This window comes from Scleropages formosus, chromosome 22, assembly GCF_900964775.1.
Source record: "Scleropages formosus chromosome 22, fSclFor1.1, whole genome shotgun sequence".
NCBI classification, from domain to species: Eukaryota; Metazoa; Chordata; class Actinopteri; order Osteoglossiformes; family Osteoglossidae; genus Scleropages; species Scleropages formosus.
In genome coordinates, this window is record NC_041827.1 from 15938482 (window position 1) to 16051675 (window position 113194).

Genomic DNA, 113194 nt, shown 5'->3' on the forward strand with positions numbered 1-113194 from the left:
TTTTGTTCTTCTCAAAAACATTATGTCATTGACACAAAAGCCCTGTAAACATATTATAGTTATTACCCCTAATACGTGTGATGCTCATAACACAAACAAAACATGACTCACTCAAACGAGAATGCGATATTAATTGAGACCACAACAAATAACTTCACATGAAATCGGGAACCCCCACCAGTAGGTTCCAGGGGATCTCATGGCCACTTCTTTCAGTCCCAACCATTGTCTGTTTACAAAACCCTCTGACGGCTACATCTGAGATTACAGATGCTTACTTGTGTTCAGGGCATATGCTGAAAGTAAACAGGGAGCTTCTAAACTGAAAGGTTTTTTTTTTCTTTTGCTTGTAAATTATTTTGGACCACCTGGGTGTTATGACACGGTTGTGAATGAGATTTTGAAAGGACTGTGGCGATTACAGAGCCCGAATGAACAAATCAGTAAAAATGTTGCCATTACGGGGGGCATGGTGGTGCAGCAGGTTTGGCCGGATCCTGCTCTTTAGTGGGTCTGGGGTTTGAGTCCTGCTTGGGGTATCTTGTGGTGGACTGGTGTCCCGTCCGGGGTGTGTCCGGGCCCCCTCCAGCCTTGTGCCGTGTTGCCAGGTTAGGCTCCGGTTTGCCGAAACCCTGCTCGAGACAATCAGTTTCTGACAGTATATGTGTGTGTGTGTGTGTGTGTGTGTGTGTGTGTGTGTGTGTGTGTTGCCATTATGATGGCTGCTCTGAAATGTTACTGGGTCTGAGGAACAACACAACCATCTGAATTCCTGTGACATACTGAAATTGCAAACATAATTTCGATATTGCAATTCTAACACTTGAGATGCGAAAGGCAAAACATTTGAAGCTTTTGACTCCACGAAAGTTGCAATGAATTTCATTACTTCATGTATATATTACTATATATACATTAAGACATACTAAGACAGTATTACCTGACCAGAATGATTTAGGTCAGTAGAACAAACACATTTAGGTTGAGATTCACAACATTCCTCACTAATTTTTGTCTGCATTATGAATACGATCTTTCCTGTATAGTACTTTCTAACTTTTGAAATCCAGTTGTTAAAAACAAGAAAACTGGGACTGCAGTAATTCTGAACCCAGTAACAGTCCTACATTTGTTGGAACCACTGGAACTATTCCATAACATCTCAACAGCTCTCGAATCTGCCCAGTGTTATAATAGCTCTTGATGTGCTTCTTTACTGTTATTGTTCTGGCTTTTTCCTTGTTCTCCAGTTTTACTGACTCTTTGAGCGAGTTGTTTTATTAAAAAATAAACATATTACCATTTTCAGTGGCAACACTAGCCAACCTCAAATGGGAACTTTGTTTAGGGCCGTAGCACACTTCGCTTCACTTCACCTCCCTCTCACCAGAGCCAGTCCTGCTGCGTCTCTGCCAAGGATGTCCGCTTCGCTAATATTTTCATGGCTGGTAAATTCCCTTCCCTGCTGTCACTTGGTAACGGTTACTGAAAAGTCCACTGTAAGATACCGTATTTGAAACACTATCTTTGTCTATAATTGAAACCACTTTTGTGAATGATAACCGTTAAAGGTGCCAGTGAAGAGCAGCTCCCCCGGTAGAGCTCCTGAGGCTTCGTGGAGGCTGCGCCAGGTGGGCCGATGCCATGGACACGCCAGGTGGGTCCGCCCGCCCTGCCTGCCTGTTTGGTGGTTACGTCTGAGCGAACCTCCAGCTTGCACCAAACTACAGGCAGACCCGCTCTGGCTTATCGTGGCTTATCGTAATTACAGACGTGAAGTCCCTCTCCGGGTAGAGTGTATTCTTTAACAGCCACGTATATCTGCCTGCATCGGCACAATTGCAGTTTCAGAAAATGGGGTAATGTTCTGTCTACACCAAACACACCGAGGGGCTGGGTGTGGTTCGAAGGGCTGGGGGGGAAATTCGGACTCATAGTACAAGCACGGAGCCTACAGAAGTCAAGAGAAGTGTGAGAGGAGGTGGGGGAAAAATCCTCCGAGAGTTTCTTCAATGAAAAAAAATGCTGTTTTATGTCATTCAGAGCCTCTCGATTCTTAACTTGAACCATAAGAGCTGCCGGTCGAGCTCTAACCACATTCAGCGCAGCAGAGCCGTTGTCAATGAGAAGCAGAGTTCTGTGGCGTTGATTCATTCAGCAGAACAGAACTTTTTTGTTTGCCTCATCTTTTTTTTCACGGTCCTCGGTTGCGCCTCTCGGCTACCTGTTCTATGTCTTTGGTGGTGAGGGTTTCGCAGTAGATCATAGGAGGCTCCTTGAACGAGTCAAGCGTACTTCCATCGTCGGTAGATATTTAATCAGCTTTGCTTCCATTGACAATTGACCGATGCTTTTGGAGCTTCAAGATGTCCACCATCCCCCACAGTGGCCCAAAACCCTGCAGCTCTCAGTCTGAGGCTGGTCAAGTGCCATTAAACATCTCCACAAGGAATCTGCTTAGTTCACAGGCCCTTGCTCTCCCTCCATCTCTCTCTCTCTCTCTCTCTCTCTCTTTTGCTCTCTCTCTCCTATAACTCCTTTTTCCAGCTCCTTGCCCCTGTGTCTGTGGCCACACCGACTGGAAAAATAAGACAAAGTCATGCTGCAAAGCAAGTCTGTCCCTGACCATGATTCCCCTCTGCCACATTTCCATCACCAAAAGTCATAAAATATGTCCAGTGATTTTATTTTTTTCCCTGCCAGTGCAGTATCACTGACCTCTCCACTCCATTTTGTCTGCATGAGTTTCCCTTCTGCCACTTTTCCAAATACTATTCCGTTAAATCCTATCAAAAAATCTATCATAATCAGACCAATCAGGAAGTTCTACATATTGTTTATAGTTCGATCCCAAAATATGCTGCTAGTTCAGGAAAATAACTGATGGTCATTCATTTGGAAAGAATATTAAAGGCATTAAATATTAAAGGCTGTCCTTACTTTGTTTTATCATAGTTGCAGTATTAGCATATTGAATTGAGAATTAGAATTCAAAATCACCCCCGCTTTGTCTGCTAGAGGAGCCTCATACCCATGGTGCTGGACTCATTTTATATCATTAGTTTGACACTACACATGACAAAACATCAGGGAGGATACGTAGAACTATTTAGAGGACCCATTTGGTATATTTATTCACATGTGAAAAACAGTAAGATGCAGGTATTTCACAGGCCCTCCTGTAATACCATGGTATCTTATTGCTTGTGATCTCTGGTGGAATGACACTGTTTAGCACTGTGGGACTCCCAGTTTGTAATTATTAACATTCTTGATTTATCTGACACTGTTGTGCAGAATAACTCATAACGTCGGGTTTCTTCAACATAACCGTAAACAAAATGCAGAGTGCAACAAAGAACGGGCAATTTTTAATACATTTATCGGCAGTGAATCCACCAATAACACATTATATTCTCTATACTAAAATGGTTTTGTTTCTCTAGAACTGCGTACCATGTTGCTTTTTGGTACTATTCATCTATCAAACACTGTCAACATTAAATAAACATTTTCTCTTCCATGTTGAAGTATGGAAATACTGAGTAATATTGTTGCTTTGAGAGCATTGTTGTAATTGTGATTTGCCTTCATATTTTTGAACAAAAGGCGAAGCGAACCCCCACCCATTCCCACAACCCAAACCACAGCCGCTGCATTCACTCAAAGTGGTATCCTTTTGTTGAAAATGCTGCAGTTTTACAATTTGTTGTCCACTGTCAATTCAACTTAACGAGACAAATGTAAATGCAGTATAACAACCTTAAATGTCTTTATCTCAGATGTCACTCCAAGAGTTTGATGAAAAACGTTTGGAAAATGGAAACAGAATTAGGCAGTACACTAACACTGGATTTCATTACATATTCCTGTTGTGGTAAGTGACAGCCTCTTTTAACCAATGTTCCACACTGGAGTGACTGCATCGGAGAGTGTTACATTTTTTTAAGCTTTCATAATAACCAATTACTCCACTAACTACTGTATGTGCCTCCATGACCAGAATTTTCACACAGGCTAAATTAAAACCATTTTGACATGGTGACTAGAGAAATAGCTCTGTATGTTCTGGTCCATTTGGGTACTCACGGTGAATGGTACAAAATTAATATTTCACTTTACAGGCAGCAAGTAAATAAAGTCCTACACTTAACCAGGCTGTACCTATTTCTGAAATGAGGAATGAAGGGTCAAATAGCAGTAACTATTTTATTTTTAAAAACTAACACAAAAAAAGGCAAATCACCTTCAAATTAATTTTTACTGATTTACATTTCCTTTTGATACATAATTTGAAATATTTATGTAAAGTAATTCTCTTTCTTCTTCAAACCAGTTGGCTCTTCCCCCTTTGGTAGGTTTATCAGTCCAAAAAGAGCCACACAGGCTTCAGTAAGTGACATATCAGCCCAAAGCTGAACAGCCGATATCTTTTTTGTCAGGGTGACTTACAATGTTACAAGATAAAGCTACCTACTGTTATACAGCCATTTACGCAGAAGGATAATTAATTTTTACAGCAATTTATGCTTAGGACTTTGTGCACTACAGCATGCATGAGCTCCAGAATGGTGGACCTTCAGCTTGCAAGGGCAACAGCCCTAATAAATGCACCACCTGCAGCCCCTTATGTAGAAACATTAAGAATTTATGTAGTAATAAACTATCCAGAAATGCAAAAACTGCGAAGTCTAACTTAAAACAAATGTGGAAAATGAAATGTTTCTTCTACATGTATGGTAGGAAAAAATTATCTTAACTTCTTGCACTTAAGTTAAATACTTTTGAGGAAAATATCTGACATATTTAATAAAAAGCTCACACATAACCCCAGTCCTTTTACTTTCCCTATGGTGAAACTAAACCCCTTTGGCCTTTGACCTTTTATTAAACTGTGACTCTGCTTTTCAGGACTGAAACAGGGAAGAATTAGTTAAACAATTATACTGATCTGAGAATATCACAATATATTCATAAACCGGAACTACTGATGTGCTCTTTTAGAGCCCTATATAGACAGAACAGCAGCATTTCTTTTACATTCTTTGGCTTTTCTGTCAAAGATTGTGTTTCATCCATATTTCACTATAAAGTACTGTACTATAAAAAGAATCAGGCTTACACCAATAGAAATAAACTTAAATTTTTGACAAATATAGTACTGGTGGTAAGAAAGATATACAATAGGTTACATACTCCAACCTTAATACAATATGAAGTAGATTTGAGGTGAAAAATGCATGTGCATTTTATAGGAGGCAGTATAAATAGGGAGCAAAGTGCCAGTTATGAATTTCAAAAAAGACTGAATCATTTACTGGCAGACTGCCCTCAGAGGCAACCGATATGTTTAAAGTGGCTAGCTAGTGTGTGACAGCCCCTTACCCTCAGAAAGCAATCCACACCACGGTGTCTCTGCAGACTGTGGAGAAAGACTGTCTGGAGACAGAAGTTGGGAGATGGAAGATGGCCCCTTTTGCCCCCCAGTGAGACCAAATGAAGAGCCCTATAGCTTACAGAATGAAAGTGTTCTTTAATAATGTGTGTGTGTGTGTTTGTGCATGTGCATGTGTGTATCCCTGTGTCTCCTTTAGTAAAAACAAAACAGAGAGAAACGCAGGTCAGTCGAAGCGCAGACTTCTAAATATAGCGGCTATGTTCATGTGAGGGCCAGACTCTCCCAGCGACGAGCCTGCCCTGGCCATGCCTTGTAATTGGGAAAAATAAAGGACGAAATTACATGTTTATTTTCAACGACAATTTTAATCTTCTTTCCTCTCTTTTTGAGAAGAGACGCCCACAGGGAAACTGAAAGCCAACCGACTGGCTGCCGGAAAGCCGTTTATGTTGTTTGTTTATTCATTTGATGTATGTAGTCAGGTCTCCAGCACTAATAACCCGCAAGGCTGTCATTGGGTTTGTGCAGTTGCTACTGTGTATGAAAGGCATTTGTCATCCTCTGAGTCATTGTCGGGCAAGATGTGAAATCGATGACGCAACAGAACCCAGGTCAAATTCGTAATAACCGAGAGGCAGACATTGTGATAAAGTATAGGTTGTTCAGAGGGTTTAAAAAATTCCAAAGCTGGGCACTTCTGCTCTTGTAGGAGTAATGGATTCTTTCTGATGCTCTGGGTGAAGTTCATCTGAAGTTAACAAAGTTTTTGGCCTGTGAAATGCCAACATGAAGAACATAAAAGGTTTTTTTTTTTTTTTTTTTTATTGTTGACTCATATTTTGACCACAAAGAACTATATCAATATTATTAGACAAATAATAAGTGCAATCCAATAAGACCAATCCCTACTGGGCGCCAATCCTTAAATAGTTCCACTGTATGTATACATACAAATAAACACACACAGATCTGCTCTCCAGCCTTCATTCTCAGACCACACAGGTGCTCAGGATCATACAAGACTTCTGTTTAGGGGATCTGTAGCTTTGTCGCTCAGAGTGTGTCTGCACCACTGTGACAACCTCCAAATCTGTAACTGTTCTCACATACACTGTTCTGTCTGAAGTACACTTTATTGCTTTATTAAAAGCCCTGTTTGCTTTACTATGTGTAGTATTTATTTTATGTGTTGCTATCACATACTTATCACAGCCTTCTTTGCAGCTCTTCTGTTCTACTATTGCAATACAAACACCAGCAATGAAAAACTGAATTGTATATTCTAAACAACAGAGTAATTATTGGCTTTAAAAAAAAATCTAAGAATATGGAGATGTACATGTGGAGATTTCTGATGTACCTTGCATATTTTTTGATGTGCCTTAAATCTTACAAGAAAACTTGATGACAGATGTGTAATTTCTTGTTAAGTTGATGCTCCAGAATGAAGAGTGCATTACATATTTGTGTGATGTATGACTGGAAGGACAAGTCACCGGCGGTTATATAATTGCTTTAATGAAAACGGAGGGAAAGAATCCGCTACGTTTAAAAATAAAGCAAAGTGGTCATTCTGAAACCTGGTGATTTTATAATGTATATTCCTCTGTGTTTTGAGGACACATGCCTCTGATGACTTCAGTTTCGGAGACACGTAGTGCGCACGGAGGAGCCAAGGAAGAAGGGGATTTATTTAAGCCTTGGAAATAATTACACCTGACACTCAACTTTACCTGTATCCGTTTTCTCTAAACTTGCACTTTAAAACACCATTTATCTGTGTGGGGAAAAAGGTACATGTCCTTCAGTTTAAAAGTAAAAACAACAGTGAATATTTCTTAACATGAATGATTCAATTATTTTAAGGAATTATTTTCTAACTTGCAAATGCGTAGTTGTTATACACAATTATTATTCTATAAAAAGTATAGACAAATAATTAAAACATTCTAATTAAAACATTCAGTCAGAGACTTTCTCATATAAAAAGCATGAAACTCTGCTTGAAATTCAGATTTAAATTGCAGCCTTAAATAAATAAAAACAAATCGATAATAGAAGACAATGATGATAAATATACCCCATAAAAGACAAACAACCTATAATACTGTATATTGGTCAGAAGGAAAAGTAAAGTTCTTCATAATATGAGTCTGAAGAACTGAAAATTGAATAAACTTCATAAAGACCCGACTAAGCAAAATCATAAAGAAATCTAGCAGCAATATTAATCTATTTATGTTCCTGTTTTTTTTCCATCTCCGCTGGTGACATAGATATTAAATACACGGAAGATACAGTGTACATATATATTTAATACCAAAATCACTTATTTTATTGTTAGAACTCACAAAGCTGCGTACATGAATCCGCTGTGTGCGTTTTAATCACGCTACGGATAACATGTATTAAACTAATAACAATTAACAATTAAAGAACAAACCAGATACTAAGTAAAGAGATAATTCGAGTAAAAGAATGCTGACTTATCTGCACTGACCAAAATTGGCCAATGCGGCATTTTTACAAAGATTTTAAAAATAAGGTTAAGAATTTAATACATTGTGGTTAAATATTTCCAAATGTGCCCAGAAGACTGTTATTCCCATTTCTTTAATTAGTAGTCTTGACATGAGTGGAAAAACGACTTGGGACCATTTCCTGAATGAATATAATAACTCCAGGAGAGGACAGTGCAATGAATAATATCGTCCCTTCTCCTTTCCTTCCTGCATATTTATTGTATTTTATTTATATTTTACTGCGAGTCCTCACTCGTTTCCCGGACCCCTTTAAACACGTTAAAACCCACCAAGCAACGACCTTTATTTCTTTCGATACTGAAAATGAATGATGTGAAAACGTCAACCAATATATATATATATATTCGCGAAAAATGAGCACAGATGTGTTATTAACCGCTTTAATTCCGCAAGCAAGGTAATCGTGTGGGATTTCGTTCCCTCAACTTCAGTGCAAAACACTTTTTATATGAACACACCGAAATGAGCGTTTTCCCCCCTTTCTTCCGATGTCCTGCGGCAGATTATATTATATATTTACTGTTATTACTAAAATATAAGAACGAAGTTAAGTTCTCAGCAATTTGGTGTCAAACATTACATTAATGGCCCTTATCTGCGAAAAACGTCATTGTTATATGTGTATCTGACTAGAATTAGGACGCGCTCATAATAAAACGCGAGGTATAAGGAGATATAATAAAGTTCAGTGTCTCTCCGGCCAGTTAAGGCAAGAAAAACAAAAATCAGCACCGTTTCGTTTTACCATGCCGGCTTGTGAAACGTAACAAGAGGGATATATTGGTGTAAAAATGGTTTGATTTATAAGTTTACAGTGATGGGTTCCACCGAGCTCAATCAATGTGTGACCTTTCAACTTTTTTAAAAAATTTTTTATAATTTCTTTCCAGCCTCCCTGGGAAAGGAGTCCTTATACCTTCCTTTCCGTTTATGCATCCCGATCCAGTGTCCCAGTATGGATGTCCAGGGGGTGTGGTCCCCCCCCTCAACCCCTAACCCCCCCCGAGTGGGTTTTCTCTCTAGTTTCCTCCCGCCCCTCCGCTGTCCTACGTGTGTGTCTTTACTGCCTCTTGGCGGCTCTTCAAAGCGCTCGGACCCTGTCATTAGGGGGCGGGATCTGCGTCCCTCATAGAAGTGCGTGCGCTCGTGCCGCAGCTACTCTACACAGTCCCGGGACCGCGAGCCGAGACCCCCTCCGTACATATCGAAACCTCTTGGGATTTCATTCTCAGGGATGGCAGCGTCTCTTCTGGAGGTACGTGAGTGACACTGACTGACTGACCGGCGACACACGCACAGCGGCGCGCGCGCGCGCGCTCGCCCTCCTCCTTCTCGCGCCACCTGCACTGCAGCGCCAGGCTTACCTGCCGGGTACCGAGGCTCGGGTCGGGAAAGGCGGGCGCCACCACGATGAGCCTGAGGTGTCGCCGGTCAGAGTCTGAGACTCAGACTGTACCGTACGCAGTAGGGAGTAGGGGGGGCCGTAACTGGGGTCGCTTCGTCTTCCGTTGCCGCTACGCTAGGCTTCTACTACTCTCATCTCTTGTTGTTGGAGAGAAGTACTTCGTCCCGTCAAGTGAAAGCGAAGCGGCCGAAGTTTTACCTCAGCGGGCGCTACTAGTCTGTTAGCCGAGCGCTGTGTCTGTGTGTGACAGGACGGCGCGGGCTGCCCGGGGAAGGGGGCGGAACGTGGTAAAACTTCACACCAGCCTCGTGGCCTCTCATGAAAACGAGCAAACACTGATGCGCTGCTGCACTGACTTTTCTAAAACTCGTCGCGCTGCAGTCTCGCGTCTTTCCCTACTTCAGCACGAGCGCACGCTCTCATTCCTTACTATCACAAACTCTCGCGATAGTGACTTATAAACGCGTGTAAAATGTTGCTGTTTGTCTCGTGTCTCTTCGTAATTATGTATTATAAATATATGTATTTATATGTATATATGACGTGTGTGTGTGTCTTCAAGGAAAGCCTTTTGATCTTTTTCTTTGGGCATGTCTGCTGGCATGGATATTACCGTGATGTGGGGAATTAATGAACAGATGCAGCACTGTTAGCTTGAAACGACTTTTTATTGCTTTTTTTTTTCTCAGAGATTCAAAAGGGTCCCGTGAGAATTATTTCAAAATTATGCTGAATTGCTACACTGGACATTCCAGATCAATGGTTCACTTACTACAGAGTGATGCTGTTTTTAAACTTTGTATAACCCTTGAAAGGGAGAAGGTCACCAAGGGCCTTTCAGCATCTTAAAGGGGGGAAATATAATATGAGACCTACTTTGTAATAAAGTACTGTTGTATCTGGATGAAACAATTGTAAAAAAAAAAAAAAGGTGAGTGTCGGCCTTAAAAACATTAATTGCGCCAAAGCCATCAGGATCTGGTGGAAGATTATTATCGGCTAGAATAATGTGATGGAATGATGTTTTAAACAAATATTGAATATTGAAAGTGTGTAAATAAAATCATAATGTCTGGAAATAGACTTGAAGCCCCGCGTTTGGTGCCACCATCATTAGCAGATTTACTGTCAGCGCTGAGGGTCTATAATGACTTGATACCTGCCAAGTTCTGGCCTGTATCAAAATTAAGCTGTACTTATTCAGAGTACATATGAGGAAAACATATTCACTAACTGACACAGGCCTACGTAATTCTGCCACAATTGCAGCATAAAATTTCAACAAGTCATCCAAAAGAGACGGAAACCACACGCGGAAAGGCCACTGAATACAAGCTTTACTGACAAGTTAAACCCGGCCGTTTAGTTCTATAATGGGGTGTAATTAACCTGGAAACGGGAGCTGGACCAACAGGATACGGCGTGCCGACCGCAGGCGCTTAGCAGGAATGAGGCGGAGATCAATGCTAAGCCCCCAGGTCTCTTAAATTACGTTCAATGCGCTGATTAAGTATTATAAAACTGCAAGGCGAAAAGCTAAACCCTCAGGGCCGAATCGAATGAGAGGACGAATTGGGTTCTACCTTATCCGGCAGCTCAGCAAAGTGCACAAGAAATCTGTACAGAACAAATAATTAAATGACTTATTGTTGAAGGTTTTATCCAAAACAACTTCCAGTATTTGACATATTGATGCAGCAGGGTATTTCACTGCAGTCCTTCAGGGTGAGTACCATGCAAAGTGGTACAGCAGCAGTTGCAGAATGCAACCTAAAGGCTGTGTCCTTAACTGCTACGCCACCTGCTGCTCACTGTGCAGAGATAATAACTTCATATGGTCAGCGGTCATTATGATTCAGAGTGGTTATACGTGTAAGTTTTTCAGTGAGATCTGTGTAAACCTGACACACACTCACAGTTATCCTTCAGCAACCCTTCGTCATACATGTGTAGAGTTATTGTAAAAATGACAAATATTTCATGAGTAAGACTCATCTTGAATGAGAAGATAAAACGATGATGACTTTCGCCAGGGTGACCAGGGGGCCAGTTTACTGGCTTTATTTTCCATCCTTGATTTTGCTCACATTAAGATATTCTCAGCAAGAAAAGTTTTCTAAACCCACGGTGGTTTCCAAGCATAAAGTCAGGAGATAATTGAACCACATAAAAAAACCATAGCGCATTTTCAACTGAAGACCAGTGGCCGTTGCTGATTAAATTTACAACTTAAAATCCCCTTCACTTTTTTTGTTTATACCCTTAAATGTCATTTGCGGCACAGGCAAAGAGAAATCTACTTGAACTGTGGCTTTAAAATGTGTGTATAATGTTTTATTGTGATGGGATTAATTAAGAACTGCTAGTAACTTAAAGGAAATGGCTAACTGTGTTTATCTGCTAGTACGACCTAAGCAAGGCACATGGTTATTCCACATTTCTAGTGGCTTTGCCCAATCAAATGCGTGCATAAATGACAATATGTTACAAATCAAACAGGGGTCATTGCTGATGCATCTTGTCATTAAATTTTTCTTTTCAATTTGAGAGGATTACAAGGAACAAGAATTATCCCCAACACTTGTTTCCCCAAATCGACCTCCCTCTTCTCAAACTTCCCATCCGACCCACCTGGGGCTGATTAAACAGAACAAAATAAACCATGAAGAAATCAAACACAGGACTACAGAGTCCAGGGTGCTATATTAGCGTAAAATAAATAGGTTAATAAACAGACAATGAAATATCACGGATGGCTCTAAAAGGCACGACAAAACCTATATGGCTGCACGTGTAACTGTGTCGACCTACATGAGTCTTAATTAGATGAAAAGAAAATAATGTATTTAATAGTTAGTCACAGTTGCAGTGTCTCTGAGAACAGAGACAGACATAATTAGTGGTTGAGTCTATTGTCAACTGATGTAGGAAAACAAAGTTATGCTTTGGGTTCTGCTGGCTGGCGCTACAGTGGCAATTAATTGTCTTTGGCAGACAGACAGGCACCCGGCTACTTCTTTCAAAACAGGAGGTGTGCCCAGCAATCCTCCATCGGGGTGGGTTTGCCGTGCTCCTCCTGTCGGATGTTGTCAGGTGGCACTTTCAGATGCCATGGAGACAAGCAGATGGCTTCGTAGGTGCAGTCTGAGCAAGTCCGAACGCGGAAGCAGACCGTCATTTTCGGCTCACTCTTGGTCTTTGTCACAGGGTTTTATTAAGATATCTATACTTGTTCAGTCTGCCCCCACAACACACGTAAATGAAACTGACGGTGGAAAAAGTGTAAGGGTGTGCTGTGAAGACAAAGGCTAGGGTTAACAGCACAGCAGATATACTGTACTGTAAATATTTCAACGGCCATACAAACGAAAAACACTTGGTGAACCACAGTAAAAGAATATACAGTCCCAGAGCCAAAATGTTTTTGTTTTGTTTCGGTTATGCTGTAAACCGATGCGGCGGCTGCTGCCCCTCTCTGTCCAAGGCGTGTTTTCAGCCATGTCCCTGAGCGCACAAACAGTTGCAGCCCAGACTGTTTCCACGGCTCTTTGTTTGTTTGTTTTTTCGAGATCTCGAGGGCAGCATTGTTTCGTGTCCCATCACTGACAGGAAGTGCTCCTGTGAGGAGGAGGAGGAATGAAGCAAGGAGCCGCAGGGGGGCGAGCTCCTACCCGGCCGTGTGGCAGCGTGTCCACCCCTCCCTCCCTCTGAGCTGTCCCTTTGTATTCTCCCTGCAGGAGGAAGCTCGCTACGGGTCCAGCCCCCTGGCGATGCTCACGGCCACCTGCAACAAGTTCGGCAGCACCAGCCCGGTCCGGGACTCTGCCACACCTGGAAAGACGGGCAACGCGGCGCCGGGGAAAAAACCCTACCCTCTGAATTCGGACCTCCAGGCCCAAAAGGGCGGGAGAGTCGGCGAGGGCATGGCGGATTCCTACACAGGTTCCTTCAATGCCGGCGGTGGGCTTCTCACGCCTTCCGGGAGTCCCCCGCAACCAGCTGGGGGCTACAGCTCCGAGTACAACCCTTTCTCCCACTCTTTCCAGACCAGCTCTGGCTCCCAGGACCCCTCCCTGCTGGTATCGAAAGCCCACGCCACTGCTGACTGCCTGACCAGTGTGTACACATCACTGGACATGGCCCACCCCTACGGCTCCTGGTACAAAGCAGGAATACACCCCGGCATTACAGCTGCGCCGGCCAATGCCACCTCCTCCTGGTGGGATATGCACCCCAACTCTAACTGGCTGAGTGCAGCACAGACCCAGCCAGATGGCCTGCAGGCCTCCCTCCAGCCGGTGGCACCGCAGGCCTCTCTCAGCCCACAGCTGCCCAGCTACAGCTCAGATTTCACATCGCTGAATCCGGCGCCCTACCCCAGCGTGGGCCTGGGCTCCTCCTCGCACCTCCTCCAGTCCTCCCAGCACATGCTGCCGCAGGACATGTACAAGCCGAAGCCGGTGCCCAGCAGCACCCTCATGGAGAGCCCCATGGGGATGAAGCCAGCGAGAGGCTCGGGAGGGTACGGTGGGGGCAGCACCCCCGGGCGCTCCTCCTGTGATTGCCCCAACTGTCAGGAGCTGGAGAGGCTGGGCGCTTCGGCAGCCTCCCTGCGCAAGAAGCCCGTCCACAGCTGTCACATTCCTGGGTGCGGCAAGGTGTACGGCAAGGCGTCCCACCTGAAGGCCCACCTGCGCTGGCACACGGGCGAGCGGCCCTTTGTCTGCAACTGGCTTTTCTGTGGGAAGCGCTTCACCCGCTCTGACGAGCTTGAGCGCCACGTTCGCACCCACACACGTGAGAAGAAGTTCACCTGCCTGCTGTGCAACAAGCGCTTCACCCGCAGCGATCACCTGAGCAAGCATCAGAAGACTCACACCGAGGCCCCCCTGCAGGGCAAGGTGGGGGCTGGAGAGGGGGAGGGTGACCCCAGGAGCGAAGAGACTGTTGATCCCACACCAGGCACCCCCACTAATGCTGTCCAAGACTCCACGGCCAATGGGGAAGAGAAATCTGGAAACGGTGTGGAAACATCCAGTGGACTGTTGGAGATCTGACTCTACTTACAGCTCTGGCTGTAGGCAGATGACAAGATTATTGGTGCTTATTGCAAAAAAACCTAATTACCAGTGCCTCGGGCAAAGGAGCCACTTTATTTAATTGTCCTGCTATAGGTTTTTATGACAAATTTTTGGGGTTTGTGGAACCAAGAATGAAACTGATTAATGAGCCCCAGCAGATGTTGTCAATTGACTATAGTACGGGCAGATCTGTTGCTGAACACTAACAGATACACAGACACACATAGACACACACACACATACACACACACATAGACACACATAAACACACAGGAGGGAGACACAAACCACTGAAGCATTTCATATCTGATATACCTGTGTAACAAGTTGAAGAACAAACCTCAAAGGGGTACGCGAGTCAAGCAGGGTCGTGAGTTCCTGTGCTGTCACACATCGGTGAATATAAGGACAGTAGCTCCTCATGGAAAAGAGGTCAACAGCTGCCACTAAATGCAGTGAAGAGTAAACACCCAGTTTCGGGACATTACTCTGGAGTTAATTTCCAGAAAGCATGGCAGCATTATTATGATCATAGTTCAGCAGATAGTCAGTGAATGCATAATCTTTGCAATTGAACAATGATTTTGGGAAATGGATCCCTGGTCTGTACAATACTCTTTTTTAACACTTTGGAAAGAATCAAAGCCTTTGTATTTATAGAACTGTGGCTGCATACATTAGTGCATAATTTAACTGCAGTAAAATGACATCTTACACAGAACACTTGACAAAACTGATTCGATAACTAGATTCTCTTAGTTGTATGTCTGTTGATGGCATGTGTTTTCCTGTGTTTTAATGGAACAGCTTACTCTTGTGTTTTATTTAATTCATTCTTTACATAAATGTCTTATTTATGTCTTAAATTATGAGCAGATTGTACCTGCATACGAAAGAGAGCGATCTGTTCCTCGCAGTTATGGTTTAATTTAATGGCATGACAATGATACCAGGCCATTGATTAAACTTAGTAAATGAAGATGTTTCTATTATTTATTTAATTCCTTTGAAGTCATAGTTGATTAAATTTAATGCAGGTGCTTAAATATTTAGGATTTTATTTATATATCTTGGAGATTAGCTCTGTCCTTTAATTATAATATTTTCAAATTGTGACTTTATTTTACTCACAGATATAGGTGAAATAGCTGCATTTATGTTGTTTGCTTCACTTTTTCTTATTTAAGTAATCTTTCAAAAGTGTACATATAATTCTTAACTGATTTTATGTATACATTGTCTTATGTATTTATTGATCTTTTATCTGCTTTTTTTCTAAATGAAAACGCCAAAATAACAATTGCTATTATTATTGCTGTTGAAACATGTCAGTTATTTGTCTAAGCTATTGGATGCTATAGGCGCTGATGTTATTTCATCATGGGGTATGCAATTCATGAATATATGACAGAAGTCTCCGTTGGTTGAAATGCAATTTGAATTGATTTGGGATTCTTTTTCATGGGGAGGGTACTCAAAATGTTTGTAAATGTAAATACAAACTTAGATTTTTTTAAAAATAGAAAATTGTACCCTTTATCAGTACAAAGAAGAAATGGGAATACTTTTTTTGTTTCTGTTGTACTTTTTGAAAATTTGAGAATTTTTTCAGTGCTTCAAATATATGCAAGCCAAAGAGATTTGTAAATAGTTGTTACCAGTTGATACCATGTTGAGATGTTGGACATGTAAGGGTGGAACCGATTAAATGCAGCTACTTGTTAACGTAACCGTAAATGTAATTTACCATGTGTCCGATGTGGGTTCTTTCTATGGGTGAGAACATGCCACTCTCAAGGTTTCAGGTCTCCGCCACTTTTTCAAAATTTGAAACTTCAGCAGCATTGTGCAGTGCAGTATTACGCAGAAGAAAAGGGACAATTCGAAAATGGAAGTACTTTTGAGTGGTATCTTTTAAAAATGGAGTCAGCAACGCAAAGTTAATCTGCAGCTGACTCTGATTTAAAAGTGGTAACTTTAGCCTTCCTGGAATGGCATCGTATTTTAACCCCAATCTCTGCACATGAAAAAATGGGGTTATCATATTTTTCCTGAGGCAATTCAGAGTGTGATGCCCACACCACACTTAAGAGGGCCACCATGAACAGAATGTGTTTGTACAGTAGACCTCATCACAGCACAAATATTTGTTCAACGCAACTGCACCCGGACCCTCCACAGTGAGCCGAACGCTTAAGAGACTTGACTCGATGCCCGTGGCCACCTTCACGTTCTCTCTTATCCTGCTTTCCTCACCCTGCACCTTTCTCAGATCTCCCGTCTGTCCCTTGTCCTCTCCTCATACCTCCTTCTTGTCTGCTGTGATTTATGTCTCTCTCCGCTGCTCGGCACTCCGTCCATGTCCCCCCTTGTCTCTCACGGTTCACGGAGTGCCGTAATTATCCTGTGCAACACAAACAAAGCAGCCCTCTGAGATGAACTCCCAGTCAACACAATGACCCCTTTCAGGCCGACACTGTAGTTACACTCATGGCAATTACTTTATGCTACAGTCTGAGAGGGGTAATTACTTCTTCCCCTATTTGAACACACCGGGATAAAGGAGGGTGGTAAGGGGGAAGTGCTTTGTTCTATGGATTAAACCTGGGGAGGTGTTCACCAAAAATTAAGCCCCCAAAACAGACAGAGGAGACAGACAGTGGCAGCAGTTTCTCACAGGGAACCGCGCACAGGTATGTCCTGTTCAGAGTTTCGCTGACTCACTGTTATCAAACAGTATTTTAAAAACAGTGCTGCGGAAAACTTACATTTAAGTCATCATGCTATTAATCACTCATTAAAGGAGAATAAGGAAGAGGAATGATATTTGGCATAGTAGGACCTCATCCAACACTTCATCAATCATTGTCTACATACCTAACAGTATGAGTCAGTTCTGACCTTTAAATATGAAAGTAAAGTAAAAACAGTTGGAAAGAACGAGACATGAAGGGGACCTACAGGTAACTGGGAGGTGAGGGGAACAAGTGTTCTAGAATAAGCTTTCATAATTCCCTTTGGGTAGGAGAGATTTAAAGGGGATCTTCTCGGGACATGTTTGGTATTCCACATTAATCACATCATATGAAACAGATCCGTCTGCTAAGACCTAGGAAGACTAACATATGACAGCTGTTATGCTTCTTTTTGTTAATTGCAATACACTTTTTATATTTGCTTTTTTATACACTTGACAGCAGACATTTTGATCTAACATGGGATACATGCACTAGACTAGAGGAACCAGTTGGTCCCTAGTTACAGGTGGCGCAGCAATGACAATCCCTTGTTGGTGATTGCGAGCGATGTATCCATCTTCACTGAAACAACGAAAATCTGAGGGTGCGGTGGAACACGACAGGCCAGATGATGAGTTTGTGGAGCTAAGCGAACCTGTCGGACCCCACCATGCTCAATGCCCGCCCCCCCACACGTCTCTCCACACTTCTCCTACTGCATGGTTCCAATTTAAGGGTTCTAATGAGCTGTAGTTGAGGTCAATTTATATAAAAAGTCCTCAAGCTGACTCTATCATCAGGGACCGAGATGTTTACGGTGGTCTGAAGTGGGCGCGCGGTCGAGTCCGCAACATAAAAGGCAAAAGAGGAATGGGTGGGGTGTGTCAGCACAGCGGGGATGGGGGCAGGGGGGCAGGGGAGGGTCACTTGTGGCTTTTAAACTTTTCCTGCAAGTAGTTTTTTCTTATTTATATCATGCCGGTGGTGGCAACCTTTTTCTTTATTTTTATTTTTTATATTGAAATCCAGGAAGAGTTAACAGTCGCTTCAAAAACAGCCATAAAAAGATATATATATATAAATTCTGCCACACGTGCAATGAGGAGAAACCGTGGACAAAACTGTTCCACATGTCCACGCCACCCCCCAACCCTACCACCACCCATCCTTATTTTTGGTTCAACATTTGTTTTAAAAACTTCTTATTTCAAGATTTTTTTTTGTCCGTATAAATATACACATGTAGTCAGAGTGACTCTTTATCAAAACTCTGCGTCAGGATGGTTATAACAATTGGGAGCAGTTAAAATGAAGCAAGAATGTGTTTTGATTGAAAGCCCCATGGCTAAAACATATCTCTGTGTACAATGTGTCTACTGTGCTCCATCGTGTATATTATTTGTGAGCCGCATGGTTTGGAATTTGTTTTCCAAACAAGCAAAATTGACTGTTTCTACATAAATGTCACAAGCAGCGTAACACAGTTCTTCCCACCGGTACTCTCGTCTAGTTCCGAAGCTTAGTCCATTTTTGTCTTTTGTCTTCCTTCAAGCTAGATAAGCTAATTAACTCCCACAAAATTACCGCAAAATTACTTCAAGAGTTGCCCCAGAAGACACCCCGTCACCTCCCATAAACCTGACGTGGCTTTGCTGACTTGTTCCATTCAGTGTCGAAAATCCACTGCCGCGCATGTTGCGTCACTGACAAAGTCCCTCCGAAACGGACAAAATGGGAAAACAAGGTGAACTAGCTAAGAAAGAACCGAAGCACTGCTGCGTTAAAATGCTTGACCGTGAGCGTGTGTTCCTGTCCTCACAGCCTAGCGCTGATTCCCCTAGGTTGTATCTACATTCAGCATAAATGATTTCAAACCCAGCAATGGTGACCCCTCTCCAGTCCGTCCTGCTGCACTCCCTCACAACAGGGGCCCCACAATGATCTGCATTGATAAAGCTGTATTCTGGATCATATGCTCGACCTTCCCCATGCCTCTGGGTGTAGGAGCGGTTCAGTTAAAGCAGGACAAAGGAACAGGTGTCCGCAGCTGTGACAGGATGCTTCATTGGGGTTGATGGTGTGTAGTGGGGCTCGACGTGCCTCGAGGACTTGGGAAGTACAATAGCACTTAAGGTACTCGATAAAGTGTCAAGATAAGGCCCAAGACTGGGGGTGTTATACTGATCCGATTAGTGATCGACAGCAACATGAGGTCAGCAGAGGTCAGGTAGTGTCCAGGTAACACAAGGGAAATCACAGAGGTAGTTTTGCTGGGGAGAGATTGATGGGTTTGAGTGCATTGCCTCCTGGGACAGTGTAAACACTTCCCTAGCAGCAGATCTTCAACAGTGCCATCAAGTGTATGTAGCCTTCAAAAAGGCCACATGTGGGATTCTCAAGTGTTCTTTGTGCGAGACCCTACCTAAACTCTTATAAATTGAACTTAAAACAGGAGTCTGTAATTCACAACAGGAAAAAGCTGCTCAAGGTGTGGCGTGTTTACGTGACGACAACATATCATTAGAAAAACAATTTAAAAAGTATGGACTCATAAGACTTTTTACAGGATTCCTAAAATGGGTAAGAGAGCTGCTGGGTGGGGAAGTATTTTACTCAATCTGTCAGACTTTTGAGCAGAAATGTGTGAGCAGTGACTGACTTAGAAATTCACGCCGCCTTTAAGGCCTGCTGTTTGATAAATTGCTTCCAGAAAAGAAACTGCGTTAGGTGTCAGATGTGACACTTTACAATATGCATGAACTTCCATAATTTCTGTCAAACTCTGTTACGCTCAGTTCCGCAGCTGACGTCTTCACTGCGAACTGTGAACAAATGCTGTCATTCATAAATTATGTACAGCTGAAAGCCCACTCAGATTTACTGGGAACTGGCCAGAAAAATACTGCTTAAAGGTCCTTTTTTTCTTTATGGATTTTGGTGCACAGATGACTGAAAATACGACATCTTCAAAGCGGAAAAAAAAAAGAAAAACAAACCATCCATCCACCTTCAACAACCGCTGATCAGGGTCGCGGTGTAGAAACAAACTGCAAAAATGTAAATGAACTTTAGAGACAATGGAAGGAAATAATAACCTGTCCAAAAAATCATGAATTACCTTTCAAAGTAAATTAGTACTGTGGTCTAAAATAACTTGTTATGACCAGCCATACCTAAACCTTAAATATGACAATATGAATACAAATGAGAAAAAAAGAAACTAATTCATCCTGGTAAAATCTATTACCTACTGTGTATTCAATGAATGGTGCTTTTGAAAAAATTGTAGAAATTTGATTTGGTGTCTGCAAATGTGGGGGGAAATGACTAGCATATGAAAATGGAATCTAATCATAGTTTCAGAAACAATTTACATAGAGAGCATATGCAGTTTCACTTTGAAAAAATGCTTACTATAAAGCTTCACCCTGGTATCTGATCATATTATGGTATTCTGACTGACGTACCCCCCAAACTATTCTCATTCCTTTTTTAAAATGTAAGCCACTAAAGACTTCCTAGGAACATTTAAAAAGGAAAGGGATTTAAGGGGGACGGGGGGAGGGAGGGTGCCTGTGTGTGGTTGAAGCACATGAGAGGAAACGCAGTACCAAAGAAAACGACGGTGGAGGTTATTTAATAGAAAGTGTTTTTAAAAAGCCAAATGGTAACAAAGTGAGAAGAGGTCTTTTAGACAGAGGCGGTGAGACGGAAGGTGAGCTGGAAGGAAAAAAGATGCACATGGAGAATATGACTGAAAGAAAGAAAGAAAGAAAGAAAGAAGAGAGAGAGGAGGGGAGGCACGATGCGAGAGAGCGATTTGGGTTGGAAGAGAGAGAGAGGCAGGGTTGGCAAGGACGAGGCGGAGGAGTGTGGTGGTTCAGAAGTCCTCCAGCGCGAGGCGCCAGCGTGTCCGGCGGGGGCCCTGACCAACAGCCGCTTAACCCCCCCAAAGTCACGGCCGCAACTCCCCCTCTCCCCTCAACCAACTGGCAGGCAGCGTGTTGCTGGGGCTGCTGCTGCTGCATGTTTATTTAATATCCTGAAGAAATTGAAATATCTCTGTGGCCTGAGACACACACATGAAGAGACACACACGCACACACTCACCGCAGAAAAATAAATAAATAAAATAAAATAATAATATTCACTTGACGCACAGCCAAAAATGTGAAGAAAAGCTCCCTTTTCTGACAAAATGTCAGAGAGCGAGCGGCTGGTGGCGGGGGCTCTCTCAATCTGCACAAAGCTGTCGAAAGTGCAGGCAGAAGCTCTGCTCTTCTTGAAGCGGCCCAAACAAACACGAGGAAATACCTGGATGCACCGAGCGGTTTTTTTTGTTCTCTTAGTCGGTACAAGCCGCTGCAGGCACGCGTCTTGTGTCAACAAGTATAAAATTTCTTTTCCTGATAAATGTCTTTGGTGGTGGATTTGCAAAAAGCGCAGCGGTGGGTCCGCGTGCGCAACACGGCTATATTTCTAATGCTGGCGACACGGCTGTTTGTTACAGCGTGCGGAGGGGCAGCTCCTACATATACCTCTGTATGTGCATTCGGGCGAGTAAGCAAGTCGAATATGCAAGTATCGTAGTTTGTGTGTGCACATAATGACTCCAATCATTACGGAGCAATTCCTTCAGATGAGAAATCCCTTAAACGCTCTTGGTTTTGGACTGGAGTTATCCCCTCTGTCTCCTCTCTCCCCAAGAGCCACCAACCACTGCAGCCGCCAAAAATAACACTGGAGCGCCATTCGAACCCGCGCCTCGCCGCAGAGCAGCCCAGCCACAGGACAGGGATCAAAACACACACAAAAAAGGAAACACATCATATTTTGGAAGGAAAAAATTGTTCATTTAACTATACTTATGTTCATTTAACTACACTTATACTTAAGATATCTTTTCAGAATCCGCTAAGGGTTTTGACCCAGAGTTAATTGAAATGGCTCTGCTACGCTGAGATCAGTTGGGAAGCCTGTGATTTTTTTTTCTCTGTTGGGTCATTCATGTACTGATTGCCTAATAATAGCAGCTGCATTAGCAGAATGAATCAGACGCAAACTAACATGACCTCATAAGAATATTCTGCCATGCAATTACATACTAGTCATAATAGTAACGACGATTGCTACTAGATATTTTGCTGTTTGTTATGTAAAATTACTGTGTTGCTTCAGGCCAACTTCTCAGCTTATGCTAAAAAAAACTCTCTCCCCTTATTCAGCTGACATATACATACTTACCTGTGTTTATCAGTAGATTAGACATCTGATAAACACAGGTAAGTATGTATATGACTGAGACATTTGCGACCGTGGATTTTAAAATCGAATTTATTATACTGTTACTGCATGACTCACTTACACTCCATCTACACACTTCCTCTGTAGGGCCTGTTAAGGAACGCAGACCCCTCCAGGTTGGTAAAAAGACAAAATCAGGCGGCTGAACTGTAAAAGAGCATTTAAGGTATTAACCTTTCGGAGATTTTACAATTTATGCAAAATCAGAAATTTTGAAAATGACAGGAGTGACAGGAAAACCAGAAACCCCTGCGGCCCAGGGGGACTGGAGTTCTCCACCGCCGAGTCCTTTACTCCAGCGCTCATGAGTAAAATAAGAGCAGCAAATGCTGCCCCCTACAGACCGATCTCTTCATCACACCGTGCTTTTTCAAGGGCCGCTCACCAGGTGAGGCGCTCCCTCAGTGCGGGCTGGACACACCCTACTTACCTGGGCTGACCACTCTACTGCTCTAAGGCATTATTTTACATTTCAGCATGGTGTCCCAGTAAACACACACTCATTCCCGTATAGCACTTTCTCCTATGCCAAAGATGTGCACTGTTAATTAAAAGAAATATCTTGCAGAAATGTGCTGCAGATACTGTATTACATGCCTACACCCCAACCCTTCGGTAACACTGACAGATAAACACAGGAAAATTTCCAGTGAAAAACAACAGCATAATGAAGGAGTAAAGAACAACAAACATTTATAACAGTACAGAAAAACCTAATTTAAAACTCAAGAAAAAATACCATAACAGACTCTGTACTCTGACAGATTACATTAATAGGACCCATGACCCACACACACTAGCTGAAACTGCTTGTCCCATGCGGGGTTGCGGCAAGCCAGGGCCTAATCCAGCAATGAAGGTCGCAGGGCTTGGGGGGGGGGGAACCCAGGATGGGTCGCCATTCTGTCGCATGGCACCCCAAGCATAACTCGAACCCCAGACCCACAAGAAAGCAGGACCAGCCAACCCCACCGCACCCCCCAAGAACCATGACCATTTGTTAGTATTTAAACACTGTCAGCCACCGGATTCTGCTCGCCTCTCTTGGATAGCTTGGTATCCAAGGAACAACACTGAAATGGTTTGGGTCCTACCTGTCAGGTAGATCTCAGCAAGTGGTCTGGGGTAGAACCCAGTCATCCTCCCAGCCTCTCTCAGCTAGTGTTCCACAGGGCTTGGTACTTGACCCCCTACTCTTCTCAAATCCAGCTAACCCACACACACACATTGTTTGAAATCGCTTATCCCAAGCAGGGTCGCGGTGAGCCGGAGCCTAACCCGGCAACACAGGGCGCAAGGCTGGAGGGGGAGGGGACACACCCAGGACGGGACGCCAGTCCATTGCAAGGCACCCCAAACAGGGCTCGAACGCCAGATCCACCACCCAGTGGGCACTGGCTGAACACGTCAAGCCACGTATATAGCAGCATCTATAAATTAATTAATTAACTAGATACATTTTTAATTGTAGAGATCATACAATTTTATACGCTGTAAAGTGCTTTGAAAAGCTGCTTTTAAAGGTGCTATATAAAATAAAGTACATACACATATATAGTAAACTCCAGAATTACTGGCACCTTTCATGAAAATGAGTAAATGCACACAGTCCGAAACTGTTTGTCCAAGCGGGGTCGCGGCAAACTGAAGCCTATCCCGGCAACACAGGGTGCAAGGCTGAAGGGGGAGGGGACACACCCAGGACAGGATGTCAGTTTGTCGCAAGGCACCCCAAGTGGGACGCGAACCCCAGACCCACCAGAGAGCAGGCCTCGGCCAAACCCGCTGTACCACCACACTCCCTACGACAAACCCAGCTGTATAAATGAGTAGATAATTGTAAGCTTGTAATAACTGTAACCTGAACATTGTAAGTCACTTTGGAGAAGAGCACCAGCTAAATGAATAAATGTACCTGTAAATCCATACCTCTTCCCTTGGCCCCATCATCGCCTCCCTTGGATTCTCCCACCACTGCTACACCAATGATATTTAGCACTTCCTCTCCTTTTGATGACCTTCCAGCCTCTGCCATCAAACCTGTCCAGCTGATACAGAACCCTGCAACACAAGTTGCCCAGATCAAATTCGAGACTCTGGTTATGGCCTGCAAAACCATCAATGGATCTGCTCCCCGATATTCCCGAAACATGATAATCCACTACACCCCAGCCAAACCGCTATGCTCCTCCACCTCTGTCCGCTTGGTAGTCCCATGCACAAAAGGAGCAAAAAAGCTGTAAGATTTTTGGTTCTAGCTGAATAACTGTAATGGTGGCACAGCAAGTAGCGCTGCTGTCTCACAGCACCTGGGTGGTGCGAGAGGATGTGGGTTTGATCCCCACTCAGGCTGTGTGGAGTTTGCATATTCCCCTGTGTGGGTTTCCTCCGGGTGCTCTGGTTTCCTCCCATACTCCAAAGACATGCTGTTCAGGTTCCCCCATAGTGTGTGAGTGACAGAAAGAGTGTGTTCCACTGATTTATGGATGATTGATGCAGTGCAAGTCACCTTGGTGAATAAGGTGTGTGGGCTGATAACACTACAGAGTTCATTGGAAGTCACTTTGGAGAAAAACGTCTGCAATAAATAAATGTAAACCAATGTACCTTGCTACTGTAAATTTGTACAAACTAAGAAATTCAGCCCAAATTCTAGTGTATTCAGAAAGTTAGGTATTGAACAAATTAACCTTTATAGTTTACTAATCACTCGTTCGTCAAACGCACTGGAAATTCTCTCTAGATCATTTCAGTCGTATGTTGCATATCGACACAACTATAACTCAGCTACAGAATTAACGTACAGCTCCCATTATCGGCGAGGAAAAAAAACGTTACAGCTATCGCCGGATTTCACTGAAAAAAACTGGAAGTACATCCGGTGTAAAGAACAAGATACCCGGAAGTAGTACAGAACATCCTGCTAAAGAATAGCTTTAACGATCTTATACCTCACTGGAGTGATTAGTGACACATTTATTCATTTAGTAGACGCTTTTCTGTAAAGCGACGTACATCTCAGCGAAAATACAATTTGTGCATTACATTAATAATTAAGAGAAAGAGGCATGGCTGCAGACGTGATTATTAAACCTAGTTTGTTACTTTCCACTTGATCATCATGTGCCGACATTTTCAGGCAGTGTACTGTAGTGTAAATGGTTTATATATTCTTCATTGCGAAAACCAAACATTTTGCACGTTCTCCCGTACAGTTACCCATTGCATAAATGAGTAAATCATTGTAAGTCGCTTTGGAGAGTATCGTCAGAACGAATAAATGAGAATGTAGAGCGACTGATTCAGTTTTCCATCGCCAACTGACTTCCAGTAGCCTAGCGCTCAATGGCCTTTTTACGGTTCGCTACGTCATTCGCCACGCAAGAACGTAAACCAATCAAAGCACAAATTTCTGACAGCGGACCAATGGAAATACAGGATATTGCATCGTTTTGAGCGAGGGGTAGGACATTGTACGGTTCTTGGATGCGCTGTAGAGACGTTCTGAACTGTGATTTTGTCGAGTGGCGCGACAGTGAATGGGGCCACTTATTCTTCATGTCGCTGTCGTTGTGCTCGCCGCGGAAAGTGTTGATGAAAACAGCCCTTCTGTCACATGTGCGGAGCATCTGCAGTTCGGAAACCCTTTGGCTTTTGTTTTATAAATAGGGAATGAACGACGAGACAACACCAGGAAACTGCAAGAGAAACTCTGGGTGCTCCAGGTGGGATCACGTGGGAATCACGTGGGTGAACGCGTCTAAAAGCCCTTAATCAGCTAACAAGCTAATTAAATTACTGTGTCAGAAACTTGGGCTAGGGACGGGTTAGTAACGAAGGCCAGGGAAACATATCTGTCATGACTGAGATGGGGAGTTCCTCCTATGGCTCATTCATTGGTATACGCATGCCCGATCATCCCGGTGATGATACTTATTTAGAGGGCTGTGTTGCCAGTATCAGCGTGTTTAAAGTTTTTAAGTCCTTGCAAGAGTGGAAGTAGAAGTTGATACGGATTTCTATTAGAGCAACATGATTTTTAAAGTAATAGACTCGTATGCCGTTAAAAATAACCGAGTATGGCTTCTCTCTGTAAGTTCCCTCGTTTTACACATAAGAAGTGATGTTTTCCTGAATCTAATCGACTTTCACTTACATGTAAAGGTACTTTACAGTTATCTACCTATACAGCTAGGACCTAGGTACTGGAGCAATTTAGAAGTACCTTGCTTGCCAAGGGTACTGTTAGAGGTGAGATTTGAACCTACAACCGTTGGATGTAAAGGGAGCAACTGTAACCAGCTGTCACTTTAAGCAGTTTACTTTTTTTGGGTGGCATGGCAGGTAGCACTGCTACCTGGCTCTGGCTGGGCTGTGGTTTTGGACGTGAGTTTGAATCCACCCCAGTTAGTGTGGCATTTGCCTGTTTCCCCATGTTTGCATGGGCTCCCTGTGGATTATCTGGTTTCCATGTTCCAAAGATGCCTGTTTTAGGTGAATGACTGTGAATATGCTGTAGTGTGAGTGAATGTATGTTACATTTATTCATTTAGCCGATGCTTTTCCCCAAATCGACGTACATCTCAGCAAAAATACAATTTGTGCATTACATTAGAGAAAGAGACATAGCTGCAGACATGTGTTATTGCTCAGAAATGTATTAGTGTCCCATCCAGTGTACCCTGTCTCATGCCCTGTGTTGCCAGGGTAGGCTGTGGACCACTGTGACCCTGAACTGGAAAATGAATGGATCATTTAATACTTTCTGTGCCAGTCCCTTCCTTTGGAAGTCTGCTTAATTTATTTGATTAAAAGGTTCCGGAGGAACTTTTGCTTGTAACTATGACAACCACTGTTTAAGACATCTATCTTTATTTCCCAGTATTGAGCAAATGCTGGCTGTGAACCCCGGGAAGACGCCCATCAGTTTGCTGCAGGAGTATGGAACGCGGATAGGCAAGACCCCAGTGTACGACCTGCTGAAGGCCGAGGGTCAGGCCCACCAGCCCAACTTCACTTTCCGCGTGTCCGTGGGTGAAATCAGCTGCACCGGCCAAGGGCCCAGCAAGAAGGCTGCAAAGCACAAGGCAGCTGAAGCAGCCCTCAAAATGCTCAAAGGAGGCCTGGGATTGATCAGTGGAGGTGTTGGCAGTACAGAAGAGAGCAGTGCTGGGGGAGGAGGAGGAAGAGAGGAAGAATGTACTGATGGGCTGGAGTTGTCCACAGATGGATTAAGGTTAATACAGTTTCCTCATTGTGTGAATTAGTTGTCTGAAATATACTTGTTATATTTCAGTAAAACATATTCTGACTATGCATGTTTACCCTGTCAACTTTTAGTCTTTCATATTTTAATGTATTTCACATGTAATGTGTGTAATTGGGGGATGCGGTGGGTTGAATTGGGTCCTGCTCTCCGGTGGGTCTGGGGTTTGAGTCCTGCTTGGGGTGCCTTGCGATGGACTGGCGTCCTGTCCTGGGTGTGTCCCCTCCTCCTCCAGCCTCATGTCCTGTGTTGCCGGCTCGGGCTCCAGCTCCCCGCGACCCCGTATGGGACAAGCAGTTCAGACAATGCGTGTGTAATTGGAGAGCAGGGGAGGCTAAGTCATATTTAATGAGAATGACAGGGTCTGTGGGGTTTTATTTTGTGCAAACTGAGCATTGACAATAACATGCAGGTGTGTTTCCACATGTTAATAATTTGCTTATTGGGGCACTTTTCACCAAGTTATTTGGCAGCACATTTAGTGTTTAGCAGGTATTGCTTTCTTTCATGAATGCTGATGACATATGTAATTGTGTGCTGGGGTACAGAAACAAGAAGGATTATTGGATGTCTTCATTACTGATAAAATAATGTCACATTTCTAATAGAGGGGATTCTTTGCATTTTCTTGTCAAGCTTGAACCCAGAGGCAAAAATGTCAAGCTCCACACAACAGGCGGAGTGCAATCCAGTAGGTGCACTGCAGGTCAGTTGGAGGAGGACCGGGGACTCTGTGCACTGCTGTGCCTTAATCATGATGCTGCATGGTTTTCACTTTCTGTACTTCACTGTTGCTGTACTTCCCCTTTTTTTCCTCATATTCTCTGGTCTGGTATGTAAGCACTGTGGTATTAACATTAAACTGATGGATTATCAAATGCTTTTATCAATATCTGCTGACAGTGTTACCCAGTTGTAGTTTGATTTTACTTGTTAGTTCCCTGTTTCAGAGTTGTATCAGCAGGGCCATTCCCAGAACTTGAGTGTTCAACTTTTTGGTTACATAAGTGTATACTTTGTACACACATGCTGTTGATATCAATAATTCTTCTGTTGCTCCCCCAGGAGCTGGTGGTGCAGAAGGGCTGGCGTCTGCCAGAGTACACTGTGACGCAGGAGTCAGGACCAGCTCATCGAAAGGAGTTCACTATGACCTGCCGAGTGGAACGGTTTGTTGAGATTGGTGAGCTGGCAAATTTGAAGTATTTTGCACATACAACCCATTGTTTAATCTCTGATGTGTTTGGTTTGGTGTGTCTGCTTGTGGCCTTCGCTGACTTCAGCGATGATCTGCAATCCTCCCCCTTCCCCAGGAAGCGGCACATCAAAGAAGTTGGCAAAGCGTAACGCGGCTGCAAAGATGCTAACCCGAATCCATGATGTTCCGGTGGACCTCAGACCCAATAATGACGCTGAAGCAGATGATGATACTTTTACCATGGTAGGACATGGGAAAATTAAGTATGTTATTACTTGAAAATCACTGTAGGCAACTGAAATAGCACGAAAACTCAAAATAAGGGTCACTCTTATGAGGGAAAGAGGATTCCCCTTGCTCCTATTAAACAATTGCCCCACTGTCACCCCTATGGCCCCTCTTTACAGCACATGAGTGGCAGGTTGGAGGGGGGCAAGGGCAAAGGCTTTGGTTGCACATGGGACTCCCTGCGCAACTCAGCAGGGGAGAAGATCCTCCAGCTGCGAAGCCAACCTCTGGGTGAGCCAGACTCTAACTTCTGCTCCCTACTGCATGAGCTCTCTGAAGAGCAGCGCTTCGAGGTCAGCTACCTGGACTTGGGTAAGCCCTGCACACCTCAAGATAACACCATCCTATATTTCTGACTGGACGTTCATGCCAAAGTTCTGTTTGCTATGCAAACGACTTATTAAACCTCCCTCAACATAGCTGAATGTTACAACTAAATGTACACACACATTGTCTGATGCCGCTTGTCCCAAATGGGGTCACAGCAAACCGGAGCCTAACCCAGCAACACAGGGCTGGAGGGAGAGGGAACACACCCAGGACAGGACACCAGTCCGTTGCAAGGCACCCCAAGCAGGACTCGAACCCCCGACCCACCAGAGAGTGGCACCCAGCCCCCTGCAACTAAAAGTAGACTTTCAGAAATACTGTCTATGTAAGACCAAGTTGTGGTTAAACTCCTTCCAGTCCCTAGAAATAACATGAAGGACAACCTGTTACACAGCTCTGCTGTATCCACGCAGACATTAATACGTAGTCACCAGTTCACCTGAAACACATCTCTGGCTTGTGAGAGGAAACCCATAAGAATGTAGACTGGATGGGGGTTGAACCCTTATCCAGTCACATAGCTCAGGAGCTGTGAGACACTTGTGCTGTCCGCTTTGCAACTGTGCTACCCATTTGTGCAGCTCTGTATTTGTTTTTCTGAATCAGCTGAGGCTAAATGCTTTTCTCATTAGCACCACACTAACAGCAGTGGGATGTGAACAAGCAACCCTTAGGGTACAAGTTTGCATCCTGTTGTACTGTGCCAGCTACTCATGTAAAGAGGCGTGTTTGCTGGACATGAACGTGCGCTCTCTGTTTGTTTGCAGAAGAGCGCAGTCTCAGCGGCTGGTACCAGTGTCTGGTGGAACTCTCCACCCAGCCCGTCACTGTGTGCCATGGCTTTGCACACAGCTTGGATGCGGCTCGCGCCAGTGCCGCCCACAACGCCCTGCAGTACCTCAAGATCATGGCTGGTGCTAAGTAACTACCTAAAACCAGCTTCTGATACAATCCTACTAAACATGTATAGTCATTCGGGGTGATGTTTTGGATGCCCTTAGTGCAAAATGACTGTGTCCTTTCCGTGGCTTGGTAAGAAGTGATGTCATCCTTCTTAACATATGTGTCTTATAGTTCTCTGAAATGCAGACATAAAACGTGTAAGTATATCTGACTGTCAGCTGACTCTTCTGAAAATTACTGTAAGCAGGGTTTCAACTGAAATGGCACAAACTCGAAACAAGGGTCACTCTAATGAGGGGAAAGAGGACTCCCCTTGCTCTTTATTAAACAGTTGCCCTACCCATCCCTGTGGCCCCTCTTTCTGGCCCTTTCCTACAAATCCGTTAGAGAATTCACATCCCTGGTGTTCACAATCACTGTAGAGGAGGATGGTGTCCTCTGGAGTCACTTCACACGCACTTTACAAAATGCCCTTTGTTAAAAGGGCGGATCATCTCCACTTAAATGTTTTCTTCCTCCTCAACCTTAGGCCTCTTAAGCTGATAATGACTTATTTTTAGGTTAGCCTCTTCAGGTCCATTGTTATTGTGTCGTGCTCGTTGTCAGTGTGCTTGAACCATTCTTTTCATGCTGACCGGGAAATCCAAGGCTTTACTTTGGAATAACGGGTGCTATAGCAGTCCTCTCTTTAAATACTAGCTGTATTCTCCACTGGAGTAATGAGACTTCATTGAAAGTTTCTGATTTGATGTCGCAGCCACAAGATGTTGCTGTTTCCTTGCTTTCATAAGGCCAGTGCAACTTCACTCATCTGTGACAGGTCAATTGTAGCCACAGTAACAGACACTTTGAATTATAACCAAATCCGGGCTGTTCTGGAAGGCTGGGTGCATCCATGAATTGGAGCAGATTCAAATGACCAACCAAATGTGTACAAGCTATGTGATGCATTTTTAAGATATTGTTTTATCAGCTATGAGATGGTGATTGAAGAAAAGGACAAATTCCTGGAAATAAATTGTATAGGTAAAATCTGGAGATAAAATGTTCAAATATATTTTTCCCCCATTTTGTTCCAGTCCAAAAAGAAAATTTGTTTTTATAGTAAATTCACCTTGCACCAATGCAGGTGTGTATTTGGCAAACTGTAACATGTGAGTTGAAGTGTAGGCTTTTGGGAAACCAATTTTGCAGTGCTTGGTCAGCTGTATTGGGCGTGTGAATTCAAGTAATCAGGGACTGAAGTCCATTTTTAAATGAAATTTGTATTTTGACCTGCTAGTTTGAGCAGTAGATGGTACTATTAAATGTATTTCAGTTGGCTAAGTTTTATTGAAACGGGATTTGTTTGTAATACTGTTAAGTACACAACTGATTTTTATAAACTGTGTTCTAAATGATCCCCTGTTGGAAAACATCAGCTTACTGTTTGTCATCTACCTCTTTTTGTATTTGTATGTCAAGCTGCAATAAATGGAGAAGGTCCTAATGTTTTAATTTTACTTTTAGTTGAAAGGTAATTGTAAGTACATTCTTACTAAAGCTTGCTTCTTAACCATTAAATGTATGATTTCTCTTTAGTTTAAGTGCTCCAGTTGTCTGCAGTTAATGATCAAAATTCTGACTGAAAATATGCTGCTTTGAACTGTTGATGACAAGGGACATGCATGCTTTGTCCAAAAACAAATGCAACTGAGATGACACAGGTGTACACATTGGTTTGCTTACTGAATTTTATATCTCTTCATTGTTCCCAGTTTTGCATGTATTTATTTTATACTTTACCAAGGCTGCTTTGTAAACTGTATTCATTAAAGTTATTAAAAATGGGTATCAATAAATTAAAACTTGTAGTTCTAGCAAGTAATGGCAGGTTCTACAGTGCACCAGAACACATTGGTATATTTAAGCATGTTCAAAGGCTCAAAAATTAAGTTGCATCTTGGTTTTAAATCACCGAGACACTGCTGTACCTAGCCCTTGTGCTGTCAAGGTTTACAGTCTCATTGAGAAATATCTGGTACTATACTTGTCAGTTCCCTTAATACAGAGAAAAGAGCAATATGCCACAGTAAAACTGGTACCTCTGTAGACAAAGGTATGGTAAAGGGATGGTCAGGTTCACTTCCCGTCCTATGTTCCTCCTAAGAGCACCACCTGAATACTGTGTCCTTGTCTACTCTAAAGTACATCAGGCATGTGTCAACAGCTGTCTTTTTTGGGGGAAGAGGGGAGAGGGTTGTCCTCCTCGGCGTAGCCACTGCTGTCCGACTGCAGGCTGTCCCCTCGAATAAGCAGGTCTACACACGCAACACACAAGACAGAAAGTATGAGGGCAAAAGCATACTGGGGGAACTTCATGTTAAAACTTACATTCCTAGGTCTGTTTGGACTCAGTTTGAGCGCGTCAGGCTGTTTTTAAGAGCTGTAACTGACACCATTTTACACTTGTTTCCTGTAAGCTGATTTCCTGTGATAGAGGCAGTTTATTTTTCTTGCTGTGGGAAAGCGGTTAAGTGTGAACTGACCAAAGTGCTGATAATGATACCAGCGCATGCCCCATCATCCTCAACCCATACGCTGTCAGCACTTTTAGTGAGCGTTACCCTGAACGATTTGGCCACTGAATATGTCAAACACATCATATGAATGACTTACAACAGTATGTGTTGTAAGGAACTGTATCTCCCTCTACCTTCCATTTCACAAAGGAATGATCTACACTGGCACTTTGTCTTTTGCAAAACTCACCTCTTCATGCCTAGAAAATAAGTGAAGATACAATGATTTTCCAGATTTCATAAAAAAACAAATGTTGGTGAGCTAAAGAGTTCATTTATCAGACTTTTTGAGACTTTCATGTCTGCAGCTATGTCTCTTTTCTCTTAATGTAATGCATAAATTGTAATTTTGCTGAGATGTATGTTGCTTTGGGGAAAAGTGTCTGCTACATGAATAAATGTAAATGAAAGCATCTCCATTTAATCATTTAACTGATGCTTATCTTCAAAGCAACTTACAATGTTAAGCTATCCACAGTTGTTTCCCCATTTACACAGCTGGGTAATTTTACTGGAGCAATTTAGGGTAAGTACCTTGCTCAAGGGTACTACAGCTTTTTTTGGGGGATGGGGGTTGGGTCCAAAGGCAGAAGTTCTAACCACTGCGCTATCAGCTGCCACACAACAAGAAACAAAGACAAGAACTGATGTGCACAGTTTCCTCGGTTATGACCTACCTCTGTGTCGACCCACAGCTGTCAGAAGAGGCAGTGTCTTTAACTGCTTAGACTCTGGTTGTCCAGGGTCCTCCTCCCCTGCACTGGGCACCTGTCAGACAATGGCTACTATTTAATACTGGGACTTCTCTAAGGTATAATAAAATCGTTACCCCATTTCTCTCTTCTATATGTTCAAACAAGTTAAAACCTGGAGCCATTGGCCAAGGCCAGGGCTCATAAGATGGAAACCTGAGAGTGAAGCATTCCATGCAGTGGAGCAATAAATGATCAGAACGTGTGGGGAGTGATTTGTTGAACTGTCAAGATAAGTATAAGCACACCTCTTCTAGCTCAAAGGAGTTGGCCAGCTGGGTGCTCTGCAGCGCTTGTCCGAGTGCTGGTGGCTTTGACGGACTCAGGTAGCTACGGTTGCTCTGCAAGCCCAGAATGGGGCTGGTCTCCATGCCTCTGACCCTGGTGGAGCCTCCAGCTGGGCGTGTGGCACCATCAGAGAGAACATCCTCTTCCCAGCCAGTCACTGTGATGCGGCACAGCGATCTCTGTCTCTCAAAGTCCGGGTGGTGCAGAGAGACGGACGTGGAAAGTCCAGGTCCATCTGGACAAATACCTGTCACAATGTTCTCACTGCCCATGGCTTGTGATTTGTGTGAAAGAGTCTCGATGCTCAAGTCTACGTGGACTGGCTCTTCTCTTAGGCCACAGTGGCGTTGCACAGAAGATGTGGGTCCATTAGATCTGGGATCCTTTTTAGGAGATAGAATGTTGGGGGAAACAGGCCTGTTCACCTGCAAAGCTCTACTGAACGGCATCTGGTTCACACTCTCCGCAATTTGGGGGCAAATAACGTCATGTGTGAATTTTGCTACTCGAGGAAAGCCATTGCTGGGACTGATGCTGCGAGGAGTCTGCTTGGGAAGATCTAAGGGAAATTCTGAAGAGCCCGTCTCAAAGCTGAGGTTTGGGATTGTTAAAGGCTCCAGGTCGGCAGATGTTGATGTGCCTTCTCTGGCTTCTAGCTGAAGGACCTGAGCTTCATGCAGCATCTGAGTGTTGCTTGTGTCCACCTGATCAACTGCTCTCCCAGAGCTCCTACAGTCACTACCCTCAACCTCTTCTTGCTTTACTTTATCCTGTTCACCTCCCCATCCCTCGCATTCCCTGTTCCCACATGTCACTCCCTTTTCAGCCATGCCTGTTTCTGTCACCCCATCACTGATTCCGTCAGCTGTTACCCTGCCTGGCGATGGCTCTGAAGCAGCACATTCAAAGACAGCCTCTGGTAGATCCGGAAGACTGCACTGCCTAAGGAGGGGGGTGTGTGAGGTGACAGAGTCGGGCGAGCGCAGCGAAGGGCCTGTGTACAGGCACATCTTGGAGACTGTGTCCTTCAGACGCTCAACCGGAGACTTGGGCTCGCTACGGATGTGGCTGAAGAAACGAGGCCCAATTTTTGTCTCCACTGGTGACGAGGAGAAGCTCAGATCGGGAGGTGCAAGCTTCTGGAGCGGTGTCCGTGACACATGTGAGTACAGAGAATAGAAGGCATTGGCCATGGCGGTCAGCACCTCCACCTGCCGGAAACGACCTGCACAAGAAAAGAGGTATAAAAGGGGCATTAGAAGGTGTAACGGAGCAATATCCTAGTTAAGCAAATGTAGCTGAAGTTCTTGTACTGCCCCTTTCATGTAGGATATGAGATGGCCGGTGGTGTACCAGGACAAAGACCTAGGGGTTGTTGGTTTGAACCCTACTCCTACAGACACACGATTAGCAAATTACAGTCAGAAGTCAGAATTACAGTTAATCTGAGACCTCCAGATACATTAGACTAGTGGCTGCATGTGTAGAATATTTTTTAAACACATTTACAAAATATATAGAAGATCAGGAGAGAAGTGGATCCAAAAGAGATATGTTTTGAAACCTTTCTTGAAAGTTTTGAGAGATTCACCAGTTCTGACACAATAGAGCCAAAACCGAGAGCTTTGGGCTTTTGATTTTTCTTACTTCTTTCTATTCTTCTTCAAACTATAAATTAATACAGAAATTGAACATTTGTTATTTTAAACTTCTTTTATTTTAAACTTATTTCTTCTTGACCCCATCACTACTGCTAATGATTATGTTATCAAGATCCCCCCAGAGTACACATTCCTGGTCTATAAAGTAATAGCAGGGTATCTGTGGAAGTTTCATTCCACATTTCCACGAAATGAATTATGTAAAATGCTCACCAGCTTGGGAGTAGTAGGGGAGTGAAAAAAAAAAACACATTGTGTGCTGCCCATTTCTTTTTGCTGAACAGGTTTTTCCACATGTGTAGGAGTGTGATATTTGTCTAATTTCAGCCCTGTGGGTGCCTGGTTGACCATTGGTGTGATTGCGCTCACCCAAAGGACCTCCTTGCCTTTGATAGCTACAGGGAGATTTGTAAAGGCGGATAACTGGATGGTTTTTGTGTAATTTCAGTAGCACTATTTTCGCAGCAATAAGGTGTGCTTACTAGCGAGTGAGAGGCCTGGGTCCTCCTGGTGCAGACGTCCCAGCTGGGACTCCAGGAAGAGCCTGAAGTTGATGCCACGCAGCTGGGAGGGGAAGCTGAAGAAGCGGGCAGGGATGCGGGCGGTAACTTGTGGCTCGTCACAGCCGAAGCCCAGCTGATAGAGCGTGTCCTCTGCGTCCTCCACGTACAGTTGTAGAACTTCTGTCACACTGTTACAGCACAGAGGATTTTGGGAGCAACGGGTAGCATGTGCTTATGAAACTGCACTTGTGATTTTAGTTACCAGTTTAAATCATTTAGGTGGGCTACTTGAAAAGTGTCCAGCTACATACATAAATAAGCTGTACAACAGACAATTGAGTCCCTTTAGATGAAACCATTGGACAAGCAGCTAAATAACGACAGTAAAGAGCCTGAAGGAAATGAGTGTGGGGGTTACAGGAGGGCACTGGGCGAAGGCTCTCACCTGGAGGCAGTTCTGCTGGTCATGGAGGAGAGGCCGCTGGAGGCCATGCTATGGCCCAGGTGAGGGAGAGGTACACTGAGCTTCTGACTGGGAGTGCTGCAGGCAGGAGACATGGAGACTTGTGCATGTACAGAAATGACTGTACCTTTTACTGCATTACACAACTCCGGAGTAGAACGCTGTGCAGCAGGGGAGTAGAACGCTAATAAATTACTTAAGATTACTATTAAGGGCTTGCAGTTTAACTTACAAGGGGCTTTGAGCTGCTCTTTTGTCATATAAATATAAATATACAATAAAATATACAAATATACACAGACCCATGAAAAAGACAAAAGAGAAAGGAACATGTAATTTAATGAGACATGTTCTTTTTAAATTGTATGTACATAGCTTAAGCTGCACTGTTTAAATACCACCACAAAAGATAATATTTAAGAATTAGTAAGATACTGTTCAGAAGAGAAATGAGGTATAATTGGTAAAAATGACAGTATAGCTACGCTGCTATCACACCCACAATTCACAAAGTGGTTCAGCAGCGCTGACTGTGGAGATGTCACTGCGACTCACCTGGTGGCCTGGCCCTTGTTGCGTGGCCTGGGCGGGGGAAGAAGCACAGGACAACACCTAGGGCAACATTCACACAGGTAAGGGGGACAGGTAAATGCACTGACACAGGACTTGAGAAAACTTCTCTGCAAAATGAACAAACCAATTCAGACTGGACAGATCAAGAAGTTGAAGTGAGAAGGAAACATTATTTTTACCGTATTTACTACCTTAGATTATGGCTTGTTATTAAATTATCATTGATATCATGAACACCGCAGGGTAACATCATCAAATGTTTTTCACAAGCTGTTCAATATATGATAGTAATAATAATTTTCTTTATATAGCACCTTTCATACAAATTTTAGCTCAAAATGCTTTACAAAAAGAGATAACAAAATTAAAAATCAGTAAGGATAAATTAAAATAGCATTAAATGTTAATTAAAAGGAGAATTTAAAATATATATGTTTTGAGCAACTTTTTAAAGGTGTATGTAGAACCTGCCTCTGTAATGCAATGCAATTTTGTTCCATAATTTCAACACATAATAACATCTGCCTCTCCAGTCATCTTATGTGTACATTTCTAACATTTTTGAAAATTCTATTTCCATCAGTCTATTTTCATCAAAGACTGTTGCTAAACACTTCACTGGAGTGAAACCATAGACACTTTCTTACTCATTTTGTGATCCATCGTCTTGAGCACTCAGTGCCAGAGCTATGTAAGAGAACACACTAATGTTAGTGTGAGAAACAGTCCACTACCCTCTGCTTTCACAGTGTTGATACAAGTGATGCAAACTTATTCATGTTACTTTATAACAGCAGAAAGAAAAATGTACAGACAAGGCTAATATTTCAGGGCTGTTACTTGTCATTAACATAACTTAAGTATACACACACACACACACACACACACACATTTTCAGAACCGCTCGTCCTAGACAGGGTCATGGGGAACCGGAGCCTAACCTGGCAACACAGGGCGTAAGGCCAGATGGGGAAGGGGACACACCCAGGACAGGACGCCAATCCGCCGCAAGGCGCCGCAAGCGGGATTCGAACCCCAGACCCACTGGAGAGCAGGACTGTGGTCCAACCCACTGCGCCACCGCACCCCCTACAACTCAAGTATACTTTGCAAGAATTACTTTCTTAAGTCTACCCACTTATTGGACCGGGTCCTGCTCTCCAGTGGTCTGGGGTTTGAGTCCTGCTTGGGGTGCCTTGCGACGGACTGGCGTCCCGTCCTAGGTGTGTCCCCTCCCCCTCCAGCCTTATGCCCTGTGTTGCCGGGTTAGGCTCTGGCTCCCCGCGACCCCGTATGGGACAAGCGGTTCAGATGATGTATGTGTATGTATGTATGTCTACCCACTTAAGTTGGCCATATAATAAAAATCTGAGATGTGATTAATTTTGGTTGATAACAGATATATACTAACAGATATCAATGAAAAAGGGTAGTTTTTAATTTACTTTTTTAAATATCTTGTGCTATATCATTTTACAATACCAGTAAAAACCTTGTAGCACATGCACACAGTTCACTTTCATGATCTGTAAGGACAAAACTGCACATCGTAACAGAGTTATACAGTTTACATATCATTTAGCAGGCCGTTCACCTACCAGCTACGAACTGTAAAGTCCAGACATGAATCTTCATGTGGGACCCAATTAGACAGGTTTAACCTCAACTGAAGGCTACGTGAGGTGCAACACAGAGTGTGCGCGTGCACACACAAGTCTTTAAATATAATCAGTCCATGCAAAAGGGAGACTGGGATGCAAAAGTATCACTGATCGAATGCGAGCCTTTTATCAGAAACAAAGTTGCTGTTGTGTCTGAGCAGTAGTCACACGTCTTTTTGTAGGCATGGCACAGCAGTTGGGTTTGGAAAAGTGAGGTCTCACAAGAGGCCCAAGAGTACATTTACATTTATTTATTTAGCAGGCGCTTTTGTCCAAAGCAACTTCCAACAAACTCTATGGAGTGTCATCAGCCCAGACACCTTATTCACCACAGTGACTTACACTGCTAGATACACTACTTACATTGGGTCACTCATCCATACATCAGTGGAACACACTCTCTCTGTGTCACTCACACACTAAGGGGGAACCAGAACAGCATGTCTTTGGACTGTGGGAGGAAACCAGAGCACCCAGACACAGGGAGAACATGCAAACTCCTCACAGACTGAGCAGGGATCGAACCCACGCCCTCTTGTACCACACAGCTGCTGTGAGACAGCAGCGCTACTCACTGTGGCACCGTGCCAAGTACGAGCTAGTGGTTGTGATGGAGGGGATTTACACTACTGGAGGGTGTTCACTTTCATAGAAATAACATCTACAACTGAAAGTTTAAGACAGTTTTGCTGTTTTCAGCTTACTGCACATTAGGAGATTGCACACAATACTTATCTGTCCCATTCACAGTGAAATAAACTGAATCATATCCCTTTGGAAAAATGCAACTGTGAGTTACAGAAATTTCAGTTAGAAGTTTCAGAATTAGAACGGATTCATAAAAAACAGACAAGCAGATACGAACAACAATTCAAACGGGAAAAAGAAATGATTCATCCACCTGATGCAGCCCTTCTGATTTTCCTACGATTTCACATCCTGGTTTCCTTTGGTGTGTGTGATGTATGAGAATGAGCACAACTATTTGGTAAGGTCAGCAGGAGAGGAACACAATTTTACCTTCAGCACCAAGACTCAGGTCATCTTCAAAACTGCCACCTGGTCTCAGTAAGGGTTCTGGAACAACAGTGAGATTGCATAACTGATACATTCTGGAATGTTCCATATATAGTACAGTCAAATATGTGTACAAGAAAATATGATATGAAACTCAAAAAACTTGATAAACCTACACTAAAGACAAAAAGTATGTGCTAGAAATTTGAGTTCAAGATGTAGCTACAAAATGTCACTATCGTACTGAAAAAATAAAAAAAAATATTTAAACATTGTATTCAGTTATCTGTGGAGGGTGCGGTGGCATGGCAGGTTTGGCCAGTGGCTGCTGTGTGGTGGGTCTGGGGTTTGAGCCCTGCTTGGGGTGCCTTGCGGCAAACTGGCGTTCCTCCCAGGGTGTGTCCCCTCCCCCCCTTGACCTTGTGCCCTGTGTTGGCGGGTAGGCTTCGGCTCACCGCGACCCCGCTTGGGACAAGTGGTATACTCTTGTATGTATAGTATGCTCTTTAATCATGACCAGTGAAGAAAGGGAGCAAAACATGAAATTTAACAAAGAAGGTGTGGTCACAGTTATGCTTTACCCATTCATTACATGTCAAACTACTTAAAAACTGTTTTCATGCAGAAAAACTCAATGGTCTTTAATCAGTTGCTTTGTCAAACATGACCCTTTCCATTTCATGTTGCAGGTTCAATAAAATATACATAGCAACTTATTCAAGTTCATTTTAGATTTATAGCTTTAACTAAGCTGGACTCCACAGACCATGCAGACCTTTACAGACGCACACAGCTATAGACTGTTGTCAAACCCAAATGTTACCTGGCGTCAGGTGCATTGGGTCCTCTGGACTTGGGTAAGGCCTACAGACAGAGTGGAAATAGTCACTTGGTGGAAGGAAGGTGAGGGAAAGCTGTGAGATGTTTCATAGCACCCTTTTATCCGTTTTTAATAATTGCAGAGGTTATTTCCATGGATAAAATTCAGGCACAGTTCACCACTGGAGAAACACATCTGCTAAATGAATAGATGTAATATTAAAGCAGACATAGGGACATAGACACACAAGGATATCGTTCACTCATTGTCAAAAAAAACGATTAGGGTCAATGTATGGTCACGATGGTCTGAAGAAGCATAGGGTGAAAAACAGGGAACACCCTGGAAGAGATGCCAGTCCATCAAAGGGCAACCATACCTATTCACTCAAACACACACTACAGGAAGTTCAGTCACCAGTCCCTCCGAAACAGGTCTTTGGATTGTGGGAGGAGACCCACACAAGCACAGAGTACACATGCAAACTCCACAGAGATGAGACAAATTCAAACCTACATCTGTATCCAGAGTGCAGGACCTGAGAAGGATCAGTGCTACATGCTGAGCCACCATGAAGGACATCAAATACTGTACATTTATTTTTATGGTAACATGTGCTGCCATTACAAGCATAATAACCATAAACATACTTCTTTCTCCCCCAAAATATTACCTTCACTGAACTCCATAGGCTGGTTTTTCTCCTACAGATTAAGCCTAGTTATAAATAAGATTTTCCATTAAGAGTTTCTGACTAGGTTTAATCAGTCCAAACAGCCCAAAGTGTACTAAAATTGGCTAAATTTGAATAAAAAACACAATATATGTATGCTTTGAAGGACAGTGTAAACCTTATTTTATTACTGATGTCCTTTGAGTGTATAGAAAAATATGTAAATATAGCATGAGTGTCCTATATTTAATATCATGCAAGTTTGAAAAACATATCACTTTTTTCATAAATTTAATTTCTGACTCCATGAAGTTGCTGAATGGTTGTACTGAAAAGGAGCTTTACATCAAAATGTATACATGTCTAGTATATTAAAGAGGCAGTATTTTACCGATCATTCACTCATCATTACATTTTATTGAGAAATAATGACTATGTTTTCAAATCAAGGGAAAAAGGCTAAGTAACCAGCAGAGGAAGTACAACTCTTGACACTTTCCACTTTGGGAACTTTAGTAATGTACGAGTGAACTGTCTAAAAATTAGACACACTTATTACAGCCTCACAAAAACACCAGTCTGAGGTGCAACTGAAAGTTGAGACTGTGAAACTACTCTGCTCCTTTTTCAGTTTCTTTTACCCAGCCAGTGGTAAACGACTATAAAACTACACCATGCTTCAGAAAACCAAGAGAAAGCAGCACTTCCTGTACTGTTCTATAAAAAGACAAAGAAAAGTCATGCGCAAAGGCATGGGTTTTGACGTTGAGATTCGGAAAGAAACGGCCCAGGAGATGTCTCTGAAGAAGATCATGTCTCTCAAAGTCAACGCTGCCGCATGTGGAGTAAGAAGCAAAGCCTGCTGTTGTTTTCACACGATCAGCCACCTGTGCTTTACTGCAGTGATGGCTACGCTGCACGCAGCTCGCCTGTCTCTGACATGGGCAAAGATGTTGCGCTCTCACTCACCCACAGGCCCGGAGCCAGCTCTCAATCTTTCCTTCCGAGCATCCTGTGGAAACAGAAAGACACACATCATGCACTGCAGGGAGACTGTTGAAGACGCACATTTATTGCTTGTTTTGTTTTGGCCTCTTTATTTCGTGATAAACTACCCGCAAGCATTTTCAACACTAAATGCAAGACAGCTGTACAAAACTGAAGTTTGCATAGTTTCTATTTTTCCAACTAATGAAAATTGCAGTCGTGACCTAGCATGGCACCATTACCATGGTGGACAGTGTGTGAAGTGAGGGATCTCTGTGAGCCCTGGGGATCCGGTTCTTCCAGGGGGAGCCAGTGCCGGCTGCCTCGTACCCAGGCCTGGCGGCGGTCTGTTGGGGATGGCGTCTCCATCAAGATAATGGGAGAGCAACTGGAAAGCCAAGAGTGACAGAGAAAAGGTCATCAAGCGATCACCTTTCTTCTGTACTAAGAACCCACAAACCTCTAACCTTGCTGCCACAAATCTTCATGTGTACATTATTCTGTCACCACCTTAGTATCAGATAGGATAAGCAACAGGTAAATTGTCATATGTGAATTATAAATCAGGGTTAAAAAAATCAGCTGAGTAGACTAGCTGTAAAATATTTGTTGTCACTTTACTTTGTCACCTAAGAACAGTTTTTTCCCTCAAACCATCACTCTCATGAACAGTTAACACTCCCCTATAGAATAGATCTCCTGTCAATGCAAGAATATTCCCATCACTTTTGTAATTTCCTTCTTCTTTATTTACATTTTTTGTACTTATACTGCTATTTATACTCTCTTGTTTGTACACTCCATAAATACGTTATTTATTCTGTAAATACTGGAAGCATCAAGAACCACAGCAAATTCCTTGTGTGTGTCAGCACACTGAGTCGGCCAATAAAACTCATTCATTCCCTCTTTTAAAATCAGCAGAATAAAATGATAATTTCTGCTCTACATAACTGAGTACAGCACTAGGACAGGATCTCGAAACTCTTCAAAAGCACAATATTTGTGTAAACAGTAGGGTACACAAGCCTAACTACTAGTCAACTAGTGGGTGTAGTAAAAAAAAAATCATGTATGTTACAATAGAACTCAGTGGTGTTACACGCAAATACTTGCTTGAACACTGGGGACAGATCCTACAGACAGAATGAAAAGTGTGAAATAAATTCTGGGAAATTTTTCCACTATTTCATAGAACAGAGGACTAATATAGTAATAATATAAATGGTTTAACCCATTTCCACTATGTTCAACTGAAAGTTCCCTTCTTCTCATCGCAAAATTTTATACTGAGGTTATTTGTAAGAACACTTGTTTTATTCAAGAATCATAACATCTCGGGGCAACAGAAACGAACGGACTTCGTTCGTGAACGAGTGATGGAGATGATGTTTAAATTACGGGACTCTCTGCGACACCGAAGTTCGTGGTTCGCGTCGGCTGTGTGTGCTCGTCGTGTGCTGCTTTCGCCCTCTCTCACTGACTAACCACCTGCTTTCAGCTCTTCGTGCGCTGTGGAAAATGTGAAGCGATGCCGTCGCACCAACTTCCCACAAACGCACGCTTGGCGTGGCGTTAATTAATGCGGAAAACTTAAAAAAAAAATCTGTCGGTGCGTCCAGTCGTTTTCGTGTAAACTCTCGAGCGACGTTCGTAGGGTCGCGCGAGGCGTACGCACGCACCGTCTCCGACCAGTCCGTCGACTTCACTCACCTGGACTGTCGGCGCGCGCTCGTCTACCACCAGCCCCTCGAGCGGCTCCAGAGCTCCCGGTAAACAAAGAGCGACGCGCTCTTCGGACTCTCCATCGCCGCCGGTCACCTGCGGTCCCCACTCGCCATGCTACATTTACTTCCCTTTCTTCCTATTTAATCACCGTAGGAGGAAAAGCCTAGTGTTCCGAGTCCATTGTCTGTACGCCGGCGCGACCGCGCTCGTGCTCGCTCGTCTTATTGTCCCGATTATATCTGACGCGCGCGGCGAGTAAACGAAAGAAGGACGATGAGGAAGTAAAGGCGAGAGGAGAACAAGTAGAATTAGATGTGCGAGACAGTCAGTTCTTCGCGCTAACTGGTTCATCTTTTGCCTCCGAGTATTTTTATTTTTTTGCTGAGCTTTTACCCAGTTTTGCTATGCTTCACCAACAAACTTTAACGTGCTCTTTTCGAGTCCGAGCAGCGCGCGCAGTGTTGGCGGCACCACCTCGTGCCCCCAGTGTCTCCCGTCCGCGAGGAGGGCCTGCTGGGGTCTTAAAAGACCCGCCGAACATACAGTCCTTCTCACGTGAAATTTAGCATGTGCCTGTTCCTCTGAAACTATACAGTATATAAATATTTGAAAGTGTTACGTAACCTGTTTCAATAGTTAATATTTTCATTTCCTGTATCCATTTCAAACACATTCATAGATGCTACACATATTTTGAGTGTTTTATTAAAATATTTACACGTATATACAGCCACACACACTAAATACATCAGGCTTTAGGAACAGGGGTCAACTGTGCCCAGCAGGTTTCAACTGGTTTTTACTTCCCATATTCAGTGACAACTTTTAAAACATCAGTATTCTCAAATCATATTCATTAACAAGGGAAGACAGTTAAGTTCCTAATAGGACCATTGTATTGTTTCAACCAATATATGCTGTAGTCTAAAGATGGCGAAATCCTCATGGTCCCCCCCCCCACATTAACCCTAAAAATGTATTGTTTTACTGTACCACATAAAAAGCAACATTGTTGAAGGGTACAAAAGTATTTATGAAACCAGATTTTTCCCCACATAAAATACAATCAGATATATCAACATATGGATTTCATATACTGCAATGCAGTTAAGAATGAATCATCTATTCTTTCCAGAGTTTATTAATGGGGATAATGTAGGACACATACTATATTATGCCTTAGACACAAACATACAGAAGTTTATCAGCAAAAATCATACATTTCTCACATGGTAAATGATATCACTTCAGTTCATAGCGTGTTCCAAAAAGTTAATCTACATGATAGTTTATAGATAATGCAGAACAGTATGTTCAGTTTTTTAAAATTTAACACACACATGTATATAACATTCATACAGTAAAAATACTGTAATACAGTGACAAGTAATGATTAAGCCATTTTCTGGGGACATGAGACAAGGAGGCCGGACAGGTTCCAATTGTTTAGATTTGCAGTTGCTCCATTTTCTGCAAGCCCGTCCTTCACCGGGGATGAATCGTAAAGCAGTGGCGCAGGTTTCCTTCCATCTTCAGCCACTAATACTTATTCAATTAGAACTCGAGTGACCTAGAGCCAGTTCCAGGAAGCACAGTGCTTAAGGGCAGGCACACCCTGCACAGAACCCCCACTTTTCTCTCTCTCTCTTTCCACACGCTCCCTTACAAAAAAAAAAAAAAAAAAAAAAAAAAAAAACACACAACAACATCTGTGGCACCCATTCACCTGCAAATCCCGTTTTTCCCCTAATATGGCAGGAAACCGGAGCATTGTACCTGAAGAAACACATTAAAACAGGGAGAATATATAAATTGAGAAGGGGAAAAAAAAAAAAAAGTCGAACTGGCAAGGCCCAAAGCACTACTTGCTGAGCCACTACTGCACACAATAAGAGTTAGAAATTACTTTAAAAATACACAGTGACTAATTCAAAAATAATTTTGTATTGAAATTAAGCGAATTCGTCGTACTTACACCAAATCTTCATATAAAACCGGCCACAAGAGGTCAGTAAATTCTTATTTCATGCTTTATTTTCGTTTAATTTACATACATACTAGCCTGAACAGAAAGTAACCTGTCATATATATTCTGATTCTGTATAAATAATTTATAACTTACCAAAAGCACTGCGGGTAAGTACAGGGCCCAAGGGTAAATTAGCAGGTTATGCTCCTTGTACCTTAAGAAACCATACTTTTCACTGAAAAGCTGCTCATTCAGAAAACACACAGGGCAAATTACACAAATCAGTTATACACCTCTTAATACAAAAAAGTCAATATTACAATGTAGCGCTAGGGATTCATACAATTAAAATCTACATTTTACATTTTTAAAATTTCAAATTTATTATGCATCCTATTGAAACCACTTGAAAATCTCTGCCATTAGGAATATCATGTAAAACACTACTTTTATAAATACTGTGTAACATGCAGAAAATATGAATAAACCAAAGAGTGAATCGTTTAGATAAGATACAAATTATATACAATATTGCTTATCGTTAATATACCAATCTATTACACATGTACATGAAAAGATGATTAGATTAAACGACAACTGATGAAAATATCAGTCAGTGGATTTTTTTTGGACAAAAGTCCTTAATCGGTGGATTTGAAACGTTATGCATATTTAGGATCTTTTCCACCAGTTGGCCAAGAGTGCTTAGTAAATGATCACGTTCAAAATATACAATTGTATAGTACCTAGAAGAACTTTTCCATACTGACCAACAAGAAAAGAATATACTGTACTTCAAGCACAACTTCACTTTATATTTTACGTTTGACGTGTCCTCCGAATCTACCTACAGTACTTGGCTGGGTCTCAATGCAACCTGTGGGAAGTTTCCCGCTGCGTGTCTCCGTCCGCTGGACGGCTCTCACCCCCCCAATGGCCATCTCAATGTTTACATGGAAGCGGACTGGCATGTGCTTCAGGGACTGCCCACCCCCGCCAGTCCCACTTGGCAGTCACCACCCAGTCACCACCCAGCCCCCATGGCCCCCACGGCCCCCTTTCCCTGAGTGACCCCGGCGTGGCCCACCCCTTCCCCTCCCCTAGCGATCATACTGCCCCTCTCTTCCCCAGCTCGCGGGACGACAGGGAGGGGCCAGTGACCGATCAGTGTCTCAGTCCCCTCCCCACGGAAATTCACACATTTCCAGCTTCAAATCCATTCACATAGATCTGAGAAAAGGGGGCTTTGTGTTTTAAAGGGTACAGTCAAATTACTGCTATTTTCCTGGTTGAAGAAGGAGGGGGGGGGGGAAGGAGAAGAAAAAAAAAAAAAAAAAACTTGCCACAGAAACTACTTTAAGAGCTCACTACTTGTACAATGAGCCATCTAACTTCTCTTTGCAATTAAAGCCCACCTCATAAATTAAAGTCGTTTTGTAACTAGATTTATTTATTTTTTTTGTTTTTTTTTTTTCTTTTAAACACACATTTCTCAATATTTCTAAATCGAAATCTTGGCTGTCACCGTGTCACAGGTTCCGGTAACTGCGTGAAATCACGAGCATCATTAATGTAAAACGCGCGGAAAAGAAACATATATTGTATATCCATGACTTACATTTTGCAATTTCTTATATCGGTACATGTTCCTGTATCATATTTCATCGCAATCGCAAACTACGGAAGAGCCGCACTTTATTCACGTTGTTCAGTTTTAAATTACAATACAGAAATGAGTGTATAATGCATAAAATATGGACAAAGGTTCTGCAATTCAATGCGACACTTCGAAAAACTGTGCTTTTTGCATTGTTCTGTTCGATTAAATTGCATTCACAGACATTTGTCAATGGCGCCTTTTCCGCCAAAAAATTAATTATCCCCTCTTGTCGACGTCACGTCAGTCATGCCTCTAGCGGGACAACCTACTCAAAGCTGACCCCACCCAATTTCCCACCCATAGTCGAATTTCCATTGGTTACTTCCACCCCTTCGACGGCTATGTAGATTTTTTACTGGGCCGTACCTTACGTCGCTCACGCCCAACATTCCTTTCCCCTACGGTAAGTAGAGCGGATAAGGGCGCAGGACCCGCCTACTACAGAATTGTATTGGGCCACAGTATGAGTGCGCCGGCTCCGATTGGAAGATTTCAGTTACTGCTCGATCCCCCTTCGCCGTGACGAGGTCAAGATTGGTTGCGTTGTTTCTAAGTTGATGTCAGCCCAAACGAAGCCCGAGAAACTCCTCCCGTCTTAAAATTATGAGTGGTAAGTGAACTTCTTTAAAAAGTAGATTATATCGGGCAAAGCACTAAAAACAACCAAAAATAAAACTCGATGCCTTAAAGTCTCTGAGAATAAAAGTCACATCGGTATCTACTTCGGCAGAAAAAAAAAACAACGTGTTTCACACTGAGCGCTGAACTTGCTAAGAAGTTAGCTTCCAAGTTGTAGCTAGCGAGGCAGCTCGGCTAGCTATGGTTAAACGTCGTTATCGGTATCTTGTGATACGGAACTCGCTGTCTTACGTGTTTCGGAGCGAAGACATCAGGCTAACTACTTACTTCTTAACATCGCTGGCGAAACTTGACGAACGAAGATGTTGTTGCTTAACTTTCAAATTAGAACTGTCCCCCTGAGGTAGTTAACTTCGCTTCGACGTGTTAGACAACTTTAACTTAAGAACCCAGTTAGCTTTAGCTCGGTTCCTCAGTCGCGATCTGTGTGTTTTCTCCTCCGACTTTAACTGATAATTTACTGAAGCCGTGCTGATCTTACTCCACAAAACTCGAACTTGTCTTGAGGCGAGTTAAACGAAGCGAGGGTTCACTTCGTCTGTTTTCCGTGTCCGTAGAAGCAAGCACAGAAGTAGCTGGTGGAACTTACCACGGTAACTAGTGATAGTGTAGTGTGTGTGTTTTTTCTCACGCAGACCAGCAGCAGGATGAAATGGCCGCGTTGGTGGAAGGCGGTGGAGGGTTTCTTCAAAAGCGAAACTCGAACACGGGACAGGTGAGTCGCTCCTTCCCCGTGTTTTTATTCCCCACGGAACTTTTACTGAGACGGGCGAACACCGCCATTCGTTTTTTTTTAATAAATAAAAAAAAAATTATAATAATTTTATCGTCGAGAAACGATCGTTCGGAGCCGCACGACGACGGACTGGCTTTATTGTCGACTCCCCCTGAGCACATGTTTTATTTTTGTGGGGGGGGGTTTTTTTATGCTGTGGGGCGCGTTCATGAGGAGGTACTTGGGGCAGCCGGGGTGGTTCTGTCAGAAGCCCCGCTCCTGGGAAGCCGTCCGCACGGCCCTCTTTGGCCGCCCTGCGAGGGGCCGGCTTCCGCCGAGCGCCGTGTGTGTTTATAGGGCAGAGTGGAATATGGGAGGGGAGGGGAGGGGAGGGGAGGGGGTGCGTGGCCAGCCTTTGCAGATAAAAAAAAAAAAAGAGCGGTTTAATCCCACCCATATGCGCGCGCCCTCCCGCCCGCTCGCCCGCCTCCCTCCGAAAGCCGCGTGCTGCGTTCCGCAGGATAGGCAGCAGCACCAGTGACTCTCATAACGTTAACATTAAAATTATTACACCTTGCATATTCAGGGAGACATCTTAGAATTGTAGAATGAAGCCCTTTCCACCTTGCGGCTACTCTTGTAATTAGTTTTTGCGTGTTGACCAGCACTTTGTTTCTTTGGCTCTTCAGTCTATTTTAATTTACTTCGATATTTTTTCGAACGCGCATAATTTAAAAAAAAAAAAAAAATTAGCTTGCCTAATTTTAGGTGGTTTGGAGCGGTTAAATTTTAGATGCGAAGCTTCGCTTTCAATAAGAAGTGAAGCAGTTTTGGAGACTTGCGCTAAACAATGCAGCCGTCGACTAGAGGTAAACTAGAATTTGAGCTCTTCTGGAACATGAACGGTAATTCTTCACAAATACTGAAAGGTTCTTTTTGTTGCTTGCAGGACTCTCAGCAGCCGTCTCCTTTAGCTTTGCTCGCAGCAACCTGTAGTCGGATTGACACTCCCGGCGAAGGTGAAGGGACATCTGATCAGCAGCAGCAAAATCAGCTTCTAGACATTAACCAGGCCCAGCTCACTCAGACAGCTAACGGCTGGCAAATAATCCCGGTCAGCGTTCAGTCGTCTTCCAGTTCCAACACTGTGACCACCATGGCATCCGGACAGGCTGCAGTGCCTGGTGATGCAGGGAAGAACAGGCAGGCCGTTTCCACTGCGTCAGGGGGCCAGCAAGGGCAGCAGCAGTTTGTGGTGGCTTCTGCTCCGACTCTGCCGGGCCAGCAGGTTCTCACCACGTTGTCTGGGGTGGTGCCCAACATTCAGTACCAGGTTATCCCACAATTCCAGACAGTAGAGGGACAGCAGCTGCAGTTTACCCAGCAGGACAGTTCAGCAACAGCAGCAGCAGGGCAGTTCCAACTGGTGTCTTCACCAGGGGGAGGGCAGCAGCTAATTGCCACCACCAGCAGGGCTGCAGGAGCTGGAAACATCTTAGCTATGCCTGGTCTTATCCAGCAAGCAATTCCCCTACAGAACCTGGGATTGGGCAACATACAGAACCAGGCCCAGTTCCTTGCCAATATGCCTGTTTCAATTAATGGGAATATCACTCTGTTACCTGTGGCGACAGGAACAACTGGTGGAGGTGGTGGGGATGCAGCAGGAGTTGGATCTGGTTCCTCCCAGCAGCTTTTGCAGCAACCAGCATCTTCTGCTGGTGGTACAGGTTTCTACACCAACACCATCACTACCACCACCACTTCTCAAGCAGCTACCTCTTATGGAGGTGGAACACAGGCTCAGAGCAGCAGTGGAGTTGGGGGAAATGGATTCCAGAGTTCTGGAGGTGGAGCCTCAGGCCAGTCAGATAATAGAGATGGCCAGAATCAGCAGCCACAACAAATTGTCATCCAGCCTCAACAACTCCTCCAAAGTGGCCATTCCTTGCAGACCATTCAGACAGGTGCTATTTCCACTGGTGGCCAAGTTATTGCAGCGCAGACTCTGTCTCAGGATGCCCTGCAAAACCTGCAAATCCAAGCCATTCCTAACACCAGCCCCATTCTCGTGCGTACCCTGGGCCCCAATGGTCAAGTCAGCTGGCAAACACTGCAGCTGCAAAGCCCAGCTGGGGCTCAGATTACTCTAGCTCCTGTGCAGTCGTTGCAGCCACTTCCGCAGTTGGCCCAAGCGCAGGCAGGTAGTGCAGGAGGAGTATCAGTAAATCCTGTGCAGCTGCCTGGCCTACAGACCATCAATCTAAACACACTGGGGAATACAGGACTGCAGATGCACCAGTTGCAAGGAGTCCCCATCGCCATTGCCAACACCGCTGGTAAGTAAGGGGGAGGAATTGGGTGGTTTCATATCTTAGTTTAGAAAGAATTATGATAGCACCGGTGACTTGTCACATCTTTTAAAGTATACAAGTATACCCAGACCCTGGTATCCAAATATGATATATTCCTGAAAAATCCTGATAATGAACACACTGATCCCATTGCTTTTTTAATGGGGGACCATGCTGACACAACCAGGTTCACTAAAAAATGACCCCAAACATACACTACCATTCGGTTCTTCACACAGTTTAGGAACGTGTGATCCTAATTCTCATTGAACAAGCAACAATTTGATTAAGACAGCTGTGAGAAGCAAAGCAGTATTTTGTTATGCAATAGCCTATTGTGAGAACAGTAATTGTAGAGTGTGTGATTGTGGTGTTAAATCATAAAAGGAAAGTTGGGAAATAAACCAATAAAGGAAACACTACAGGAAGAAAGCTTTAAGGCTAGTGTGCTTCTTTTATCAAAAATATAAGCACATGTAGTAGTTCTATGACTATAAGTGCTTTTTTACTTTTAAATTTCTGTCAGCATGTTCATTGTCAGAAATTGGATCTGTAATTGTATTAGATCAGATATTTTAACATGTTTTCTAAGCATGTTTTCTTCAGCCACTTCTGATTCAGCACTCTCAACATTATACCCAGATTCTGTGCTATGCTTATTCATTTCAGCTTTGTGCAACTTTTTTCAAGTGTTTTCCCTGCCTTTTCATTTTCCTTCACTGCTTTGGGACCAGTGATGCAACCCAAAAGGCAAAATAAACCAATTTTTTTATACAAACACAAAAACCACAAAAGTGTAGCAAACAGCACCTGACAACACTGAAGAAAGTTAGTGACACAAGGAAAAAAGCATCCGTTCCCCTCATCCTCAGTGTTTTTTGCAAGTGGCAGCTGTTCAGATATGTGGTCTATATAGGGTTCTGATCCTTTACCAACAGAAAACTTTTGATAACCACTATCTTTCACTGTGCCAGATATTAGGATGTTAGGTGGAAATTCTTTGTGTCCAGGTGAATGATAAAGGGGTCTGGTTGTATAATTATCTTAAAAGAAACTGAGTGGGAATGACAGAAACTACAGTGAATACAATTACCACTTGAACTTGTAATTATCTATTCTCTCTTATATTCTATGGTATTTTGAATTGCACTATGTTATTGGATTGTCCTGTCTTTGCACTATTTTGTTTGTTGTTTTTTTTTTTTTTTACAACCCCCCACCCCCAATATATGATACTGTAGGAAGAGAGAGAATTGTGGAAGAATTTCACTGTAATTGTCACTGTAAAGTAACAAAACATGAAACTTGAATGCGTAATTAAAGCTCCAAGTTGTGAAAGAACTGTTTTACCGTGTAACGCTTGCTTGATGGTAACTTCAAATATGTGGAAGAGTTCAATTTAAGGTCAGTTAGCATAGTTGTCCTTTTACATTGCCCTCAGTCTCTGACTCTTTCGTGCTGTCTCATGGGTATTGTTTATGAGAAAAGTAGTTGAGGAATACAGTTTGAATTTTTTGTCAGTAGATAGTATTTCCAGAAGTTTTAAACTGTAGTGTGCTCAATCAGTAACATATGCAATAATGTATGTTGGAATCTTTGGTTTTGGAACATAGTACAGGAAGTTGTTTACAAAGTAAATAACCTGCAGCTGTAGAAATAAAAGTAGGCTGTGATACGTTTTGCATTATGTTGCCTGTTGGCTGATTTTAGCATGTTTAGTATTTTTTTTGCCACTTTTTTTTTTTAAATTTCATTTCTTACCTTTATCAGTTTCTCTCTGATCAGCATTTGTTGACTGAGAGTGACTTGTATTTGACTGTTAATCTAACAGTTGCTGATATATGCAGGAGGTGTATGTAAAATGGTCATTAAAATGGGAGGCAAATGCACAGTGAAAAGGATTGGCCGGCTTCCTGTTTGGTCTTTCTGCTTACCACACTGGTTTGGTTGGTTTTGCACAGAGGCAGTGGGTGTGTAGCTTAGTGTGCTGATGTGTGACCTTGCACACTTATAGCAATGTAACTGCATGCGAATCATGTTTGACAGTGAATATTATATAGTGGAGGGGTGTAACTGGACACCACCTACGTTGGTAAGCTGTGGATGGGCTTATCAAGAGCAAGACTAATTTTCTACAGTAGAAAACAGAAAGCAATAATACTGAAGTTGCTTTATCATGTAGTCATGTCCTTAAATTTCCTGTATAAAACAGAAAGAAAAAGATAACATCCTTGGGCAAAACAGGAATGCATAACTGCAGAGCTGATGTGCTTAATGTGTCTGCTGCACTCCAGGGGAGGGCAGGTCACGAATTTCCTTCCCCCTCTGTCCTTGCACATTGACTCTTCCTGTTTTCTGAAAGTTAATGGTTCAACGAGAAGCTAAGGAAACGTAGACGAGGGCCAGAAGCACATGTGTGTGAAAGATGTCTAATCTTACTTGTAGATGTGAGAAATTTAAGCATCCAAAATGTTTTTTGTTTTTGTTTTTTTTGTGTTTCCTTGGGGAACCTGATTTCTTTATTGTTTGCATTTTGTGTTTCCTAATAGTTTAATAGCTTTTTTTGTAAATGTCACATAGTGTCTGATTTGAAAACGGTTGTAGCAGGATGCATTTGCATGATCTTGTGGTCCAAGCTTACCATGACTTCAAAGTGGCTTGACTCTTTCATGAACGCTTGTATTCCTGGAGGTCTATGGTTGCTAGTAGTAATTTGTTGTGTATGCAGTTTAACTTCTTTGCAGCATATTGTGACTGGGCAGGGTATGACTCTGAAGACTACAGCTTCTCTCTGTTTTTTGGAATAAGTGGGTGACAATGCTGTGAACAGCTGTTACTAATGTATAATCTGAAAAGACTAAATTGCACAAATTGTAAGAAATTAGCAAGGGTTTTGACTCTGAGAAATCTGTATGTACTTGTATTCATTGGATGGCAGTGTGTTCTCTTACTGGTTGTTGTATTTAGCCATTTAAATGATTTATCTTTTTTATTTATTGTAACAAATAATAAGCATCCCAAATGATACTGCTGACTGATGATACCTTGATTCAAAGTCTACAAATCTTTACGTTTTCCAGCACTTTATAGTAACTTGCTGACCTTTCTAAATCATGTGATCCTTTGGTCCTGTCCTTCGCATCTGGAGGATGGGTTCAGGGATTGTGAGGCCAAATCATGTGGCCTGTTAAGTGTTGAAGGCCTGTGAGTGTGCATGTGTCACTTCTCAAAAAGGGGCAAAGTAATGCTTCAAGTCTCCAAAATGTATTGGTTGTTTTGAATCAGATTATGGTGGTTAAGATAACTTTAGTCAAAATGATATGGGTACGTTATATCGACTATAAAGGGGGGCGCGGTGGCACAGTGGGTTTGACCGGGTCCTGCTCTCCAGTAGGTCTGGGGTTCGAGTCCTGCTTGGGGTGCCTTGCGACGGACTGGCGTCCCATCCTGGGTGTTTCCCCTCCCCCTCCAGCCTTACACCCTGTGCTGCCGGGTTAGGCTCTGGCTCTCCGCAGCCCCCCATGGGACAAGCGGCTTCAGATGATGTGTGTGCGATGTATATCGACTATGAGTGAGGGGTGGTATTTTTTCCTACTATTCTCTTTTGTTTAACTGGACCCTCTGTCCATCAGGAGAGCCAGGGATACAAACTGTCGGAGTGGGTGGAGACAGTCTGGATGACAACACAGCATTGGATGAGGGTGGGGAGACCAGCCCGCAGCCGCCCACCCGACGCACACGAAGGGAGGCCTGCACTTGTCCTTTCTGCAAGGATGGAGATGGACGGTATGTATTTGTATTTATGCAGGTGTTTGTATACATATCTGCTAGAAAGACTGACACATAAAAACCTTATTAATCCCAAAAGAAAATGGACTGGTATAATATGTTGTATACCTTTTGCTGTCAGAAATGTGATGTCAGCAGCAGTTACTTATTTGTGAAATTTAGTTGTGCATTATTATTTTGCTTTTCAAATAACTTGTATATGTTCTGGGACAATTAATTGCTTGAATTCTTTGATTTCAAAACTAGAAAAAATAATCTGTTTATTATGGCATTGTCACTGGTTTTGCTTTACTGCAGTAGTGATCCTGGCAAAAAAAAGCAGCACATATGCCACATCCCTGGTTGTGGCAAGGTGTACGGCAAGACATCACACCTGAGGGCTCACCTGCGCTGGCACACCGGGGAGCGGCCCTTCGTCTGCTCCTGGTCCTTCTGTGGGAAGCGTTTCACACGCTCTGACGAATTGCAGAGACATAAGAGGACCCATACAGGTCAGCAGGATGTTGGGGAGGTTGACATGCCATTTAGAGCAAGTACGCATACAATAATGCTGAGTTCTCAGGCTTATTAATTAAGACCTTAAATAGAAAAAAAATTACATATCCAGCAACTTGCAAAGAGCAGGCCTCCTGTTCAACTTAGTTCTTTTCTCATTTGCTAGGAGAGAAGAAGTTCTCCTGCACAGAGTGTCCTAAGCGTTTTATGCGGAGCGATCATCTGTCCAAGCACATAAAGACCCACCTGAACAAGAAGGGAGCTGCTACCAATGCATCCACTGACACCACTGCATCAGCCCCTGTTGGTGTTGATAGTGGGGCTGCAGGGGGTGTACCCTCGGACCAGCATGGCCTCGTCACCATGGAAACACTGTCGCCCGAGAGCATTTCGCGATTAGCCAGGAGTGGTGTCAACGTCATGCAAGTGGCAGACCTCCACCCCATCAACATCAACAGCAACGGCTACTGAGTCAGAGGGCAGAGGGGGGTGAGAAAACATATAAGGGTTAAAAAAGGACTTTGGACTGGGGGTTTGCATCAGTATGGGCAAGAGTGGGGGATTGTGGAGAGAACCTGGTGAGCTCAGCTTCACTTTGAGCGGTCTTGCGCCACAGGGCTGACAGAATTACAGTGGGCTGAAGGAAGGATTCAAGATTCCAAAAGTGGACAGATACTTTCCTTCCCCCCTTCTGAGTCACAAAAGACCCACAAGTGGTATGGAGGCTGTTGGAGGTCGTGTTTGAAAACCACCCTCCCGGGTCCCCTCTGTCCGCTGTGCACACTACACTTTCTCATGCCTACACTGCCTTTGAGGCTGGCAGCTCCCTTTCCCTCTCAGGTCACCTCTGCCCTATTGGACAGGGCACACTCCAGTGTAGTGTTTTGTTCCGTCTCTGTGCTGCTGGGCCTAATATCTCCGGGACCCGTTCCGTCAGATCGGTGGATGTGGAGCCAGTTCGGGTCATAAGTGACAACGATCCCAGGAGCACTAAATGTTTTTTTGAGTGGAAGGACACTGAATTTTTGGCAGTTGTTTCGTTTCCCTTTTTATGGTTGATGCTATAGGTACACATTTAAGCCATCATGCTTTGATAAACTTGTCATAGCAAAAATATTTTTGTTTTTGGATAGCTTGCTTTTTGTATATAATATATATTTTTTTCTAGATTTCAAAATCTACAATAACTCACCATAGGAATGATCAACTTATATGGTTGCCAGAGATTGCCTTCTGTTGTGTGCCTCATACAAGAACAATCTTAAATCTGTTATCTTTGTTTTTTTTTTTTTTTTTTTTTTTAATATAAATAGATTTTGTGTGACCAAGTTTATATCAGGACAAGGATAGATTTGTCTAAGGCAATGTAAGTGTCTAATGCAGTCCAGTTTGGTTCTGTGCACAGTTCTGTATACCACTGATGTGACAGCAATGGATACAAATTTTGGACTTGTAACCACTTGTTTGTAAAGGTTCAGATCCCAGACAGGCAATTTCAGTTGTACCTTTGAAGAGATATTGCCCCTATTATTCTTCGGTTAAATGTCAGTCTGCATTAAATGGGAAAAATTGAGAATTGTAAGCTGTGTACATTACTCCATCCGCAGATATGTAGTACATAAATTATTAATGTCGAATGTCTGAGGGGGGAAAGTTTAGCCCCTCTATTTGGACTTCCCTCTAAAGTGTGTTGAATTCATTTTGAGTAAAGCTGTGGGGTTCCTTATTTGACATGTTAAATATTTTTAATGTTAAAATTACCACAGTAGCAGTACTACGGTGTAAAATTTAAGCTCAAACCAAAGGTCTTGTCTCCAGTTGTAAGGTCAGTTGTTGGCACTGAAAGTGAATACCTAATCCATGATTAGTACTGATAACAAAACAACAAAGGTAAAATTGTGTCATATTCTTAGAATCTAATGAATTGTCTGAAGTGTGACAACAGTATGGGGCCTGGCTTTAGTTGTTTCCCACCTTCTGGGGTACTGCAACCAGTTGCTTTCTTTGTATTAAGTTTTCTCAGAAGAATTATATAATGTGCTGTAGAATTTTGTTACAAATGGAAAATTGGATTAAGAGCTGTGCCATATTTTAGATTACCTATCTGATTAAAAAGATCTAACTTGTGGTAAGCTAACTTTTTTAACATGATATATCTTTTAATACTCTGTTTTATTTGAGTCTCAGAAAAGTATGCATGAGGTGGGCTACAGATTGCAAGACAGAAGGATACTGATAAACCTTTAGATTCCAAAGGTTCATCAGTGCTTTGCAGTTTTCATTTAAATTATGTAACTGTACATTGAAAAATCTCAAGTGATTATTATTGGAAGGGCACAGTATGTTGGTGTAAACTCTTTGAGTTAATTTTCTTTCCAGAAAACTTCATTTGGGGCCCTTAAACATGAATTTATATAATTTTTCTCTTTTTATATATGAGGGGTTGGTCTATTTGTGAATACTATAACTACACAGGTGGCAACTGTAAGTTAAATCATGCATACAAAGTGTGATTTTTTTTGTCACTGTTGCTATGTAATTGTCTAAATATAATTGGTTACAGTTTCCATGATTTTGCATTTGTGGACTTGTGTTCAGCAGTCTGTCACAGGCAGGTCAGTGGCCTTCAAAATATTAGTGACAAAATACTTTTGTATTGGTACAGTAAGTCAAGGGTGTCAAATTCTAGAAGCAGGTGTCTTTCCTAATCTAAACCTTCTCTAAATTGGTTTAATGGTCTTTTATACCCCTAAATTCTCAAAAATACATGATTAATATGTATCACCTACTCAGTGAAATAAGACCGCATATGTATTTAATAAGCCAAGGGTGGAAAGGATGATTCTAATAGTGGGAGGCTGTTGCCCTTCAGGCCAGTACCCCTGCAGCCTGTCCCTCCCACAGTACTGTAATAGTGCTTGCATTCAAGGTGAGCGCCTCAATTTCTACAATAAAATGAATATAAAGGAAACATCCTGACTCTCCCACAAGCAAGGGAAAGAATTTTGTCCTTCACTTTAGAATTTAACCAGTTGTAATGGTGACTATATAGAAAGGGTGGGTTAACTGAAATGTGACCACTGATATCCTTGCATCTTCTGTATTGAAATTTTGCAGGATATCCACCTAAGTGAGTTTAATAGAATGTGAGAACTCTACTCAGTTCCTGCAGAGTAGCAGACCCCCCTCCCATCACTATGGCAGTGTGACAGCCCCCTAATAGTGGAAATACATAATGTATTAAATGCTAATCACATTGTTTTAATTAACTGATTTCCAAATCAACAGTAATTAGTAACTAATTTCTAATGCTTGAGCTTTAAATTTTAGTGTCACTATTGCTCCTGGCAGTCAGCAAGGGGTATTGCACTCATTTCAAATCTGACCTCAACAGCCTTGTTTTCCCTCTCTTTTTAGATGGATTTTAGGAAGCCCCTGCCAGTGTTCCTTTTATAGTTAATACAGTTCATAAAACTACTGGTAATGCTGCACCATACCCCAAACATTGAGCACGCCTCTGCCCTACTCTTACAGTAGTTCAGCCTCAGAAGTGGATTTCTGCTCCCCTTGCAAGCCCCAGTCACCCTAATCAATATGTAAACTATTAAAGATAGTTTTAAAATATTTGATACCTAGGCACAGTAAGGGTACTATGTCACTTCCCAGCTTTATAAAAGTACAGCAGCTTAAAGATGTTATGGCAATATTAAAATTATACTATTTGGTCTACCACAGGACTTTCATAGAGATATGTATTATAGCCATAGTTTTTGTGCAACATCTTAAAACTCACCTTTGACACAGTGGTAATACAGTTTATAGGAATAGACACTAGTTCCAAAATACCAAAAATCTACAGTGACCATGTGACTTAGAACAAGCACCTCTCCTATGAGCTTGAAAGCAATGTAGAATTTTACATAATTGAGGTGCTATACAGATAAGTTACACAAGTGAGCTGAAATGATGCAAATCTAAGGTTTAAGTGATATTAGGTACACTCTACCTAAGATATAGCCATACAGTCTGAAACCGCTTGTCCCACGTGGGGTCGGGGGGAGCCGGAGCCTAACTTGGCAACATGGGGCGCCAGCCTGTCGCAAAGCACCCCAAGTGGGACTCAAACCCCAGATCCACCGGCGAGCAGGACCCAGTCAAACCCACTCTGCCACTGCACCCCCCCCCCCCCCCCATCAGCCGTATACACATCTTAAAGTATAGAAAGCACGCATTACTACAATTTTTACATACCAAAATCTTTCTACATCAATACTGCTGATAATCATCCATTGGCTGCTTAAATCAAGTAATCACTTCAGCCAGTTTTATCCCCCCCGACTCTTTATTAGTCATAAGTGCTAGATTTAAAAACAAAAGGAACAATTAAGGAGCATCATGCTTGTGTGTCCTCTTCATTTTTCAATTTCTGTCGAAGACTGTAAAGAAGCAACACCGAGTGACCTTATAGTTCAGTTTCTATCCATAAACTAAACATTCCAGCAAGTCACATCATAACTAAAGTTTAGTATGGTTCTCCCATTCCAAATAGGAGCACCCATCATGTGATTGCAAACCTGTTGAGGTAGGAATGGACATCAGAGAAACCATGGTACCGTGCCAGTGGAAACAGAATGCCAGTGGGGCAGCAGCCATCACGCTGTCGGCAGAAACTACAGTTACAGATTCCTCGGCATGGTGGGCACCACCAATCCTGTGGGATGGGGAAGAAGAGAAAAATGATTTATCCAGAAGCTTTGCAGAATGTGAACCTAAATGCTGCCAACACCACCACACTATAAAAGATCATCTAGCCTTTTAACAGATAAAAGCACATTCAGATGTGGATAAGAGCCATTTTAACACAAAGGAAGCGCTTCTGACCGGGTCAAGAAGTGCGGTACGGACATCCTCTCCGTACCGGTTCCTCAAACAAGGGCCACAGAACTGCCCCCGGATCCCATGACAATCCAAATTGCGGCAGCACGTCTTTGTATCTGTAGTTTTCTGCCGGCACTGGTGACATGTGGAACCCTGCAAATGGCATACTATTAAAACAAGCTGGTGCATAAGACATGAGACCGACATACAAAGTGAGGACTCACAGTCATACTGTTGTACACCTTATCCGTTACTCCATCTGCCACCAGATTAAGCTCATCCTCTGTGATGTTCTCAACCGGTCGCACAGTATGAGGCTTACTCTGATTTGGTCGGGGGTTGCCACGAAGGCGGGGCACCCCTCGCACCTGGAAAGTTTGCAAACTATATGAGATGTAGGACATGTTTTAGACAAGTAGTTGTGCAGGAGTTTCAGAAAGTGACTTTCACCATCTTTCGCCAACTGTTAAGACACCTATCCAATAGCCCCTCAGGGAATTAGCTCTCTAAGAACAAATACCAAACACTGCTCAAAAAGTGTCATTTACTGAGTTGACAGCAATATAAAATTAGATTATGGGTATCAGATTTTCATTTCAACCTGCAGCAGTTCCTGTTCGAGGCTCAGCTCCAGCTCTTTTTCCTCGTGGGCCACGGAGGAGCTCTCTGCGAGTCCCGTGGAGCGGGTCCGTCTCCGGGAAGCACGTTCAGGGTTTCGACGAACCTCACAGGCAGCCAGGGAGTTACGAACGGCACGCTGTGCAGAGCATTTTTCAGCAAATTCCCACAACTGAAAGTTATCCATTAGAACTAGAAGACTACAGTAGTTTACAATATTGCAAAGTGTACTGTACTACTAGTTACTCTTCCAGGTCAGGTGAGGGGGGGGAACATGCCAACTGGTCTCGGCCTTACCAATTCCAGGGGTGCTTTCGTAGTACAATATACAAATTAGTCAAGCCAGAATGCCTAAAGATAAGAAATACCATCTCATCTGAGCTTTTAGAGGGCCTGAATCCCCATGACACCTAAATGGAAATATTTAACAGGATTATTAGTGTATGGTAGCTTACACTGCGAGGTACTTTCTGCATTGAAGTTTGGGACGTCTTCAACACCCCAGGCAGTTTGTGCAGGTCTGCCATTAACTGTGCCAGCTGTTAGATGAAGCACATTACAACACTCAGTCATGGATATTTGTCAGACAAGTGGTAATACAGCCACACACAGGCAGTAAAAGAGGGCCAAGTTACAAAGGAGCATAGAACATAACATGAGCAATCGTTTCTCACACTGTTGGGTCTGGGGGGGGGCGGGGATTTATATATTATGTGAGAGAGATGCATTCACAAGGATGGTTAGTCTCCATTTAGTCGGTGTTTTTTCACCATTGCTTTGTTAGCTTTTATGGTCGAGGCTCTCTTCTCCAAGAAAGTTTCCCGCTGCTCATTTTCCGAATCGGAGCTGGATGGCGGAAGCAGGCGGGCGCGAGGCTCCTCTTCCTCTCCCTCCGTCTCACTCGCTCGGCGCGTTTCATCTAGCGGGCGCGTGCGCAGCGCCACCCTGAGGTGGAAGTGACGGGAAGATTTTTGAGTCGAGGTGGCGCGGCTGGAGTCCTCAGATTCACCTTCCGAGCTCTGAGAGAGAAGTTGTTGTTCATTTATTGTCGACAACCACTTGACCAGCGCAGTGTTGCAGCTGTCTCGAAGTCTATCCCGCGAGCACTCGGCGCGAGACAGGGTACACGCTGGCCTGTACGAGAACGCGCGCGCACCCACACAACTAATTTAAATAATATTATTAATCGTGTCTCTGTAGCACACGGCGCCGAAACTATCGGTCCAAATGAACGAGTAGTGATATTATTAATAGTGTTCATATGGGTAACCATCATCCTACCAGAGAGAAGGACCTTTAAAATAAAAGGGAGAAGAGACACAGGTGAGGTGGATCGTAACTAGATGGCGCTGCGACGCACCTGCGCGTCGCTCGTTCCGCAGTCAGAAAAGCCATAAAAAGTTTGTTCGTTTTCCGAACTTTCCGCGAAGATTTCTTCGAGGTCTTTCGCCAGCGACGACAACCCCTGACAAAATAAAGCATTAATAACAGGGGAAAACATGACTTATTATACGGACAGACCAGCCCACGATACACAGAGTAACACTCACTGTGACCGTTACCTTCTTCTCCATGATAGAGTCTGACACACTACCGACACCCTACGAGATTTGTTTTAGCTCAGCTTCCTGAAATTGACAATTACAGCCACACCGTGAGCTTTTTAGTTTTATTAGGTCCACACAGGAGTTTTTAATTTCATAACCGTGAGGCCAATTGGTGTCTACTGCGTCCCGGCACTGGGAATTGACAAAAAAAACTGGGGTTGTATGATTTTTTTTAAAACCTCACATAACTAATTGAACCCAGAATGATCCTTTATCAGAATGTGCAACATTAACTTTACCAGAAGTACAGCTGTATTAGGTTGTGCATTATAATTGGACAGCCTTTTCAAGGATAAATGAACAATATGTTTTTAATGAGGTTAATGAGCATGTAATGTGAATTTTCAAAAGCCCTGTGTGGACTGGATTATTTTTTTGTCATGTTTATGTTGCCTTTAGGCCTGGTGAGAGAGAGAGTGAGTAAGCGAGCGAGCGAGTGAGCGAGCGAGAGAGAGAGAGAGAGACACAGATTGATTCAGTTCCCAGCTCCCAGTACAATTTATATTATTTTTTTAACCATTTACCAAGACTGATATCCACTTGTTTTGTGTGTTTAATTAACAAATAGATTATTTACCATAAGGGAAAAGCGATTTACCACTTAGATTTCTGTCTCTCCTTGGTTTTGGTACTTTTACCACATTTTGTTAGATAGTTGAGGTATTCTCCAGTGTAGAATTTGCAGTTTTATGAAAATGGTAGTATTTTATCAGTGCTTATTTAGAAGGAATAACTTTAATCCTGCATAAAAACAAAACAATGTTTCGTACATTAAGAACTGCTATATATGCTGTAAACATCATCATTTATGTGGTGCTATGCATATCAGCACATCCCTGTATATTAATTGTTCTCTGAAAACCTTCCTCCTCCTTGCACACCATTGACTGGAGATGCCTGTGAAGCTGTCAGTGTAATAGCTTTTATCCCAGGGACTGCTTTTCTTCAGGGGTACGGTGGTGCAGTGGGTTGAACCACAGTCCTGCTCTCCGGTGGGTCTGGGGTTCAAGTCCTGCTTGGGGTGCCTTGTGACGGACTGGTGTCCTGTCCTGGGTGTGTCTCCTCCCCCTCCGGCCTTATGCCCTGTGTTACGGGGTAGGCTCCAGTTCCCCGTGACCCTGTATGGGACAAGTGGTTCTGAAAGTGTGTGTGCTTTTCTTCACTCTGGCGTATATGGAAATAGTGAGAAATGCAAAAGCCATAATTATTACAAAAAAACTTTTTTTTGATTTGCTTACTCCTGCCAGAGAAGTGCCTCTCAAATGCACAACCATAAGTAGTCTGTATCACACACACATTGTCTGAAACCACTTGTCCCAAGCAGGGGTTGCAGTAAACCGGAGCCTAACCCAGTAATACAGGGCACAGGGCTGAAGGGGGAGGGGGGACACACCCTGGACAGGACACCAGTCCATCGCAAGGCACCTCAAGCAGGGCTCGAACCCCAGACCCACTAGAGAGCAGGGCCTGGCCAAACCCACTGCGCTACCGCACACCCCCTAGTCTGTGTCAGTATTCACATTTATGGTTTTGTTTAAAATTTAATGAAAATATGTAACTGAACATTTGCATGGTTCTCATGGACTTTGAAATGTCCTCTTCTCTCCAAACTCTAGGAAACCTGTGCCGCACTACAGTGATGGCCCCTCTCCGACACTGACTGACCACCTACTGCTTATGGCTGAAAGGAGAGCGCAGTGAGAACAATTACCGACACATGTGACAGAAATCCTGCCTTGGTGTCAGTGTGAAGATGCAATATCTATACTCTGAAATCATGTACTTCAATTTATTTTTAAAGCGCGCTCTTCTGACACAGTGACACAGAATGCTGAACAAGAGAATTATAATCATTGGAGACAGCTGGTAGTGTAGTAGTGAGAACTGCTGCTTTTGGACCCAAAGGTTGTAGGTTCAAATTTCACTTCTGGCTGTAGTACTCTTGAGCAAGGTACTTACCCTAAATTGCTTTTTTGCACTGGATTCCTGGCTGATGAGATTCTGGGATGCTTGAAGCATGCCTTCTGATAAGTCTGTGAGCGGTTTAGGTACATGTCTTATTTGGAAAAATGACATGCAGTAATTTTTGTAACTATCTTTACACGTACTAAATTATTATTATTATTATTATTCTTATTATTATTATTATTATTATTATTATTGCAACAACAGCAATGCTGAGTCATAGTGACATACAGAATGTGGTAACAACATGGAATAGCACTGAAGTGTATGTGTAAGCCTAAATCAAAGAAAGCAAATAGCAATGTTTCATAACAGTGATCAACAGCCATTATCTAAGTCAGTTGTGCAAGGTAGTATGAACCCATGAGTTTGGAATTTTTATGTTAAATGTCTGTGTATGAAAATAATTGGTCATATCTGAGATGGGATCCATTATACTGGAGCCAGAACCAAGGACCTCTTTTGTGTGTGGGACCACCAAGTGACCAGAGGTAGAAGAGTGTAATATTTAGGTTGAGCTATAGTAAACAATGAGGTCCTGTATGTATCGGGGAGCAGATCTGTAGATAGGATTGTAGGCCAGAACCAAAGTCTTAAATTTATATATGAGCAGGTACAATATGAGCCAAGAAAGGAGAGACATGGGAACGCTTTGTGAGTCAAACACAACTCATGCAGTGGCATTTTGTATCAGCTAGTTTGATGGAGGAGGTTGGAAAACAAAACACGAGAGAGCTGCAGTAGTCCCAGTGGGGTATCACAATGACCCGGGCCAGAAGCTGTGTAGTTTGCCATGAGGTAAAGGTGGATCCTGTGGATGTTAAACAATGTGTTTAAATTAATTTACTGATGACCGTAGGCTGCATACCAAAATTAAACACATTTAGCCTTTTTTGTTTTAGAAATGCACTCCATATTATTATTATTATTATTATTATTATTTATTTATTTTTTTTTTTTTTTAATATAGAGGCATGTTTCTGGCAGCTGATAACACATGTAGTGCACTGACACTTAGTTTTTTTTTTAATAATGGCTCAGTTCTTTAGCTTTGATGGAATACAATGCTGAATAGACAAAGTACTGCCAAGTCCAGAAGTATACATCTTTTCCTTGAACCATCAAAGAACAAAAGGGTCCTGAGGTACCTGGAATACAGGAGCAAAAACTGTACAAGCAAAATACGGTACATGTAATTACCACCCAGATCTTGAACACTACACCAGACCTGGAGAGATCCTGCAGATGGCAGTGTCCACTTAATCAGCATTATCACAGTCCCCCCTGTCTCTACCACCTTCTCATAGCCTGCATGTTCAGAACTGTGGTCATTTCAAATGATAAAATACAGTTATTGTACAAACAACCCAATGTTAATCTAATCATTGAAAAGGTTACAGTTGTCAGTGTGAATGTAGTAAATTATATAACACACACACACACACACACACACATTGTCAGAACCGCTGGTCCCATACGGGGTCACGGGGAACCGGAGCCTACCCGGTAACACAGGGCGTAAGGCCGGAGGGGGAAGGGGACACACCCAGGACGGGACGCCAGTCCGCCACAAGGCACCCCAAGCGGGACTCGAACCCCAGACCCACTGGAGAGCAGGACTGTGGCCCAACCCACTGCGCCACCGCACCCCCTTCGAAATTATATAACATTCAATATATATTACATAACTTCAATGTAAAGTAATATGGCTATTTGAAGAATATCCTCGGGTTATGATTAAAAATGTCTAGTTGAACCATTAAATGTTTTACAGATTAAACTTTTAGTAAAAGTACAGAAAATTAATGCAGTACCAAATGCAGAGTAGAGTGAAGAAGATGTTTTGGCTGCTATGAAATGAACACCAGTTAATATTTCAAAAAACAGTTAATCTGAGTGCATACTCATAGGTTCATTGCCACATATAAGTATCAGTGTTGTGGGTCGCTGTGCTAAAATCATTAAAACGTGAGGTTTTTAGTTTTCATCACAAGCTAAGCAAACTTCCTAAAGCCCCCAGGAATGGCAGAACTCACATCTGTTTCTTCTTTCTGAATATGTGAAACACATTTCACAGAAGTCAGCTTCTACAATGGATCCTGCCATCCTGATGGTAGTCCTCTGTTTTAACAATTAATTAACTGTTTTTACAAGCTCCCTTCTAAACCTCTATGAGTGTGTGCTTTGGGGGCTGCAGCCCCTTAATTGGAAACTGACTGCAATTTATTCTTTAAAAAGCACTCTTAACTGGTAGTGTAGCTCTGCATGCAGTATGTAACTTTTATTTACACTTCAAACAGGATAACTTTGCATCTGCTAATGTCTGCAGGGTAAACACAAGTCACTTATAAACACTAATTTTCCAAAGTCACTGTGTAACTACCTTTCAGGATTGTGGGTTGCGTGATGGTTAGGACTCTGGCACATCTCTTCTTATTCAACACTTTCCACCTTAGTCTGTAAAAGATGTATGATTCCGTAACACGTGTTGGGAATGAGACGAGATGTGAAACAGGAGGACTTGGTGGAGCAACGGTTTATTTCAGGAGTGCACATGCATCCGGACAACCTTCTCACACACCCACACTTTCCGCCATGTTCTCCCTTCCGCACTCTCTGCTCATGCTTACTCTCACATAACATAACACCTCCTGTTTTTGCACCATTACATCATATAATAAATACACAGATGTCACAGCTTATATTAAAACAAAACCAGAAGATGGTTCTAGAATTACAAACTTATTGACAGTAATTTAACTCGTAATTAAAGACAGCAGGCGTATTGAACTTTCTACTTGAAATTAAACAGCAAAAACAATGCATATTTCTGTTGATACCAAACTGCTGCTCTGCAAGCTGAATCAGGTCTTCCCTCTCATTCAGATTATGTTGTCTGCTAATGCTGGGAAGTCATGGTTTGTTTCCAGAATCAACCTTAGGGTTGTGGCTTTAAATACATACACACACACACACACACACACACATTTTCAGAACCGCTTGTCCCTTACGGGGTCACAGGGAACCGGAGCCTACCCGGCAACACAGGGCGTAAGGGGAAGGGGACACACCCAGGACGGGACGCCAGTCCGCCGCAAGGCACCCCAAGCAGGACTTGAACCCCAGACCCACCGGAGAGCAGGACTGCGGTCCAACCCACTGCGCCACCGCACCCCCTGGCTTTAAATATATGGAGAATATCTTATAACTGCTAATCCTAACACAGGTCTTTGTGGTCCAGAGCCTGTTCCAGAATCTTGAGTCACAAGACAGGTACACACATATTCATGATGTGGATGGGCAGCACACATTCACACACTATGTGCAATTTGAAGTCACCGGTTCATCTGATCCACGATCATTTAAGTTGAAAGAAACTGACTAATTAACTGACTATTCTCCTGAATCACATGTCTTTGGACTGTGGGAGGAAACCAGAGCACTCAGAGGAAACTCACGTGAACTTAGGGAGAGTATATTACCTCCACACAGATGGAACTGGGACTGGAACCCACACCCAACTGCACAGCACAGGTGCTGTGAGGTGCCAACACTATCCTTGGTCACCCATAAACCAAATTCTGTGAAAATTTTTTTTTTACTGCCTGCGTTGTCTTGGAACAGTCTTGTCATAATATAGTACTGAGAAATTGATTTATGGTTACATATTATCTCTATTTTTACTGCTAGAAGTGTCGTATTGCAAGTAATCTACATTTCTGTTGAACATACAGTATATCCAGAGGTGGGTAGCATTGTCAAAACCAATACACAAGTAAAATTACTGTTTACTTAGGTTGGGGTTTATTTAAAACACTTGATTTGTAAATGTAAAAGTACTAAAAATGTGCTTGAGAAAAAGTACGAGTAAAAAAAACTACTCAAGTATTTTACTTTGTCAGCTTAATTCCTTACAAACACAACAGTACATTAAGAACTCAATTTTTTCCAAGTCCAAAGGCATTTTTACTGCTAATTCACAATCAATCATATCTTAGTAATACATACTGTATGTCCTTCAATGTATTCTCTGGCTAGGTTATGTAAAAATCTCAGCTAAAGCCATAATAAAACATTTTCTGTAAGACTTTTTAAATTATTTTTTGTTAATTTCAGACATCAAAATTAATTTAAAATTACTAAAAAAAACTTTATTGTTTCTAAAACCTCCTCTATCCTGACAGTTGACTCATTTGTATAAGCAAGTGCAGTGCTTGTCATTTTCTGGCCACTTTCAACTTTCACACTTATCTGTACAGTGAAAGAAATTAATCATGAAGACTTTGATTTATTTGTCGGTTTGGCTTTGTAAAAGTCTTGCATAAAGCTGTACTACATAAAATAATGTTTTATTTTTATTTTGATATTTTCATTAACTTTGAACTACATTAAAATTAAAACTAAATCATATAAAAATAAACATACATTGTCTCCACACACTGCTATTTACTGACTGTAGACTGATTTGGCAATGATGAATGAAATTCACAGAAGGTGTCAGCTGTGCAAAAATGTCACAATTGCTTTTAGTCTGGATGATTTTAAGAAGCAAAAGTTAATACATGTCAGAAATTCAAAAGTAACATGAAATGCAACTATGATGCTTTCAGAAAATGTTAATGATTCTCTAGATGTACACAATCTCCTTACATTTGACAGGATGGCCAAGGGTAGTGTGGTGCTTAGAAATGTTGCCTTGTATTTAAAAGACTCAGGTTTGAATCCTACTACATGTTGAAGTAAACAAAATAATTCCCCTAAGCGGCTTTGGTGAAAATGACCCATATGTATAAACGGGTAAATAATCAGTAATAAAATATGTAAATAAGTAAACAAAGGTAAATGTAAGTAACTCTGCAAGCTGCTATGAGAAAGGGATCAAATGAATGTTGAACAACCCAATGCCATTACATACTTACAGTTTACAACTGTCATCATAATATTTTGCCAGAAATGGAACTTGGTGATTTCTCTTTAAAATAACTTTAGCTTAATTTAGAATGCTGACATTTTGTACACGGTGAATTGTAATAGTATGTTGAAATTTCATAATATAGTATTAATAGTAACGGGGGTGCGGTGGCGCAGTGGGTTGGACCACAGTCCTGCTCTCCAGTGGGTCTGGGGTTTGAGTCCCGCTTGGGGTGCCTTGTGATGGACTGGTGTCCTGTCCTGGGTGTGTCCCCTCCCCCTCTGGCCTTATGCCCTGTGTTACTGGGTAGGCTCTGGTTCCCCGCGACCCTGTATGGGACAAGCGGTTCTGAAAATGTGTGTGTGTGTGTATTAATAGTATAGTATTTATCAGCGTGTTTGGAAGTCATAGATTGAAGATGGTTGCTCTTTTTCAGAAAACTGAGAAGCTGTTAACAAAGGTCCAAACTGGGCTCATTTTGAAGATCTCTGGGCAGAAGATCTGGAGCAAGAAGAAGGTCGAGAAGAGCCAGACTCAAGAGGCTGGACAGGCGCCCATTCTGGGTTCCCTCAGTAAGGCCTCTGGCTGGCAGAGGTCCCGGCTGCTGCCTACATAGAGGGCTCCTCTCTCAATCTGTGTACTTACTTATTATGTACACAGATTTACTTTGGTTAAACCTTTAAAGGGCATTACAAAACTAAATTAACTAATGTGTCTCACCTGAAATGCCTGACTATTATTTAGCGAATGGATTCTATTGTCCTGTGCTTCAGCTTTCCTTTATTCAAATTAGATTTGTGTTGATGCCAAGACGACTGATACCCACCATGACTGAACCAAACTGCTTAAGGTGCTTAACCTCATAAAACTCAACCAACTTAGTGCTTTGTGGGACTGATGCATAACAAGCATGTTTACAGAGAAATTAATGAAAAGCCTATATTTTAAGGCCTGTCTCTCCTTTGATTACTCCTTGCGTACTGTGTCACGGGATGGAATGGTTTCTCTTTGAACTGTATTTGTAGCTCCAATTAGCATTAACAGAAAGACAGACGAGTCAGACTTTGCCACGAGTGAAATTTCATCATCTGGTAGGAGTTTTCTAGTTAGCTACCAGTGCTGATTTTGACATACTTTCCTAAGTAAAAGCAGGTTGTGACTCATCGTCCATCCCTTCTAAGGAATATCCAGAAGAGGTAAGAACAGTAGGATGCAGACTGGAGATGGTCTTTAGAAAATTAACAGACAGAAGCTGAGCACAACATATTGGAGCATATTTTACCTATCAGAGACACCTGATAGAATTGAATTGTTGTGGGAGAGGTCCCTTCAGTAGTTTCACACACACACACACTGAAACCACTTATCCCAAGGGGAAGTCATGGCAAACCGGAGCCTAATCCAGTAACACAGGGTGCAAGGCTGGAGGGGGAGGAGACACACCCAGGACAGGATGCCAGTCCATCGCAAGGCACCCCAAGCTAGACTCGAACCCCACATCCACCAGAGAGCAGGACTCAGCCAAACCCGCTGCACCACTGTTCCCCCCCCCCACAGTGGTTTCAGTGGAGCTGTAATCCCTTCATTCAACATCTGCTGAATATGCCAGTGGATTCTGATAAACTCAGTACATAGATTGTACAGTATGTACAACTGCAAGGTTTCAGTTTAGAGCAAATTTTCATGCATAAAATATGAAAAAATAAAATAATTGTAATTTCTTATCTAACTGGTAAATACAGATAGTGTAGTAAATACAGGAAGTATAGATTTTTAAGGAGCATTTAATTATGTAATTGTGTATGTAATTGAGCGTGATTATCAGTAATGAACTGCATGTAAAACATTTGCTTAATCACTGTTTGACTGTATTATGTCTTTATCAGATTGAGAAATGCTGAGTTGTTGGGTTTGCACTTATATTTCCTTTGTACTTTGTTATGTGAGCATACTTTGAAATCTGAATAGGTGTGAAGACATGGTGAACACATTCCTGTTCCGGTTACAACTTGGATCCACTCATTGCATTCAAAGGCAAATCAGGAGCACAGCATCATGGTACTGCTTTAAATGACACTTTTCACCTCATAAAGCAGCATTTTCTTTACAAGGTTAAGCTACTTATAGTGATTTAGATAGCTAGGTAATTTTTACTGGGGCAATTTAGAGTAAGTACCTCGCTCAAGGGTATTACACCAAGAAGTGTGATTCAGACATGACAAATTTTAGTTCAGAGATGGCAGCTCTAACCATTAAGATACCTGCTGCCCCTTCTTCTAGCAGGCAGCTGGGATGGCGTGTGTAATGTCATCACCTTTCTTACTATGTGCCACTGACAGCCAAGTCCCCTGGCTGAAATCTCACAGAGCACTTGATTAAAATCTGTACTATTGTCTGGAGGACAAATTAGATGTGAACTGCAGGTTTTTGGTTTGTAGTTATAAAGCACACAAAACCTGACTCAGGAGATGATATGTACATATGTCCAAGAAGTATGCAAGATGCTGCAGATATGTGATATTAAAGATCCATGCGAATGAGATATTTTTTTCTGCATTGCAGTGGCTATGCGTCATTCCTTTTAAAATATAATGACTGCAGAACCCATGTTGTGATGAGTAGGACAGGCCAAACCTAGGGCCTAGAAGGCCTCAGAACAACAAAAGCCCAGGTGCACCATGTGTTACTCATTGAAAATGCTGTTGGCCGCCATGTAAATCTTCAAGCCTTTAAAAGTTCTTCTTCTTGTTCCTTGTGAATCGCTTTTTCTTCTCCATTCTTCCTCATTGATGGCTGGTCCATGGGCATGCCCTTGGGGATTCCTTCTGCAAAAGGGCAGTGTGTCATCTGTGGTGTGAAACAAGGGCCCAAAGAAAGATTAAATCTGGTGTTCCATAAATATTTGAATGGGATGGCTAACATAAAATTAAAAGCTTGGTCTAACATGGATCTTCCAAAAAAATTCCAACAGACAAAGGATGTTAACATGCACAAAAACTAAGAAAGCTTGAGAATAGTTTTCAGCCAGAACAAAGAAAACTAATAGAAGCACAATGTGAACAAATGCAAATATTGCATATTTCTGCATGACTGTCAAACTTCATGTAGTAAATTTTGTAAAGGTTATGTATCCATAATGTGTTGTGACTTGAGCTGATCCTTTGCTGAACTCTGAAAAATATTGGTGGTCTGGAAATAATTTAACAGGGAGTCCCGTTCTGTGTTCTGCCACAAATCCCTAAAATTCTCCCAGGGCTGAGCTGTAACTCTTCATCGAATAACTGACTTCCACATCAGAAACCATGCGGTAGGTTACCTTGTGGAATCTCTGACGCCTCCGTCTTTGTCATAGCTACACGTTACTTCTCACTGTCAGTTCTGTATTCTGTGACGGAGTTGCCCCTAGTAGGGTAAATTCTGCTTGGAGGTGGTAAATCCTACCCCCCCCGCACCTGATGGCATTTTATACGTTGAGGAAGCCAGACTGACAGTGACCTTTCCTCCAGTTTGCAAGGTTCAGGCTTTACAATATTGAACTGTTTTGGGAAAGCATGCGTTATAGAAACTGCTTAATTGAAACCGTAGCTTTTGTAGATATTTTTTTCATATTTCTACATTCTACATTGTGTCTGAAATCCTATGTGCGTGATTCAAGTTATTCGCTGCTCTTAAACTTGTAAACAGCATACCTACGTAAGGGCTCTTTGTATCTTTACCTATTATAAGCCATTTGCAGATGGTTTTGCTGCTTCATCTGTGTACAAATGAAAGCCTCTGTTTGTAATAATCCTTCAGTTTCATTTTTGAAAGGAGTTTCTACCATAGAATAAACATTAACACAGCACTTTTAATATCTTACTATCTCATCTCAAACCAAGTAACCATGATGCAACTTCGCTTACAGAGCAAAGTATTACCTTAATTTGATATGGTATTCTATCTTGTTTTATTTCTGACCTATTTCATGTTTGCATGGATAAATCTGAGAGATTATTGATATCTGGTGCATGTTTTACATTTGCATTTATACACTTAGCAGATGCTTTTCTCCAAAGCAATGAACATCTCAGAGAGCAATACAAAAAGTATATTACACCAACAGAAGGAGAGATATGGATGCAGAAATATGATTCTTGAGTAAAGTCAATTTGTTTCACACTGCCATGTGAACAAGTATATATTACAGAAGTACCTGCATAGGCCTTCAATTATTATAGTTATTAAAAATTGTTAAATGTAACAAACACAGCATTTTTTGAGCATTGACGAGATCTATATATGTATGTTGTCATATATACTAGAGGTTAAAATATTATTGTGTAATGGAATATGTGCTGTACATACCCATTTTATGGCACTTTTTAGAATGGGGAGAGTAGTTAATGGATGTGGATATTCAGCGTGTGGGGACATAACTACATGGCTAAAGATGTCTTGCATACATCCAGTATTCTTCCAGTGAAGAGAGTATTAATTTGCAGCAACTGGGGATATTAAAATGTCACAGGGATCTTAGCATTATTTGGTTATTGTTTACCTGATTTGTGCTTGTCAGTGTAGTTTAAACATCTTTGCTGACTTTTTTCTTTCGTTAACTGTTTCAACCAATGAGCCAGTGCTTACTGTTATTTATAAACTTTTTTACCAGAATGTCATTGTGTTTGTTGATGATTCACCCAAGTGACCATCCAATTAAGAAGGACAGTAAATGTTACCCAGGAATAGGTGCTGCAAGAGGGTGATGTGTTCCCTCAATGTTTGGGTAAGCCTTATACATATACAGTGTATATATATATATATATATGTATATAACTTCACTGAGTGGTACTGATAATATTTTTTTCACCTCAGAATACCTGAAAAGCTCTTACTGCACTGAACCCATGCAAAGGTTGACCCCAATGCAGGATAATGACAGGAATTTTATAAAAAAGGTAAAGCATGGATTGTAGAACCAAAAGTTTTCATATGACTTTAGCTGAGATTGGTTAAAGGAGTAGACCATAAACATAACAAGCTGTGACCAAAGGATCAGTGTCTCTTCTATATCGCTAAGCTCAGCACATACTATTAGTACCTGTGTCACATCCCACGGGGTCACTGCCCCTCCTGGTCAGAGGCGGCGCCACTCAGTGCCGCTAGCTAACGCTTACCTATCACCTCACAGTCTCGTAGGACATGGAGGTATAAAAGGAGCCAGCGGAGCAGAACTAGTCGCGGATTCTTAATCAGCAGTTCTCTTGTGCTTCGTTGGCGATTGGTAGTCTCTTGTTCCCTCAGTTTGTTTCCTAGGTGTGCATGTTCCAGTCCCGAGTGCCCGTCCCGTCAGTTCCTGCCTCTTGTTCTTCAGTCCTGGTCCATCGTTCCTGTCCGGTATTTCGTCACGTCTCAGGGTTGCGGTCAGACTCACAGATTAGCGTTTCACTGTTCACCGTAGTTCCAACACCGTGTGTGTTTCCTGGTCTCGTGTTTCTTGTTTCACTTCCACCGAGTGTCTTACAATACTCACTGTACACGTCTAACCTCACACTGCACGTGAAGTCATTATATATTTCGTCTGTGTTTGGACGTAATAGCAACGCGCGTCCGTGTCGGACTCCCGTCCGGACGCTACAACCTGGCTAAGATACATGAATAATCATGATGTTCCCCTCAGAGGAATATGGGGAAAAGTTTGTTTTTACCAAAAAAAAAAAAACTGATTTTATTTCTGCAGTGCTTTGTATTGCAAAAATAGAAACTAAGAGATCAAACACACCAACTGGCTTTGCCAGGGAAAACATGTGACATAAGACATATTTGCTATTTCCTGACCTGCTAGTTGCAGAGGTGGGGACAATTTGTCTCACAGTACCACATCGGTACTTGTTGCTGGATAAACGGCCAGTTGTGTCAGATACAGGGTTGGCATGCAACATAATAATTCCCGCAGGTATCACTGCAAAGGAGTTTTCAGTATTTTATGCAAGGATCTAATAGGATTTTAAAATTATGTCCAAAGAATTTACCAGCCGCTCATTCAGAGACCTGGGAAATTGTGAACAATTTAGCTTGTTGTGATGTTGAATGGGTGTTATTTTAGCTCCCTGAGAGAAAAACATTACAATTGTTTACTCTGATGCTGACAGAAGTATATACTGCATTTTTAAAGTGTGCCAAGCAGTAACACATCACCTGTTTTGCAATACTGTAGATCCAAACCACAAGGAACATGTCCTAGACATCATTCACATTATTAAATTCCAGCTGATAAGGATAAGGATAAAATCTTTTCTACCTCATCTGGCATATTAAATACAGTTTGTAGTAGATTTATAGACAGGAGGTTTTCATTCATTTTTATTGAAAACAGTATGTACATCTAGGTAATAGTCAGTATGTACATCTGAGTGTCATCATAGAAAAAGAAGCCCATAATTAGAAATAAAATGTTGATATTATATTATCCCCCCGAGAGTAAACCAGTGCAATACACAACGCTATTTAAATTTATATTTATAACTATTTATCACATCATATCTCTTACTCACACTCTCTTGCATTTGTATAGAACATACCTGTACATACATACAATGTCTAGTGACTATTTTTGTATATTGGATACCTTATATTTTTATATATTTTTTAATCCTTCATTCACACATTCTATGTTCTTATCTGTCATTCTGTCTGTGCTGTGGAAGTTTCTGTCACCAAGACAAATTCCTTGTATGTGTGAACATACTTGGCAATAAAGCTCGTTCTGATTCTGATTCTGATTCTAATTATAAATGGATTTCCTTAGCTGTAGATGGGAAGTAGTATGAGTGTCGGCACCGAAGCCTGGGGAAGCCCAGTTTTCAGATGTTTCGACGCTGAGAAGGTAAGTTCCTGAACAAGGCAAGGCCAAGGGTCGAGACTGGACAGTGCGAATCTTGAGCTGCTCCAGTAGCAGAGTGTAATAATAATTATAATTATTCTTATTTGCGTGTGATCCGAAATGACACTAAAGCAGAGAAGCATTGTTACAGAACTTCTTACAGAACAAGTATGTCATGACGGCAGTAAAGGGAGTTTCTCTTTGCGCAGGGAACAAACGAGACTGAAATGTTTGAAGTGTAATCTTTCGGAGAGGATCAAAGGAACAAACGTCGTCACTGCGTTCACTACGCTTTTGTCAACCACATGCAAACTTGTGTCCTCCCATCTTACTTGCATTTACAGTTATTCTCGACAAAAGCAAATCTTTTCATGACAAAAACACATCTTTTCTTGTACTACATGAGCCTGAGGGAACCGTTAAAAAAAAACACTAAAAACAGACAGCAGTTTTTGGGGTTTACAGTTAAATAATCATTCATCCAAATTACACACATCATTACCATTTTAACAGAAGAATGAACTGTTGGAAATAGCATATCGCGCGTGAAAAATAATTTATGGAAACCACAATTTGTCAATAAAAAAAAGTTGTGTGTAAATATTAATATTTGCAATAATAATATGATGAAATAACATGCACAAGTTATATTCTACCCTGCAAAAAAATTTCATTTTAAGGAGAATCTTCCTGTATAACGAGAAAGATGACTCGGTGCTCGGAGAGAATTAATAAAACAGCCCAGTTTTTATACTCTATTATTTACTGTGTGTATGGCGGCGGAACGCGCACACTAAATCAGAGCACCGAAGTGCGGGGCAAAAACTCGCGGAAATAATCACTATACACAGCTATAATAATCTGCATTTGTTTTCTGTACATGACTTAAATATAACACAATTAAATCCATTTTTACTACTCAGCCTGACTTTTCGCGAAATACCACGGGAATGATACACTTGAACAAACCCTCGTTTATATTAAGAGCCTTTCTACTTTACATTAACACTGCATCTCATTTACAGACACATTTCAAATTCAGCGACATGTAAAAATGTATGTAAAATTAATACCGACACTGACTGTTTAAGATAACTACGGGCAGAAAACAGCAAATGCGTGTCTTTTGCTTGCACGACCAGGATTTCTTTGAAGTCAAAGGGTTCTGTTTTTAAAAACGTTTTTCTTATATTTTACCTGGATTTTTTTTGTATAAATAGCAGCATGTAAATCAAATAAAAGCACACAAGATGGCTTTTCTCTATAATCTATCTATCTATCTATCTATCTATCTATCTATTTCATTTAGGGTCTTCATGCTTTCAGTAATTTCAGATTTGCTTCATTGTCTTATGGTAACAGAAGAAAAATCAAGGGAAAATAAAAAAGAAATAACTGTGGGAAAAACCGTCCTTTATTAATCAATTCCGAACCTTAGTGGATGTCACATGAATTCCAACTTCATCAGAACTTTCAACAGGTTCGCGTCATTTCTTTCCAACCAACCTACATTATAGTTTACGGAAGTAACAACATAAACATATTTTAAATTATCGTTCACACCGAATGCTAGCTTCCTACTTTATTTTAAAGCACAATATTTGTTTTCTTATAGTTAGAGAGAACAAAATTGCCGCACACACACACACACACAGAACAGCGAGAAGGCGGTCGAGAGCCGGCGCCGATGATCATCATGTGTCAGTCAGTCAGTCAGTCAGTCAGTGTGTTCGCTGTGCTCACTCACGTCCGCTCTGCGCACAGAAAAGAGCACAGGGCAACGGGCAGACGCGTCCTTTCCTCGGACAGCCGCGGACACTCGCGCCCCGTGACGACACGTGGTCCGTGGCGCGCGCTGGGGATGCGGCGGGAGGCTGCGCTGTGAGCTGTGCGCTGGCTCCGGCCCCGACACTGAAGGGTTAACCCTGTGGGTGATGTGAAGTCAAAGCTCAGCTCTGCCTGTAAATCTCTGCTCTGGCGGTTTCACCCTGGAGTGAACACACTAAGGAGGCTACAGGAGCCGGAGGTCTCAGACGCGTTCTGCAGCCTTTTCGTCCTCTGCTGTCCTCTGCTGTCCTCTCCTGACCTCTCCTGTCCACTCCTGACCACTCCTGTCCATTCCTGTCCACGGATCTCCTCAGATGTCCTGAAAGCTGTCCTACTTCGCACAGATGCATTTGCGACTTCTGTCCATACTTCCTCTGCTGAGCTGCGCAGTGATGTTAAACCCCGCAAGAAGAGGACCTGGTGAGCTTATAAGTGATGATCATCATGTGTGTGTTTGTGTGTGGGTTAAGTGCAAAGTGTGTTTATTAAGCGCAACACTTATGTTGCTCTTTCTGTCTGTACTGATGCCATCAGGTGTCTTTTTATACAACCTTACAACACTGTTGCCATCTTTCTGATTTCTCTTTTTCACATTTTGGCATATGATGGGCTGCCAAACACTTTGTCAGTATCTGGGCTGGAGAGATTGCAAATTGCGTTATCAGTGTCTGAGTTGGACAGATTCAGTGCACGAAGATGTGTCTGATGTCCTCTTCAAATTGCATGTCAGTCATATACTGGACGTGTATGCAGTTCTAAACGCAGCACTTTTTTTATATGAGTGTAGAAACCTGTATCAGGTCTCATGTTCAACATTTCTTCTGAGACAGAAGGAAAATTAAGGCTAAATTCATGCAACAGGTAAAAAGAATTTTCGACAATAGAAGCTGTGCAGAAAGTCACAATATATATTATATATAGAGTATATTTATAGTGACTTTCTGTTTATATATATATATGTTTGGAGTTAGGATATTCCTCTAGTAAATTTTTTCAGGGTTGCTCATTTGCTAACTTGTCACAATTCAGTTGTGTGTTGAATTTTCTCCATTGCTAGCTGGGTAATATCCACAGTATAGGGCAAAAATTTTGCAGTGTCGACTGGTGTATTACTGCAGTGTTTACTTCTTCTGTTGCTCCTCTGCACTTTCGCTTGGATGAACTGCCTCAGAGTTCTGTGCATCCTAAAATTAACTCCATCACAGTTGAATTAACTTGGCTGATTTCACTGTGTAGATCTGTAACTTGGGTATCCAACCACATTTCCTGAACAAAGGTATGAGAACAACACGATATTTACATGCGTTCACCACTGGGGTCTTGTGGAAGAAGCTGGAGATGGCACAAAGTCCCGTAAAGTAGTGTTTCAATTTTCAGATCTGCTTCCACAAGCAAGTGCCATACATATAGTGTCACAATTTATGGCTCTGCAGTTCACCTACAACATGGTGGTGTTGTGCTGTGCTAAGTATATTTATTTACATTTACATTTATTCATTTAGCAGACGCATTTCTCCAAAGTGACGTACAGCTCAGAGAAAATACAATTTGTGCATTACATTAGGAGAAAGAGAGACATAATTGCAGACGTGTGATTCTTAAGTAAACCTAGTTTTTTCTTTCCACTTGATGCACCGATCTTCATCGCACGAGTAGGTGCATAAAACTCAGGATAGACGAATCCTGATCACCTTCCTACAATTTTTTTTTTAAAAGGTACACAAACCGTAAAGTAAAAGTGTGGAAATAAAAAGTGGAATTAGTGTATACTGTTCAAATACAGTCGAATAAGTTGAATTTTCAGACAGGTACTTATTCTACCCGTGACAAAAATATGTAACATGAAGTCGGAGCAAATATCAGCATTTGTAAAGAAACGAATCCATTTGCCTGCTGGGAAGATAGACTGACCCAGATGAGTGGTGGGGAACATGGTGTAATATGTCTCTTTTTCTGAAACATAATAATAGCTATAAATACTGCAAAAATGTCCAAATTCTATCACTAGGAATAATGAAAAGATTAGAGGTTACTTTAGGAACCAAAGGACAACTACTTTAAACTGGGGCGGTGCAATCATCGAAATGCGGACCCTTATTACGAGAACAAACTTTGAATTGAATTAATTCAGCCAAAGGCTCTTTTCTCCCACACAGCAGAATATCATGCAGGAGACGAGAATTTTCCCAGAGACCCTGTATACCACACAGCAGGCTTTGGGAGTGCAGCTCTGTTGTTTTTAGGGTTGGAGCTCTTATTGGCCACTGCTGTTTCTCCTTACAAGAGCGAAAGGTTTAAATGTGGTCTGCATTTAAAAACGATCACTGTTAAGAGTTATTCACATGCAAGGTGTTCAGCCCTTTTTTGATGTTTATGCTCAATGTCACGAGGAAGTAGAACATGTTTCTGTGGAAAGAGTTGGGCGCAGTTTGTGTGTGTTGCCCTGATACGGGCATGAAGGCAGTTAGTTCACTGGCTCTGCGCTGTGGCTGCATTTTTATTTACTTTTATCATTTAGCAGATGCTTTTCTCCAACGCAACGTAAAACACCACAATTATTGACCGGTATTTAGCTAACATCTTTGTCCAGGCTCACTTCCAGTGCCAGATACATTGCACTAAACAAACAAATAAACAAACACACACACACACACACACACACACACTGACTGACTGAAACCACTTATCCCAAGCAGGGTCGCATCGAGCCGGAGCCTAACCCAGCAACACAGGGCGTAAGGCTGGAGAGGGAGGGGACACACCCAGGACAGGATGCCAGTCCATCACAAGGCACCGCACCTCACATGGGATTCAAACCCCAGACCCACCAGAGAGCAGATACAGGCCAAACTTGCTGTGCCACTGCACCCCACCTACACTAAACACTCTACAGTCATTCCCACTTTATATGGCAAAGCAATGTAACACACATGCACATGTACACATTATTTTATATAACATATCTTTGGATTGTGAGAGGAAACCAGAGTACCAGAGGAATCCCACATGAACAGGAGGAGAACATGCAATCTCTTCCCAGACCAATCTGGATTCAAACCCACATCCAAAGCCACAGCCCAGGATATTCGAGGAACCAGCGCTATGTTGACTATCACTACAGCACTTCACTAAATTGGAAGTTTAAATGCATTATTGATAGCAAAGCAATAAAATCGGGGTTAAAAGAAGAAAAAACCGGGGTAAGGAAAGAAACATTTTGTTAAGTTAAAAATAACTGAATAGTGGAAAGAAGACTATTATTTTACTGTGAAAAAGGTAAGCTGTGGACATGTGTTTGTGCAGCCAACAAGGACGTGTCTGAAGACTGCAGGTCCTGTCTGGAGTGTTCCCGCGACAATGGTTGCCTGAGCTGCCCCGGGAAGCTGTTCCTGTTCCTCCGCAGAGAGGGCATGTGGCACCACGGGTCCTGCTTACATTCTTGCCCTGCGGGCTACTATGGTGTACGTGGCCAGGACATGAACCGCTGTATGAGTGAGTCTGCTGTACTGCGCTTTTAAGATTTTTATTCTATACCTCTGCCATGTGAAAAGGGGAAAAAAATATTTATCCGGCATTACAAGCTGTCACATTGCTTAAATTAAGAACTCTGAATTAATCTGAAAGCTGCCTGTTCAAAACCTATCTGCATACCTGCTCTACTGCAACCCTTTAACAAGGTACTTTCTCTGAAATACTCTGGTGAAATACCTAGCTTTTTATATATTTTCTTATAAATTACATATAAAAGCATCATCAATTGTGAAATTTCTTAGATTTGAAGAATTCATAGCAACCTTTTGTTTTACATTTACACATAAAAGATTATTACATTTTTCTTTCATTGTTACATATCACACCTTGACTGAAGCTGCTGGTCCCAAGTGGGGGTTGCAGCAAGCCGGAGCCTAACGTGGCAGCACAGGGCAGGGGGGATACACCCAGTGTGTCACAAGACATCCCAAATGGGACTTGAACCCCAGACCCACCAGAACACAGCCACAGGCCAAACCCACTGCACCACCACACCCCCTTTCTTATATGTCTCAGAAAGAAAAGATGCCATCTAAAACAATGTTACTATTAATAGAGCTGATCTATACGTTTCAGAATGCAAAGCTGCCAATTGTGAGAGATGCTTCAGCAAAGACTTCTGCACGAAATGTAAGCGGAGCTTCCAGCTGTTTAAAGGGAAGTGCCTGCGCAGCTGTCCTGATGGCACATTTCCACATTTAACTGATTGCATTGGTGAGTTTTCTGCTTATACCTTATCCAGACAATCGCATTTTTTGCATCCACAGTGTATTTATGGCTAAGCTGAGACGACTATTACACTCGCTTTTTTATACTGCACTCTTTTTGATTTAGTGTTCCTGAGAAAATAAATTTTCCTGTTCTTATTATTCCCAGCCTGCAGATGTTTACCTTTAGCAGTGTGAAATTTCATTGAACAGCTTCTCATCTTGCTTTCGGATTTGTTTCAATGCCACAGAACAGCGTCATCTTAGCACTTTGCCCTTCACCGTATTTTTGTATCGCAAGATTCTCTTGCTGGTCTTTGAGCTTTTATGGAAAATTTCAAAAGAAATTCTGCGTACAAGAACTTTTTTCATTTTACCCTGAATCTACTGAGTGGGGCAGCATGGTGACACAGCGAGTAGCACTGCTGTCTCAGACTGCCTGGATGGTGTGAGAGGATGTGGGTTTGATCCCTGCTCAGTCTGTGTGGAGTTTGCATGTTCTCCCTCTGTCTGTGTGGGTTTCCTCCAGGGGCTCTGGTTTCCCCCCATAGTCCAAAGACATGCTGTTCAGGTTCCCCCACAGTGTGTGAGTGACAGAGAGGGAGTGTGTGTGTTCCACTGATGTATGGATGAGTGACCCAGTGTAAGTAGTGTATCTAGCAGTGTAAGTCACCGCAGTGAATAAGGTGTGTGGGCTGGTAACACTACATAGGATGTTGCTTTGGACAAAAGCATCTGCTAAATCAATAAATAAATGTAAATGTGTATATAATTCCGTGGTGGCCCGTTAAAAACAATGGCAGCAAATTACTCATTTCCCAACTGAAAGCATGACATGTGCACCAACTTGGCTGAGGTGAACACAGTGAACACCTCCTCTGACATGCATGTGCGTACCCGCCCATCTGTTCTTACACTGTGGGCCACAGGCTTTATGGGTGGTGCAAAATGCTTCCACTTCCTCAAGCTATTCTGGCACCCGTAGGTGTCGTGGGGAGTGGTTTGTGAGGTATTCTGGGGACTTGAATCCAGGTCCCAGTCCTAAGAACTAAGACACAGAGTAATTTACCAGCATACCACAAGAGAGGCCGAAGGACTCCAGTACGTATTTGCATCCGATTTCTGTATTTCTGCCTAACAGACGTGACCGAGTAATAGAGTGAATGAGTTTAGGTAGAGTAATTGCCACGGGTGGTTTTGAAGTGGTAAGTTTAATTCAAGACAGTCTGAAAGACGGGGTGTGCAATCACACTGGCCTGCCCACAGCTTTTTTTCTTGTGTCATTTAGATTGTATTTGTACCCTGTTAAGGTTGGTATCCATGCACATAATAACATTTTTAAATGTGGAACGAACATTGTCAGTGTAATATATACACACAGGACAGAATAAAATACCGGGAGAGACGTATGAATCTCTGCATATATGACTAGTTGGTGGAATATTAATCCACGTATCACACAACACTTCTGATCTTTGATCGTGAGCATGATTTATAACTTGATGACAGATAATTTTATTACTGAAACTATTTCTGTTGCGCACAACAGTTATGCTGGAAAGTCAGCATTAGGTGTTGGTAGCTCTACTCTGGTGACTCTTCGGTGACCCTATAGCATGAGAGAAGACGGAATAATTCTGAAGAATATGGACACACTTTCATAGCTCACTTTCACAGCGTAGAACAGTGCCTTAAGGCATAAGGTAGTGGTTTTCACTAAACTTGGAAGGTTAAACAAACAAGCATCAGGGAATGGTAAAAGAGGGAAAACCACCAACTTCAGGGAAGAGCATGCTGTGCACTAAATGTGCTGCAGCTGTAAGGGAAACTTCTCGCAGCTGCGTGCAGAATGCACTTCAGCTGTTTGAATGGTGTGCGTTCGTGTGCTTGGTAAAGTAAGGCTCCATGCAAAATATATGAAATAAATATAATAACGCCAAATATTCAGGAAGGGGTAAGACAATGGAAGCTGGGCGGCGTTTTTCCTCCCAGGACTTAATATGGCAAGCTGGAATACAAGGGATGATTTTCTTTTGGGGTGCTCATTTTCAGGGTCAAATGTGCATAAACTGTACACTTCAGACTTTTAAAATTTATGAACGTCAGAGTTTTTTTTTTTTGTTTGCTAATTAGTAGTTCTACCATGAAGCCGGAGGTATCATTCACTCAAACAGTAGGAAGATGGAAAAGGCAATCCTGTATGTATGGTTCATTTTTTACATGATTTAATGGTAAAGAAGGTCCCAAGCATACGGAGAGAACCTTGAATCCGGCTTTTTTTCTTCTTTGTATAATTCTTCTGTTTCTGTACTCTTTAAAATGCTCTCTGGAAATGATTCCCTTTTTCCAGAGGTTTGTGACAATCTACTTGTAAAATGTGCTGTAACAAATAAATGCAGTTGTTTAAATCATCTATATAAATCATTGTCTGGAGTAAATTTTTGGAACCCCTTTGGCAGACTGGAGTTGTCCTGATTTTAAATTTATGTTTTTATGGTGCTTAAACAGAATTAGCAATAAACACATGTTTCGAACTGAGATTGTAAATTCTTATGACAATATTTCACATACTTTTCTATTCTTTTTTCTTTTTTGGAAAAGGGAAAACAACTGGAGAATTTACCAGCCAGGTTTTGAGGTGTTTGAGGTGTGAACTTTACCTAAAATTTAGTAAACTGAATCTTTCATGCAGAACATTGCATTTATTAATAAATTTCTCTCTGAATTTCACTGTCACTATGCAACCATTTGTGTTTGGTTGTCATGGCAATTAAATGGATTAATGGAGAGAACAAATATATATGTGGAACTGAGAAGAATGTGGCATGATTTCTTTGTACGCATTTGAATAAAGATGCCAACTTTAAGTAACTTGGGGCTGTGAGTGAATAGTTTTGTCCTTTTTTGCCGTAAATATCATTTGCAACCACTGTACTGGCACTGACTCACTGCCACTTTATTTACATTTATCTATTATTTGCAGCTTGTGCTTATGCTTACTTTATGTTGTATTCTTTCCTCAGGGGCAACGTACAGTAAGTGAGTCTGTGGTCACCAAAGTCAGTAGGGTACAAATTACTGTTTTCTAATTTAGGATGTTCACAGCCCGCAGTGCCAACGCAAACGTTTGGTCTTTCAAAATTCAAAGACCTTTTACACTTAAAAGTAAAAAACAAAATAGAATACGTAATCATTAGAACTGTCTTTAGTGAAGCAAGAGCAAGGATAACTGTATCGGTGCTCTCTTTCAGAGGGCTGTCATCCGGGCCCCTGGGGTGAGTGGACCTCCTGTGAACACAAGGGACTAACTTGTGGCTTCAGGTGGGGGAGACAGAGCCGGACGAGGGCGTCCTCATCTCACTGTCCCGCTATTAGTGAAGACAGGAAGTGTCGGATGAAAAAGAGATGCCCTGCACGTAAGCCGTGACCTGCTTGTTTTGGGTATCGTTATAAGGATGGACTGTCACACGTAGGCCGTTCCGTCACGTCTCAACCAGGAAATGTATCTGAAATATTTCTGCAAGACAAAACAGCGAGGAATGAATGCTGTTTCTGTCAAAACACGGTGCACGTGGTTTTAATTTAGGAAACATGCTGCAGTGTGCTGTATTGCAGGAAGAGGTTTCTCTATTACTGGGTAGCAGCAATACGAGGATATTTCCAACTTGGTTTGTCTCTAGAACTCCATTGTACTCTCTGCCTCTATGCTACAGACAAAAATTTTTCAGTTATGACTCACTTTACACGCAATACATTTTTCCACTGCAGTATGCAATAATATTTTTAAACTACTTCATTCATTAATAACATAAACCACTTGTCTTAACATAGACATGTGAAGAACATGCAAACTCTGCACAGAGTGAGTTGGATTTAACCACACGGGAAGACATAGTTGGTAGCTCCGGCGCACCAAAACTACTCACTGTTTCACAGCGTAAACAGTAATGAATGAATGAATGAATGAATGAATGAATGAATGAGAACAATAATATTAAAGTAGGGATCGGAACTGCAGACTCAAAGTTACCGCTTTTCTGGAGAAAAGCCTCCATAAGTCATCCAGTGAGGAACGGTGAAGATATCGGCTGCTAGCCTGGTGCTAGCTGGCTAGCCTCTGTAGCGCTAACTGCATATAAACTAAGACAGGCTCACAGCTTAGGGCTGTTTGCTTGATTTTATTGCTGCTTTTAGCAAACTGTGTACTTATTTGATGATATATGGTGTCATTTGTGGGCTTGCATGTCAGCGCCTTATTAAGTCATCCATCAAACGTGATCAAAGCCATCTTTCTTCCGCTCTCAAACGACAGCCGTGCTCAGAAACGTGTCCTCCGGTAGCAAAGGGGACAAAGAGCTTTTTTCGCTCTCTTTCGATCGCGACGAAAACGGCACACGCCGTGTCTCCTTTCTTTGTCTTCGGAAAAGGAGATGGGAATGGGTTGTTGTTGAGAGAAATGACTTTATGCAGTTCTCTATGTGGTGTTATTATTGTGAACGTACATGTGTAGCGGATCCAGCTAGTGCCACATGTGGGACCACATGGAGAGATTGAGAGGCATTGTTTCATCCGTCACATGTTCAAGCATCAAAGAGCAATAGCTACTTTAAGTGGCTTGAATGGAAGCCCTCCTCATATCTGCATACTTCTCACATTTGTTTTTCAAAATTAAATAGTGGGAAATGGATTCTGTGAGTCATTGCAATGAACCGTGTGATACTAGACTTTCACGCAATGTTGCTAAGATTGCTGTACTCTAAAAACTGTGGAAATTGATCCCGGGAAACTTGAGAAATGCGTTTTACAGAAACGCATGCAGATATGTTTAGACTGGCATTTTCCTTAGTTTGACAGCAGACTCTGAAACAGAAACTACTGGAATAACTCTACTGTTATTAGATTCCGTAGCGTTCAAGAAAGCAGGGATGATTAAAAAATTAGGAATATTTATGTCTGCCAAGAACAGAAAATATCAAAAAGAAAGTCAGGCGAATCCTCTTTCTTGTCGATTGTGTCATAAGTTTGGATCAGAAACGTATTGGGTGTTGAATTTGTGCTCTCCGGGGGATGAACATATTCTATAACTGAGGATAACTGTGGTTGAGCAGTCATGTTTCTTTTGTTTTAACAACTGTCAGTGAACTATGAGAACATGGATCTTGCTCAATTCATATTTCTTAAAATGGCATATATGCATTTTTTAAATCTCCTCATATCTTTTTTATCCTGACTTTTCCATATTGCCTAAAACCTTCAGAATGCTGTGAACTAAAAATAAGTGGTATGTCTAACCTGACACACATTCAGATTTTGAAGTCTAACCACGTAAAATCTTTGGGTATCAAAGACGTGCATATAGAATGGAAAAGACATATAAGAAAAATGAAATCCTTCCCACCTGTTTTTTTTTTTTTAGAATGCCTCTTTGCTCTATGGCCACTCCCATTCTGAGTCAAGAATTGTACCTTTCCTTGTTTACAAAGCCTGGAGAGTCGTGTTGTGTACACAGATCTAGTAAGAGTGACTTCAGTGCTGCTTGCACACGTAGCCTGCTGGGTTTTCTTTACAGCAGCACCGCCTTGCACAGCACTGACATGAGGCTTTCTCTCCCCAAAAATGAAAGACAATAGCTTTATGGATTTTTCCAACAGCGAATGTCCTTAGGGAATAGACTGGCAGGTATTGCTGGTCTCTTTAGTAATCCCATGTTTGGATCAAAAACAGCAAGATATCAGCCAGAATGACCAGCTGAAACACATTGGGACTCTGCACAACCTCTGAAAAGGATTTCCAGAGAGGCCTTAAGCTGACAGTTAACGCTGAGTGGCTCGAACACAGAAACTTCAGATAATCCTGACGCGGCAAATGGGATCTCTTTTATATCTGGATGTTCACATCTAAAATGACAGGCAACTGACTGGTAGTAAAATACACCTACACATTTATTGTGAGTTTGAATGGAAAGCGTATGCTGAAAAACCAAATAATACAATATTCATATATATAAAATGCACAAAAAATGATAAAAAAAAACGATAATCGTTATACATTTTCACTAGGAGAGGATGCGGTTAAATTGAAATTTGAGTATCCTACTTTTGTGGTGCAAAAGTTGAGGATAGCTGTTCTGGTATTGTAACGTTCATTCGTTCTGCGACTTGAGTGAAAGAGTGCGAGGAAAGGGCAAAGCATCCGAGTCATAAATCGAGAACTAAACACAATCAGATGTCCCAGGGATGCTCTTGGAAGAACACGTGTGACGCCCTTTCATCAGAGCGTGGAAACGGCACGAGAGGCTCGCCGCCAGCAGCCTGGTGAACAGCAGTCCCACAAGCCCCCACCGCTATCGTGTGCTTTCCCTCCATTTTCATAATGGCCTCATTAAGTCTTAACAAAAAGGAAAACATTTAGCTTTTGTTTTTGTAAACAAAGTTCTGAGAACGAAAACAGTCATTCATGAGATCTCAAACAGCACCGAGTCACTTTGCAGCCCTGATTTCATTTCCCTTCCACAGTATCTGATCAATTCAGATACTCGGTGTGCAGGCTTTGCATTTTATTAAGACTGCATTGAAACAAAGTTTTGTGGATGAAATAACACAACGTAGTCACATAGCGGTTAATTGCATGGATGTGTAAACTGAACGTTTTAAGTTTAAGTCCTAGGAGGTTCTGTTTTGTGGTGTTTAATTTGAGTTTCTGCAGTGAAATATCCCCATTGTAACAATACAGAATTGTTATTTGTGTTGGATAAACGTGTTAGCCATGCAATGGCACAAATAATGCTTAAAGTCTAAACAATCATTCCTGTTCTTCCATGACAATTTAGAAGAATGGGAATGCTGAGAAACTTCAGACATGAGATGTTATTAGTCAGATGGTTGGTATTTTTTGACATAATGAGAGTGGTTCATATTCTCGGAAGGTATGGCACGAGCAGCCTGGAATGAGTTTTGTGGTGAACCCTTTGGGGAACACATGGAAGAAAGGAGGGATGGGACATGGGAAGAGAGATATGGAGCCACTAACATGGCAGTTGCTCAGGGTCACGTTTGACTACACAAAGCTCAACAAAGCAGGACTCATTGGACCCTAAGGTTGTCTTCTATTCACAGTGCTGTTAAGTGCTCAACAAACATGAATAAACTGTCATTCTGAGTTCCGTGAAACATGTCACATCAGCACACATCTTTCATTCACATTTAGTCTTTCTGCTCAAGTAATGCGAGAGGACGGACAATTACACGGACACATCTTGAGTTGGTTTTAAAGATCAGACCATTCAAGAAAGAACAAAGTATGAAATTGCCTTCGGAAATGGGGTTACAGGCAACAACATGTTCTTCCCTCAACAGAGAGAAGAGTGAACGAACGGAAGGGCAAGGGAAAGAGGAGACGGAAAGAGCAGAAGTTGCATAAGAACGCAACACTTGCGGAGCTGCCAGGAGCGACCTAAACGCAGACCAACCAGGACCGCAAACGGCCTTGAACGCATGTGGCTTTTATCAGTACAGGAATACCATCTTCTTGATGTTAGAATTGTCCCAGTTGCACCAAAACGATAACGACGGGATAATTATCAGTTAAATTGTCATCATCAAGTTGCGGCTATTTATTGTTATGATCAATGGCATCACATCTGAAGGTTGTAACGTGACTGCATTGATGGCTTTGGAAAACACACAGACAGGCAGGAACCGCATAGGAGATTTCGCATTTAACGACAGGAGAACATCTTTAAACTATTGGCATGCGGTTTCTAAGAGGTTCGACTTGGCGGTTTTTCCTCTTGATTCCGTGGAACGGGACATCCCCTTTGTCCCGGTGTTCCGATGATCTCTGTTTTCCCATAGTCAAATCTGCCGTGGCTGCTGAGGATTTAAGCTCAGCTCTGCGGCCCAAAGCAATGTGTGTCACCAACAGGCTCCTGCTGCCTATGCCCCTGATACCCCAAAATATTGAAGAAGATGATAATAAGAAAGTGTGATGCACATCCAAATGAGCCTTTTCATACTCTTATTATATAATTTTCTGGCAGCAGCAGCACAGATGTAACCAGCACTCTTCCCCTTTTGTCTTGTCTAATTTCTGTAAATCCTGCTGTGTGTTTAAAGCCATTCATGTCTTTTCCAGCTTGAACATGGAAGAATGTAGCTTACCAACATTTTACTGAAAGAAAAGCATTTGGTTTATGACACAAGGAATATGACATATTTGAAATAACGCACTTTGCTGATATTTAGGAGGTATAATTGCAGCATAGCTGAATAGTACATAGGTTACATATAAACTGTGTTACGATGGTCGGATCTGTTATTGACATAATTTGTAATTCATTAAATTAAATTAAATTTGAAAATTTCATGATATTGTAATCACCAGTAAACCAATCACCCTAGCAAGATGATTAAAAAAACTCTTTTGTAAACACTTTAAATAAAAAAAAATACAAAATCCTGTCTTAAACCTCACTGCACACTTGGTATTCATAGATAAACACATTACCACCTGCAAGCAGTAAAAATAAATAACATTTGGATTTAAGGAACCCTGACATTTGCTAAGTTCTATGTCAGTGTACATGCACAGATGCACTTTGTTTTTGAAGTTTTTTCTTGTCTGACAAAAGTATTTCGGTATGACACATCAAGCACTGAGTAATAGTTTTAGTACAAAGAGTCTCACATTTTAACACATTCTCTGATTATGTTATGATTTAAAATTTACACACGTCACAATATGGCATTATTATTAATCATTTTACTCAATGTACAAAATGAAATACTGCAATATTAGAGTTTTATATGTAAGATTTGTTATTAAGAACACAAGAAGCATTATATACAGACACTCCAGTGACTGCAACATTTTTAAATACATGTAAATAAAAAGCAAGGGGGTCCAGTGGTGCAGTGGCACAGTGGGTGGGACCAGGTCCTGCTCTCTGGTGGGTCCTGGGTTTGAGCCCTGCTTGGGGTGCCTTGTGACGGACTGACATCACATCCTCGGTGTGTCCCCTCCCCCTCCAGCCTTACGTCCTGTGTTGCTGGGTTAGGCTCTGGCTCCCTGCAACCCCATATGGGACAAGGGGTTCAGACAATGTGTGTGTGTGTATATAAAAAGTGAAGTTTGTGATGCATATTGGCTGTTGATTTGGTAAGTTCTAATCTTACATTAAAAAATAAGTGTTGATATTTAAGAATTTTTCAATCTCAGCCTTTTGCTGTCTATATAAAACAATAGTGATCTTTTTTATTTTCTGTTAAGTTGCTGTTTATAATGAGCAAACATTTGATTTTATATTTTTTGCTGTTTTTCTATGATTTACGTGCTATTTACTATTTTTATTGTAATGTCTGTGCTGTGTAGTATGCATTTTTAGTAAGGTTACACAGTTGTACTTAAACTGTTCATGGAAATTTAGTTGCATGGCATTAATAAAAAATATTTCTCCCAGGGAAAATTCAAGATTAATTTGATTTCAGCACCTCCCTATGGCCACAAAGTATAAAAATTCCTCTTTATTAATATTAATTATCAGTCATTCTGGGAAGGTTGCAATCAGTTCTGTATGCGTCAGTCTTGCTGAAAATGTTTAAGATGAATCACGAGTAAGTAAGCAGCAGTATTAGTAAATATGTAACGCTTATGCAACATACAGTTAGAAAACACACACACCAACTCAGCTGGTAACTGCCAAACAAAAAAAGTGAAATACCCCAGTTTTTCTTGTCTCTTTAACTCCACCGCAGGCAGCAATAATGAAATAGTGAACCAAATGAAGCAGCAAAATCTGTGTGTGAGTTTTGTTTTAAATAACTTTTCCCAGTCACTGTACGACTTTTTTAAAGATCTTATTTTGTGCTACTTTGTCATTATTGGGACCAATATTGCGAGTCGTTGTTTCTCAAACAAAAATAAAAGCCCACCTGCTTTTCCTCTGAAATCTGTGTCCAGTGTCGATCAATACATCAACAAACACGAGACCTGTTGCATAGCTGTTCTGACTCAAAGTGGGTTAAAAAATGGTGATATTTGGGCAATTTAGTGATGATAGATACCAAACTATGAACCTGTGATTGTATCATCTCAACCAAGTTAGCGTGTCCATGAGTCAGATGTTAGCATCTCTTGGACATTGTTAGGCGCCTCCATCATTTTCATTTGTACAAAAGACCAGAATTTTGATCCTATCCTGATGCAGGGGAAGGCCCTCCACCGCAACGTGGGCCATGTGACTAGGTGAGCAATGCTTGGTTTAAGCTGTTCAGGCTCAGCCATTTCCCACCAACTACAGACAAAACCTTATGATGGAAAGTGGTCTTCTTCAGCGCATGGCGCTGAACTGAAAATAGCTAGAAAACAGAAACTGGCTACTTTTTAAACAGTCATTACATTTCTCAGTTCTTCTTGGCTCTTGAGCTCAGCATGGAAAAGAAGAATTTCTTCTTGTGCGTGGCATTTCGAGCAGTGGTATAACATTGTTCAGAGTACATTCTTTGTTAATAACATTCATTTTGCCCAGATTTGTAAAATTCACCAGAGCTGCCGTCAAGTCTGTCATACGCTGTAGATCAACACACACTCTTAGTGAACACACAGATCCGAAGGGGAAAACAGCCCTCGGATGGAACGTGGACCCGTGCAGATGGCAACCTACTGTTTTACCTTCTTACCATGGCCAGTGGAGGTCGGTGGACCAGGAATGCCCAACGTGTGATTCAGGAGGGGCTTCGCTGAGAAGAATCAATGAAGAACCTGAAAAAATGCCAGTAGCTCATTAGATTAAATACTAGGTAGGCAGCTTTTTCCCTAGGCATTGGAGCTCTTTCACTAGAATTGCATGTACATTGCATAGAGTCAGCGTATCTCTAAGTACTCCTCTTAGGTAGTACTAAACACACAGCCAAAAAGCATTTCTATTCTGCCCGTCATGTTGAAAACAAAAATTATGCTACTTTTATGACAAAACAGAAGTAAAAATAAAAAATATATACATATATATATAGACAAAACAATGAGAAGATAATGAAACGTAAGGATGTAATGCAGAACTGGCTAGAAAGAAAGAAAAAAAATCACAGTTTTCCAGTTTTCAATTTGTGGCTTTTCTTTAAAGCAAAGGGAAACCATGTGCTCATAACAAGCATTGATTGACAGCGGGAAAGAGCAGGCCTGGGCAGAGTTATGTATGGATTTTGTAATATAATTAAAATGTATTCAATATTTACTGCCTATACAACATGCAGCTACACTAGCAATTTCTGTGGCTGCGTCTGCAATAAAAGTGAGATCATTTCCATATGTTGCTCACCTGCAGCCACGTGCTGTGTAATGAAAAAGCAGCTGAATTCTTTACTGTGTTTGTTGCCCCTTTGAGAAGGGCAAAGAAGTATAAACAGACAGCGTAAAGTTATTCTTTTATTCAACACAAGGGCGACCAAAAAATAGTCACCTCTGAGAAGGCACTGCTGAAAACTTGTAATCTTTCATTTCCAGATCTGCAACCTTAAAAAAATGCATTTTTAATTCTACATTTAGTTTTATCAAGCCAATGTTTGTCCAGATTTTTCCAGAATTTTCCAGATGTAAGGTGTGTGAAGGGTCAGCCCGCCTGTGGGATGTCTAACCACTGTGTGGCAGCCTACGCTCACAGCAAATACAAGCAGTAGGATTTCTCAGAAGCTAGTGGAAAATGGATGGGCATGATGTGTGTGTGTGTGTGTATGTATGTGTGTGTGTGTGTGTGTGTGTGTGTGTGTGTGTGTGTGTGTGAGACATTTCACACGTTTCACTGCAAAGCCTATACCTTTTCATTTGCCAATCTGGCGCAGAATCTGGACCTCCTTGCTCTCCGTGATTTACACGTGTTAACAGCATTTTAACATTAAAAGGCTTTTTAATATAAAAAAACTGCCAATGGCCATGTGAGACAACATTAATATGAAAGAGCTTATCATCTCAATATCTAATGAAAAATATGAAAAATATGGAAAAATTGGGAAACGGAGCCATTTTACAGCCAGGTTTCCTATTAATAACTGCAGGTGGAGCATCTTCCCATGTGGAGGACATGCCATCCACTAACATTTACACTGGTTTCCTTTACACTTTTTAAACAACACAGCGCTACTGAGCTGAATACATTTTGAAGGTTAAAAGGTGACCTGTTATTAGCGAAAAATCAGTTTTATTTTTATGCAGGAGGAATACTCAGCTTTGGTCCTGGAGGACTGAACCCAGCATGTTGTCCAGCTCATATTACTTAAGGGAGCTCGGTGTCTTGCTTAAGACAGGAAGTTGAATTAGGTGTTCCAATATTTACTCCAATTTACATCCCCCTCCTGTATGCACAGGGCTTGTGGCTGATTATTGTTTGCAGAAAACAAATGCTGAGAAGTTAATTTCCACATCTATACACAGCAATTACCAAGCTGATCAACTCAGAAATTCATTCCTTGCCAAAAGGTTTATTTCTCCTTTTCAGACACCTGGAGCATCGTATTATCTGAGTCATAACCTTGCTCAAAGTAATTCATGTTGAGAAATTTGCCTTGTTTGACTTGTCTTACAATGAATTTCGGTAGACAAATGAGGAAATTATTATCACCTGCAAAAGTTATTTGATTTCTATTGGAACCAAAGTCCACTTTGACCAACTAAATGTTGGGATATAGTGGGGATCCTCAGACCCTGCAGCCTATGCCTATACATTCGTGGATGAAGAAAAACATATATTTAATCCAGAGGCTGCAAATATCTAATTAGAACTTTTATTTATTTCAAGGTGTTTTTGAGGGCAATGAATCAGAAATACTTTTCAAAATTCCCCTTGTTATCACTCATAAAACTGTACTGCTTCAGTGAGGGGAACCTTCCCATGATCTGCTATGTCGTAGTGTGTATGTGGTTTTACTTATATTTAATAAGCACTTTGGGTATTGTGCTAATGAATGTCAGTATGGCTTCAGTAGCATCTCATGTCCTCTTTAAGTCTGTGGCAGTTTTAAGAGAACAAAACAAAAGAGCAAAATGCAAACCTTGGTTTTGCAAGTCATCTGTTAGTGTATCTTAGAAATAGCTGAGTGTGAGTAGATGCCTTCACCCCAAACTACTCTTGGGACCACTGCTTTCTTAAGTTAGTTAAGTGGGGGATATGAAATATGAAGGTCTTTTTTAACATGTAAGAGGGCAATTAATGTAATATTAATAAAAAGGTTGTGTGATTTTCAATCTTATTTTACAATGTGTTTTTCTATCTCATTATTTGTTTGCAGTGGGTACGGTGGTGCAATGGCACAGTGGGTTGGACTGGGTCCTCCTCTTCAGTGGGTCTGGGGTTTGAGTCCTGCTTGGGGTGCCTTGCAATGGACTGGTGTCCCCTCCCTCTCCAGCCTTTTGCCCTGTGTTGCCAGGTTAGGCTCCGGCTCCCTCCGACCCTGTATAGGACAAGCAGTTTCAGATGGTGTGTGTGTGTGTGTGTGTGTGTGTGTGTGATGACATTGCTGTATTTTGAGAGAATGGTGCACAGAGACTAATTCTGTGCAATAAAACTATAAATATAAATACAATTGTTTTTTTGCCTTTTATTTTATGAGACCCTTTGATGAGAATGATCAGTGATTTCTTCGGTTATGATTTCTTGTTTCAACACAGGAAGTGTTTATGAAGTAAACTGACTTTTGGCATTTTTCTCATTTAGAATTTTGATTTATTTGGCAAATCAAATCTTTTGTCGCAGCTTTAGTGGGTATTAAGACAGGTTTCACTCTAGTTCTGCTTGTAGAATAGACTTTGTGGTCATTTCTGGTCACTCGAAGGTCTGCCATGGTCACGCTACAGTTGGCATCAAGGGTCAATGGCCTTGTATAGTGTTAATGTTCACTTATTCTTATGGTTTATGATATCGCCTGTTAACTTTCCCTGGAGGGATATGTCAATGTTTAACTACTACTGTGCACATAAATAGATGATAAAAGAATGATCCTCTTGCTGATGTTTTACTATAGTTGTTACCATCAAAGGCTGTGCTACACCGTTTTTTCAACTACTGTTTACTTGGAACGAGGAACTTAATATTATCATAAATACAGCACAGCAGTGTGCAGCAGCATGATTCTAAAGTACAAAGAAAAAAGTAATCTCACTGGATCAGAGTGTGGAATTGTTGGTATTTTCTATAACAAGGAAAAAATACAGCGCAGGGATTTTTAGCAGTGTTCTTCAGCTCAAGTAAACACGCTTAAAAATGTGCCAAATATGGTTCTTGCAGGGATACCACAGGGAAGCCATTTTTCGTTGTGTAAGGAACCCCATATAAGGCGGTTATTTCAAGGACCCATTGCACAGGAAGTGTTAAGCCAGCGTTAACTGCATCATTACTTTGGAAGTAGTTAATTTTCTATATGGGATCCCTTGCAGAATTAAAAAAATGGTTCCCCAAAGGCATCACTGCGAGAACCAGGGTTGGCACCCTTTTCATATGAGTGTAGTGCTTTCTTTGGCACCACTCCAAACACGCAAGTACAAAAAACCTTCTTAGAAGCAATAACATTAACTAGGTTTATGTTCATAGGGGGTAGACTGTAAAAATTATATACTTCAAACAATTATCTGCTGTAAATAATTTAAAATGTTGGGGGGGGGGCCTATATAATTACATTAACAGAGCTTGCAAACTACCATTTGTTAAAAAAACAATTCTTGGTCTGTTTCTCAGCCACCAACATAACAGATTACTGTAAACTGTAATCCATGACATCTCAGTCATTATTTATTTTAAATTATTTGAATCTCCTCTTTATTGTTGGTTGTCACTGGTTCAGGGGTCACATTGTTGTCTCCTGGCTGAGCGTGAAGAGCCTGGAGATGGCGCATGCCTAGTGTGCTCACACAAGTTTCCCTGAATAAAACCATTTTTTCCAAATCTCAAAAATGCAGATTATGTGAAGCGCAACTGTATGAATTCCAAATGATGGACTGGCACTGGGTCCAGGTTTTAGCCCATTTTACTCCTTTTGTTTCCCGAACCTGAGTCCAGCTGGGTGTGTCTGTAACCCATAGAGGCAAATTTCTGTTCTGGTGTGCCCTCAAGATAAACCAAACGAGCATCGTTCTAAAAGTACAACTAAAGGCCAATGTAAAGTAATGACTTTGAGCAGATTCTGTGCACTGCTAGGAACGATAAGTGGAGGCGGAGAAGAGATAGCTAGGGAATTAGCTCCCACGGTAAGGGCCTTGGATGATGAAAGGATGAGGAGGAACGAGGGAATGGAAAAGCTCCGGGAAGAAGGGCGGGGTGCAAGGGCACAAGGGGGATGCGGCATTGGCAGAGGGCGCTGCAGCTTTGGTGGTCGTGTGGGGCGTTGAGATTCTCCGCTCATCCTGAACGAAGGGGCATCGTATCTGTGGAGGACCGCAGTGGGATCGACTCCTGACCCACTGGTAAAGGGATCCAGAGGGAGTTACTGAGGACACAGGAGATAGATGATTTGATCCCAGAGTATTGGTAGCATGGGTACTTTTACTGCTGTCCTCACAGAACTCCACCGGGCCCGCTTTCCTACCAACCGACTCAGCCCTGATGACAATGTCGCAGGAACATGGTGGACCATTAAGCTCATAGAATTGTTTGATGCTTAGTGCCTGATACAGCAAAATGACTCCAGTGTTAATTCCATTCTCCAAAAGTGGTTTACAATGTGTGGCTTGAGTGCCAGGCTGCTTACAGTTACTTATTTATTTGGAAGACGGGGAAAGCTGGTAGTTTAGTGGTTTGAAGCACTGCCTTTTGATCCAAAGGTTGCAGGTTCAATCCCCAGCTCTGTTTGTAGTACTCTTGAGCAAGGCACTTCCCCTGAATTGCTCTAGCAAAATCACCTGGATGAGTCTAAGTACCCTCACATTGTAAGTTGCTTTGGAGAAAAGTGTCAGGTAAATGTAAAAATCTGTATATCTATACAGGTGGAGCAAATTTGCTGTAGTAATTCAGGGCGAGCACCTTGGTGAACTCTACTAAATCTGGGTTAGGGTTCACCCCTGGGTCAGATTGTGAGGCAATGATTCTAAGCGCTATGCTACCTGTTGTCCATACATTTACAGTTCTCAGCCAACACCCCATAAATAACTTATACTTAACTATGGCAAAATGTTCACATCCAGTACAGTTCAGAAAAACACATTTTTCTCATCTGCATTACATCAGTGTCTGTAGACTCAGTGTGGACCATCTTCTTCATGACCTTCATCTTTAGCAACATTCCTTTTTTCAGTCTAAGAAATCCATTTCAAATCTTGTTTGCACTTTTGTTTTAATTATATGACCTGCATGTGTAGACAAAGCACAGATGTCTTCTCATCTTTTGCCATTCTGAAGGGCTTGCAGCAGCTGGTTGGAGACGGGTAGAGAAAACAGATGTGCTATGATTACATTTGTGGAAATTGTTTTTCCTTATCAATTAATGTAGTAACTGTTTAAGCTCATACAGAGATACTGTTATCAGTCAATAAAACAAAAAGAGCATAAGAGGGAATCTGTGCTCAATTACATGCTATTTATACTTTGATACAAGGATAAACCCACACTGTGAGATAATCCAATGCAATTTTCTTAGGACCACATACCTCACTCCTCTTTTCTTTTAAAAGAAAAGATTATAAATGGAGCTACTTCCAAAACTGCTAACAATAAACAATCCCCAGAATAAAAACTGTACAACCCCAAATTGGTCAATTGCTCAATAACTTTGCAATCATAACGGATAAACTTTTACGCAGTCGCTCGTGTGATATAAATGTTTGTTATAATTTTGTGACTAGAAGTCGCCAATTAATGGATAACGTTTATGCACATATTCGTGTGATGTTCTTAAGGTTGAATGTAACAAATTAGCTGTGATTTAAAATCACGTACCTGCATCCAAGTCTCTTTTTCTGCTGATGTAATGCACCCACTGTATTTTTCTCTGAGATGTATGTTGCTTTTGAGAAAAGTCTCTGCTAAACGAATAAATGTAAATAGAAATTTTGTATAAAATGCCGTATGATTAGTTAACTGAGATGTTAGATCAGCTGCAACCCTTTTTAAGTGCAGAAACAGCAGACAGACCTTTAAAAAGAGACTTTGAACAAATAGGCAGGACAAAGGAGAATAAATTTGAGAAATAATTAAATTCCGAATACAGAATATCATTAGGGATATCCTTTTAAAGATGCCATTGTTTCACTATAACTGCCTTGCAAATGAAAAAAGCCTCTGTTTCACATAATTAAAGCAATGGTTAGAAAGGGACAGATTGTGCTGCATAGGCAACTGCCACAAATGTATGAAACCTACATTGAGGAAACACTTTTTATGTGTAAGCTGGGACACCAGATGGCGTAGTGGTTAGAGCCACAGACGATATTGCTCACCAATCAATAGGAGGCAAGAGTTTTTCTTTTTGAACAGCGCCTCCGGACATATCACAAATGCAACAAAGTCATCACTGGAGAAGAATTTATTTCTCAATGGACTCCACTGTGTCAGAGCTTCTCAGCCTTGGGTTCACAGGGCTTCCAGAACCTGCCCTCACTGCAGCTGACTCTGCACTGACGCATCTCATAGCCTCTCATCGCCTCCAACACACTGACAAAAGCACAGCTGAACGCAACACCCATATTGTGTGTGCAGAAAATTCAATCCCCATGTTTGGCAACCACTAAAAGCAACTTTCCCTGCAGCTGCTTACTCTCTCGATAATTGTCATTCTCATGGTCTTAATAAAGGAGCTCTTCCCCCTTCTCATTACCAAACACCCCAACCCTTAGCAAACCACAGGTGTGAACAGTCCCTCCCCCCCAACGCATGATAATGACCTTGGATTTGTTATAACACTTTTTGTCATGCAATACTGAGCCATACATCAAGATAACTTGTTGATATTGCAAAATATTTAGTGTGTTTCAGCCTCATTTTCATTCCAGGCCCCTTTATACCAACGATAGCAATGGAGACGTTAATGTTTCTGCTATATATAAAATGAGGTCAGTGTGTTCTACTTTTACTTCCCGGTCACTTGTGGGCAAAGCTAAGAAGGTGCAACGTACAGATCAATGAATAAAGGAGAACAGCACCTGCTTCTTGTGACTGTTGGCTAATTTAGAAGCTGTGGCCAGTCAGGATCCCTCATGGGAACTCATTCAGTGTTTGCAACAATGCTGCACTATAGTAGAGCCTCGATGCTCAGCGAGACCAAGGACAACACTGAAAGGTCACACAAATGCAAATATACATGTATTCATTTAGCTGACACTTTTTTTCGAAGAGATTTACAGCGCCAAGCTACCTACACTTATTTACCCATTATACAGCAGGATTATTTTTTTACTGGAGCAATGCAAGGTAAGCACTTTGTTCAGGGGTACTAGAGCAGGAGGTGTAATTCGAACCTGGGTCCTTGAAGTGTACAGCAGCAGTTCTAACCACTATGTTACCCCATGTTTAATATGCTTCAGAAGATGAATGCCCCAATTACATAATAAGCTATAAATTACCGCTCCTTAGAGAGCCCTGCATGTAGCAAAAGGCAGCATGGTACCTTTGGCAGGATTTATGGGCACACTTTTAACATAAAGAAACAATAAGCTGCATCTTAAAATTCAACCTTTTGAGCTCCTTTCTGCTTCTCTGCATTTTTATGTCATGTTCATAATTTGCGAAAGCCTGTTCTGCTCTATTCAGCTGCTTCTATGTAAAATGTTTAATAAGTCAAACAATGGCATGGATGAGAAACTGACACATTTCTCAATATGAGCAGCAATAATTACACACAGACTTTGCAATTTCATAATGTAATGGTGATTTTCCAGTATGGTGCTCAATAAAGAAACAATACATCGCTTAAATAGGCTGATTTCCCACAAAACTGATTTTTGCAGTTCAGCGGCAACTTTCACAGAACAATACTCCTGTTTTCAATAAAGGCATTTTCACATTTGAAGCTAATTTTAAAATTAGGATAATAAATTGGTGACAGTATGAGATCAACAACTGCATGCACTGCCAGAGAATGCAGCACATGGGATAACTTGGGGCTGGGGCTTGGCCACAACAAATACTCCTCTAATACTTCTAACTCCTGAAACCGAGTTTACATGGAATGAATTCATATTGCTGGAGATGCAGTACCAGTCCGTTTGCTGTAGCCTCTGATTAATGGATCAACAGAACTCAGTAACTCAGCCACTGTAAATATCACTGCATGTCACTAATCATTTGACATCAGATCTGTTTAGGAGATCCTGAACTTGATAACAGTATCCAGTGAGTTAACAACAACGAACTGACAGATTCTATTCCATTTCAAGGAAAATCACATAACTTGGGTTCTATCAATTGCGTCTTATATTGTCAAAAAAATAAACGTGCATATAAACACAGTCAAAATGTGAACTCGGTGTATAAACATCTGCCGTAAAAATTTGTGGGAACCAGTTTCTGTGTGGATTTGGTGAGTTTTTATACCTATTTTAAAACGAAACGCTCATAATAGAAGCAAAAGACTTCTACACCTTACAAATCTGATACTGTGCCGAGGTCACCGATGACATTCTGTTATGGAATTTCCCATGAGGCTGTGGGACATGGGGCTTTCTCTTGCTTTTTCTCTCGCTTTCTCAGAACACCAACTCAAGTGACTTCCTGTCCCTAGCCTGAACGACCCCTGACCCACAGCCTCCACAGTGGAGGTCTACGCTCCAGTTATTCACATGCACTTATTCCACCCCCGCCATATCATTCTCCCTTCTTGGGAGAGAGTCTTTGGAGACGCGGGTTTTAATAAGCCTGAGCGGTGCGTTCTGCGTTACTTTTCATTACAATGATTCAATGAGCCTCTTATTAAACGGCCAAAGAGCTTCCCCCATCTGTTACTATTTCAGTCTGCTCATCGAGTGACTCCGCGATGGAGGCGTATGGAAAGTGGCGTGGACACGTTGTGTTGCGCACATGTGCATGGCTAAAAAGAATACAAGAAAAAATACTCTGAGACACTAGAGTTAAATGAAAGAGCCCAGATCCTGAATAATGGTGGCAACCAAGCTCTAGTAGGGCCAGCTGGTGTTTAGAAACCTTCCATGAACAATCTTCAGTATATATGAAATGTATATTAAATATATTAAATGTATGCAGATGCTCATCAATTTACGAAGCTTCGACTTAGACGATTTTTTTCGACTTTACGATGGTGAGCTGCCAACAAACATTCAGTAGAAACTATCCTTCGAATTTTGAATTTAGTTTTTTCCCGGACAAGCGATATGCGGAGCGATACTCTCTTGTGATGCTGGGCAGCGGTAGCGATCCACATCTCCCAGTCTGCCACGCAGAGGTGTGTATTAGGTGTATTAAATGCATTTTCCACTTATGATATTTTTGATTTACGATATTTTCGACTTCCGATGAATTTTGCAGAATGTAATCCCATCGCAAGTCAGGGACCTCCTGCATTAATATATTAAACGCATAACAAATGTTAACTAAGACTATGAAGACTATGTTCTGAAGACTGACAGTTTGAGAACGAGACATGAAATTAAGCATTCCTGCCAAGGAAATGGTGTTTACACACTATTTGCTACTGAGCTGCTACCTTCTTTTGACAATGCAGAGCTGGAGGTAACAGTCACCTTCCAGTGAACGTGAGCTCTACTGACACACTTGGACAAAAATACATCGCCAGATTGAAATGCAGCATACATATCCCGTTTATGTTCTCAAACCTTCAACAGTGCAAAGGCCAGAAACAGAGTACAGCAACTACTTTAAAACATTGCTTTTGAATGTTTATCCGAGGTAAAATGTTGTACTCACGTGATTCTTACACGGTCAAGCTTTTAAGCACCACAAACATTTAAGGGCCATCCCACTGATTGTCAATAACTGAAAAATGTGATGGGGCAGCACTCCAGCTCTGTCAATTATAGGAAAAATACAGCTCTGTATGTGTGTCCCAGAGAGAACCGCAATGTACCAGTATAATAAAAGCACATGTGCGATGAATGTATGACATACTAAGAGCTATGAGTTATATTTTCAAAGACTTTCAAGTTTATGTAGTAATTTTTAATGGCATTTTGTTCACTTATCTATTATCTAAAATGCCTTTATGTGAGTGAATACTACCAGAACCAGACTGGTGGCAATAAAATGCACCCAAAAAGAATAGAAATGTAGGATTGACCTAATTCAGCTTGTTTCCACACTGTTCACAGCTCGCATTTGGTGAGTGTTAGAGATTCTCACAGTACCAGTGAGAAGAACCATAACGTTGCCATGGAGACACAAGTGGAGTTAAAGAAATATATATAGAAACTTGAATGTGGCAAGAAGTTGACAAACATGCAAATGCTTATGGAATGAATCGGTCAGCAAGTGGCCTTGAATTAAGAGGTTGTGACGAGATATTCTTGTTTTCATTAATTTTAAATAACTTTTAATTTTAATACGGCTTGACGTTAATGCATGTCTGTGCTATCTGATCCCTGTGTGATGTCTCTGGGTTAAGTTGAATCAATTTGGTATGGGTATTGGACTCAAGGTCATGATTTGTCCTCACTCTTGCTTGTGATTTTTATGGACAGGACATCAGGGTCCAAGGTGAGGCTTGGAATATACCCATTTGTAGGGAGTAAGGGCAGCATTTCTGTTTTTTGCAGGTAACACTTCATTTGGTCTCATCTGACTGTGACCTTCAGCGTTTAATTTCAGAGTGTGTAGTGGCTGCTATGAAAAGCAGCTCCTTCAAGTCTGAGAATCATGGTCCTCTTCCCAAAAACAGTAGGTTGCTATTTCCAGATAGGGGGAAACTGTGCCTTGTAGTGGAATTCAAGTATCTTGTGGTTTTGTTTATTAGTGATGGAAAAGGACAGTGAGAGTTTGAAAGGCAGATTGCTGTAACATCAACAGTTGTGCGCTGTACCAATATATGCTTGTGAAGCGGTAGCTGAACTTCTTTGACAAAGTTCTCAACAAAATGAACTACAGAAAGTCTCGCTTGTGTTTATCCTTTGAGAAGCAGCCGTATATATTAACAGCAACACATATGTATGTGCTATTGATTATAATGTAATTAATGTCTTTACATTCACCGAGGACTGAAACTGCTGTGTGAAATATTTTGTTGCTCCTCTCGTACAACTGGGGATCACTATGTCCTTCGGTTCCTTTTGTCTGTAACTGTATATCTTGGGAGACCTTAGCTCTAGAATCAGTAACTGGCTGGTCCAAGTTTTGATTTCCATGTAAATGTAATATGGTCCAAAGGAAACAAACTCAGTGGTAAATCTGTTTATAAGCACAAGCTGATGTTATAGAAATAATCTTTAATCGAGTAAAAAAAAAAAACACAGATAAGATATGGTTTATGCAGGACTTGTTGCTGCAGCCAGGAATCATATGGCAAAATTCCAGAGCATTTAAAAAAACACTTGGTAATTTGCCTTAAGAGAAGTCCAGGGTCTTAATAGTAATACACTGATTGCTGGTGTTAAGATGTTAAAGATTTGCAATCAAGTACCTGCTTGCTGATAAAAGCGCAAACCTAAACAGTGAGTCAGACAAATGCTGAATTGCGCAAAAACAAAAGTGCAATGAAGACCCACTTGGAGCAGCATTACTGCTTTCTTGTTTGCTTCTTGACCTTAAAGCTGTCAGTTACTGCTGGGGACCTTGCAACGTGGCGACCTTCTGCAGTCCTTGCAGCAGTTAAAGGGTCAAACAGCAGCGATCTGTCAACCAGCAGACTTAGCTTCTGACGGGTGTCAAGCATGAGCTCGGTTTTCAGATCTGTCGTAAATGGTCGTGGTAACTTCAGCCTCCAACAACGAGCATGTTACACCACAAAAACATGACAGAATAAAGAGGCATTGAGAAGAATCCCACACTTAGGCAACCACAGTAAAAAAAAAATTGTTCTCAGTACATGATTGCATAAGAATAATTGCTGAACACTCTTTACACGACTCCTGTTTATTAAAAAACATGGAACATTGTTGTGGTGTTAACCTTGAAGGAGAAATTTGCATGTTTATAATGATTTAGAAATTAGAACACAATATTTCCAAAGAAAAAAATTGTGTCAGTGCAATGCTGCTGTCAGTTAGGGTTGGAAAACTTAAACTGGCATTAAACCTGAAAACATTACTCACTGTTAATAATTGATTAAAAACATTTTAACCGCTTTTAGTGTTGATATGGTTGTTGAAATGTCATAAAAACAATGTAATTCAACATGAAGTAATGATTTTGTTTTATTTGGAGGAAAAACTGGTTTCAAGTAAATGAAAAAGCAATACACACACACACACACACACACACACACACACACACACACACACTTTCTGAACCGTTTGTCCCATATGGGGTCGCAGGGAACCGGAGCCTACCCGGCAACTCGGGGCGTTAGGCTGGAGGGGGATGGAACACACCCAGGATGGGACGCGAGTCCATCACAAGGCACCCCAAGTGGGACTCGAGCCCGAGACCCACCGGAGAGTAGGACCCGGTCCAACCCACTGCACCACCGCGCCCCCCCCCAAAAGCAATATAGTTACTGAAAACAAGTTCTAAGCAGAGGTAGGTTGTATGTTATATTTACTCAGTAACTATGTAACATCAATACTTCAGTTTTATTCAAATAAATCTGTAAAATAAATAATGTTATTTTAGTCTGTTACAGCTCCAACTCCCTCTTGTTGCTTTTCAAATTTTCTGCATTAAAAGCTTTAACTTCCACTTGTTAAAACAATCAAATCACTTTCACTGCGAACCATCAGCGACACCTCCTTGTTGACATCTTTGTATTTCACTGGCCTCTCTGTGCTGTAATTCACAGTTTTCCCGTAAATTGAGAGGAACGGCGGAATTGCCAAGAAGCCCAGTTTGCGGTAAAAATCTATGGTTTCTGATTCAGTGTATGAAAAAGCACATTATTTTGGACAGTTAGCTGATGTCTGTCTCAAACACAACTCACAGCTGCGTAAACAAATACACACGACACAATATTATCACGCATTATTATTGGCTTGAACCATTTAATCTCTTTATAGCTAAAATTGAGGACTGCTAATGAACCCTCATTGCAGACCTGAGTTCTAGGTGATCTGCTGCTGTGTAGTTGGCTTACGTGTAGCTTGTTGTCATTTATTTCCTTTGTATTTATTGGATGAGTCTATTTGGCAGCATCTAATCTTATTAGAACAGATGTTTTAAATTCTTGACAAGATATAGATACATAGAAATAGATGTCTCTGTACTTCACATGGATATTTTTCTTATGGCTTAAATCTGTATACACTGTTAATGGTTTAGAGCTGTAACAAGCCAGGTTTCAATCAATGTAATTTGATGCTTAATTAACTTTTTTAACCATATACTCTTTCATTTAAGTAAAAAAGTATAAGTTCTGTCTGATTACTAAAAGAAGATTAAGCCAACTAAAGAAACAACAAGCTTTTCCAAAGTTAGAATTCCTTTTGGATCACCTTGATGACTTACACAGTACAATAAAAGACCTTTGATTGACATTTTGCACAATAATGACATATTTTGCACATTCTGAAAACACATTATCTGTAACCCCGAGGATACGACACATCGATCAAACCGTTTCCTTTAAGTTTATTTCACAATTCCTATTTGTTTCTCATAAAAATCATTCTTGAGCTCCGAAAACCTGAAACTGACTTCAGCATTTCATTTGATAAACATACAAGAAATAATGAATATTCCTAATATTATGAACATCAGTCTTGGAGAGAAATTGCATTTTGGTAATAAAAAATGCAGTGCAGCAGGTATCCAGTTTCCAGCCCTCATGGCCTTTGCTTCTACTCTCCCATCTGATAGGAAGGCTTTGGAAGCTTCAATGATGACAGAATGGCTGAATTCCACTTCTAATATTGCTTCCAAGCCACTCACTTTCCTCACTCCAAAACAAAGTCTGGTGAATTACATGGATAACAGCGTCATGTGGGTGACAATTGCATGGAGCGAGAAGAAAGAGAAGGGAAGCAATATCTCTGTTTTCTAGAGAGAATTCCATCGCTTGCAAGCATAAATGCAAAAATAAATAGTCAGTATAGTCTGACATTTTAACCATCATTTTTAAATATTCAGCGTGTGTTCTGCTCAAGGACAGGGATGTGTAACCTGAAACTTCTATTTTCTGGAGGGTCAGTATTTACTTTGAACTGCTCAAATAAAATATCCAGCTCTATCAATGAGTCAGAATTTAATAATTGTAGCTGAACAATGAAATGAAAAATTTGGAATGTAGCTGAATACCAGCAACTGTTAAATACCGGTGCTGGAGCAATTCAAAAGCAATGTCAAGCAATGTTTTTCTATTTTGAATCTACAAGAATATCTCCAGTTGAGAAAACACACTGCACAACACATCACAATTATAGGTGGTGTATTTGACACTGCCTTATTTGCAGACTTCATTTAAGGGTGAGAGAGCAGGGGCTACATTTCTGGTTCAACAAGCCGTACTTGCCTTAAATTGAAATGGAACAGCCTTCTGGAGGGGGGGTGTTGACACATCCGGGCCGCAAAAGGGATTCCCTTGAGTGGAATTTAGGAGTGGAGTTTGTGAGTGCGTGACAAATAATGAGAAGGAATGTAGCCAGTGGTGGAAAGTGATCCTCCAGCTTCACCATTTCCTCCATACATATTAATATGAATTATACACCTCTCGTTGCTGAGATCCCAAGTCAGGGTGAAACTAAAAAAATGCGAGTGGAACAATTTCCAGCTCTGCGTTAGTCAGAAAAATGTTCAATACAGCTAATGCTACAGCATTTTTGATCACGTTAGATGACGGTTTTCAAGGGACAGAAATCATGAGCCATGAAAAAGAATCTATACTGCACATTAATATTTTGGCTCTTTTTGCTCCAGCTAAAAAGCACGGGAAAGCTGCAGGTCTCATTACTTAGACCTCTCGAATAAAGTGCAGTTTTCATGTCACAAGCCATTGAAACGTATTTTTCAATGTTTTTTCCTGCGCCGTGCCTAGCGTTAAGCGTTAAGCGAAATATCACTTAAATTTCAAGAATATGCCTCAGCATTTTAGTTAACATTACGGAATTGGACCCTTTTGCCCTTACTGTACTGCGTTACTAGAATTTACACCGAACTGTTTCAATGTGTGGATTTCAATGCTAGTGTTTGTGGTAAGTAGTTGACACAGTGTGTCAGAACCTGTGTATTCAATGAACACTTTGACGCACATCAGCTTGTTCGTGAACAGGGACACATAGAATTAGGGAGGATAAAATGATCACGGGTCATTTCAGTCATAAACGACGTTTTGCAGTCTGACTTGGCTTCTTGTAATATAGTACATCTTTCAGCACCCTTGCACCAGAATTAAACCGAAACAGATTTTCTATCAGGAAAAGGATAGCCTGTGATTTCTCTTGAGACTGAATGAACGGGAATCCTACCGACTCTCTATCTGGGAAACAGGAAAAAAATTGTGAAGGGGTAGTAAATTGAGCAACACCATCAAAACAAAAGAGTTCTAATTAACTACAAACCCCTAATTGTACACATCTGTGCATACACTGAGCAACGTGAGAAGTAAAAAAGGGGAAAAATTATCAGTGTGCTGCTCCCATTATACAACAGATGGAACGGGGAACTCAGAGATGAGAAGTTATACGTTCTGATGTAGAACAATTCTAACTCAAAAGTTTTCAGCCCAGGTTCTGAAAACTCACCCATTTTTTTCCAGCCTTGTAGCCTCATAATAAATCAATCTTTATCAGACTGTTACAAAAGGTGATACAGTTGCTGAATCGCTTAAATATTTGAAATTTCAATTCAAACTAGTGTCAGAAGCTTTATGGGAGGGTTTAGTTAATAATAACATATGTTTCCTTGACTTTATTTTAGTAATTTCTATGGTACAAAATAGTGAAATTCAAATTATGATGTTATCAAAAGTTGCCACCACTTTATTATTTTTTCAGGGACTAGGTAGACTTGTACTAATCAAAGTAAATTACTGGTATATCATATAGAATAATAGAAATTTTATTTAGAATAGCTTAATTAGAATGGCTCAGCTGAGGCATTAACTGAAATAAACGCTAGTTTTTCCGTGACCAGGGGAAATGCTAAATTTGTCTACACTCCGACAGCTTTTTGAAATTCATTCGTTTTACTGCAGCACTAATTATTCCTGAACCACATTACACACACACACACACACACACACACACACACACACACACACACACACACACTCACACTCACTATCTGAAACCGCTTGTCCCAAGTGGGGTCGCAGCAAACCGGAGCCTAACCCGGCAACACATGGCACAACATTACTTTATATCAAAAATATAACTAACAGTAAGTCCTTTGAGTAACGCAACATAGAATAGATTCGAATTTGTTAAGCGAGACCACAATTTGTAAAATGATAACGTGAAAATTGTAATTGCGTAATTGTCTTCATATTTAGCTCATCAGTGTAAATCAATTCAGGAGTGACCCATGGCTCACTTGCACTGATCCACAACACAATTTTATGTCTATTTTAAAGAAAAAAACACACGGCAGAAGCCAAAGGAATCCTGATCACATGGAAAATAAGATGGTGGTGTTTTACGCTCAGTCAGCAATTGATTCAAATCATTTCTTCTTGGAGCAGACGTTTTTGCTAATGTAAGCAGAGATGATAGATATAGACCTGGATAATGTGTATCCAAAGTAGAAATGGAAAGCTTGCGGAGAAACGAGCGATCCTGACGCATTAAGATTGATATTTGACTAGAAGGGCAGTTACAAAAGTGTTCCTGTCTCACTAGATTTGGCAGCACAAACAGCACAGAGCGCAGAGCACAAGAACCTGTCAGCTCCGTGATTACAGTGCGCCATAAGACAAAACACGCTGACAGCAAGCCACTCCCCTGGTCCGGTCCCTCAATGTCTTTAATTATACTTTGGAAATCACAGCTGATCTTGCCGAAGGCTATTCTGTTCAAGGGGCAGATCATGGTTGAACCTATTTGTGCTAAGCAAACAGGTACTGAAGTCTAGTTGTGGAAGATAAAATATTATTAACCTTCCAGCTGTTGCTCTTTATAGGCTTCATTTCTCACTTGAGTTATTTTCTCGGGATGGGGGCAATAATTCTATAATTTAGAAATTGTGCAGTTAAGGACATGAGTCACAATAGTCAGCAAAAAAGTGAAAATTATGGCTATTCGAACAAAATAGTTAGGAGTATAGTTCTGGCTTCACTCTGAAAAACAAAGTTTGAGTTGGAACAACATGTGTTTTCTCATACGCTTGAGTAGATAAAACATTAATTTTAGCGACCAATTATACTCACATTACAAATAAATGAGTACATGTGCTTTATTTTGCTAACTGAAAGGAGTTCCCAGATTTCAGCAGGTCACTAAACCAATGCTAATATCTCTCCGTGACATCGTCTCGCTGTGAATCGCCCCGCAGTCCGTCGATTTCGTTATGACAGCCAGCGATCTTAGCTCCCCCAGGTGCATGATGTTTGGCATGTGTATCTTACTGTAAAGAATAAGATTATCACTTGTCATTGCGTAACTATGTAAATCAGTGACAAATCTGTCAGTTGCTGCATGCACCCTCTTTCAGGTGTAATCTTCTTACCGCTGGTGAAATGTTCCTGTAGCTGGTTCTTTTACTGTAACCTAAGGCCAGATTCAGACATTTTCCACATTTTTAAGTTCCTAAAAATAAGTGAAAAGGCAGGAAGGAGATGAGAAGAAACCTGGTTTGCGGAAAAATGTTTATTTTTCACTACAATTCAGTGAGTAATTTACCTTCCCACTGGAAAATATTGAAGGAACAGCTCATGACACCTTTTACTATAAAAAGATTTAAGTGGGCTGGAATATCTCTATAAGCCCTTGCAGAAGCTTTTCGTACTGATTTAGTAGCCGTTTTCATTGAAATGCCCTGAATATATACATATATTTTGTACATCCTGTATAGGACAGAGCCAGTCTCCAGGACTGGGGGGCTGAGCTACAGCGACAGGTCACTGTCCTACATCTGTGCTGTGATAGTGTAACAAAATAAATAACAGTATGGATGGAAACAGAAATCCCTACATTTTCATATTGTCTAAGGACCATATGCAACAGATAACTGAAAAGTTGAGAAATAGGAGATGGTGAGAAGGATCCTTCATCACTATGTAACACCATGGGTGGCGTGGTAACACAGTGAGTAGCGTTGCTGTCTCGTAGTGCCTGGGTGGTAGAAGAGGATGTGGGTTCGAGCCGCACTCAGTCTGTGTAGAATTTGTATGTTCTCCCTGTGTCTGTGTGGGTTTTCTCCCACAGTCCAAAGACATGCTGTTCAGGTTCCCCGGTAGTGTAAGTGACAGAGAGAATGTGTTCCACTGATGTATGGATGAGTGACCCATTGTAAGTAGTGTATCCAGCAGTGTAAGTCACCTTGATAAATAAGGTGTGTGGGTTGATAACACTACACAGAGTTCATTGGAAGTTGCTTTGGTGAAAAGCATCTGCTAAGTGAATAAATGTAAAAGGGGAAGAGCTTGGGTGATCTCAGTCTGATGAAGACCTGAGTGCCTCTTTGTGTGAGTGAGAATGAGTTCTAGTGGTTTGTGGTTGCTCTGGCAGTCATCTACTAATGATGAGGGGTGCATGGTTTGGCCGCAGTCCCTCCTATTATTATTTTATCACTTAAACATACCATACTGCTATTACAAAAGCTTAACACTTTATTAAGTGACTTTTTTGGCTGTCATATCTGTGCAGCCTATATATTTTAGAATAAATGTGTTCTCCTGCATAATCAAACAACAACTTGAACTATACAGTAGAAACCTTTCAATAAATTTAGATTACAGTACTAGTATTTAATTTCACCGTCTTGTACTTTATTAAAAACTCTCGTGGGAGATGAAATTCAGTGTCAGCAAATTCCTTTTTAAATGTCCATGTCTGAAGGACAGGATTCTTTTTAATGTAAAGGTACTCATAAAGTAATGTAAACGTCTTACACAAAGAAAACAGGATGCCAGGTGTGGTTTGTTGCCACATTGTGTACTTAGACCATGATCTCGTCGTTCATCTCAGCTGGAGAATTTTTGCGGCTAAACTAGTGGCATTTAGCATTGCCGGCACCCTCTTTTTAAAGGTTTGGCAGGGCAAGGAATTGCAGTGATGTAATTAAATATAACTAATGTATGTCTTGGGATTGCCACTAAAAGTGTAGGAATGTAAAGAATTACCTTGACTTCAGAAAATATTCAGAGCTCTCTGCTTTTTTCCACTCCTTGTTATGTTGTAGACATTCAAATATGACTGAATTTTTTTTTTTTTTTGCTATTCAGTGACACCCAATACCCAACAATGACAAAGTGAAAGAAGTTTTTGAAAATGTTTAAAAAAACAAAAAATCACTGTCAGACACACACACACACACACACACATTTTCAGAACCGCTTGTCCCATACG

General features: G+C 41.6%; 6 protein-coding genes and 1 long non-coding RNA gene across 10 annotated transcripts; 4 read left to right on the plus strand and 3 right to left on the minus strand.

Annotated features, from left to right (window-relative positions):
- The first annotated feature begins 9150 nt into the window (after window positions 1–9150).
- Window positions 9151–14959, plus strand: sp7 (Sp7 transcription factor). Of its 2 annotated transcripts, XM_018742340.1 has the most exons (3): window positions 9176–9204; window positions 11300–11306; window positions 13084–14959. In XM_018742340.1, the coding sequence occupies exons 1-3, from the start codon at window positions 9176–9178 to the stop codon at window positions 14401–14403; spliced, it is 1356 nt and encodes a 451-aa protein (XP_018597856.1). In that variant the 3' UTR covers window positions 14404–14959. The 2 variants fall into 2 exon arrangements, with proteins under 2 accessions (XP_018597854.1, XP_018597856.1); XM_018742338.1 differs by lacking the exon at window positions 11300–11306 and having other exon boundaries at window positions 9151–9196.
- Window positions 14960–25908: 10949 nt separating this feature from the next.
- Window positions 25909–31547, plus strand: tarbp2 (TAR (HIV) RNA binding protein 2). Its single transcript, XM_018742341.2, has 7 exons — window positions 25909–26194; window positions 27352–27705; window positions 28372–28441; window positions 28801–28918; window positions 29049–29176; window positions 29341–29533; window positions 30319–31547. Exons 1-7 carry the CDS (start codon window positions 26142–26144, stop codon window positions 30474–30476), a joined length of 1074 nt encoding a protein of 357 aa, XP_018597857.1. The 5' UTR covers window positions 25909–26141; the 3' UTR covers window positions 30477–31547.
- A 161-nt stretch (window positions 31548–31708) lies between these two features.
- tespa1 (thymocyte expressed, positive selection associated 1) lies at window positions 31709–44194 on the minus strand. The gene is made up of 12 exons (XM_018742337.2): window positions 44127–44194; window positions 42656–42801; window positions 42396–42438; window positions 40757–40797; window positions 39937–39993; window positions 37903–37942; window positions 37238–37294; window positions 36665–36760; window positions 36199–36407; window positions 34016–35280; window positions 33693–33783; window positions 31709–32754 (listed from the first exon to the last, which is right to left on the minus strand). The coding sequence occupies exons 2-12, from the start codon at window positions 42780–42782 to the stop codon at window positions 32657–32659; spliced, it is 2124 nt and encodes a 707-aa protein (XP_018597853.1). The 5' UTR covers window positions 42783–42801; window positions 44127–44194; the 3' UTR covers window positions 31709–32656.
- A 670-nt stretch (window positions 44195–44864) lies between these two features.
- Window positions 44865–49053, minus strand: LOC108928413 (uncharacterized). Its single transcript, XR_001965667.2, has 3 exons — window positions 48999–49053; window positions 45868–46324; window positions 44865–45711 (listed from the first exon to the last, which is right to left on the minus strand). It is a non-coding gene; the product is annotated as an uncharacterized LOC108928413 (long non-coding RNA).
- sp1 (sp1 transcription factor) lies at window positions 47443–58312 on the plus strand. The gene is made up of 6 exons (XM_018742320.2): window positions 47443–48380; window positions 49045–49124; window positions 50074–51463; window positions 55111–55264; window positions 55565–55758; window positions 55929–58312. Exons 1-6 carry the CDS (start codon window positions 48374–48376, stop codon window positions 56231–56233), a joined length of 2130 nt encoding a protein of 709 aa, XP_018597836.1. The 5' UTR covers window positions 47443–48373; the 3' UTR covers window positions 56234–58312.
- A 1770-nt stretch (window positions 58313–60082) lies between these two features.
- On the minus strand, window positions 60083–62866 carry LOC108928387 (cell division cycle-associated protein 7-like). 3 transcript variants are annotated; one of them, XM_018742283.2, is made up of 9 exons: window positions 62821–62866; window positions 62619–62723; window positions 62029–62277; window positions 61714–61797; window positions 61242–61397; window positions 60865–61008; window positions 60681–60793; window positions 60337–60473; window positions 60083–60198 (listed from the first exon to the last, which is right to left on the minus strand). In XM_018742283.2, the coding sequence occupies exons 1-9, from the start codon at window positions 62830–62832 to the stop codon at window positions 60182–60184; spliced, it is 1017 nt and encodes a 338-aa protein (XP_018597799.2). In that variant the 5' UTR covers window positions 62833–62866; the 3' UTR covers window positions 60083–60181. The 3 variants fall into 3 exon arrangements, with proteins under 3 accessions (XP_018597799.2, XP_018597798.2, XP_018597800.2); XM_018742282.2 differs by having other exon boundaries at window positions 60644–60793; XM_018742284.2 differs by having other exon boundaries at window positions 60644–60793; window positions 62029–62203; window positions 62809–62830.
- Window positions 62867–78743: 15877 nt separating this feature from the next.
- Window positions 78744–90122, plus strand: rspo4 (R-spondin 4). The gene is made up of 5 exons (XM_018742250.1): window positions 78744–78848; window positions 81732–81920; window positions 82536–82673; window positions 85918–86082; window positions 90022–90122. Exons 1-5 carry the CDS (start codon window positions 78773–78775, stop codon window positions 90120–90122), a joined length of 669 nt encoding a protein of 222 aa, XP_018597766.1. The 5' UTR covers window positions 78744–78772.
- The last annotated feature ends 23072 nt before the right edge of the window (window positions 90123–113194 follow it).

Excerpts from the sequence above, each read along its gene's own strand:
- tarbp2 (XM_018742341.2), top strand. The coding sequence starts at position 26,142 with ATGAACGACGAGACAACACCAGGAAACTGCAAGAGAAACTCTGGGTGC. Across the intron at positions 28,442-28,800 it reads ATCCAGTAGGTGCACTGCAG|GAGCTGGTGGTGCAGAAGGG; the intron begins GTCAGTTGGAGG and ends TTGCTCCCCCAG. Across the intron at positions 29,534-30,318 it reads GGTCAGCTACCTGGACTTGG|AAGAGCGCAGTCTCAGCGGC; the intron begins GTAAGCCCTGCA and ends GTTTGTTTGCAG.
- sp7 (XM_018742340.1), top strand. The coding sequence starts at position 9,176 with ATGGCAGCGTCTCTTCTGGAGGTACGTGA.
- sp1 (XM_018742320.2), top strand. Across the intron at positions 49,125-50,073 it reads GAAACTCGAACACGGGACAG|GACTCTCAGCAGCCGTCTCC; the intron begins GTGAGTCGCTCC and ends TGTTGCTTGCAG. Across the intron at positions 51,464-55,110 it reads CGCCATTGCCAACACCGCTG|GAGAGCCAGGGATACAAACT; the intron begins GTAAGTAAGGGG and ends TCTGTCCATCAG.
- rspo4 (XM_018742250.1), top strand. The coding sequence starts at position 78,773 with ATGCATTTGCGACTTCTGTCCATACTTCCTCTGCTGAGCTGCGCAGTG. Across the intron at positions 81,921-82,535 it reads GGACATGAACCGCTGTATGA|AATGCAAAGCTGCCAATTGT; the intron begins GTGAGTCTGCTG and ends TATACGTTTCAG. Across the intron at positions 82,674-85,917 it reads ACATTTAACTGATTGCATTG|AGGGCTGTCATCCGGGCCCC; the intron begins GTGAGTTTTCTG and ends GCTCTCTTTCAG.
- LOC108928387 (XM_018742282.2), bottom strand. Across the intron at positions 61,798-62,028 it reads TAAAAGCTAACAAAGCAATG|CTGGCACAGTTAATGGCAGA; the intron begins GTGAAAAAACAC and ends TTCATCTAACAG. Across the intron at positions 60,474-60,643 it reads GTACCGCACTTCTTGACCCG|GATTGGTGGTGCCCACCATG; the intron begins GTCAGAAGCGCT and ends CCCATCCCACAG.
- tespa1 (XM_018742337.2), bottom strand. The coding sequence starts at position 42,782 with ATGGAGACGCCATCCCCAACAGACCGCCGCCAGGCCTGGGTACGAGGC. Across the intron at positions 40,798-42,395 it reads AGCTGGCTCCGGGCCTGTGG|GCCTTACCCAAGTCCAGAGG; the intron begins GTGAGTGAGAGC and ends CTCTGTCTGTAG. Across the intron at positions 36,761-37,237 it reads AACAAGGGCCAGGCCACCAG|CACTCCCAGTCAGAAGCTCA; the intron begins GTGAGTCGCAGT and ends TCCTGCCTGCAG.